Source organism: Ostrinia furnacalis, unplaced genomic scaffold (assembly GCF_004193835.3).
Source record: "Ostrinia furnacalis isolate ACB-3 unplaced genomic scaffold, ASM419383v2 OfSCF3798, whole genome shotgun sequence".
In the NCBI taxonomy this organism is placed as follows: domain Eukaryota; kingdom Metazoa; phylum Arthropoda; class Insecta; order Lepidoptera; family Crambidae; genus Ostrinia; species Ostrinia furnacalis.
The window spans coordinates 5,955-116,251 of record NW_021134037.1 but is presented as its reverse complement, the minus strand read 5'-3'; the positions used below and the strand labels follow the sequence as shown (position 1 = coordinate 116,251).

Sequence of the window (110,297 nt, the reverse complement as noted above, 5' to 3'; positions counted from 1 at the left end):
ATTAATAAAATCATCCGCCATAAAAATATTTTCTCCCATACACCTAACACCAGCTTTCCGACCACGGCTTCGCCCGCGTGGAATTTTGTCTGTGACAGAAAAACTTTATCCTATGTCCTTTCCCGGGACTCAAACTATTCATCAAAATTCTATTCGTCTAATTTCATCAAAATCGGTTCAATGGTTTAGGCGTGAAAGCGACACAGACAGACAGAGTTACTTTCGCATTTATAACATTAGTATAAATGATGAGTCAAGTACGGAGAAGTGGATTCTTTAGTTTGGATTCACAGCTTTTTTGAAGTTCTTGTTTAAAGCTTGAAATAAAAAATGTAAAGGTAATATAATTTTACCACTTTCCCACGCCATCGCAATACTTTTATTTTCATGAATATTTAAAGTTTTAGCTCGTGGCTATACCTTACTATTGTTTAAATAAGTATGAAACATTGTGTTCTCGAAAATAAGTCTTAATCCCATTTAAATACAAAAGGTGTCACCTCAGGTAGATTTTTTTGAGTTAATAAACGGGAATTACGGATTAGAGAGTTTCAAAAGTAAATGTTGATAATAATATTTTTGAGAATGATCTTGACTTTTTAGGGTTAAACTGAAACAAAATGAAATTCGTTTTCATTCCGATATTGTGGTAGCTACCTACGCTACGTCCCCAACATTATTTATGTAGGTAGTACCAACCTAAACTACCCATATTAAAATAGGGGTATTAAACTGATACCTTTGCAACTAGGAGAGCAGCTCTCCTTAAAAGTTACAGTAACCTAATTCGAGTCTTCCAGTGACTTGGCCCACTTTTAGCTTGGTCCACGGGCCAAGTCGCTGGTTCCAATTTTAAATAGTTTTTCTTCCAGTGACTGGGCCCACCTTTAAGATTAAAGAGTAGATTTTTGTTGATTTGGTGTTTGATTTAATAATAAAATATTGAATGTCACTGGTAGAACAACTATTTAAAAATTCAAATCAGGGACTTGGCCCGTGGGCCAAGCTAAACATGGGCCAAGTCACTGGAAGACTTTCTAATTCATCATTATAACATTTGTAATTACTGAAATCGCTTCGCTCCAAATTTTTTTTTGCCCAAATCGATTCGAATGCTATTTTGTATAAGAGGTGTCAGTATACAACTCTATCTTTAGAACTAAAAAAGTACCATAAAATATCCACAAAGAATACGCTCTTGGCCTGCATCTTACTTAATGGCAAGTGATGATCAGGCTGAAGGTGGAAGCGAGTTTCACCCGGTATCCTTAGCCACAGAGCTGACTATCAGTTAAATGTTGGTCTGGAAGAGCTGGTAGGGTAAAAATATTACTTTTTGACTAGATTTGTAAAAGCGAAAGGTCACTGACTGATTGACTGACCGACTCACTCACTCATCACGAAATCTCAGAAACTACAAGTGCTAGGAGTCTCAAATTTTGCATGGGGGTTCCTTTTAGAACTTAGGTGGTGGTCACTGAGACGGGATTTTGCAAAATTCAACACCTAAGGGGATAAAACGGGATACACGCGCAAGAAGTCGCGGGTGGCCGCTAGTGTCTCAAAGAAAGAAATTTTGACTATGACTTTGAATTTGACTATCTTACTTCCAAGTCTGGAAAGTTCTTGAGTGGCGACCACGGGCCGGAAGACGTAGCGTGGGCAGGCCTCCCACTAGGTGGACCGATGATCTGGTGAAGGTCGCGGGAGGTGAATGGATGCTGAAACGAACGAACGAACTTCTAAGTCAAAATACAATGTACTTGAATAGAGTAGGTAATTCAAAAGAGTTTTCTAAAGAACCCTTGTGCAGCATGTAGTGATGTAGTGTACCATGTCCACTCTGTTTGTAATTAAGAGGCGGGTAATGTTGTAATCGCTTCCTATCGCCTCCCTCAAGCGGAGTAGGCCGGCCGCACACGGTTTGAATTTGAACTGTAGGTATTGCTACTTAGATGGGTAATTTTGGTCCCGATAGTTGAAAACATCTAATACTAAATCAAAATGGAGATAAAAAAAAGTTTAAAAAATGGTTAATTCTTAGCTGTCCTTGAGATTAACTCATGTCCGAAAATATTGGGGCACCATTGTTAAAGGATGTTTTGCATTATTTTAATGGGCGAAAACCGGTTAAATCGAAGTGTTCCTTGAAGATTCATACATTATTTTGTAAATCTTACTAGTGACAATTACCTACAAGTGCGATAAACACGATGCTTAAGTAGTCCCTGTGCTTAAGTAGTGAATTCTACCTAAGTATTTCATTTTTATTCTTTGAGTCACTGAGGTATGGGTGCGGTACGGGAGGGTGTTTTTGTGACGGTCAAACGTCGACGAGACTTCAAATCTCCTATTAATGTGTAATAACCTATAATGTCAATGCCACCCCTCCGTGCCGCTTCCATGCCTACCTCAGCTCAGGCACTGACTCAGTTAAGCGCTATAGCTATTATTAGGTAGGTACTATTCATTTCTAATCATATCTCCTTTTTCTATCATTATCATTTGACTTAACTTTCAACCTGATTAGTATTTAAACTTGAATCTATGCGTGGGTTACAATCGAGTTTTGAGCATTCACAATACGAGATTTACAATAAGTTTTTTCCTTGCACTTTTTATCAGACAAATCGCAAGTGCACCGCCAGCTTACCCCTACCGAGTCGGCGCTGTTAAATCACCCGGAACGAGCTTCATCTCAAAGCAGGGAGAGAGAGAAACGTCAAATTTATTTCCTACGATTAGCGACTGGTGTCTTTGAGGCGGGGGCCGCTAATGGGCCGGCTATTATTTTATTTTCCGGCGTTCAGAAAATTGCCTTAATTCCCAACAAAGAGGCGGAACTCGAATACTTTTAGCTAATGATAGTATACAGAGCGCCTACGCTTTGTTGCGAGCAAAATGCGACGGCGCGAATTTGCTTCGAAACTTTTATCAGGCGTTTTACGAGTAAATAATAAAGACCTATTGTTACTATTATCTTCTATTTACTTCACCATTTACAGTGCTGTCATATTTCTTATACAAAAAATAATTCTGATAAAAATCCAACTCAAGCCTTGCGAGACTGTAAAATTGAATTTAAACATTTAGTTCTATGTGTAAAGAAATTCTAATTATTGTTGTATAATGGTATTACCGACACCGAAGAAATTCTAGTAATATAAGTAGGTCCTTTTCAAGGCACTGACTGATAATGTATTTGTTTATTTATTAAATATTTGAGTAGCAATGAAAGAAAGAAAGAAAAAGATTTCTTTGGTGCCAAAAATGAAAACAATGCTATTCAGTTTTTAATTTTATTTGTTATTTTCATGAAAACTACTTTATAACGCATTTCATTAATTTTTCTGTATAAATCATAGCACATGGGTTCAATAGCGATAGCAACAGCTAGAGCAGTTAAACAATGTGCAACGGAAGGCCGCTATTAGATCAAGACGCCCCGACGGAAGGAATCCGCTGAATTAGACCCTCAAGCACCCTCCGCCCTTGCACTTCACAGGGCTACCAAACACGAAGTACATAGGTACTTGTCATTATTCAACCGTTTGCGTTTGGTACGAATAAGCCAAATCATCATTAGACTTTGTAAACTATAAGATTTACCTATACTTACTTCAATAGCAATGATTTTGTGCGTGTGTAATTTTGTTTACATTTCGATCTTTGCTTCAAAACTTTTATCAGGCGTTTTAAGAGTAAATAATTAAAACCTATTGTTACTATAATACTATTATATTTTAATTACTTTATCATTGGTACTTTCATATTGGTAATTTCAGTTGTCCAGGCTGATGTAGCAGCCAGAGCAGTTAAACAATGCTGTGCAACGGAAGGCTGCTATTAGATCAAGACGCCCCGACGGAAGGAATCCGCTGAATTAGACCCTCGAGCACCCTCCGCCCTTGCACTTTGCAGGGCTATCAGACACGTATAAAGTAGGTACTTGACATTATTCAACCGTTTGCTTCGAATAAACCAAATGATCAACTGACTTTGTAAACTATAACATTTACCTATTACTTATTTTTATAGCAATGATTGTACATATGTGTGTAATTTTGCTTCACATGTAACATTCAGGTAAAATTCTTAGTTCATTTGGGTAGGTAGGTACTTACTATAAGATAAATGAAGATTGAAGAAGCAGAGGCGTTTATGAAATGAATGAAAATGAAAATATTTATTGGAATTTAATAATAAAAATTGCCTTGCCTGTCCTGTGGAGGAAGGGATAATGATTCACAGGTTACAGGCCCGCAGGCCTTGGCCTCTGGGGTTGAGCAGCCTTGGTTTAAGCTTTAGGCGGTCTTGTCGCTAAAAAACTATCTCTTCCAGACAACCCGAATAATTTCCTCAAGAACTTTGGAATTCCCTTCATCAGAAGGCAGCCCTGGCCGCCATCCTGTAGGGAGCAGATAATTGTTTGCGCCCATTAGCAGTCGCTTTGAACTGCCACAGTCTGCAATACGTATGGCGATGGCCTTTGTGATAAAATAAGAACAAAAGCCATATGATAGAACTATTTAAGTTTATATTACAACGAGACTGACAGTACAAAGAAAGAGCCTAGATACAATGAAAAACTAACATGCACTCTTTTGACTCATTGCTATTAAACTTAGAACAGGTGTCCGTTGCAACACCGTATTCTGGCACGTGGGCCAGGCCCCGCTGAAAAATTACTCTAGAAACTGGTGGCGACCACGGGCCGGAAGACGTAGTTTGGGCAGGCCTCCCACTAGGTGGACCGACGATCTGGTGAAGATCGCGAAGCACCTGGATGCAGGCAGCGCAGGACCGGTCGTTATGGAAATCCTTGGGGGAGGCCTTTGTCCAGCAGTGGACGACATTTGGCTGAAACGAACGCACAAACTTGTACCTTACTTATGTTGTGTCTTATTTTGCATCAAAAATGTACATTCAGTGCTATAAATAAATACTACCTACATCTAAGTACAAAAAGTACAAATACACAATCAATCTCACTCAATATCCATTACCCACATTGTTCGAAAGAATCCATTAAGCTCGTATCGACGAGTGTCGGGCGACGAGTGGTTTCGCGTTTAGCGCTACTTACCGATGCAACGTCGATTTCTAAACGCTATAAACCTTTGAGTTCTAAACTCGACGTTTCAGGCATGCTGAACACGTTTCACGTTCTGTAGATAAAAACTAGACTTATAAAACTGATACGAAATTAAGTAATTTAGGTATTTTTTGGGCGGGCTATCAACATAAGATACAGTATTAAACACAACAAAAAAAAGTCTCTAGCTAACTGCTCCCACTCAAAGGATACCACAGCATGCATATTTTATAATGTAAGCAACCCGTAAATTATCATCCAAATTGATCCAAATGTCAAATGAAACCTGATATCCGTCACCTGTTTTACAAATAAATTATTTGATTTACTACCTATAGTCCGAGAGCGGACCGTAAGAAACCCTACGTCATTATTTTGATACAAGCTCCATGGCACACGTTCAGAAAAGTTGTGATAAGCTTAGAAAGTACAAAAAAATGTCTATTTCCGGTGAAAATAAAGCAGGTCACTACTTCACGTTATTCGATACCGAACATATTTTTGTTTTTTACTTATCTTGTATTAAAACTCTTCTAGCATTTAGCAGCTATTAGGTATTGGTATTAAATTCCTCCAAACCAGCCATTAATCCCACAGTTCCAAACCTCCATCAGCATAATGGATCCATTATCCACTCAGCGCGTTATAACGACACATTGTTCTCGGTTCGATACCTGTCGATAGCACTTAAGGATTTTACTGCACGCTGGTAGCAGTCCGTTGTAGGTTATTTGAGAAAAATCTTACTTATTTATTGTACTGAACAATAAATTATTCATGACGAATTCTTAACCTCATTGGTAAGTCTCCATAGATTATTTACAGTTATTTTGTCGGTCGATAGTTTCATCATCATAAACACGTACTTTGCTGAACTTAGCCCCCCCAAACCCAAACGATTTCCATATCGCACGGTTGGTAAAGCCCGGTCTCTGAGCACGTAGAATTTTGTCCAATGACCCCAAGCTACCCATCCTTATCGCTCGCGCGTAATTATATTGCTGTCGCGACTGTGCGACGGGCGCCCGCAGTGAGTGTGCGAGTGCGAGAGATAAGGATGGGTAGCTTGGGGTCATTGGACAAAATTCTACGTGCTCAGAGACCAGACTATAGTGGCATGCATCCAGCGCCTTCCTGCGAAGCCTTTTGCAACCTTTATGAGGTCATCGGTCCACCTTGTCCTCCTGCCGTGGAGACTAAAGGATAAAGCATACTTATCAACCCGAAAACGGATCGTAACCATATCAGCTCGAGGCGGTCAGTATTCTTTGTATGAAACTCCGTACTGCAACGCACATGCAGGTGGCTCGGCTCGCAGAGAAAGGCGATACGGTTTTGATCCCTTTCCGAGTTGATAAGTGTGCTATGATCTTAAATGATCATGATGACGAATAAAACAACTGACTGTATATAAAACACTTGCATATATTTTAATAGGAAAGTTAACAAAACTCATGGAACAGCTAATGGTTATGACGTCATCTAATAGGCACGATCTAACGTACAGGCGACGGCACATCAAGCTAAAGTGCACTTTATTTAGTTATAAAAAGAGCGATTTTTCAACAAAGTATAGTTTGATGTGACGTTGCCTGTTTCTAACATAGATATATTTTTCTATTTCGCATATTTCATACGATGACAAAATAACAGGTTTATAAAAATCAGCTCTTTGAACTAGGTAAAGCAGGATTCACACTAATATGTTAAGTTGTGACGCACGTAGTGTCGTGACGCATCAAAACGGAACCGGTTTCATACATTTCATTTAGTATGGTAACGTTACCATTACCGATTTCGTTCTGATGCGTCATGACACTATACATCAGACAAATATAAATCCACCTTAAGCTGTCAGCAATTTCTATGTATTTTTTATGAATACATCACAACACAACTTCATAGTGTGAATCCAGGTTATCATTGTTTGTATAATTGTCATTATTAAACATATTCGATTACTCTCTTCAATTTCAATCTAAGTATACACTTAGGGATAGATTTGCGACTCTTCATACACATAGTACGTATTCATACAATACTTATACGTCTATTGCATAACTAAGTCAGTACCTGAGGTGTGGCAGCGGCACGGGAGGTTGTTTTTGTTGACCTCAAACGTCATAGACTGAGAGCTGGTGAACGCCAGACCTACGTCATTTTCTAAAAGCTGAAAGTTTGTCAGCGTATGCTCCCAATATAGGCTAGAATATTGGTGAATCATGAAGTTTGGGTCATCGAGGCTTTGGTAACTATCCTAAAAAAACTGTCTGGCAAGGAGTTAGAACTGTCAACTTCTAATCATTGTCCAAATATTACAGTCTATTGAATATACAGAAAAAGCCACCGTAATAGTATTACCGTGGTAAAAGTTAGGCTTACGTTACACACTTACACCATAAAAGCTGATTTTTATATAAAATATTAGAGCATTAATTGGAAGTAGTTTCCTCATCAGCCAGACAGTTTTGACAGTTCCAACTCCATTCCAGTTTTTTTAGGATAGCTGCCAAAGCTACAATGACCCAAACTTCATGATTTACCAACATTCTATCCTATATTGGGAGAATACGCTGACCAACTTTCAGCTTTTATAAAATGACTAGCTGACCCGGCGAACTTCGTACCGCCTTAGCGTAGAGATTTTCTTAATATTTTTTTCCGTAAGAACCATCCTTGGACTTCCACAAACATTTAAAAAAAATAATTATCGAAATCGGTTCAGCCGTTCACACGTGATGCCGTGACAACGCGAAACGGGTTTCATTTTTATATATATAGATGTAGGTCTGACGTTCACTAGCTCTTAATCTATCAGCGAGACTTCAGATTTGTATACTCTGTCACGTCATACCTTTGCACTGACTTAACACTAGACATGTAGTTTAATCATTTTGGCGTCATACAAAATTACAATAGCCTACGAGTACACAGCTACGCATTCTAGACGGATAATTCGTATAATCATTCTATCAACAATAATTGAACTCTAAAATAGACAATGGTATAGAATTGGCTAGTTCACTTTAACATTGGATAGCGAATTTTGTGACAGCGAAAAACATTTTAGGTAAATTCAAACTTATTGGTGAATAGAATAACAATATTTAGACCAATCACAGGTTTGGACTATTGTCATGGTTTGTGAGTAGATGCCGGTAAATCTTATTCTCATAATAAAACACTGGATACATAAGTTTCACAATTTTGCCTCACTTTAAAAATACAATTCATCGCTTAGAACAAAAGCGCGCGCAGCAGTCGCGCGTCCGTCTATTCTGACGTTTCTAGTGTGACATTGACATTGCGTCAATATCACTATGACAGCAGCTCATTGGCTATAACGTTACCGTTATTTTAACGTTTTAGATTTTTCACAATTAACAGTAGTTTTGGAAAGAATGTCACAAACCGTGTAAAATAATACTTCAAGCGTTGAAAAAAAATTAGTGGTAAAACATTTGATCAACAGCCGTTCTCAGAATACAATGGCGACCAAAAAGCTCGATCTAACAAACACAGGCACTTACATACACACTAACAGTTATAATTTGAGTACAACAATCATTGTAGATGGATACCATTACACTTAGCGGCACAAAAATCGGCCCGATCAGAAAATTTTCTTACAAATATGCTCAAATCACAGTCTTATAATACAGGATGGCCCTATAAGTATGGGTCAAACAAAAGGGATTGTATCTAATGGCTCCAATGAAAGGACTTTTATTAGCTGTTAGAGAAAACAAAGTTATAGGTATTCATAATTATTGAAATGCTTATAATATCGTCTATAAATAGTAATTATGGAGTAATTTATTTGTGAGACTGTAATGTGAGTATGTTTGCATCAAAATATCAGGGTGTTCGATTTTTGTGACATTGAGTGAAAGGACAGTGCCAATCCATGTATGGAAGTTGGACCAAGTGCTGCCCAGAATGAAACTATAGTGCATTTTGTTCCTCAGGCCAATACTAATTTGTAAACCGGAGAGCACTGAAATATANCAGCTAGTTATACTATAAAACACGAGCTCAACTTTCGGTCTGAGAGACCGTGCGCGGGTATATGTGTTTGTGTAATGCTTTTTGGCGCGGGTATACTTACGAAGGTTAATATCTATCAAGTTGATACTTGAGTATATTTTCACCTTTAGCCTTCAGTTTAAAAACCCAATTACATACCTCTAAAATAGATCCAAAGCTGATAAAATAAATCATAATTATAATTCATTTCATAGTAAGCAGATAAATAGAACATACTTTACAATAAAATAAAAGATGCGGCACAATTTAGACGGTCTTAGCGATCTCCTCTAGCCAACCCAGAAACTAGACGTGTTGCTTCAATGCACTTTTTATCAGACAAATCGCAAGTGCACCGCCAGCTTACCCCTACCGAGTCGGCGCCGTTAAATCACCCGGAACGAGCTTCATCTCAAAGCAGGGAGAGGGAGAAACGTCAAATTTATTTCCTACGATTAGCGACTGGTGTCTTTGAGGCGGGGGCCGCTAATGGGCCGGCTATTATTTTATTTTCCGGCGTTCAGAAAATTGCCTTAATTCCCAACAAAGAGGCGGAACTCGAATACTTTTAGCTAATGATAGTATACAGAGCGCCTACGCTTTGTTGCGAGCAAAATGCGACGGCGCGAATTTGTTTCGAAACTTTTATCAGGCGTTTTACGAGTAAATAATAAAGACCTATTGTTACTATTATCTTCTATTTACTTCACCATTTACAGTGGCTACAGTGCTGTCATATTTCTTATACAAAAAATAATTCTGATAAAAATCTAACTCAAGCCTTGCGATACTGTAAATAATAAAACCTATTGTTACTATTATATTTTAATTACTTTATCATTGGTACTTTCATATTGGTAATTTCAGTTGTCCAGGCTGCTGTAGCAACAGCTACAGCCAGAGCAGTTAAACAATGTGCAACGGAAGGCCGCTATTAGATCAAGACGCCCCGACGGAAGGAATCCGCTGAATTAGACCCTCAAGCACCCTCCGCCCTTGCACTTCGCAGGGCTATCAGACACGGATAAAGTAGGTACTTGACATTATTCAACCGTTTGCTTCGAATAAACCAAATCATCAACTGACTTTGTAAACTATAACATTTACCTATTACTTATTTTAATAGCAATGATTTTATATGTGTGTAATTTTACTTACATTGAACATGTTTAACATTCGGGTAGGTAACACTTAACGCCCAAAATTGGCACTTACTTATAAGATAGGTACCTAAATGAAAAAGCAGAGGCGTTTGCAAAGAACCTTTCCATTTAAAGGTTAATAACAAGGTAAGAAATTATCTTCATCATTCATGTCGCTTTATAAGGATACAAGTTAGTTTAGTCATGGTTTCTCCAACCTTATAAAACTGTCACGTATAAGAAACTCCATATTTAAGGGGTCTTATCACTAGGAAGCGATCTCTCCCAAACAACCCAACAAGTTGTGATCAGTATAAATATGTTAGTGCTCAAGAGCCTCTCTCACTCTCAATCAAATATTACTAAGTATGCTGGTTTCGTCAAAACCTGTGCTTTGGAATCCTTTTCATCAGAAGGCAGCCCTGGCCCCATCCTGTAGGGAGCAGATAATTGTTTGCGCCCATTAGCAGTCGCTTTGAACTGCCACAGCCTGCACTACGTATGGCGATGGCCTTTGTGATGATATAAGAACTGATAGAGCTATTAAATATTTTATGATTAACTTTTACAACGAGACTTATAATAATGCACAATTACTTACATGCTACGGGACTATTCCCACCTCTCGTTCCCACCGCTGCAACTCTTGTGTAGCCAGGATCTACAGCTTGACCGCCATAAAAACCCAACCAATGAAGGTCAAGTTTGTCCCGGGGGAAAGTTAAATAGTCATTGGACCCGCAACGAAATTAATCAGAAGAACATAGGAGATGCTAGACAATTACATGCTATGGAGAGGGCTGTGCTCAGTGTTTTTTTACGAGATCGAATCAGAAATGAGGAGATCCGTAAAGGAACTAAAGTCGCTGACATGGCCCGACGGATTAGCAAGCTGAAGTGGCAATGGGCAGGGCACATAGTACGCAGAACTGACGGCCGATGGGGCAGCAAGGTGGCCGGTACCGGAATGCGCAGTGTAGGACGTCCACCCACAAGGTGGACCGACGACCTCATAAAGGTAGCAGGAAGACGCGGGATGCAGACCGCTGGCAACCGGTCATCATGAACGTCATTGGGGGAGGCCTATGTTCAGCAGTGACGATGTCCTATGACTGAGATAATGTTGCATCATTCGTCCAAGCAGACTACTTACTCGTACTTAAGTAGACTCATCACACATAACCACTTTGGTAACTTATCGTTGTAATTGCTAATTTTTCTACAAAAATGTACAGTCTAATGTGCTGTAAATACTTACCTACATCTAAGTACAAATACACAATCAATCTCACTCAATATCCATTACCCACATTGTTCGAAAGAATCCATTAAGCTCGTATCGACGAGTGTCGGGCGCCGAGTGGTTTCGCGTTTAGCGCTACTTATCGAAGCGATGTCGATTCCTATAACGTGGTATAAACCTTTGAGTTCTAAACTCGACGTTTCAGGCATGCTGAATACGTTTCACGTTCCTGTAGATAAAAACTAGATTTATAAAACTGATACGAAATTAAGTACCTAATTTAGGTATTTATTGGGCCTATTAAACACAACAACAAAAAAATTAAGCCTTAGGTCTTTAGCTAACTACTCCCACTCAAAGGATACCACAGCATGCATATTTTATAATGTAAGCAACCCGTGAATTATCATCCAAATGTCATAAAATGAAACCGTCACCTGTTTTACAAATAAATTATTTGATTTACTACCTATAGTCCGAGAGCGGACTGTAAGAAACCCTACGTCATTATTTTGATACTAAGATAAGTTCCATGGCACACGTTCAGAAAAGTTGTGCTAAAATTACTTATTAAATTCCGATTTGGCCGAAAGTACAAAAAATGGCTATTTCCGGTGAAAATAAAGCAGGTCACTAGGTACTTCACGTTATTCGATACCGAACACATTTATTTTTTACTTATCTGGTATTAAACCTCTTCTAGCATTTAGCAGCTATTAGGTATTGGTATTAAATTCTTCCAAACCAGCCATTAATCCCACAGTTCCAAACCTCCATCAGCATAATGGGTCCATTATCCACTCAGCGCGTTATAACGACACATTGTTCTCGGTTCGATACCTGTCGATAGCACTTAAAGATTTTACTGCATGCTGGTAGCAGTCCGTTGTAGGTTATTTGAGAAAAGGTTTACTTATTTATTGCAGTTTATAATAAACTAGGTTTTGCCCGCGGCTTCAACCGCGTGAAATTTAGTTTGTCACAGATCGTCCTAAATTACAAGTTTAATAATTGGCGAAAGAAAAAAGGGGCAGTGAGGAGTGTACGTCAAATCCTCCATTTTGCATCTGGTAAATACACTCGGCATCAAATAAATCGCACCTCCCGCGACAAGCACTTATCAAACGTATGTACGTATCCCCACTACCCACCAACATTGGTACCATTTGAAAGCCTAGTTCTAACCTTCATTTCATTAAAGGAAAGCATTTTGCCCCAAAAATGAGTTTTTAGAAGGATCCAGAGTCACTTCTTCAAAAAATAGGTACCTAGTTACGCTTGAGCCAACTTTTATGGCTATAAAACTGTTAAATTGGGATTAATCGCTACCCATCTGTTAAAAAGGACGCGTAAGATCATTATTTGGTTTTATAACCACAAAAATTGGTCTACTTGGTCCCAGAGGTGAGCCCAAAGTGAGGTCTTTTTTCAAGTCACATTTATGGTAGCTGTTAATTGTTTATAAAAAAATTAAATGTGTTTTTCTTTAAGTTTATTTATTAGGCTTTCAAATAACACCAATATTGTTGGGGCACCATGATTGTGTCAGAAGAAAATCTTGAAAGTTCGCGTCGCGGAAGGTGCGATTTATTTGATGTTGAGTGTAGAAGGTCGTCATCCTGCAGTGAAGACTGGAGACTGAAGGACGAAGCACACTTATCAACCCGGAAACGGATCGTAACCATATCAAATCGAGGCAGTCGGTATTCTTGAAATATGAAACTCTGTACTGCAACGCATACTTAGGCCCAGAACAGACGGTGAAACGCAACTGCAACGAAACTGCAACTTTCTGATGATTCTGATGAATGAAACTGAAACTGAAAGTTTCAAACTGGTCGCGTCATGTGTGGTCTCTCAACGGACGCTATGGCAGAAACTTAGATGTAACTCAAAAGTAACTAGCAGTTGCAGTTTCGTTTCACCGTCTGTTCTGGGCCTTATAACACGCGGTTGGCTCGCCTCGCCGGATCCCTTTCCGGGTTGATATGTATGTGTGCTATGATCTTAAATGATCTGATGATGACGAATGAAACAACTGACTGTATATAAAACACTTGCATATATTTTAATAGGAAAGTTAACAAAACTCATGGAACAGCTAATGGTTATGACGTCATCTAATAGGCACGATCTAACATACAAGCGACGGCACATCAAGCTAAAGTGCACTTTATTTAGTTACAATAAGAGCGATTTTTCAACAAAGTATAGTTTGATGTGACGTTGCCTGCATCTCTAACATAGATATATTTTTCTATTTCGCATATTTCATACGATGACAAAATAACAGGTTTATAAAAATCAGCTCCTTGACCTAAGTAAGGCAGGATTCACACTAATATGTCATGTTGTGACGCATCCTTTAGCATACATCCTGAATGTACATTTTCATTTTATTTATTCATTCCAATTATGAAATTAATTGGGTAGAAGAATTACGTATTTGCTATGCAAGTTGCTCTCACGTTTCTTAGATATTATAGTTTTTTTTAAGAACGTTCTGATGCATTCTGTCACTTTTGTCTAATTCGTTGGAAAATAAAATAACGTAATCTGACTACACGTCATACAAATATAAATCCACCTTAAGTAAAGCCTGGTCCGTGAGCACGTAGAATTTTGTCCAATGACCCCAAGCTACCCATCCTTATCGCTCGCGCGTAATTATATTGCTGTCGCGACTGTGCGACGGAAGCCCGCAGTGAGTGTGCGAACGCGACAGCAACATAATTACGCGCGAGCGATAAGGATGGGTAGCTTCGGGTCATTGGACGAAATTCTACGTGCTCACGGACCAAGCTTGAGTCAGAAATCTCTTACAATTTATTTTTTATTAATGCACCACAACACGACTTCATAGTGTGAATCCAGGTTATCATTGTTTGTATAATTGTCATTATTAAACATATTCGATTACTCTCTTCAATTTCAATCTAAGTATACACTTAGGGATAGATTTGCGACTCTTCATACACATAGTACGTATTCATACAATACTTATACGTCTATTGCATAACTAAGTCAGTACCTGAGGTGTGGCAGCGGCACGGGAGGTTGTTTTTGTTGACCTCAAACGTCATAGACTGAGAGCTGGTGAACGCCAGACCTACGTCATTTTCTAAAAGCTGAAAGTTTGTCAGCGTATGCTCCCAATATAGGATAGAATATTGGTGAATCATGAAGTTTGGGTCATCGAGGCTTTGGTAACTATCCTAAAAAAACTGTCTGGCAAGGAGTTAGAACTGTCAACTTCTAATCATTGTCCAAATATTACAGTCTATTGAATATACAGAAAAAGTTGGTGGTAAAAGTTAGGCTAACGTTACACACTTACACCATAAAAGCTGATTTTTATATAAAATACTAGCTGACCCGGCGAACTTTGTTCCGCCTTAATGGCAATAAATAAGCAGACTTTTTTTTAAATTTCGAACGGGATAAAAAGTATCCTATGTCCTTCTCCTGGCTCTAAACTACCTCCCTGACAATTTTCAGCTAAATCGGTTCAGCCGTTCTTGAGTTATAAGTGGAGTAACTAACACGACTTTCTTTTATATATATAGATTAGAGCATTAATTGGAAGTAGTTTCCTCATCAGGCAGACAGTTTTGACAGTTCCAACTCCATGCCAGACAGTTTTTTTAGGATAGCTGCCAAAGCCACGATGACCCAAACTCATGATTCACCAACATTCTATCCTATATTGGGAGCATACGCTGACCAACTTTCAGCTTTTATAAAATGATGTAGGTCTGACGTTCACTAGCTCTCTATCAGAGACTTCAGATTTGTATGCTCTGTCACGTCATACCTTTGCACTGACTTAGCACTAGACATATAGTTTACTCATTTTGGCGTCATACAAAATTACAATAGTCTACGAGTACACAGCTACGCATTCTAGACGGATAGTTCGTATAATCATTCTATCAACAATAATTGAACTCTAAAATAGACAATGGTATAGAATTGGCTAGTTCACTTTAACATTGGATAGCGAATTTTGTGACAGCGAAAAACATTTTAAGTAAATTCAAGCTTATCGGTGAATTAAATAACAATATTTAGACCAATCACAGGTTTGGACTAATGTCGTGGTTTGTGAGTAGAGGCCGGTAAATCTATTCTCATAAATAAAACACTGGATACTTAACTTTCACATAATATTGCCTCATTTTAATGCAATTCATCACTTAGTACAAAAGCGCGCGGAGCCGTCCGCGCTTCCCTCTATTCTGACATTGACATTACGTCAATGTCACTATGACAGTAGCTCATTGGCTTTAACGATACCGTTATTTTAACGTTTTAGATTTTACACAATTAACAGTAGTTTCGGAAAAAATGACACAAACCGCGTAAAATAATACTCAAGCGTTGAAAATAAATTTGTGGTAAAAAATTTGATCAACAGCCGTTCTCAGAATACAATTGCGACCAAAAAGCTCGATCTAACAAACACAGGCACTTTCATACACACTAACAGTTATAATTTGAGTACAACAATCATTGTAGATGGATACCATTACACTTAGCGGCACAAAAATCGACCCGTTCAGTAAATTTTCTTACAAATATGCTCAAATCACAGTCTTATAATACAGGTTGGCCCCAGTATGGCTCCAATGAAACGACTTTTATTCGCTGTTAGAGAAAACAAAGCTATAGGTATTCATAATTATTTAAATGCTTATAATATCGTCTATAAATAGTAATTATGGAGTAATTTATTTGTGAGACTGTAATGTGAGCATGTTTGCATCAAAATATCAGGGTGTTCGATTTTTGTGACATTGAGTGTACATAAGCTAAATTTCTAACAAAATTCGTTATCTAAAAACATACAAAAGCTGCTGCAAGGATCTTTATAATTTATTTATCTTTAAATAATAGCAATAAATTAGTGTCATTACAAGTTATTTCATTACTTCAACATAATTTCAGCCATAGAACGTCCACTGCTGAACATTTGATTACTTAAAAAACTCCTCTATGGAATACATTTGTGACGTCCACTGTATTTGAAAGACAACTTGTAGAATTATTTATTGCTCAAATATAAATATATGTATTCAACACAAATCATTTGTCCTTTGCGGGATTCCAAGTTGCAGCCATTGAGTTGTAAAGTCTGGTCGCGGACCCGGCTTTACTAAGATAAACATTTTAGATCCTTGCAGTACTTTGCCAATATTAAAGGACAAAACCACTTAAAATATAACAATAACTACNTATAACAATAATAATGTAACCTAATAGACCTTGTTACATACAACAATTGATTTGAGAATATATTGTCACTTAATACATATTTCAGTCATACATTTTTATTTATACACATTCTATATACATCTGTACATGTTTATATATTTGTCATTTTTGATACATTATTGTTCGCCTTTCTCACATACACATTTATGTTTATTTCTATGTCAAAGTATAGCTCATGCAATGTATGGTATATTTGTTAGACAGCACACTGATTTTGAAACTTAAGGCAAGGGCATATATTTCAAAATGCAATGGAGAAATTCTTAGGGTTATGTGCAGTCAGCGTCAAATAGTTCGTGGCACCTAAAGTAGCCCAAAAGTTCGCAACACGTCTTTATTACAATAGGCTAGATGACAAAATTTCAATTATTTGTCCGTCAGACAGATAATTAGAAAATATTAGACTCATATTTTTTATTTTCTTTCATAATTAAATAATAACAGTGCTACATCGAGTTCAAATGGCGCGTTACGTCACGCTTGAGTAGATTTTTTACTCAAACGTGACGTCACGCGACATTTCAACTCAATATAATACTGTAATTATTCGATTATGAAAAATAAATTAAAAATATTGTGTCCAAATTCTTTTTATTATCTGTCTGACTAAATAGAATTTCGATTTCATTATCCAGTCATCATCCCTAAGATGGTATTTTCAACTTTTTGGCCACTTTGGGTGTCACAAATTATTTGACGCCTGACTGTATCATACAATACGAAGCAATGTAAGGCAATAAGGATTAAAATGCAGTGGCAATGATGATTAAATAGTTGCCTTATTTAAAGTAATTTTCAACAAATGGCAACAAATTATATTAAAACTTTATTACGTATAATGGGAAGGCTTCTATCTAACCGTACTTTAACCCTCCAAACCGTTCACAATTTTAAGTTTTTAGTTAAAATTTTCAAACATATTTTCGACCGTATTCCGTCTGAATAAAGTTCAAAATACGGTGGCAAAAGTTCCAGGCCGACAATTTAATAAATTCTACGTGTACCTCGCGTAGTATTCGGACAGCGTTTCGTTACCATATTTAGCTTTTATATTTTAGACTTTATCTCGTCTTAATAAAGTTCAAAATACGCTGCCAAATTAAAGACCTATAATTCTGTAACTATTTTCCCCCTCAATAAACATATTTTGGGCTTTATTTCGACTGAATAAAGTCCAAAATACAATGACAAAAACTCACCCTGACCGACAATTTCTTCTACGTATAACTGGCACAGTATTCGGACAGCGTCTTCATACCGTGCGTACTTCACTTCTGTAATTTTATTATTTAATTCTTGATACATATTTTGAACCGTATCCCATGTTAATAAAGTCCAAAATACAGTAGCAACAACTCACCCTGACCGACAATTTCTTCTACGTATAACTGGCACAGTATTCGGACAGCGTCTTCATACCTTGCTTACCGACCCTCACACTTCTGTAATTTTATTATTTAACTCTTGAAACATATTTTGAACCGTATCCCATGTTAATAAAGTCCAAAATATAGTGACAAAAACTCACCCTGACCGACAATTTCTTCTACGTATAACTAGCACAGTATTCGGACAGCGTCTTCATACCGTGCTTACTTCATTTCTGTAATTTTATTATTTAATTCTGGAAACATATTTTGAACCGTACCCCATGTTAATAAAGTCCAAAATACAGTGGCAACAACTCCCAGACCTACAAGTTATACAATCCTACGTATAACTGGCACAGTATTCGGACAGCGTCTTCATGCCGTGTTTGCCGACTACCCTCGTGTTGTGTCCGGTGACGGCCGGGTTGATGTGCGGGTTGTGGAGTTCGGACACTTGGGTGGAGGCTGCGGTGGCCGGATCGCCTGAGCCGGACAGACTGCCTAGCCTGGAATGAGATTTTGTTATTGAAAGACAGACATTGCTATGTTACCGAAAGATGTGTGTGACATACTAGCTGATAAATACAGGGTGACTTTGTAATCAGTGTCCCTTTAGGAGCAACTCTGAATCAGTAACTTAATCGATTTACGTAAAGAAAACATTATTTTTAATTATTTTTATTCGCTGCGCACGGTTTCAAAATTGACTCACAATTTGCTTCGTTCATAGAATACGTACACACAGTTAAATACAAAGCTAAATAGACATAATGGTACGCGAAAATAAGCCTTAACCTTTAAAAATTAAGATATGGGCACCAGAGAATTAGATTTTCAATAATATTTTTTACCACGAAATATACCACTATTAGAAATAATTAAAATAAAGTTGCAATGTTAAATTGTTCTATAGTTTATTTAAAAAAATTGGACACTGATTGCTGACACCCTGTATTAGAATTGAACACCAGATAATAAATGCCAGTCCGCTTATGTGTGTGTGTGTGTAACACTTCATAAAAACAAAAAGACTTACCAAAACTCATTCCCAGGCAGCGCATTCCCGTCCCACGGGTAATTCATCACCAGCAACTTCCCTTCATGTTCTCCCGTCAATTTGGCAGACGGCTCCCGATTCTCCAGCTGAACATTAATCCCACCTCTGGGATGTCTTTTACTCTCCAAGAATATCCTCTTCTCCACGCTGAATAGGTTCACAATCCCACTGCTGGGACGGATGTACGAGAAATTGACGTCGGATACGTGGTTCAGAAGGTCCTTCTTGAGGAAAGAGCGGATTCGTTCGAGGAACGTTAGGATGTATACGTCGTTTTGGTGGCGAGATAGTGACCAGACGCCGAGACCTGGAAAATAAATTGACAGTAATATTATCTAAATAATATAACTCAAAGACTGACTCACTGACTGACTGACTGACTCACATAGTGATCTATCAACAGCCCAAACCACTGGACGGATCGGGCTGAAAGGCATGCAGGTAGATGTTATGAGTTATGACGTAGGCATCCGCTAAGAAAGGATTTTACGAAACTCCACCCCTAAGGGGGTAAAATGAGATCCACGCGTATGAAATCCCGGGCGGCCGTTAGTCGGAACATATAATCACATTTCTCGGACAAAAACTTAAAAATTGCCATTATTTAATATCAAATATAATGGCAAAGTAAAGTCTAAAATAATTTTATTACTATTCTACCATTGACTGATTGAGGGTTAAATTATATTTTCCTGAAATTGGGAAATATTATGAAGAAGTTCATTGTAACACCAAGAGATGGCGTTGTATATCGTGTACTAGATCGCGGTAGTTAAATAAATATTATGTAGTGGTAAATAAATATGTAGTGAACCATATTGAAATACATACTCTCTTAACGCGAACTTGATACACTTTCGCGGCAAATACTAGAAAGAAAGTGTTATTTTCTTGCATCATGCACATCACAAAACGATAAATAAATAAAGCAGTATAGCTATTTAAGTTACTAACTAACATTTTTTAAGTGCAATTATTATCCTAGCTACAATCAAGTAGGTGATATTTATGAGTAAATCTAATTCCACTTCATTTATCATCATCATTTCATCATCTCAGCCATAGGACGTCCACTGCTGAACATAGGCCTCCCCCAATGCTTTCCATGTTGCCCGGTTGGTAGCGGCCTGCGTCCAGCGCCTCCCTGCTACCTTTACGATGTCGTCGGTCCACCTTGTGGGTGGACGTCCCACGCTGCGTTTTCCGGTACGCGGCCTCCACTCCAGAACCTTGCTGCCCCATCGGCCGTCAGTTCTGCGTACTATGTGCCCTGCCCATTGCCACTTCAGCTTGCTAATCCGTCGGTGTCATAAATAGAAATGTATAAAAACCAACACTCACCACACCCGATCACATTCACAAACGCGTCCTTCTCCGCTTCCTTGGCCCTGTGCTCCGCTTCAAGCAGCGCGCTCTCCGCTAGCACGCTTATCCGCTTATAGTATACCTCGTTGTCGAACACTACTGTATCGCCGATTGGTATGTACCGGTCCGTATATTGCTTCTCTTCCGATTTCGTTTCTATTGTTACGTACGAGATTAGTTCTTCGTAGGTTACACTGTGCACCTGAGTGAAAAAGAATACAAAATTTTAATTAAGAATTATTAGAATGCGCGAATTGTGGAAATCATTGGGGGAGGCCTATGTTCAGCAGTGGACGTCTTATGGCTGAAATGATGATGATGATGAGAATGCGCGAAATTGCTTTTTGAAATTGAAACACCAATTTCACTTATTACGCTTTCGATAGATTAGATGATGATGATTGATTAGACGCTATTAGATCATCTAATTTAAATGGTGTGACGTAGTGTTGTTGGGATATCGATAATTACTATCGATAGTACTGAAGTTTTAGCTAGTCATGTCGATACTATTTAACTATCATATGGATATCGATACAATCAAACTATCGATATCGATATTTTTTCCTTTTTTAACTAAAGCCTGGTCTGTGAGCACGTAGAATTTTGTAAAATGACCCCAAGCTTGGACATAATTCTACGTGCTCACACACCAGACTATAGACAACTATTAGGTACAGTTAAGACTATGAAGTAGTATATTGATAATAAAGGCAAATAGGTAACTATCAGTAGTATCGATGTTATATCCAGTCGTAGGATATCTCGAGTCATATCGATATAGATTTTCGAGGTCGATTACCCACCTGATAGAATTCTGCCCACATTTGCCGCCACATATGCCTGGCGGACTGATTATTTCGCACGTACGTAGTCTTCAGTACATTGAGGCAAGTTGTAGGCGTGACTTCTTCACCATAACCATTCTCTAGGCGGTTCTGCTGTTCAGTTATGACGATATCTTCGTAATCCATGCGGTTGGTACGCTCGAAACGAGCGCCTATTTGACCTGGAATTAATTTAATTGGAATTAATTGGGTGCTTAGGAAGAATTCTAGTGCGAAACTTTTATGAAATAGCAATGCTAATCGATAATCGACTATCATAAAATATCGATACTCTAAGTCTACGTCATATCAATAGTATCGATAACCTTTCGACACTATCGAATCAATTAATGGTATGTCAATTTGGTAATATAGAAAAAATGGCACTATCGATATTGTTACTACACTCAACATCAAATAAACCGCACCTTCCGCGACGCGAACTTAAAGATTTTCTTCTGACACAATCATGGTACCCCAACAATATTGGTGTTATTTGAAAGCCCAATAAATATCCTTAAAGAAAAATACATTTCATGTCTAAATAAATGATTAACATATACCATAAATGTGACTTGAAAATAGACCTCACTTTGGGCTCACCTCTGGCCTCTGCCATCAATCAGACCAATTTTTATGGTTATAAAACCAAATAAAGATCTCACGTGTCCTCTTTAACAGATGGATAGCGATTAATCCCAACTTAACAGTTTTATAGTAACAAAAAATGGCTATAGCGTAACTACCTATTTTTTGAAGAAGTGTCTATGGATCCTTGTAAAGACACATTTTTGGGGTAAAAACCTTTCCTTTAATGAAATGAAGTTTAGAACTAGGCTTTCAAACGGTACCAATGTTGGTGGGAAGTGGGGATGCATACGTTTGATAAGTGCTTGTCGCGGGAGGTGCGATTTATTTGATGCCGAGTGTAGTTTTGATTTGGCACACAGAACTTTTGATACACTTCCCACACAAAACTTGAACTATACTATCGAAAAATAAAATGACTATTAGATCATCATCATCATCATCATTTCAGCCATAGGACGTCCACTGCCTCCCCCAATGCTTTCCATGTTGATCGATTGGTAGAAGCCTGCGTCCAGCGCTTCCCTGCTACCTTTACGATGTCGTCGGTCCACCTTGTAGATAGTTCACCTCGAAAACTATCGATACTCCAATACCAACTTACCCACAATAACAGCGTGTGTCTCCGCATCATCATCGCTCTCGACCCCTTCATTATGCCTGGATCCATTGTTGATGCATTCCGTAGGGCTGCTAACGTATACAAAAGCTGATAACTTCATCTCATCGTAGCTTAGACAGTTTTCAAGGAGTAGCGGTGGCTTCTGTTGTAACGTGCCCACTGATTCCCAACCGTCTTCGCTGTAAGGTATCAACAATAGAAACATTAAAGTTATTTGTAAAGCGACGCCTTTATAATGCACTTTCACACCCTTACTTGTTAACCTGAATTTTCTTACTGTAAGCTGATTACTTAATTATTTGATTTTTAATGTATTTTGTACATTGTTTCTTCATAATGAAAGCTCTTATATCCTGATATTAAAGTAAAACTCGATGGGATTTTTTTTCCTGTCGAGTACCAAGGTTAAATGATAATTTTAATATTTTCATCTGATGATAACTTAGGCTGTATTCCTTTAAAGCATTGCTTCCCAAAGTGGGGAGCGCGCCCCCCAGGGGAGTTGCAAAGACCTTTAAAGGGGGGCGCGGGCCATCTGTGTACTTAAGTATATAAAAAACCTGCGACCGCTGAGAGAGCTCCAGACTGCTCGATACGACCAATAAATCATCTTGACTGGAGGAGGGGGGGCGCGAAATTTTTAGTATGGTCGAAAGAGGGCGCGTCTCAAATAAGTTTAAGAACCAATGCTGTAGAGAGACCCGCATTGTGCAGTAATATTATTACAACGGAAAATACCTACTTTGGAAATACAAACTATGGTATCTTACTTGTACAAGGCGTGATATACTAAATATTTGTAATAGGACTAATAGGTGTGATTTTACAATGTAAAATAAATAAATAAATAATTAATATCCTTAGACATTTTACACTGCGCTTCTAGTCTCAAACTAAGCAAAGCTTGTACTATGGGTACTAGACAACGGATATAAACATACTTAAATACTTTTTTTTTTAATATACTTATTATACATAGAAAACACCCAGTCCTATACAAACAAATATGTTCATGCACACAAATGTTTGTACTGTGCGGGAATCGAACCCGCTACCTCCGGAATAGTAGTCCGTTTCGAACCACTACACCAAACGGCCGACTAATAGCACTCACCTTTCTTGTCCAGTGACCAGTTTGTAGGTATCTTCTGGGCCCATGAAGACAGCCGCTCGCTTCTTCAGTAGCCTGTCGATCAGTTCTGGCACGGTCATGTCTTTGTAGAAGGCCTTCTCTATGCTCGAACCGAACTCTCTGGAATAATTAAGAAAATAATTTATTACATCATCATCAGTGGGTCTAGACAAAGGGCAAATAATAATCGCAAACCAGTCGAAAAGTGATCGAAAAGCCTTTTTTTGTATGGAGTTTTGACGGATTCGATTTTCTATTTGATCAAAAAGTGCATTTTGTCTAGGGAGGCAGGGTCTTTAGTCTCCACTGCAGGATTACAACCATCTTTGATTGACTAGAGACAAACGCAGGAAAGTTTTCGAGTGGCGATCACAAGACGTGTGGGCAGACCTCTAACTAGCTAGGTGGACCGACGATCTGGTGAAGGTCGCGGGAAGTACCTGGATGAGGGCAGCGCAGGACCGGTCGTTGTAAAAATCTTTGGGGGAGGCCTTTGTCCAGCAGTGGACCTCATTTGGTTGAAACAAACGAAATGGAAGATTTGGGCTACACTCCCAACGCTGGACATATAGACAAATAGAGAGGCTTGATGATTGCATAGATGTCCTTTAGTTTATTACTGATTACTGATCATATTACTGATCATATGTCATCTCAGAAACAGGTGGACATCGTGTATACCGACTACAGCAAATGTTTTGACAGAATCGATCACAACATACTCCTTCATAAGCTTCAGCTGGTCGGTATACACGGTGACCTCTTCAGATGGTTCAGATCATACGTAAATAATCGCTGCCAGACCGTAGCCTTGAATGGGTACACCTCATCTACCCTGTTTGTGCCATCTGGAGTGCCACAGGGCTCGCTTCTGGGGCCATTATTATTCACAATTTTTATCAATGATATTGGCGCTTGCTTTTCTCACAGCAAAATATTATTGTACGCTGATGACATGAAAATAATATGCCCCGTCCGAGACGAATCAGACTGTCTTAATCTACAACAAGATTTGAATGTTTTTCTGAGTTATTGCTCATTGAACCATCTTGATCTTAACATATCTAAATGCTATATTTGCACATTCTCTAGAAAACCCCATACTATAGCCTATAACTACACTCTCGATGATACAATCATCTCTAGAGTTGATTATATGCGAGATCTCGGCGTTGTATTTGACTCCAAGCTTCTATTTGAGAACCACATTGACTCGGTTGTTGCTAGGGCCAGTAAGGCGCTGGGTTTTGTTCTGCGGATGTCCTCCGAGTTTACCGACATAAAGACTGTGAAAATGCTTTATTGTGCCTTCGTACGCAGTCATTTAGAGTATGCTTCGCAGGTGTGGAACCCAGCCTATGAAACATACGTAACGAGGTTGGAGTCTATACAGAGACGATTTTTACGGCATCTGCAATACAAATGCCGCGTCTTTATAGAAGACTACACACAGCGCTGCAGGCGCTTCCACTTTTTGCCATTGTATATGCGAAGAGACTTAAACGACATCGCATTCCTACTAAAAATATTTCAAAATCATGTGGACTCCTCAGAGCTTTTAAGTCGTTTTCATATTAATACCCCCAAAAAAGTTACACGACACTTTAAAATATTGCAGGCACCCTTGACTCGGACCAACTATCGCAAAAATTCGTTTGTAATTAGAGTTCCTGATCGATTTAATTCTGTTTGTGATGACATGGAACTAGACTTGTTCAATACCCCTATCAACCAGTTTAAAACAAAATTTAATAATCTTTTCTTTGTTAGATAGTAGTTTGAACTTCATAAATTAACATCGTTCTCTGTCCGCAATAAAATTAATTAATTGTTTAACTATAGGTGGGAACTTTTAATTGGCCTTACTTTAATTATAAACATTACTTAATGTAACACTTAGCTGTAAGTTCTCCAAAAAATTTTAAAATAAAAATTTAAAATAAAATAAATAAATAGTCTTTCCAGGCCTGTTCATCTCCGTGAGTTTACATCGAAAACAAAACACGCACGATGCACCTACAGGATACTATTCGACAAGGCCTCACATACGAGCGAACATTGACTCACGCACGCGTATTCTTGTGTATGATGGAAGAAAATAAAGAAAATGGTGTACTAAATACTGTGCAGTAAATAATAATAAAAACACAGAATTTAATTTTTTAAGTTGCCTCAAGACACTGAGAGGTAAATAAGTAGTTAATATTATTCATGATAATTCATGCTAAATCAATCATGTATTTCCTCCGCCATTTTCCGCAGTTTGACACCTCACGTCACATCATTTTACCGAAGTCAGCCCTATAGCTTCGGCGCAGTGCCGATCACTGACGTTTGTCAACAAAATGGTGCTTGACTCTTGAGACAGGCTAAATTACACCATATCTATATATATAAAAGAAAGTCGTGTTAGTTACTTCGCTTATAACTCAAGAACGGCTGAACCGATTTAGCTGAAAATTGTCAGGGAGGTAGTTTAGAGCCAGGAGAAGGACATAGGATACTTTTTATCCCGTTCGAAATTAAAAAAAAAGTCTGCTTATTTATTGCCATTAAGGCGGAACAAAGTTCGCCGGGTCAGCTAGTTGTTAATGAAGCATACATTTTTTATACCTATACCTTCGCGAAGTAAAACTTCTGTACGTAGTACTTATTATTATTCTGTGGTCTTTCTGACAAACCGAAATTCACGTGGGCAAAAAAACCTAGTAAAGTATACATTGTTAGTTATCTTCATCATCATCATCATCATCTCAGCCATAGGACGTCCACTGCTGAACGTAGGCCTCCCCCAATCTTATCAAATAGTTATCTTACCTTTTGTAAATGAGAAAATGTGTCATCAACAGCAACACCCTTTCATGTATGACAGGATAGGTTGACGCTATGTTTTTCTTCAGTCTTTCGATGGGTCTTCGCATTTTGAGTCTTTCCAGCCTGAAAAAAAAAACAGCAGCTTGAAAGGTACGCTAAGTGCTGATTTTTAATCGTCAGATATCTGAAGAATAAACTTGTAGTTTTGACGTGTTTCCCATACTGAGAGGCATATGGCCTTTTTCCTGTGATGTTGAGTTAGAGGAAAAAGATACTCGGTTTAATTCTTTCTGGGATCTTTTTGTATGTATTATAGATCGTTTTATCCACGAAAACGCGCTCCATCATTCTTCTGCTAATATTTGAATGTTATCATCATCATCATTTCAGCCATAGGACGTCCACTGCTGGACATAGGCCTCCCACAATGCTTTCCACGTTGATCGATTGGTAGGGGCCTGCGTCCAGCGCTTCCCTGCTACCTTTACGATGTCGTCGGTCCACCTTGCAGGTGGAAGTCCCACGCTGCGTTTTCCGGTACGCGGCCACCATTCCAGAACATTGCTGCCCCATCGGCCATCTGCGTACTATGTGCCCTGCCCATAGCCACTTCAACTTGCTAATCCGTCGGGCTATGTCAGCGACTTTAGTTCGTTTACGGATCTCCTCATTTCTGATTCGATCTCGCAAAACACCAAGCATAGCCCTTTCCATAGCACGCTGTGCTGTGAGTGTTATCGGTACACGCTAAATCATCCATGAGTGCACACGCACACTACAATAATGACGCTCGGATTGCTCGGATCAAACTCCCCGCACCCCGCGTTTCCCTCGACCAAAAATTGGTGGGCCGCGTCTTCGTGGATAAAACTATACCTTTATTCATATACAAAAGAACGCTATAGCGAGATTAAAATAAATGTATCATCATCTACCTAAAAATAGTTCCGTATAGAACACAAAAGAACCATAAAGCAAATTCACAGTTACGCTCATAACTTTAACGGCCATTCACATAGAGCCTGGGAAGTTCACGCTCCAAATAATTTTGATGTTTAAATAAATTAAATGCCGAGTTTTGTACTGTTTAGAGATAATTTTTGCCGATTTGGAATAAAATTACAAATAGAAGCAACGAAAATATTTGTGTGAAGCGATGTGCTTGCCGCTTTTTAAATATCTTATAGGTCATGTTGGTTTAAGGACATAGCACACTTATCAGTCCGGAAAGGGATTAACTCGAGGCGGTCAGTATTCTTCCTATGAAACTCCGTACTGATTTTTGGAGCCCAATTTGGTACTAAAATTATAATTTTTTTTTTTTTAATTGTATATATTTTTTGTTTTGTATTAGAATAAGTTAAATATTGTGTAGGTTTTAAGTGCATGTAATTTGGTGCCAAATAAACATTTTTTCTTTCTTTCTTTCTTTCTTTTACTGCAACGCTCACTTATCCACACCATAACGTAAACGCCTCGCTTTGCATTGACAGCGTGCGAAAGGCGAAAAGGTGTTAATCCCTTTTCGAGTTGATAAGTCTGCTATGACCTTTATGGTTCAAATTAATTAATTATTTATCGCAGGGTTATTACGAATCTTAGCAACCGGTTGCTAATTGTATAATTGAAATTTATGACTGAATGACTGCAAAAAATGTATGGTAATTATTAGAGATGAAACGGATATCCGGTAACTATCCGGTAGGCCGGATATCCGGCCTAAATTTACTATCCGGCCGGATACCGGATAGTAACTCACTATCCGACCGGATACCGGATATTAAAAAACTACAACAATTTTCTATTAATAAAATGAAATACATTAATCTTTGAGGTAAATATCAATAAAAAGTCCAAAAAGTTACAAAAACCATATTAAGGTCTTTCAAAAAACTAATTTCTCTTTCTGGGCTATTCACTCTAATGACGAATACATAAATAGTAAATATCTGTTAGTGTCGAAATATTGCCAAATAAAAAGGCGATCTTTTTTCACTGATGGTTTGATGACATGATGCATGCAGTTCAGTCAGATTACGCAACAAGTAAACTAATTTAATTTTCGCTATTCAATCACGCACGATAGCAACCGAAATCGCCAGTTGATCTGCCCCCTAGACAAGTGGCAAAATCTGACATTCTATTCGGACGGATTCGATTTTCGAAAAGTGTGACTACTCCAGTCTAAACTTGTCACGACATACAACGAGACAATGGGCCAACTATCCGGCCGCCGGATATCCGGCTATCCGGCCTAGCAGCTGGCCGGATATCCGGTATCCGGTATCCGGCCAAACAACTATCCGTTTCATCTCTAGTAATTATCGCCACTTGTAATTAAATGCAGCGCTGTCATTGGTTGACGTACCAGTCGCGTTGCTATTTACAACTAGCAAACGGTTGCTAAAATCTGTAATATGCATTTACTAAGTAGAGTCCCTAGGATTGTAAAACATAATACCTTATAGTCTCAATCGGAAACGGTATGGGAAAATCCTTGCTTTTCTTTATAATCTCTTCGACATCATCCGACAACTCCAATTTGGGCAGGTTAGCGCACTGACGTAACAGCTCATTCGTCTCCTTACTCATGCTGGGGAAACACCAGTCCGGTTTGCACCTGCAGAATAATAATATTGCTAGAATAGAATAGGATCGAAATTTTTAATGAAAGATAGGCAATATTGTCACAAAAAAATCAATTATAAATTAGGAATAGCAACATGCTTAGCTCATATTGTTATAGCATTCATTACGTAAAATGTGTAAAAACCATCAGTCCTCTTTGATATTTCAAAACCCTGTAGGTACAGATTCAATGGGACTGATATGTACCATCAATAAAGATGACACATAAATACATAATCACTTTATTTATTCATTTGCACAAAAGGACCAAACTCTGTCCTGCCCACAATTTGGACCTTTTTCTAGTGTTGTCTATTATTTGAAAACAAGCAAATGACACACAACAGATGCTATGTCNCAGAATAATAATATTGCTAGAATAGAATAGGATCTAAATTTTTAATGAAAGATAGGCAATATTGTCACAAAAAAATCAATTATAAATTAGGAATAGCATTCATTATGTAAAATGTGTAAAAACAATCAGTCCTCTTTGATATTTCAAAACCCTGTAGGTACAGATTCAATGGGACTGATATGTACCATCAATAAAGATGACACATAAATACATAATCACTTTATTTATTCATTTGCACAAAAGGACCAAACTCAGTCCTGCCCACAATTTTGACCTTTTCTAGTGTTGTCTATTATTTGAAAACAAGCAAATAAAGTAATAAAGTCTTTATGTAATAAAGTATAAAGTATTTATGTCTTTATGACACACAACAGATGCTATGTTNTCCGGCCGCCGGATATCCGGCTATCCGGCCTAGCAGCTGGCCGGATATCCGGTATCCGGTATCCGGCCAAACAACTATCCGTTTCATCTCTAGTAATTATCGCCACTTGTAATTAAATGCAGCGCTGTCATTGGTTGACGTACCAGTCGCGTTGCTATTTACAACTAGCAAACGGTTGCTAAAATCTGTAATATGCATTTACTAAGTAGAGTCCCTAGGATTGTAAAACATAATACCTTATAGTCTCAATCGGAAACGGTATGGGAAAATCCTTGCTTTTCTTTATAATCTCTTCGACATCATCCGACAACTCCAATTTGGGCAGGTTAGCGCACTGACGTAACAGCTCATTCGTCTCCTTACTCATGCTGGGGAAACACCAGTCCGGTTTGCACCTGCAGAATAATAATATTGCTAGAATAGAATAGGATCTAAATTTTTAATGAAAGATAGGCAATATTGTCACAAAAAAATCAATTATAAATTAGGAATAGCATTCATTATGTAAAATGTGTAAAAACAATCAGTCCTCTTTGATATTTCAAAACCCTGTAGGTACAGATTCAATGGGACTGATATGTACCATCAATAAAGATGACACATAAATACATAATCACTTTATTTATTCATTTGCACAAAAGGACCAAACTCAGTCCTGCCCACAATTTTGACCTTTTCTAGTGTTGTCTATTATTTGAAAACAAGCAAATAAAGTAATAAAGTCTTTATGTAATAAAGTATAAAGTATTTATGTCTTTATGACACACAACAGATGCTATGTTGAGTTGCTGCAAAGAAATATAAGCCTTAAAGTGGTCATGCGTCAACTTTGTTCATACATACTGCATAGGTATGAATACCAGTAGTAGCTGTATGATTTACATTAATCAAAATTAATCTATACAACCTAGTTCTCTATACATTTACGCAGTAAATAAAATGTTTGAACAAGCAAATAACTAGGTTTCTCAAAGCACTTACCATGCTATACTCTGCCATTGCCTGATTACATCCATTATGGGAACTTTTGCCTGAAAACAGTAAATCATAAAGTTAAATTGTATACAGTGTCTACACCCTTAAGCTTCTTGGCACACATCTGTATACACTTGCCACACACAATCTAATAAATGATTTTATCACTTTTGATTGTAAGCAAAAGTGTGTGATCAGTAGGTACCAGTGTTACAGGATGGGAATTCGAGTAAACAGTTTTATTTGTTTGGGTGTGACACATTGGGAACAAGTAAACGAAACACAAATAAGGATAAAGATGCTCACAAATTATTTATTTAGAAATAAAATAATATTGAAAAATTAATAGGTATCAAATTGATTCCATTTAAAAATTTGTAAGTGTATGTCTGTAGAACTAGAGTACCTACCTAATGCTACTTCAAGCTGCATATTTACAAAAGTAAGTACCTACCTAACTGTATTTCTTTCCGAAAAATCTCCCACTTGTGTAAGATGCCGTATTGCGTTAATGCGTATGTATTAAATACATCAAATGCCCTACATTCTCTCAGACTTATACTGGCACAAAATTACCCGTAATATCACAAAACACTGACTCAATTCATGACTAATCGTATGTTATTTTGATTTTCGATTAATTGCTAATGATTTATGTAAATACGTAGGTAGCGAGATTTAAATGTACTTACCAAAACTTGCCTGTGCAGTAACAACGCCACAGGCAGAAACTTCAACAAAATCATAAAACAGATGTTTTTGCGAAAACAATTAGCAACCGGTCATTTGCTTGCGGTTAATAATTGCGAACGAAATAACGAATCACTATCCATTTACAAACGAGCCCCATATCTGTGACGAACCCAAACCATCGGTGATCGCACGCAGAAAATTGCTTGCTTGGCTTTTGACAACTGACTGAGTGACAGACAGACACAGAGACAGACAAACAGCACACAGATTCAAAATAAATGAATGATCATTAATTGAATTAATTATGGTACGTATCGATTGCTAAATTCTACGCACAAAATTGTGGAAAAACTACTATAATTTNTGATCCACAATCAACTGGAAATAATGGAAGTACTAAGTTAAAACAAGTAGTTAAACTAAACCAATAAGGGATTAACCCTTAATCAAATGGAAAAAAATTAAGAGATGAAATACAAACTGAGTTTGGTTCGTAAATTTTGTGCGTAAACTTTGATATCAAAAACCTGGAAAAGTGGGGGGAAAGGAAGGGATTTACAGTGGAAAATAAGTCCCTTTATTCAATCAATCAATCAAAATTCTTAAGAAAAAGGAATCCCTTGTGGATTTGAATCAACAAATTAATATTGAATGCTGTATTAAAGTTAAGTTTAATAAATTGTTATACTTGGTTAATTGAATTGTTCAATCAAATCAATTAGAACTCGACCATTCGAGTCTTATCACGCATCACTAATCACAGATGATTTCTGTCAAAATTGTCAAATTTTCGGCGCGCTTCCGCGCTTTGCTCGCTGATCGAAAAGTTTTGTTTGTGTAATAAATTCGACAAATAACTTACCTGCTCACAATAATTCATTAAAACACAATCGACAGACAATTCTTGTGATACATAAACATGGGAGACTTGCAAAAGATCCGCCTGGAGGTAAACAATGCTTTCAAACTCAGCGGATTTACAATTCGTCGTGAAGCGAGTACTTTTGTGGCTGAACAGGTTTCTACATTGCAACCATCTGAAAGGCAGAAGATGATAGACAAATTGACCGCGCACCTTATGCACCAGTGTTTATCGGTGCCAGTTTTAGAGAAAGAGCACCTAGAAACTGCTTTTAAAGAGTGCTCTTCACTGGGCTTGGAAGAAGCAGAGACTGTTTTGAATCTCATAGATGCCTTTAGCATACCGAAATTACACTACGACAATGAGAGAAAGCGGTTTAACAAAGATGTGAATTTGAGTAATAACCTTTATCCGGAACCTAAATGGAAGGCCCAGTATCTGATAGATAGATACACTTTGATTTGGCAGAGAACTATCAGAAACAAACTGTTTGCACAAGAAGTGTTGCCCACTGGAGTTGAAGAAAAGCAGTTCCAGCTACAAAAAATTGAGGTATTATTGAGTTCTTCTAGTAGAGTTGATGAGGTTATAGTGTTGGGGCTTTTAACGCAACTAACTGAAGGAAAATTCTATCTTGAAGACCCTACTGGCAGTGTAGAGCTAGACATGTCTGAAACGAGGTATCATTCTGGTTTGTTTACAGAAAACAGTTTCGTTTTAGCCGAAGGATTCTACGATGATAAAGTTTTACATGTCATGGGCCTGGTATTACCACCTTCAGAGAGCCGAGCTACGTCGTTGCCTTATTTCGGCAGTTTGAACACATTTGGAGGAAAATCCAAGTCTTTGTTAAAGAATTCTCAAAGTTTGCTGAAGATTGAACAGGAAAATGAAGATGGCATGATTGTGTTCCTCTCAGACGTGTGGTTTGACAATTTGAAGGTTATGGCCAAGTTGAAAACCCTATTTTCGGGGTACAATGATTTTCCACCGATAGCATTTGTCTTTTTAGGAGAATTTCTGTCATGTCCGTACGGATATGAACACAGTGTGCAGCTCAAAGCTGCTTTAACGAACTTAGGTGAGATGATCTTCCAATTTTCAAAGCTCAAAGAATCGTGCAAGTTTATCTTCGTACCAGGAAGAGGAGATCCTGTAGCCCCTAACATTTTACCAAGACCGGCCATTCCAGACTCAATTACGAAGGACATAAGGGACAAATTGGGTGATGCAGTGATATTCACGTCAAATCCTTGTCGAATACAGTACTGTACTCAGGAGATAGTCCTAATAAGGCAAGATCTAGTCACAAAGATGTGCAGGAACTCCATACACTTTCCAGAGTCCGGGGACATACCAGATCACTTGACGAAGACCCTGCTCAGTCAGTGTACACTTTCACCTTTATCTCTCGGAGTCCAGCCTGTATTTTGGAAGCACGCAGATGCTCTGAGTTTGTATCCGATGCCCGATTTAGTCGTAGTTGCCGATCATTTCCAACCATACACCAGATCATACCAAGACTGCCATGTTGTCAATCCTGGCTCTTTCCCACGGACTGAGTACTCGTTCAAAGTATACGTTCCGGCTTCGAGAACCGTCGAAGATTCCCAAATACCTAAAGAAGATACATGAAAGACAAAACGAAACTGTGTTTCAAGTTATTTATTTTTTAAAGTACATTTTTTATTTACAAGATGTGATAAATTAAGTGTGACTTTAAGTCAGGGTCAGTTAAGTGTCTTACGCTACTTAAATTAATTAAAGAACAACATTTTAATGTAAATATTTCAAATATAGCATACCATAAAATAATACAACACAACCATTGATACAACTATACTTTGTTGATCTAATAAAATATTTTTAAAAATGTTTTTGTATTTTATGTAACAAATTGAGCCTCTTTACTAAATAAGTGCTTACCTAAGTAACACTTACATAGTAAAACTCTAAATACAATTTAATAACTGTTTCAAAATTAATCTTTAGGAATGTTTAAAATTACTTAAGTAGGTACTTACATTCAATTACAATATTCAAAATCTCTTTTTAACTGTGTAATTCATTTCAACTTACAATACATAATTTAACTTAATAATAATATTTACAAAAGTTCTACACCTGTTTTAGAGAAAATACTATGCAAACTAGTTGCTATTTTAGCTACTTTCCTTCTTATAAGTAAGTAATATTTATTACATTAACAATAGATTTCTAAAAACTTGAAAAATCGAACTGCCTAAGGTGGGAATCGAACCCAAGACCTTTCATTCTAATTACTATGATACATTTTTAGTTAAGTAGGTATCTAAACTTTTCTCATATTTTTTTTATTGTTTAAAAAATATCATAAAAATTTGTGAGCAATATTTTAGAGGACGGCTTGTCTAATACTTTGTAGAATTCCTAGTTTTACTCGTAAATTACTCAAAATACAGGTGTAATTCGCAGCCATGTTGTTTTTGTTAGTCTTGTCTTCAAGCGCCCATGATGGAGTTGTATGCCTCTCCTATCGGCGCGAGCGCAACCAGACAGATCATTGCTACGGCCAGCAGCAATACTATTGGTGCGTAGATGCTGAGGAGAAGTCTTCGGAAGCTGGAGAACTGTGGACAAAAAGGATGGTTAATTTACTTACGATATTCTGAATTTGAACTTACTTTTGCGGGTAGTTTCAGTTTACGAGCCCTAGTCTACGGCAGGGGTTAAAAATCTGAGGCTAGACAACCTCAGTTCCTTATTTTATTACCAAAACCCTTACGAATTAATAATTCTTAGAGCTGGAGTCATTATGAAGAAGTGTCATCTTTTAGTTGTTCCAAATTGTTACTTTAGCATTATAGGTATTACTGTGCTAGCCTTCTTTTTCAAAAAGTCCCTTGCTTGGTCCCTTGGTCTATAGAGCATTGGTTCCCAAACTTATTTATATCGTCGAAAGGCTTTCGATCATACAAAAAAAATCCGCGCCCCCCTCCTCCAGTCAAGATTATTTATTGGTCGTATCGAACAGTCTGGAATGTAGGTTCTCTCAGCGGTCGCAGGTTTTTTATACTTGAGTACACAGATGGCCGCCGCTCTTTAGAGGTCTGCGCCTCCCCTATGGTCACCAATAGTCTAGCTGGAGGGTCAACTCTTGTACATAAAATATGCTGCCGCACTGTGCGCGACCAGAGGGACCCGTTTTTAGTGGGTTTAGGCCTTGCTCTTCTGACAAGGAGAGCTTCAGATAACTTGTTTTCCATTTATTGGATTTTAAGCTCTACATAGGTTACATAACTTGCTAAGGACCCCCTGACAGCGGATGGACAATTGGACATGCTTTTGTAAAAAAGCGTCAAGCTTACCGGTGCATCAGTGCTCCTGTCGACCTGTGTGACTTGGCGTGGCTGGCCCATCATGTCCTTCATGGGGAAGGAGTTCACTCGTCCATTGCTGATCCGCCCGTCTGACACACACACCGTCAGCTGGAATACAGCAGATTATGAGTAGGGAGGTGGACAGGACAAGTAAATAATAGGTACCTACTTAGGTAGTCTTTAGTAGGTAGATACCTAAATACCTAAGACATAAATACGAGCACCACTTCTACAACCCACAGAAAGAATTTAAAGGAATTCCCTAGTTATAACTTTCGAATTTCTCTCTATTTATTTTGAAAATGGGAGAAATTTTCAAAGTTCAGTTCAATTGAGATTTTCCGGTAAGGATTCGGGGGCCCCTTGAGCTTGGGGGCCCCGGGGCACCGCCCCGCCTAGCCCCTCAGTAGCTACGCCCCTGACAAGAGGAAAGCCCCCTGTTTTTTATGAAAGGCCCCTGTGAAGAAAGAAGAAGAAAGCCCCGTTTACCCGTGGTTGCAGTGGGTCGATTGATCCATTACACCGGATAGCCTAACTAAAGTATAGGGTGACCATGAATGTTACTTTTTCCAGGGGACTCCGAAATCGCCGTAAAACCAAGCTATGTCTACATAGCTGGTGTAAATCCCAACAGTTTGACAGTAAACTCACCGACAAAACTATGTGCATGACGACATGGAAGGCCACGAAGGCGGCCAGGATGAACACGCTCCACGAAGGCAGCTCGGCCTTCTGCAGGTACACCGCCAGGAAGATTGTTGCGACTGGAAAATAATAGTATTAAATAAACACACAATAACACAGATAAATTAGTTTTATAGTTAAGTAAAGTCCGGTCGCCGAGCACATAGAATTTCGTCCAATGACCCCAAGAATCCTTATCGGTCGCGCGTAAATCCGTCGAATCACAGAATCTGCCGAATCCACGAATCCGACCAATCCAGTATCTGCCGAATCCACGAATCTGTCCAATCCCAGATTCTGTCCTATATCGAACAAAGGATTATACATATTGCTGTCGCGACTGCGACGGGCGGCCGCAGTGCAGTGAGTGTGCGAAATTCTATCTGTTCGGCGACCGGACTTTAGTAGAGATGTGCTTGTTCGTTCCAAATATAGGATATCCTCTGCTGCAAACAACAAAGACCTCTCCTAAGGATTTCCTCAACAGTCTTGCGCTGCCCGTATCCAGCCTACTGCGGCCTTCACCAGATCGTTACGTTAATCTACTGAGAGCGAGGTTTTTTATGCATAACAAGGCAGGTAAGTATTTGACCGCAATCGCACCTGGTGTTAAGTGAGAGGCAGTCTAGAATGGTACATAGCTGCCCTGTAAGTGCCTATTCACTCAGGCCTTAAAAAGGCCCGGATTATAGTGTTCGGAAAAGATAGCAGGCAGCGAATTCCTGTTCACAATAAAAGAGTTATCGAAACGTTTAGTGCGAGCTGGTGGGAATGTCGACAATTTAGGGATGGTACGCTAACCTGCGTCTGATTTCCCGGTGATGGAAGGTGGTGTGCCTCCTTATATCCAGTTTAAAACAAATACCTATCAGTGGCAGTTTCTAAGATACTTACTTCCTAAAATGTGAGCAGCGTTTCCTAAAAACCAGTGGAGCCAGTTGAAGATCGGCCTCTTCTTAGTGCCAGGGTGCGGCCTGAAGTATGCACCTGTTAAAACCAAATCACGTAAGTAGTTATTTAATTATCTAACTTCCTTAAGTTGAGTTGCACCACCTAACTTTGACCGTAACTATAACGTTAACCGGTGTATTTCGTATGGAGTTTGACAGATTTTGGACGTTTGTTAAAGTCAAAGTAAGATGGTACAACCCAGCCTTAGTTATGCCCATGATGCTTCTGAGCCAGGGGCGGACAATCTTTTTAGAGGGTTGCTTTGACTTAGATTTACATGTAGGCATGTACTTATTACTATTTCCATCCGTACGTTCCATACGTGTGGATTAGCAATAAAGAATTGAGTTGAATTAAATCCCTGCCTGCCTATCAAAATGAATGACGTCACCATTAGTCCGTTTCTACTAAAGCCTGGTCCATGAGCATGTAGAATCCCGTCCAATGACCCCAAGCTACCCATCCTTATCGCTCGCGCGTAATTATATTGCTGTCGCGACTGTGCGTCGCGCGCCCGCAGTGAGTGTGCGAGCGCGACAGCAACATAATAACGTGCGAGCGACAAGGATGGGCAGCTTGGGGTCATTGGACGGGATTCTACGTGCTCACGGACCAGGCTTTAGTTATTTGGTTAAACTCACCAATCGGCTGTATGAAGCACAGTATGACAGTGACCAGGCCGGTGATCGCGTGAGGGTTGTCTCCAGTCGTGGCGAAGCCGCCCACCTCTACTAGGATCAGGATGAAGCCGACGACTGTTAGCAGCCACGTCAGCACCATGAGGATTCGGTGGTACTGGAATATTAAATACACAGGTTAAGTATAACAAAATAATATCATCAGCTCAGTATGTACCTCTAGCTAGCATGAAAAACTTTCGTCTTCGAATCGTTTGCGTATTTGACAAAATTCGATACCCAGCCTTCGAATTCAACCTTAATGTGACGTGACGTTCTCGATTGTCTAAATTAGCTAAGTTCACTTTACGTCACGTTCACAGGGGCGCTGTTTAAGTTTTCATACTAAATCTTTAGATGGAAATTCGAATACGCAAACGATTCGAATTCGAAAGTTTTTCGTGCTAGAGATAGATACAGGCTAAAAATAGCCTTTTATTTTAGATGTCCTCCGATGACGATGAAAGTGGAAGGGCTGGAAATGGAAAGTTCTTCCACTCATTCTCAGTACCAGACGATGTAACATAATCGTGTCGAAATGGTGGTAAAGTAAGCTATAAAGGTCTGTTTAGTGCCCGTTTTCACTATAAATCCCTAATTTTTAAGTTACCCATTTGAAAACAAAATTCCTGTTAACTATGTGTTACCATCACTTAAAAATTAGGTATTGATGATGAAAACGGGCATAAGTGTCCTAAATATAATATCTGACTAACTAGGCGTAGACCTAGAAAAAACACACGATTTTACACAGTCTTAACCAAGTGGGCACTTTTTTCTGCAATGGTTATTGATACAACAAACGATACAACACTGCCCATTGCTACATAAGTAAGTATTATTAAGTAAGTGAAGGATCATTGGTAACGTAAACTATATTTGGTGCTTCAGGTGCTACTTTTTATATACGGTTCACGGTCAAGTCATGCTTCAATGATCCGATCATCGAGTGGTTTTCTTGTGGATTGTATTGACCTTTTTAAAGCTTTTTGTTAGCATTACGCATTTAGCTTTAATATGATCTTAGTAAGAAGGTACTTACAGCAAACCAAATGTCCTTGCCGCCTAACTGTCTGCCAACCCAAACTTGTCTGAAGTATCTGAAAAACAAAGGAAACGCTTTTTATTAACTGATAAAAAGTTAAATGACTGTCTTTTTCTGTTGATGGATATAAATATGCGTCTTATAAAACACTAACGCCCGTATTCACAAACGATGCTTGCTTAAGTGAAGCAGCAAATCGAACGCACAGCGTTGAATAGAGCTCTGTGATTGGTGCGTGTATCACCCTGTGCGTCCACGCGTACTGCGATACCTTATAGTAATGTTTGTGAATACGGGCGATAGTAATCATTGCTATGCGTAACCAATCACAGATCTATTTAACGCTGTGTGTTCGATTTGATGTTTCACTTAAGAAAGTAGTTCATGAATACGGGCGTAAGTCCCTGTGTTACGAGGTGGTAAAGGAAGTTAGGTGCTTGTTTTTCCGTTCTGGGGCTTCATCATCATCATCATTTCAGCTACAGGACGTCCACTGCTGAATAAAGGCCTCCCCTAATGATTTCCAGATTGACCGGTTGATGGCATCCAGCGCCTTCCTGCTACTTTTGTGAGGTCGTCGGTCCACCTTGTGGGTGGACGTCCCACTGCGTTTTCCGGTACATTACCTCCACTCTAGAATCTTGTTGCCCCATCGGGCGTCAGTTCTGTACTATGTGGCCTGCTAATTGCCACCTCATACCTATATAATCCATTCTGAAACTTACCTCGCAAGCAATATTCCAATAGACGATGTTCCCAACCAGGCCAGCAACATGAAGGATCCATGCAACTTCACGAGGAGTTTGGAGGAACCAGCTGCAGTTCCCACCGTAGCTAAAGCCAGAGACTCCCCGGTAGCACCGAAAGCGATAGAGTGGAAGCCTACCCGTTCAGCATCTGGAAGAAAATAGGTAAAGTAAATTTTTAAAGTAGGAATTGTGCTGGATGCAGGCCGCTAAAGTCCAGTCGCCGAGCAGATAGAATTTCGTTCCGCTACTGTACGACGAGTGGCCGCAGTGAGTGTGCGAGCGCGACAGCAATATAATTACATGCGAGCGATAAGGATGGGTAACTTGGTGGAAATTCTATGTGCTCGGCGGCCGGACTTTTCCAACCGGGCGATGTGGAAAACATTGGGGAAGGTTATGTTCAGCAGTGGAACGTTCTGTGTCTGGCTGAAATGAAGATGATGATATTAAGTAAATTGTTTTATTCTTTGCATCTGATATTATCATCATAGTTCATCACAAGTGGTAATGGAGCTGGTTTGATCGAGCAACTGTCTCAAAAGACTCATCACCACGCAACTACTTATGTACGCCGAGGTATAAATGAATGAGATGAGTTAAGTTGACAGCAGAGTTTATATTTTGTGGCAGAGTCAATATCCATATTATTACTTGGCTGAGAAAATGTTACTGAATGGTTATCACCAGGGCTCAATGCTTTTTTTATTAGTTTGAAGCGGTTGCTTCGAAAAAAAAATTATAAAATTTATAAAAGAAAAGTAAAGAGTTAGAGGTAGCTTACCTTTCATGCTATCACCAGAGACAACCATGAGGTTGTATTTGCCGCCCGCCAAATCAAACGTGAATCCCTTGACTGTCGAAACCACATCCCTCGTGAACTTGCAGTACAGTTTCCCATTGATATTCGAGCTTTCCTTCAACTGGACAATATCTTGTGGGGAGTCTGATCTTCTGACGAATGGCTCTACTTTAGGATAAGTCCACGACGTGAAAAGACTGACTCTTCCGTTGTCGTTTCTGACGCATTCCATGGCGCTGTCGTCGCCCATTTTGCTGTCCATGCTTAGAGCAGCAGCTATGTATTTAGGGTTGTTAGTTCCCTGGATCTCGAAGGTGTAGATGTCACCAGCAACGAAGACGGCTACGATGGCATCGCAGTTGCCTCTAGCGATGCAGTTTTCTGGGATACCGTAGCACAGTTTGGTGTCAGCGCATCCTTGGTAGATTTCGTCGCGGGTTTCGGTAGGCGGGCTTGGCTGAAGGCAGAAAAAAGATATTATTATTAAACTTCATAAATAAAATAGATACTTCTTTCTTCTCTGCAACATTGTCCAGAAGATGCTTGTTACCCTGATTATGTGCCTGATTCTGAGCGGAAACCATTTTAACTAGGTGCCGTAATTTTTTTTTAAAGGTTTGGTTTTAATTGTTTCCTACCTTGTTCTTTCACAAAAAATGCAGGGAAGCGAGCGCTTATTTGTCAACTACGTACTAAGGCATTCCTGGAGATATCAATTTTTTGCAGGAACTGCTTTTTGCAGGATCCCGTTAAGTACTTTACGTGTCTACAAAAACATTCACAGGAACATCCCGTTAGCAATGTCCCAAAAAATGCATCCATTCGAAATTTTAATTCGAATTTCAAACACACTTGTGTTCACACGACAGTCCAGTTTTACGGGATTCTGCATTACTGGATCCCGCAAAACTGGATTGTAGAAGGAATGGGTCCTTACCACAGATCACAGAAACTAAAGGGAGATGTGACAAGGGGGCGGGGCCGGTGTCGCAGCAATATGCCCAAAAACAGAACACATTGCTCGCGACAGCAATGATGACAGCAGCGACGTCTTAGAGTAGGCGCACACCGTTGATTTTTAGTTGGCCGATAGTTGTGCCCGATTTTAAATTGTATGAAGAATCGGCCAAATCGAATCGGCGTAGTGTGCGCACTCCCATACATGCCCATACTGATCAACTGCCCGACTAAACTATCAACGGTGTGCGACAGCTTGCGTAGATTATTCGAACGTTGAGAACTGATACCGCGTGGATAATGAGATTCAAAAAACTTATGTGTATTTTGATTACTTTGTGTGTGTGAATTTCTAATGCGACACTGAGTTTCGGACTCAGTGCATTAGTTGGCATCTCTCTTTATCTCTATGGTCCTTACCCTGCTCTCCATGATCACGGGTGGCGCGGCTTGAGTGGTCGACTGAGAAGTAGGGGCTGGTGACGTGGTGGTGATCACAGTGTTACGGTTCACCACCTCCACCACTTTGGATTCCACGTTCTTCCAGAACGTCGCGTAGCTTTGAGCTACAGTTGCTCTGGAAAGTTTTAGTTCTTTTAATAAAATGTCTTTGCTGATCATACGAGTATTTTGAGTGAGAATATTTTACTGTAGTTTAATTTTGACTGAGTAGCAGTAGATGTACGAGTAAGAAGTGTTATTATTGCAAACCTTTCTATGTAAAAACACTAAATTCATGTGAAGCCCTAAATTCTACTTCCTTTCGGACAATTTATTTATTTTTATTTATTTACACTTTTGCACATACAACTGTACAGTGGCGGACTTAATTAAATAAAGAAAGAAAAGAAAGAAAGAAACATTTATTGCCATGGACATCACAAAAGACAAAAGAGGTAAAATTAAAAAAAAAAAGCAAATAAGACAGAGGTGACATAAAACATTTAAAACATACAATGAATGAGCAAGTAAACTAAGCAGTGCCACCCTGTCGCACAGCGATGCCCATCGCAATGGGACCCCACTCAGCATATGCCGTGGCCCCCGGTGAGGGAGGCCACGACGCTGGTTTTCAGTGTGCCCCATGACGAGTGATTAAACGAGCTTCATTTATTTATTTAGGAATAGAACAGTAGTACCAATTTCAATTCATGTAATGGCCTAACCAGATTGGCGACTAATTATACAAAAACATGCATTCTGTCTGGGGATTCTATCTAAATTGCGATTCGAGTATTTCGACCATTGCTGGCCGATTGCAATTAGAGAAAGGCCAACTCGCTAAATACCTTCCCTTTTAGAAACCACGTACCTACTTACCTAAATATAGGTACCTAATGCGCGTTTTCACCATCAATTCCTAATTTTGAAGTGACCCCTAACACACAACAGAAATTTTGTTTCAATACTTAATAAGTTTATTGCTTTCATAATAGTAATGTCCATAGGGGTTACTTAAAAATTAGGGATTGATGGTGAAAACGGGCATAAGTGTGTTTGAGATTTCGATTTGGGCCTTAAAACCTGGTCGAGTTAACTGCGCACCTAGTGGCCGTGACGTCACATCGACGCTCTGATACAAACGGGGCGGTGGGGGTAGGGATATTCCGATACTAATAAATACGAGTAGGTACTCGATACTTTTGATTCGATACCAAGTATTTATTGTATCGAATCATAATTTTGCGATACATAATCGGTATCGAAACAAAAATACTTGGTATCGAATCGAATCAGCAAAACAACCGAAAACAGAATCAACATCATACAGAACTGAGAGAGCAAAAACAGTCAGCTAATTAGCTTTAATCGGTTACCGAGTTGCGGCGTGAGTGACGCGTTGCCTCGCGCTGGGCCAGACGAATTCGTCTGACTTCAGCCGAGCCCGCGTCTTTCCAATCTATACATAGCCAGAACGCAAGGGTGTGAAACTAATCGAGTATAGTTTGGAATATACTTTTTTTACTAAGCTCCTCCAAACTATACACTGCCAGTACGCAAAAACCCGTGTATAGTTTGTAGTGACGTAGGTAAATGATCGTATTCCGTAATATACATAGCCAGTACGCATACGGACTGATCATGCGTGACGTAAAATGTTGGAATGAGTGCGCTATTACAATATGTGAGTATGTAGTTGTATTATTCGACATTTTGATTTATTGACCTCTCTTTCTATTACATGGTAATTAATATCCGCGTATCTTCTTTAAACACTGAATCATCTTTCGGCACGTGCCGTTATTTTGATAGAGGGTTTTTAGTTAAAAATGCCGAAAGGCATTAAGTCCGCCTTATGTACACTGTTTTATGTGCATACAAGTTTAAAATAAATATAAGTAGGTAGTAATAAAATAAAATAAATGTAAAAAATAAATGAACATAATAAATTTATTGTTTTATTAAAATTAGTAAAGGAAGCACGACAAATAGTGTGTTACACACACGTTTAAAAAATAATCTTCTCTTAACTCACTAGAAATAGACTATCTTAAAAAATTTGATAAGCATGTAATTTTTTTTTACTTCTGCTTCGTTCGCTACGCTACTCAGCCAGGGATGTCCTAAAGTAGATCCCGTCAAATTATCGATAAAGTGATGTATTTTAATTATTATGGTGCAGTAGCAAAATGAGCGAGGAATAAGAATTCAGAATGTAACGACAGACTTAAAAGATAAATTTTCCTAGTTCAATTTTTGTGTCTTATAAATATATTCAAATCATTTCCTATTACGTTGAACTTTTTTATGTTAAGTTTTTTATTAATAGCTTTTATTTAACTTTCACTATTCGTTTGTACGTATAAATGTAAATTTTCAAAACTTGCAAACGATTTTTCGACCATACGTAGATCCAGACAATTAAATTGCAGTAATAATTTCAGGCCTATTATTTAACATAATTTTAAAGGAAATGGAAAACTCTTTTAGACAGAGCTCAATACTTATCTAAAATAGCAAACAAAATAGTATTTGTAAAATATCGATACTCCTTTTATAAAGTGTATTACCCCAACATTCATTCTATCGCCGAGATCATTGAATTATGAACCTTAAATCATTTGCAATAGATAATCAATTTAATCTATTAAATTTTTAGTGACATCTACTGTAGAGTAGCGGAATTATTACTTCGGAATTTGTAATTTGCCCAGTGATTTTCAACTATGGTCCTTATTACTTTGCATTAGATGTTGTATACACTGAATCATGTGTTTAGTGTCACCTAGTGATGAGTAGCAGTACAATAATGTAAGTAAAACGAGATTTTAGCTTTAAATCATATTGCCTTTTGATAAGGTTGGATTTCAATTGATTTGTGACATGCGCTCTTTCGAAAGGCCAGACCAGTGCAACGAATGACAGACAATAATCTAAGTGTTCTTCTCTGCTGTGGTTTCTGCATAATTAATTTTATAAAAAGTGGTAAATATAAGTGAAGCTCATCAATATGAGATGATGATTTTCAGGACTTAAGATAAAACATGAAAAATGATATACGTCCCTATAAAATTTGAGGGTTGCCCTCGATTCCTAGGATCCCATTATCAGACCCTGACTTGGTGACAATGGGACCACCTCAAGAGTATACCCTATCGAACAAAAAAAAAATATTGAAAGTTGCGGTAACGTACATACAGAAATATCGAATTGAAAACCTTTTTTTTAAGTTGGTTAAAAACTACTTACAAGTGTTAAAAAAATAGTTTCATATTGATTCAGTAAAATAATTATGTGTTACATGAAATACATTTCACTTTAAATAGAATTCCATATTTTAGGTACTACATCAAAATCAAACTAAATTCATAATATTATTTATGTCAAGTGTAAGTAGTGTAGTATAGTTTGGATCGAAGCCTCAAGCATCCACAATGCGAACTATACACAGCCAGTACGCAAAATTCGTGTATAGTTTGTAGGAACAGATTTACAAAGGAGCACTCCAAAATATACACGAGCAGTTTCCTATGGGTGCGTTCTGGCCATGTATAGAACGGAAAGACGCGCCGAGCCCGAGCCGAAAGCTGATTGAGATGAAAGAGATGTTTTCTTCTCAATTTTGTTTAAATTATTGTCCTTCAACGTTCATTGATAGCACCCTCAAAATAATAAAACAAAATAAAAGTTCCAAAAAGTATCGATATCAGTAAGTATCGATACTTTAGGAGTACTTATTTAAGTAGTATCGAAAAAAGATTTGAGTATTATCGAAATGAGTAGGTATCGATACTTAGGTGGTATCGGAACATCCCTAGGTGGGGGCGGTCCGCCCCGGGTGCCAAGCATCAGGGGGTGACACAAGTCGCGCAGATTAGTTCTCACTGGCGCATCTGCATGGCAAATCTGCGGTCTATGTCATGATACGGGGGAGGGGGGGTTGTGGGTGGGGGGGTGCGATTGTCTTTCAATCTTCGAATCGGTAGGTAACCCCAAAATCCTGCGGGGTAAATAATTTCGAAAGCTTGTATCGCGCATGGAATTTATTCCTCTTTTATATATTTGCGCTACAAGCTTTCGAAATTATTTTTCGTTTTAGTACAACTGCATTTCAGAATAAAAGCTTGTTTTTAAAAAAGTTTTTTAATTATTATAATTGTTTAGTAGTATCTCAATCTCAGAGCCTTGGTTCAATTACAATACAATTTAGCACCAAAGTGCTCGAAAAGACAAATCCAGCAAACCCAAACTCGATAATTTTCCACCGTTTCGTTTAGGAATTCCATCCATCATCAGGACCCTGGACATCATCTAGTACTAAAGTGCTCGATAAGAAAAATCCAACGAACCCAAATTCGATGCGATGCCGCCGTTTCATTTAGGAGTTCCTATGGCCACCTCATGACTCCATCATCAGACCAGCTCAATGGTATCATAACATTGAATTGTCATAGTACTTACATAAGTAGATATACCAAATTTCAGCTCAATCGGTTCAGGAAAACTGGTCTTAAATTCAGTTGCAAGAGTTGTCCCACACATACTAACAAGTGACGTTATAGTGATCTGGTTACAAAAACTGTTGTTTTTTGGGTTCTGGAAGCCCGAACGTACTTATCAGAACGCGTTTTTCTAGCGTTTTTCAGCGTGCCTGCTGTATCTTTTTGGTAAATAGTAGGTACCAGATTAACGATTAACGGACTTAGGATAATTTAACGGAAGTTAACGAGTCCGTTAACATTTTTTAAAGTTAACTTAAAAGTTAATCCGTTAATAGAAATGTTAACTTCGTTAATTAACGATTAACGGATTAACGAGTTAATGCCCAGCTATGCTTACACTAAGGTCATCATATTAGGTGCTTGGATATTTGTAATTTCATTATCTTAGTACTTATTACGATAATCGACTGGAAGTTAAGAAAGGACTCATAGTAAATTAAATTTGGATACTCATACTTTTTCACTTTCTACTTTATCGTTACTTTCTTTCTCTAAAGGTTCTGCTGTAGTAGAATTATTGAGAATCGCGTTCGCAGCAAATAGGTTTTATTTGCCGTCATGCTTGTTTAAAGATGTGTTTGTTTCCACCCGAACGATCCATTCGAATGGTAATTGGTGATTTTACACACGCAGTGCTCAAAGAAAGCGAGACTGATGCAGACTACAAATAACTGTTAATAAATATTTGTTTTGATTTTACGCTTCTGCACCGTTTCTTTTTTTTATACGAACTAACCAGATTCAAACAAAAGAAGCCTAAGGGGACTAGATTTCCAAGTGATGCACCATCAGCAATGCAAAATAAACATTCAATCACCAGTTTAGGTGCCAGTAATTTTTATTCGGAACTACCTAACCTAAACCTTTAGTCCCAGTTCGATTCCCAGAGGGAGTAAAATTTTCTGCTTGGTTTTGTTGGGCTTAGGTTGACGAGGGTGAAGCTCGCTTCCACCTTATATTAAGATAAGAAAAACTTTATTTGACACAAAAAGCAAATCTTCGGCCTGATCTTCACTTTCCAAGAGGAGAGATACATGGCAAGGGAAACTGTGGATTAAAAATCTATTAAGAACTCTTTAGCTCATTTTTAGCAACACCTTGATAAATTAACAACTCACCTGTATAGACCTGGCCTGCAGTATAAACCCTCCAATAGGCGTTGGCGCACCAGCAGGGCTGCCAACCGTGACATTCAAGGAGTCCCCTTGACGGACCTGCGACGATGACGGCCCGATGACATACGGAGGGGGTGTCGACTGCGCCTGGATGGACGCGTGTCGGGGCATCTGGTCATTGCACGCCTGGAAATTGAAATTAGACTTTATTATTTAACCTCATCATCATCATCATCAACAGCCATTTACAGTCCACTGCTGGACTACGAGCCTCCTCTCTATAGTGGAGGGTTTTGCCATAATCCCCACGCTTGGCAGGTGGGTAGAGGATATCGCAGTTTAAAAGATTGATGTTTTTCAGAGAGCGCTGCTGCCCGTTCTCTGTTTGATATGCAGTCCCTAAGTCGCCTCTTACGACACCCGCGGGAAGAGTAGGGGTTGGTGACAAATGTATTATACTCTGCCGTCACGCCAAGGTTATTATAAACCTGTCACGGGATTATTCCCACCTCTCGTTCCCACCGCTGCAACTCCTGTGTAGCCAGTACAGCTACCGCCAATAAAAACCCAACCAGTGAAGGTCAAGTTTGTCCCGGGAGAATGTTAAACTGTCATTGGACCCGCGACGAAATTAATCAGAAGAACATAGGAGTTTGAAGTTATGGTTCGACTTCCCTCCCTCCAGTGCAAAGAGGATGACAGGTGACAAAACAAAGGTTTAAGTAGCTTTAAAGAAAAGACATACACCACGGACAGTATTTAACTAGTTAGTACAGTCACGGAATGAAAAGGTTCGTCAGTTTTCAAATTGATTCCTTCAACGAATCGCGAGTACATATTACCTTTTGAAACTATGTTACAGAATAATCTCGAGTTAGAGAAAATAATCTTTAACTATTCGTCAGTAAAGTTCAAAATTATTCAGATCAAAGTTGTTTGACGATTTATCTTGTCAAGAAGATTATTATGATTGATAAACTAAAACCTTCTTGTTGGTTCAACCTGCCATTATTATTTCTTATAAAATAAAAATAAAACTATTGTCAATTGGTCAATGTCATCATTGCATTGCACTGATGGGATAGAAAAATTAACAAGCAAAACCTTATTCGTTAGCAAACGTCATATTTATTTAAATGTTAGCAGCACTGTTTCTTGCACTGTTATGTTGGCAGGTTTGACTCTTACTGTACCTAGTGCAAGCGAAAACCGACACTAAGGTGACGAACCTTTTCATTCCGCGACTGTACAAATATAAAACGCCTTTTGTTCGTTTCGGGTGCCAACCCATGCTACGCCGCCACTGAGTTACGGTCAAAGTTAGATGGTGCAACTCAGCCTAAAACTAAGAAAGATTGAAGAAAAAGAAACATTTCGTTTTAAACCTTAACCCTATGACAATAAAGTGCACAATGGTATTTCGTATTGCAACCTAAGCCCTGATTGTCTCTTATTGGTCGTAGTAAAAATATAGTAAAATGCGTAACCAATTAGAGACGGGGTGAGCACGTGACCGGAGCGATGCGCTTACGCTAAAATTTCTACAAAGTGGTCAGGCGGAAGAGTCCCCGATAGTACCTCATTACAAATAAGTAGATTAATTATTTTTTCACTAGACAGCAACCCTAACAGCGTAAGAAGAGTTCAGAGGCACGCGATAGAAAGAGACAAAACTTGTAGGTGAATAAACTTGTAGGTACGTGTGCTGTGCGAGCTGAATTCCACTGTATCACGTCGTAGCAAGACTCGCATTTATTTAAATCGTCTTGCGGAGTAATCCTTCTGTACCTGTACTATTACTTATTCTGTGGTATAAGGCTGACTGTTCTTACCTAATTAAGTACTTAGCTCTGTGAAGCGATTTCTGTGTAAAACTGACACGAATGTAGGTAATAAAAATAATTATGTAGGTGTGAAACAAAAATCGCAATATCGATTCCATCGTCAAAGAAAATTAGTCTCAGAATAGTGTTGGTGGTCCATTAGACCAATGCGTAAACACCAGTTTCTTATTTTTTTGTTGATAAAAATAAAATTAACAAACTAACTACCAAACAACGTATACTTACATTTTGACCTGGTATTTTGATCAAAACATGTTTGTTTTTAAACAATTTTACTTTGCTTATAAACATGTGTATTAAAACTACTGCCTTTGACAACTTTATTGAGGAAAAAAGATTCTAAAATGATGCCAAATGGATATCGGATGCAAATTATAAGAATAAGATACAGAATACAATAGTCCATATTAATATTTACCTCGAGAAGGAAAACCTGATGTCATTGTTAATTATGAAAAGGGTAAAATCGTTGTATACTAAGATAATTAATATTGTTCTACAACTGGTATATTATACTGTAAAGGCGCTGATTGTTATTTATACTAATTTATAAGATAGGATAAAAATTATACTATTCGTCGAGCTTTTACTCATACAGAGTGAAAGGTATGATATAGGAGACGAGCAACAAGCTAAGCACAGTGGCTCTTGTTGTAAATTATTGTATGTTAGTATTTTGGCCATGTGCGATAAAAATAATTGAAAATATGGTCCGAAGTATTCAACAGTCGTAGAACTATTTTTAAAGTTCCGATTTCTCCGGGAGAACTCCGAGCCTATATTCATGGATTCGGAACGGACGTTTATAGGGAAACCGCAATAAAAGGAGTGACTTGCAACATAAAAGTTTAATCTGAGGGCTTAGTGTGAGTTTAACATCAAAATAATATGTCGTCCCTACTCCCTAGGGACGCTGTACAACTCGTCATACATTTAGGGTGGGTTGCACACTTGCACCATCTTTGTTTAACTTTGACAAACGTCTAAAATCTGTCAAACTCCATACAAAAAACACCGGTTATCGTCATAGTTACGGTCAAAGTTAGGTGGTGCAACTCACCCTTAATGTCACTTTTTTACGCAGTCGACATCGAATGCGTTTGACTTAAACGGGGGGTCTAGACAAAGTGCAAATTATAATCGCAAACCAGTCGAAAAGTGGTCGAAAAGCCTCTTTTTTGTATGGAGTTTTGACGGATTCGATTTTCGATTCGATCAAAAAGTGCGTTTTGTCTAGGAGGGTGCTTAAACTCACACTACGCCCCCTGAAGTGCCAGCACTCCTTGTTTTAAGTTTAATAAAGTAAATATAGCTTACCCCAGCGGGAGCTCCTGAGCTATACTGCTCGGATGACCTGATGAGGACCAGTAGAGTCAGGAGTATCGTACTTCTTTTCCTGGGCAACATGGTTGTGTGACCTGCAAAGATACGAAACGTTATGTTAGTTCAATGTTTTTTACTCCGTAGAGGGTGTGGGAGGTCCTTTACATCTACGGAAACAAATCGAATACTTAAAGGGAAGTTGGCTGAGAGGTATCCTAAAGATTTTCTTCACGATGATCATCGTTGATTGTAAATCATGAGGATGAGCTTCAAGCTCCAAAGGCATCCAACTTGCAAGAATTATGGCAAAACATAGGTTGGGAGAGAATCACATTCCTTGAAGAAAATCACTTCATTTTTAGAATCAGTGGAATGACTTTTGTAAAAGAAAAATAACTGTAGAAACTTGTTCTTGTTTTAAGGGTAAGGCTCGTTAGGTGATTTTGTGGTCGATTTTCCTTGTAGAGAAGAACTTTTATTAAATTGGTCATTTAACAGGTTTAACAGTTTAGTTAATCATTCAGCTAAAACAGTTTCTATTCAAAGCAAAATAAGGTGCGGAATAACGGATTCCCCAATTAATACCTACAAACCTACCTCAAATTATCCACCCCAATTGATTATAAACTTTAGTCTTTAGATTATAAGTTCGAAATAAACTAAGCTTGATGTGCCGTCGACTGTACATTCTTGGCGGGTTTTTCCCATAGCGATGGCTCCTACGTATAAAGGCGAAACTGCCGCTTACGCCTTTTTCCAATTATTTAAGGAATGATTTCATTTTGCTCTAATCTATAACGTCAGTAAGAAAAAAAAATTTTTTTTCCATTAGATACAAAATAAAATTGTAGGCAAATAGGCGTATGTGCAAAATTACGCCACGTATAAAGCCCAATCATACGATTCGTCAATCTATACGAGTAGTTGCTTACATAAATATATATTTTTTATAATGCAAATCTTAAATAAAGCCATGAAAATATTTAGCAAATTGTTTTATTTATAAATTTTGACACATTATATAGTTATTTAATTTTTAGCGTTAAGAGTCGCATCTCAAACTAATTTGAAAATTATAAATAACTTGAAAAAATCGAACTGCCTAAAGGCATTGTGGGTTAATTCCCGCCTTAGGCAGTTCGATTTTTTCAAGTTATTTATAATTTTTAAAAATATGACACATTATGTTAAAAGACCTAACTAAATCTCGAGCACAGTATATGGGCGTATTTGCGTTAAAACGTAATAACGATACATTAAACAACTTTTTCTAACTGATTTATTATTAATATAGCACATGATAACAATTAAAATAATTACATGCATAAATAAAGAGAGTAATCGCTTAAAATATTATATTTACGTTGTCATTTAAGTCTCTTTACGTTGAACAATATACATGAAATTATAGAAATATGCCGACGTAAAAGGGCAATGCGTAAAATCTCAAAATATATAAGAAAAATATAAAAAATAATAACAGCAGTAGCAAAAGCATTACATGTTAAAGCTAAATGTGAAATTTCATTAAATTCGTTTTAGTAGGTCAGAAGATATGACCCAAAAATATGGTTCTGGCCACTAAAATGGCTCTCCTGTAAAATTTACTTTTTTCACTTACGCCAGTATACGTAGGAGCCATCGATAGTGGCATAGTTGTTGTTGTAAAAAAGTGATAATATCTACCGATAGCCAACACGCAAAAGCCATGACCGATCGTCAAGTAAACTGCTGTGTAAGTAAGCTGAATGCTCAATATAAAAACTATATACTTGACAGCACATCAAGTGTTACAGCCTCTATAGCTATAGGTGTACCAGAATCTCATGGCAAACAAAAATATTGGAAAAGTGTGTTTTTCATATGGCCATTGTCTATGGCTTTAATGTCACCTGTCAAAGTAAATCAAGAGATCTGTCAGCCACTGCAGAAATTTTGTAATCTCTTCATGCCAATTTGTTATTTTTGTGAAAAAGACGAAAAAACTCAAGCAAGTCATATTGTAATTGTTTTCATAGTGTATTGTAAAATAAGGCATAATTCAAAGTCAATCTTTGATTTTAATGCGCGTCGTTGAGTTGACAGTAAGTTGGAGTGAAATGTTTTGATACTTAACTACCTACATTTAGTTTAGTCAGAAGGAGGGTTATGTTTATTTTTATATTATTCTTACCTAATAGCTGCTTTATCGGGGTTTTCAGGTGTATTTCATGCATTGGTGCAGAGGAATGGTGAAAATGTTATGACCATGTAAAGAAAATTGAAAAAGATTTCATCAAACAAGTTTGAGTAATTGAAATGCTGAAAAAGCGATTTATATTATATTAATACCTCTTTAACTTGATCATCTATTTGAAGAACAAGAAATGCAAGTGGAGTTCTTAGAATCGTTTTCTAGTTCTGAATGAAGTAATAAGTTATAAGTATGATACTTAATAAAATTATTATTTACAGTAATATACGGTTTACTTATTTTTCAAGACATGTTCCTATGTTAAAAATCCGATGTATAACAACATTCTTCATGTACTTCATGTTCATTAATATTAGTCATAACTAAAAATTAAACTGTATCAAGATCGTTTAATCCAATTTCCCCAGTATTGCACTCAACAAAGTTTATTTTCCCCATTTGCCATGAGATTCTGGTACACCTATAGTATTATGCGTCAATGAAAATTATTCTAAATCTTTGGACAATTTCACACAGCGCCAGCTAGCCCCAAAGTAAGCAACTTAATGCTTGTGTTATGAGTGCTAGCTTAACGGAATATATACTACTTATATACTTTTTTTTTAAATACATAAATATTATACATAGTCACACCCGTCACAGAAATTAAAATTCATCATTTCAGTTTCTGCCCGGCCGGGAATCGAACCCGGGACCTCTCGGCATAGTAGTCCGTTCTGAACCACTACACCAAACGGCCGACCAAAAATAGTAAAATAGTCACTCTAATTCCATGTTGATTAAGGATAGTGTCGATGTCAATATGTTACGTCTTTGTGCTTTTGTGAGTACTAGCCACCAGGACTTACCAGGTATCTAAATTATTCAGTTACGATCAGCCTTGAAAAACATATAGAGATCTTAATCCAAAATTGAACCAGAAACTAGTTGAATAGTCATCTACTTTAGCTAAAATGAATGAGTCATATCAATTTTGTTTGTTCGCTAATATAATCACCCTACTTATTTTATATTAAGAGACTCACATAGTCATAAAATTACAATTAACAATCAGAATTTTTGTAATAATTTAATAAGCAATAAAATAGGCCCCAAATTTGACCCTTGTGGAAGTTATTAACAATGTTTCTATTATTTTCGCCATAACCATTAATCTGAGTCAGCATACGTATTATGTACAGGATATAGAGACAAGCGCTAAGAATTTTACATTTCCGACAACTGACCTTAATTTTGTCGTTGATTGATAGTGTCGAAAGCCTTTGAGGGGTCGGTAAGGTCGAAATTTACATAACTGTAGGGGGTATCCCCGTAAATCTAACTGAAGGATAATGGGGCTCATTCTTTTCCCGAAAGTTACGAGTTTTAAGAATGTTCTTTATATTATTTCTGAACGTTTTGATAAAATCACTGTACCAAATAGAAGTTTTTTTCAGTAACTTTCGTGCATTAAGCATTTTCATGACTATTGACCATGTCGCTTGACATAGAATTATCAATTTACAATCACAACTTTTCAGACTATAGAATTAATCAATTTTAAAAGTTTGGGATCTGTTCTCAAGTATAGTACCTACTCCTTCTTCACGCTTTGATCTTTTATTCAAGGACACCTTGTATATACCACCTGTTTTCATACCCATAAAATGTTACTTTAACATTGATAAATAATATCTTGCCATAACATTAGATAATGACAGAGATATGTCGCAAAAACGTGTTAGAGTAAGACAGATAGAGCTATTAAACTGTACGGAAGTAAGGTCAACGAGTGAAGGGACTATGGTGGTGTGACTCAACAAGGAATGTATTGTTGGTATTGTAAGATTTATCGGTAGACTATATCCGCGTTTACATTCAATTAATACAGAGAAAGATAGGTATTTCACAGAATTAAGGCACTAAATTGCAAATCAATTGATCCAGAGAAAGATAGTTGGTATTTTCACGGAGTTAAGGCACTCAATTGCAAATTGTTTTTCGGTTTTGCTGATTGACCTTGCCGGTATTTCTTATCGGCACTTAGTAAATTAATTCCATGTAGGTAAGAGTCGCTTTTTTTTAATGAGGCTTTCACAATCTTTAGCCATTTTTAAAAAATAAAGGGAAGAAACCAGCTCAATGTCCATGTTAGAGCCCCTAATTCGAAAAAGTTTCACAATATTTAGCCAATTCTGAAAAATAAGCGATGAACAAATATGTTTTTATGTAAGTATGTATGTACTTAGTAGCTATATCCTTACAGGGTGAATATACATAATTACGATGCATGTTTCGTATGCTGCTATTATGAAAATTATTAATGATAAATAAGTAAGTGCGCCTTTATTAATAAAAGTTTCAAAATATTTAGCCAGTTCTGAAATATTCAGCAAAGAAGGAACAGTTCAAGGTACGATTTTTTACCTCATTTCTAAAAGGATTAATACAATATTTACAGCTGGGAAAACCCCCAAGTTTAGTTAAATTATGCATCATTAAGCTAGTTTATGCATTATTATAATAACTATACTAAACGGATATAGTGTGCCAATGTCATTAACGTTTCCTAAAACAGCCCAATGCCAAAGCTTAAGGAAGTGTGCGGTTTGTGAAACTGTATTTTATAGTGTTACTTTGTGACGAGTTTTTTGGCGTGTTTTCGACAAAGTATCTAGTTATTTGTCAGTGGACATATTATTATGATACGTCAATTATGTCACCACTACTATCCGTTTGCGATAAGTTTGCCGCTGGCGATATGACGTCACTCGAAGGAATGCGTCTACATATAACTTTAGCAAACTAAATTGGAAATATTTTTTATTTATTAATATTGATAAAAATTGTGTATTTGCGTAAAATAAAACACTCAATTGCGTTTAATCACTAATTATTTGCGTATAATCGCGGTTGGAGAAAGGGACGCGCATTCCACGGACCGGCAAACTTAGCGCGAACGGGCAGTAGGCACAATGAAAATCAGTGAAAATCACTGAAGGCATTGCACCGAAAACTTGGCTAAATAATACACTTTGCGGCATCGCCTGAAATGGTGAAAATGAAAAAATGAAAGTGACAAGAAAAACAATAAATTCATTCGTTTCAGCCAAATGACGTCCACTGCTGGACAAAATAATGGACCTTTAGGATTTTTAATTTTTTATTACACCAAGGATTTATAACATAATCAAAATTGTTTGACGTTATCTAAATCTCTCTTTCAAACCCTGCAGATACTGTTTCTGAATCAAAGAATAGATAGTAGTTAAGTACTTATATACCTATTTATTGTGTAATGCGCAAGCGGAGCTTACACCTGGGCAAACACATTCTAAGCCCACAAGATGTAAAACATATCGCCCCCCAAAAGATACTGCACTTCCTAATGGATGCAGGACTCGGAGGCGAACTGTAAGGAAAACAGCGGCGATCACAATAGATCGGTAACGGTCGCAGTGATACTAGGACTTTATTGAACTAGAATAGCCGCTCAACACAAATTAAAAAAAAACTTATTATGAAGTTAATCACATCACATCTACTTGGTAACTAGTCAATGCATCATCCTAACGACAAAATAATTGTTTAGCTTCATTGTTAAACTATCGTCTCGTTTGTTTACACATTATACACTATACACATTAATGAACCTATGTATAACGTTGTAAACTTGATTATAACAACATTCTCACAGATATCAGGGGTTTCCTGTGACTTTTCTCGTGCATTATCTTTCAAACTAAGCGCTACAACTGAACTGCATCAATATCGTAACTACTATTTACGAGTTTTTTTTTTAATATTTTCTGGCACTGAACTTAAAAATTCTATTAGAGTTCTGTAAAAACGTAACTGCTTTAGGTATTCTTTATTATTTATTTTTTTAGTCAGTTTTAATTTTAGTGACTGAGTTTAAAGTCTCTACTTTCCAGCATTATTCCGAAGCATTGGTAGGATTGCGACGTGTAAGAGTGCTTCAAAAGTCTAAATTGATGAATTTTGTTAATATTAAAATGTCAGTTAAATTCGGGGATAGGTATACCTATGCTTTCTACACAGACTTTTCGAAAAGGAAAGTCGAACCTTAACTTCGAACTCCTCCTATGTTCTTCCGATTAATTTCGTTGCGGGTCCAATGACAGTTTAACTTTCCCCTGGAACAAACTTGACCTTCATTGGTTGGGTTTTTATTGGCGGTCAAGCTGTAGATCCTGGCTACACAGGAGTTGCAGCGGTGGGAACGAGAGGTGGCAATAGTCCCGTGTAACTGTACACAGCCTTTTGGGAAACTGTGTTGGTCTAAGTAAGTTTAATACGAATGGTAAATTAAACCTGACCATGCTAACCACAACGCAAGGTTGACAACCGGTTCGAAGCCTTCACATATCCGTGTAGATCATGAATAACCAACAATGTGTTAACTGATAGGTCAATCAGAATGAGGTTACCTAAAATGGAGTATGGCACGAGAGACATGTAAGTATGTAACATTAAAAAAACTGTATTAAGTAAATTGTGTATGATAAAGAACAAAGAAAAAATATTTATTTAGTACTAAAAATGGAATACAAATTAACATAAAGAGCAAAAACAATAAAATTCTTGTACCAAAGTCTCTGCTCAGTATGATTAACAAATTCATTAGGTCTTTTTATCGTCAAAATTACCATTTTTTCTTCAATTTTCATGAATTTACCATTTCAGTTATTCAATAGCAAGGTACTTTGTAACAAATATGTGATTTCAAAGTTTTTATTCTAAATCTAAACACATTTATGAAACTCTGATTTGAAGATGCTGAAAAAACCTTTATGTAGGGTACGGATACCTGAAACATAAGTTTTCGTCAAGTTTCCCATACCTTTTAAACTAAGCTTCAAAACGATAATTTGACATGAAATGAATGATTATAATTATTCATAGTATTTATTAGGTACCAGTATTGTTATCTGTGATAGTATCTTGTAAAATTACTATCAAGTTTAGTGTGTTAGACTTTACGAAACAACTTAACTATCTATTAACAAATTTCGATATCATAGATCTTCAGTTGAGTTTTGAAGATATCAGCTACTTTATCAATCAATATGTCAAGAACGTTCAATAAACTATAATTAATTATCTATATATATGTTACAGGAAATGTATGAATTCTAGGAATTGTATACTATTCCTAGGAAATGTATACAATTCCGAAGCTATTTAGGAAATGTTTAAAATATTGCTTCAGAGATTTTTTAATACGCTCATATCCTAGGAAATGTATACTTTTCCTAGGAATTTTATAGAATTCCAATATTGTATTAGGAAATGTATAAAACTAAGCGCCACAAGCGCCTTCGCGTGATCGGGTGCCCCTCGGTACGCCTAAAATTTCATTTAGCCAAACCACATCGGCCGATAGGTACTTTGAACTCACAATTATTATTATTGTTTAGCCTGCTGACAGTTGTTTTCGCACTATTATACTTTGGCCGAAAAAAATATTTGCCTAAAATTTATTGGCATACCTTTCTTTCGGCATCACGCATATTACGCTGAAGTATTTGTTTTTCCCTAATTTTAAAACTCTTTTATTAAACTTTTATTGACATGAAGGTTTTAGTACTCCTGTAGCTGGATAACAAAGTCTCGGTTAGGTTAGGTTAGACTTGCGACCTTACACATACACAGCTGCCGCGGCGCGGTAGCGCCATTTAAGTTTCGGGAGAAAAAAAAGTGGCGTAATAAAAATAATTTTGTGTAAAAAAATTTTAGGCTTAAAATTTGTGTGCCATAGACAACTAGGCGTATAAAAAATTTGGCGATTCGATAGAGACCCCGCGTAATCGGATGATGCAATATCCTCCCCTCGAACCGCATGTCCACTCGTAGGTAATTATTGAAATCTTAATTACATTTCCGATTGCTGTTTAGGAAATGTGTGTAATATAATTTACATCACACATTTCCGGGTGATTTTAGGACTTATACACAATTCCTAGGAATTGTATACAATGACAGATTTCATACATTTCCTGTAACATATATAAAAGAAAGTCGTGTTAGTTACACCACTTATAACTCAAGAACGGCTGAACCGATTTAGCTGAAAATTGTCAGGGAGGTAGTTTAGAGCCAGGAGAAGGACATAGGATACTTTTTATCCCGTTCGAAATTAAAAAAAAAAAGTCTGCTTATTTATTGCCATTAAGGCGGAACAAAGTTCGCCGGGTCAGCTAGTTATTTATAGAATGAAGTAGGTCGTTATTTATAACTCATCATGTTACAATCAAAACGCAGGTTAAGGTTAATTGCAATTATTAACTAAAAATAACGTTATTACTAAGTACCTATCTAATTGTAGTTATTAAGTGTTAATGAGTGAGAGTTGGCAATGGATGTAAGTTATTTCTTTAAAAGAGATGAATCAATGTTTTTGTGAAAATGATGCACAGATTACAGAATGTTTTAAAAAAGTTTTATGATCAAGTAAGTTGATAAATGTAAAAATTCCAGCAGTTTTCTCTCGCGATTTACTAATTTATTAATCGATTGTCATTTAATTTTGTATTTCTTAAACCTCATACGTTTAGTTTAGATTTTGTGGACTTGTTTGTGTTAGTAGTACCTACATACCTTGTATGTATTCTTTGGTAGTACAGAGGCGCACAGATAGATTTTCACGTGGGTCATAGGTAAGTACAGCTGAAAGATCACTTTCTCTGAAAATGACAGTTTTTTTTTGTTTTTTTTTTTTATCCACACGAGGAAGCTCTTGGCCTGTATCTCACCTGATGGTAAGTGAAGATCAGGCCGAAGGTGGAAGCGAGCTTCTTATAATTAACCTGCTTGTAAATAAATTTCAACCAATTTCAGACTAAAACATAATAATATAGGTACCGTTCATTGAACCATTTCACCGATTAAGTTTTCGTGTTAAGTTTCTATAACGATTTCTATTAACTAGGACAGGCTAAGGAAACCTCCTTGGAATGTAAATTATTAAACGGAGTTATGTGGGTCGACACGAATGTGCCCTTTCTTAAGTAGGCGTTGACGAAACACGCTATTTAGTAGACTTTAACCGCGGGTTTGCTCGCATGAAACTGGACCAGTGGCTTAGGCTGGGTTGAATCTTATCATCTTACTTTAACTTTGACAAACGTAGAAAACCTCTCAAACTCCATGCTAAAAACACCGGTTATAAGTTACGGTTAAAGTTAGGCGGTGCAACTCATTCTTAGTTTTTCCCATACGTTCTGACAGTTGACAAAGTGAAACGTAAAAAAAATGTACGACGTGATTGCCTCACTTTAGATGAAGTGCTTTTATGAAGACTAACGGGACTATTCCCACTTCTCGTTCCCACCGCTGCAACTCCTGTGTAGCCAGGATCTACAGCTTGACCGCCAATAAAAGCTCAACCAGTGAAGTTCTGTTTGTCTCGTAGGACGCACATTTTTCAACCAGGAAACGGATTGTAACCGTATCAACTCGAGGCGATCAGTATTCTTTGTATGAAACACCATACTGCAACGCACACCTTATCCGCACCGTAACGTAAACGCCTCGCCTCACGGTTGATAGCGCGCGAAAGGTGATGACAGCTCGCGGAAGGCGATACGGTGTTGATCCCTTTCCGAGTTAATAAGTCTGTGATAAATACCTCTTAAACAGTACATAAACACGTCCCAATTAAGAAAATTTGATATTTTCATATCTTTTATCTGAAGTGGCAATGGGTAGGGCACATAGTACGCAGAACTGACGGCCGATGGGGCAGAAAGGTTCTGGAATGGAGGCCGCGTACAAGGTGGACCGACGACATCGTAAAGGTAGCAGGGAAGCGCTGGACGCAGGCCGCTACCAATCGATCGACATGGAAAGCATTGGGGGAGGCCTATGTTCAGCAGTGGACGTCCTATGGCTGAAATGATGATGATGATGATGATGATGATCTTTTATTAGTTAGTATGTACTAGGCCCCTTTCAGTGTACCTACGTTCCAAATACAGCTTGCCTTATGTGATATAGACTTCGAAAAAAAAATTGGTATTATGTTTTCTGATGCTAAATAGAAGTAACTAAGAAACTGGCTTAGTCGCCTTTATCAGCTTGTTTAATTACAGGAAATTAGCATTACTAATTTCCTGGTGACAAATCAATCAAATCATGTTACAGAAAAGTAAACAATGTACTTAGTATCTTTTGTAATTGCAATAAGTGTTAATTTCCAACAAAAATTTAGACTGTAGGTACCTAGTTTTCATAAGGATTTCCTTAAACTCTGGTTAAAAAAATGGATATGCAGTTATTTCTACAAAATTGTGGTTAAGTTAATACTTGATTACTCGGTTTCCTTTTATGATCCGAATTTACCACAAATCTGATGGAAATTTAGCATTATTAATTAATACAGCCGTATTTTTAAACAAAGAAATTTGTGAAACGCGATTACAATGTCACGCTCCATTTGGCGTGGCAATTATTAAATGTTACAATGAAACAGTGCGACGAACTTCACACGATCAATGCATTCTCCATGGTAACCTTATATTATTGCATGTGAAATGCTTCTGAATGGAACGGTGTGACTTCAATATGGATTATCTTACTCATATCATAATCAACCAGCTACAGGACGTCCATAGTCACTGCTGAACATAGGCCTCCCCCAATGGTTAGGTACCTACCAGATTGACGGTTGGTAGCGGCCTGCATCCAGTGCCTTTCTGCTACTTTTATGAGGATTACTGTCTTAACTCATTGATCTTCATCATCATTCAGCCTATTGTAGGTGAAGTCACAAAGATTAATCTCCCGCTTTTGTAACTTTTTTGGGGTAAAGAGCATAATAAAGTAGGATGTCCCGCATTTTTCGACGCCACTGCGCACTGCCTGATGAAAGATATTCTCAAAATCGTCGGTCTATCGATCAGAGCGCCTTATACACTACGATTACCAAAATTAACAAGTAGTTATAAATATACCTTAAATTGTTTGTTTATTAAAGTTCATTGATTGATTGTAAAGTCATCCATAGTACCTACCTAAAACTTTGCTTAGCTAAAGACTTTAATGCCTTGATGGTGCCGTGTAAAATGTTCAACCAGGATTTACTTTAACTATTAATTCTCTCGAGTTTTACTCATAACCCTACGAGTATAAACGTGTTAGTACATTCCTGGCTGGTTTTAGTGTCACGCGGACTGTCAGTACGGATCGCTCCGCACAGCCGATTTGTATGAACTGCCTTAGGGAGCGAGCGGTTCCTCAGGACCGCATTACTCTAAAACGCTCCCTAGAAGTTCATACAGATTGACCGTGCGGAGCGCACCGGACGGTCCGCGTGACACTAAAACCAGCCTATGACTGTTTACTTTATTTTATGCCTTTCCATATTCACAATTAATTACCGTTTGCAATAGGAATCACATCACCTATTGAGCTTGAAAAATTGTTGCATTTCCTCAACGGACAATAACAATCTTAGTCACTAACGTGTTTTGATTCATTTTTGCAAAACCGGTGACGTGTTGTTATTACGAAAATCACTAGATAAATAAATACTAGGTATGAATTTTATGCTAATTTCCTTGTTTTGCTATGAGCGACCTAAGTATTTGTTGATACAAGTATTTATAATGTCTCTGAAATAATAACCACCTTGAATTATTGAAAACTAGCTTTCAGCCCGCGGCTGGCGGCTTCGCCCGCGTGCATTTTTGTCTGTCACAGAAAGACTTTATCGCGCGCGTCCCTGTTTCAAAAACCGGGATAAAAACTATCATATGTCCTTTCCCGGGAGTCAAACTATCTCCATGCCAAATTTCATCAAAATTGGTTCAGTGGTTTAGGAGTGAAAGCAAGACAGACAGACAGACAGTTACTTTCGAATTTATAATATTAGTATAGATGTAATGGACTTAAACAAATCAATTTTAGAGTTTTGTTTGTAAATAGTTAAAAATTCCACGCAATTTTCCTTGTGTGCGTGTGTGTGGGCTCCACTTTCCGAAGTTGCTGACAACATAAGAACATAGCTATTTTAGTAGGTATCGATTTGTACTGTAGGTACAAGTAGGTAAGCTTGAAAGTTTACAAAGTCTTTAAAATCTATTAGAAAATCCAACTCGATCAATTGTAGTGCCAAGATCGCTAATTGTGTCAAAGTAGGTCAAGACTAAGTATCCACTCTTATGCCTGCGCCTACATAGCGTGACTGCGTCTTAGTTCCACGACATAAACTTTACGAGAGAATAAAACAAAACAAGCCGTTTAACCATAACAAATTATAGTAAAAGGCATGCCTCACTCAGATGCTGTGGAAGCATTCAGCTGCTACTTGAACAATCATCATCGGGCACACAATAAGTGGCACTTTTGATCGCTCCTAAAACTGAAATCCGTTCAGGGAGCGAAGTAATAGACGTTGGAGCGAAAGCATTTCGAAATTGCAAATGTCACGATTTGCCACTTATCTAGGGGGAAGGATACGAAATTTTGGGTTATTCCGTATTCGACCCATGACAACTCAACCCATTTCTTCACTCATCCCAAATTAGTATTCCTAGCTCAACCTATTACATAATTTCGTTATTCTACCCAAATGCATTCCTTACTCAACCCAAAGTAAATATACCAAAAATAAGCATGGATAGCAAAACAACGTTTACTGTTTTTTCAAAAATTTAATAATGGTAAATACATACTAGTATGAGTACATTTATTTATAATTAAATAAAAAAATATAAAAAAAACACCTACATGAAAAAATGATAGATAAATGAGTATGTTGATTAACAAAATATATCAAAGATTTTATTTTATTTTAAGGTAAATACATAAACAAATTAAGAGGCTCAAAACTTATACCGCGGGATTAGCTGTACACATGAATACTTTTATTATTTTACTTTTGTCATCTAGTCGCTTGAAAAAAAAACTAAAATATTTGAAATATTTGTACATTCATGAACTAGTGTCTGGGGATAAAATTATACGCCATAGCTTCGTTATACTGATATAATAAAAACTCACTGTCGTTTGATTTATAGTAGATTTATAGTGGATTTATGGTAGATTCTAATTAGTTAATATTATTTGATTTGTGTCCTTTTGTGAAAAACGTTTTTCAAATATATAAGTATTATTGTATCAGAACTCCTGCAGTTTTATTTAATAGAACGATCTTTCAGTTAACACAAAAGTTAACTGAACTTAAATTTCTAAAAAATATATTTTTATTCTGACCGTACATAAAAATCTTAAATTTTTTAAGTGGTTTTAAAATGGGTTGAGCTAGGAATGTTTTTGGGGTGAATAAGGAACATAAATTTTAAAATTAGTTGTGGGTAGAGTAAGGAACAAAATTGGGTTGAGTAAGGAAAAATAATGAGTGGGTTGAGTTGTCGTGGGTCGAATACGGAATAACCCGAAATTTTAGTCTCCACTGCAGGATTACGATTCTCTAAATTACCAGAATCTAATAGGGGATTTGGCCACTCCTTACGCTGGCCAGACGGGTTGGGAAGGCCTGATGTTCGCATATTTGTCCCTCAGTCGCCTTTACGACATCAATTTTGTCATTATTTTTAGATAGTTACGAGGACAGCAGAAAATTGTCGTTTACGTAAGCTTTGAGAGCATGACACTTCTTCAAAAATTGTGTCTATTATTCATCGCTAATAGTAGACTGAAGATTTGATATCACCAAGGCACTCCAGTACGACAACCACTTGAACTATTGTTAAAGCAGAAAAGTATTATAACTGCCGCGTATGTAAACTAATAGAGCAGATACATCTGCAAAGTTTTTGTCTATTCATCATCATCATCATTTCAGCCATAGGACGTCCACTGCTGAACATAGGCCTCCCCCAATGATTTCCACAATGGCCGGTTGGTGGCAGCCTGCATCCAGCGCCTTCCCGCTACCACCTTGTGGGTGGACGTCCTACGCTGCGCTTTCCGGTACTGGGCTCCACTCCAGAACTTATCTATTATTCATCGCCAAGAGCAGCCTTAAGACACCATCAAAGCATCTCAGTGAGACCTGCCACAAAACCAACACAAGTGCGCCACTCTCCCACGCCATTGTTTCACGGTGAATCATTCTTCAAAGGTCAGATGCCGAATATTACCTCGTAACGCTGGTTCAAAGTCATTACTACTTAATGAGTTCATTTAAATATTGACTTATTATTTTAATCGATGAGGCGGAGGTGTGATTACCGATGTAAAGCAACCATTGCTGTGGTCAATAGTGGATGGGTGACCGTTCCAATCATGCCTTGCCCAGTTATTTTCTTAAAATAGCCTTTAAAAAGTGCTTTTTTAATGGTCCAAGTATTTCTGTAACCCTTCCACTGCGGCACAATAAATGGGCCTGGGAACAGTATCGTATTGATCATACTATCAATATTGATGACGTCGATCTAAGATCTTAAGGCCATCATAAGGTCTCAAGATACACTTGCTTTGCGAAAAGATTTTTTCCTCACGATCTTTCTGTGCCTCATCATTGTGTAGGAAGCAATTCCATAATTTCTGATCATACTAACTACCATTGTTTCTACGACTATCCATTGGTGTTTCGAGCTCGCAAAAAAGGAGCCCAAATAACTTCCTTGCATATTCATTTTCAAGGATAAGAATATCATTATGATTGCTTGAACCTCTAATTATTTCCAACTGAGTAGCTACCGCAAGAAAACCAAGAGACTACATTATAACCCGATGGTAGTGGCTGGCGCACATAGCTATAGAGGTGATGGCGTTAGGGCAGAAAAGTTCTCGAGTGGCGACCACGGGCCGGAAGACGTAGTGTGGGCAGGCCCCCCACTAGGTGGACCGACGATCTGGTGAAGGTCGCGGGAGGTACTTAGATGCGGGCGGCGCAGGACCGGTCGTTGAGGAAATCCTTGGGGGAGGCCTTTGTCCAGCAGTGGACGTCATTTGGCTGAAACGAACGAAAGAACGAACGAGTAGCTACCAATGATGATATTAAAGTAGCTGACGTCATCACTAATGATAAAAACGTTTAAAGACCGACAAGGAAAACTAATAGAAATGCAATCTATTCTAGGTTTTTAATGTCTTAAGACTTCTAGTAAAATATAGGACCTAAACGGCAATTATTAAGCAAGGTCGGCAGGGCCATTTTTAAATATGACGTTACATCATCAATCACTTCTATGGTGTGGGTTGTTAGTAACAAATGACTTAGGTATTACTTATGATGTCAGACTTCATGAACCGTCGTAGGCTCCTATGGATATTGCTTGTGTCATTTAAATAAGGGAAAAATGAAGTGTTCGTTATTTTCAAAAATATTTTTTTTTGGGATTTGGAGCACAGGATTGCAGCCTCACTTTTCACTGGAATAGACTTTGCCTTTAAAACGGCGTTTTCTTCTCAGCACTTGCTAAATGTTGGTTTCGAAGCGCAAACGTGGTCGACCCAGGCAAACTTTGCGGCGCACTGTAGTGGACGAGGCGAAGAAGATCGGCAAGACCTGGAGCGAGATCAAACGAGAAGCTCAAGACCGAACGAGATGGAGGACTGTTGTGGACGCCCTCTGCCCCATCTAGGGGACATAGCTNGTGGACTTGTTTGTGTTAGTAGTACATACCTTGTATGTATTCTTTGGTAGTACAGAAGCCCATAGATAGATTTTGACGTGGGTCATAGGTAAGTAGGTACAGCAGAAAAATCACTTTCTCTGAAAATGACAGATTATTTTTATTTTATCCACAACGAGGAAGCTCTTGGCCTGTATCTCACCTGATGGTAAGTGATGATCAGGCCGAAGGTGGAAGTGAGCTTCTTGTAATAAATTTCAACCAATTTCAGACTAAAACATAAATAGGTACCTACTACCGTTCATTGAACCATTTCAACGATTAAGTTTTCGTGTTAAGTTTCTATAACGATTTCTATTAACTAGGACAGGCTAAGGAAACCTCCTTGGAATGTAAATTATTAAACGGAGTTATGTGGGTCGACACGAATGTGCCCTTTCTTAAGTAGGCGTTGACGAAACACGCTATTTAGTAGCCTTTAACCGCGGGTTTGCTCGCATGAAGTGAGGCCAAACTGGACCAGTGGCTTAGGCTGGGTTGAATCTTATCATCTTACTTTAACTTTGACAAACGTCAAAAACCTCTCAAACTCCATGCTAAAAACACCGGTTATAAGTTACAATTAAAGTTAGGCGGTGCAACTCATTCTTAGTTTTTCCCATACGTTCTGACAGTTGACAAAGTGAAACGTAAAAAAAATGTACGACGTGATTGCCTCACTTTAGATGAAGTGCTTTTATGAAGACTAACGGGACTATTCCCACTTCTCGTTCCCATCGCTGCAACTCCTGTGTAGCCAGGATCTACAGCTTGACCGCCAATAAAAGCTCAACCAGTGAAGTTCAGTTTGTCTCGTAGGACGCACATTTTTCAACCAGGAAACGGATTGTAACCGTATCAACTCGAGGCGATCAGTATTCTTTGTATGAAACACCATACTGCAACGCACACCTTATCCGCACCGTAACGTAAACGCCTCGCCTCACGGTTGATAGCGCGCGAAAGGTGATGACAGCTCGCGGAAGGCGATACGGTGTTGATCCCTTTCTGAGATAATAAGTCTGTGATAAATACCTCCTAAACAGTACATAAACACGTCCCAATTAAGAAAATTTGATATTTTCATATCTTTTTTCTGAAGTGGCAATGGGCAGGGCACATAACTAGTACGCAGAACTGACGGCTGATGGGGCAGAAAGGTTCTGGAATGGAGGCCGCGTACCGGAAAACGCAGCGTGGGACGTCCACCTACAAGGTGGACCGACGACAGCGTATTAAGGTAGCAGGGAAGCGCTGGACGCAGGCCGCTACCAATCGATCGACATAGAAAGCATTTGGGGAGGCCTATGTTCAGCAGTGGACGTCCTATGGCTGAAATGATGATGATGATGATGATGATATCTTTTATTAGTTAGTATGTACTAGGCCCCTTTCAGTGTACCTACGTTCCAAATACATCTTGCCTTATGTGGTATAGACTTCGAAAAAAAATATAGGTATTATGTTTTCTGATGCTAAATAGAAGTAACTAAGAAACTGGCTTAGTCGCCTTTATCAGCTTGTTTAATTACAGGAAATTAGCATTACTAATTTCCTGGTGACAAATCAATCAAATCATGGTTACCGAAAAGTAAACAATGTACCTAGTATCTTTTGTAATTGCAATAAGTGCTAATTTCCAACAAAAATGTTGACTGTAGGTAGGTACCTAGTTTTCATAAGGATTTCCTTAAACTCTGGTTTGAATAAATAGATATGCAGTTATTTCTACAAAATTGTGGTTAATACTTGATTACTCAGTTTCCTTTTATGATCCGAATTTACCACAAATCTGATAGAATCCTTAAACGACCAAAACCATTTCATAGCTGTAAATTAATTAATACAGCCGTATTTTAAACAAAGAAATTTGTAAAACGCGATTACAATGTCACGCTCTATTTGACGTGGCAATTATTAAATGTTACAATGAAACAGTGCGACGAACTTCACACGATCAATGCATTCTCCATGGTAACCTTATATTATTGCATGTGAAATGCTTCTGAATGGAACGGTGTGACTTCAATATGGATTACCTTACTCATATCATCATTATCATCATTTCAGTTCAGCCACAGGGCGTCTACTGCTAAACATAGGCTTCCCCCAATGGTTTCCGGTTGGTAGCGGCCTACATCCAGTGCCTTTCTGCTACTTTTATGAGGATTAACTCATTCATTGGTATCTTCATCATCATTTCAGCCTATTTCAGTTCAATCTTCTTTTCTTTCCGTTTAATCATCAGGACGAAAGTTTGTAGAGGGAAGGATTACCATAAAATACGATCTCCTGCTTTTTTTCCTCCTGAAAGACTGGGAAGTAGGATCTTCTTGTGGTCGTCGGTCCGTCGAGTCTTACTTAAAAGTAGGTACTATATTTGCGAAATAGTGGTATCAATAAACCATGGGTCCATTTATTTTTTGATTGTAAAAGTTAATTCATTGACTGTAAAGACCTATGGCACTTAAAATCTTTGCCTAAGTTTAAGACTTATAGTGTGCTGATAGTGCCTTGATGGTGCAGTGTAAAAAGTTTATTCAGTACTAGCTGACCCGGCGAACTTTGTTCCGCCTTAATGGCAATAAATAAGCAGACTTTTTTTTAATTTCGAACGGGATAAAAAGTATCCTAAGTATATGTCCTTCTCCTGGCTCTAAACTACCTCCCTGCCAATTTTCAGCTAAATCGGTTCAGCCGTTCTTGAGTTATAAGTGGAGTAACTAACACGACTTTCTTTTATATATATAGATTTTTCCCAACGAGTAACGGTGACCAGTGTGTATTTTCTCTTGTTTTACATAACCCTACGAGTATAAACGTGTTAGTACCTAGTTAGTTACCTACATTCCTATGACTGTTTATTTTATGCCATTCCATATTCACAATTAACTACCGTTTGCTATAAGAATCACATCACCTATATTGAGCTTGAAAAATTGTTGCATTTCCTCAACGTACAATAACAAATCTAGTCACTAACGTGTTTTGATTCGTATTTGCAAAACCGGTGACGTGTTGTTGTTACTAAATGCATAAAGGTATGAATATTATAATTTCCTTGTTTTTCTATGCTCAGAGACCTATTTTATTGATACCAAATATTATATTAGTAGCACTCTCAGTCTCAAAAAATAACTCAATTAGCTATGTGCTGTGCCTATTTAATTATCTTTTGTAATTTTCTGTTCGAATAATCACATCGCATTGCCATCACGTTGAAGTCGCGCTCAAGTCGCACTAAAGTCATATCGGAATTGTGCCACAACTTTTTGTAGCGCTTTTGTTTTCGCAAATAATATGATGCTGGAGTCCTTTTATTTAAGGCGTTATAAAACTGAAAATAATTTTTACTAAATCTTACTAATTTAGTCAACATAATGTTATGCTTAGTTCAGAAGGTCCTTATCGCAGTCTCTAAAATCTAATAAGATCAGAAAATCTACTTCGATCAATTATTGTAGTGTCAAGATCGCTAATTGTGTCAAAGTAGGTCAAGACTAAGTACCAACTCTTATATGCCTACGCCTTCATAGCGTGACTGCAGTGACTGCGTCTTAGTTCCACGACATAAACTTTACGAGAGAATAAAACAAAAACACGCCGTTTAACCATAACAAATTATAGTAAAAGGCATGCCTCACTTAGATGCTGTGGCTGAGCATTCGAAAATGAGAAATGGGTTTTAAACTCTGCATTTTTTACATGATGTTTCGGCTGTGTTACCTATTGCAGCTTTGGTCATAAGCAGTCATAAGTGAGGTAAGCATTTAGCTGATACTTGAACACAATAATTGAAAAATAAAGTAGAAATAACTCCAGGGAGATCATTAACATCATTATCAGATAATTTGTTACTATAATTTTCCTAGGAAAATGGAGGACTTGGCCTAACACACCCATTTGGCCAAATCGTATTGTTGGGAATGGGGAGGCCTGATGTTCGTTGTCTCAAGAGACACTTTCGTAGTTTCGTAAATAGAAAAAATGTTTTAAAACTGTCAATTCTGTAAGCTAGGACACTTCTTTAAAAGTTTTGGACATAATTTGTCGCCAAGAGCAGCCTTAAGACACCATCAAAGCATCTCAGTGAGACCGACCACAAAACCAACACAAGTGCGCCACTCTCCCACGCCATTGTTTCACGGTGAATCATTCTTCAAAGGTCAGATGCCGAATATTACCTCGTAACGCTGGTTCAAAGTCATAACTACTTAATGAGTTCATTTTAATATTTACTTATTATTTTAATCGATGAGGCGGAGGTGTGATTACCGATGTAAAGCAACCATTGCTGTGGTCAATAGTGGATGGGTGACCGTCCCAATCATGCCACAATTGTCCAGTTATTTTCTGCAATTATAGCCTTTTAAAAGTGTTTTTAAACGTCCCAGTAGGTATTTATGTAACCCAACCACTGCGGAACAATAAATAGGCGAAAACTGAAAAGAAGTAGCGTCAAAACTGGGACCAGTAAGTATCGTATGATCATATCAATAAATGAATGACGTCGATCCAAGATTTTCTACCTCAGGATCTTTCTGTACCTTTACCACTGTGTAGCAAGCAATTCCATAATTTCTGACCATACTAACTAGGTACTATTGTTTCTACGAATATCCTCATTGGTGTTTCGAGCTCGCAAAAAAGGCACCCAAATAACTTCCTTGAATAATCATTTTCAAGGATAACTATAATTTTGATTGCTTGGTCCTCTAATTATTTCCAAGTTTCCAACTGAGTAGCTACCGCAAGAAAAACCAAAGTGACTACATATCCCGCAGAATTGCTGAAATCAAGTGGCAGTGGGTTGGGCACATAGCCCATAGAGGTGATGGCTGCTAGGGCAGAAAAGTTCTCGAGTGGTGACCACGTAAGATGTGGATGTGGGCAGGCCCCCCACTAGGTGGACCGACGATCTGGTGAAGGTCGCGGGAGGTACCTGGATGCGGGCGGCGCAGGACCGGTCGTTGAGGAAATCCTTGGGGGAGGCCTTTGTCCAGCAGTGGACGTCATTTGGCTGAAACGAATGAAAGAATGAACGAGTAGCTACCCATGATGATATTAAAGTAGCTGACGTCATCACTAATGATAAAAACGTTTAAAGACCGACAAGGAAAACTAATAGAAATGCAATCTATTCTAGGTTTTTAATGTCTTTAGACTTCTAGTAAAATATATGACCTAAACGGCAATTACTAAGCAAGGTCGGCAGGGCCATTTTTAAATATGACGTAACATCATCAATCACTTCTATGGTGTGGGTCGTTAGTAACAAATGACTTAGGTATTATGATGTCAGACTTCATGAACCGTCGTAAGCTCCTATGGATATTGCTTGTGTCATTTAAATAAGGGAAAAATTAAGTGTTCGTTCTTTTCAAAAATATTTTTTTGGGATTTCACATAGCGGCACAGGATTTTCACTGGAATAGACTTTGCCTTTATAACGGCCTTTTTAAATCTCAGCACTTGCTAAATGTTGGTTTCGAAGCTGGCTGGTAAGGCAAAAAGATTATGAGACATGTGGAAGGCTTTTTTATTCGTTTTTTTTTGACGATTTGTAAGCACTATTTTAATATTCCATGCAAATAAAGGAATTTTGACTATGACTTTGACAACCCGATCGAGTGAATGTGACTCCCTCGCACTCACCCGCGCATTCGTACCAGAGCGTCGATGTGACGTCACGGCTGCCTACTTAGTTAACTCGACCGGGTTGTACTGATTCGGTTTTTGTTGGTAATCAGTTGATATTCGACCGTACCGGAAAACGCAGCGTGAACGTCCACCAACAAAGTGGACCGACGACATCATAAAGGTAGCAGGAAGGCGTTGGACGCAGGCCGCTACCAATCGATCAACATGGAAATCATTGGGGGAGGCCTATGTTCAGCAGAGGACGTCTGAAATGATGAGATCTTCGACACAGGAGTTACAGCGATGGGAACGAGAGGTGGGAACAGTCCCATTATTTATATTTGAGCCGCACCAAATCAAAACGCTTCGTGGTCACACAACACGGCAGACGAAGCCGTCAACCGTGACGTGATTTATGCAGTTTAATATTCGTTGGATGTCACGGTAGTTGTTTTTTATTTTGGCACAAAAGACAGCACTTTTTTATGCAAAATCGCACCAGAGTGTTCTGCTACAGTTATTTAGGCACAGTCAGCGTCAATAGTTCGTGACATGTGGCCAAAAAGTTAACAATACATCATCATCATTATCATTTCAGCCATAGGACGTCCACTGCTGAACATAGCTCCCCCAATGATTTCCATGTTGACCGGTTGATAGCGGCCAGTGTCCAGCGCCTTCCTGCTACCTTTATGATGACGTCACACGCTGTGTTTTCCGCACAACCTTATTCCAATTGTAACAAAGATGTGTTGCCAACTCTATAGCTACTTTGGGTGTCACGAACTATATGACGCTGACTGTACAGATTATTTTTCCACGAGTCACGACTCTACCGTTCATTCATGTTTAAAATTTTATGAAAATGGACGGAGTTCACGAACCCAAAATGTATTGAAGTGACTATTTTTGGTTGCGACTTGGTACGTTTACCAACCGGGCAACATAGAAAGCATTGGGAGAGGCCTATGTTCAGCAGTGACGTCCTATGGCTGAGATGATGATGATGACGTTTTAAATACACTGGTCATCACAAAAATCGACCCTCCCGCGACAAGCACTTTCAAACGTATGCATCCCCACTTCCCACCAATATTGACACCATTTAAAAGCCTAGTTCTAAACTTCATTTCATTAAAGGAAAGGTTTTTACCCCAAAAATGTGTCTGTAGAAGAATCCAGAGTCACTTCTTCAAAAAATAGGTAGTTACGCTTGAGCCAACTTTTATGGCTATTTAATTATTTATAACAAACTGTTAAGTTGGGATTAATCGCTATCCATCTGTTAAAGAGGACACGTGAGATCATTATTTGGTTTTATAACCATAAAAATTGGTCCCAGAGGTGAGCCCAAAGTGAGGTCTTTTTTCAAGTCACATTTATTGTATATCGCGTTTATGTTAATCGTTTATTAAGAAATTAAATGTGTTTTTGTTTAAGGATAATAATATTTATTGGGCTTTCAAATAACACCAATATTGTTCACCATGATTGTGTCAGTAGAAACGAGTTTTCCTGTAAAACGTAGGTGGGCCGATTTTTGTGATGACCAGTATATTTTCTCCCACGAATATCGATCGACATGACTACGCAATAAATGTGTTAGCCGAAAACTGTATTAAGTTTTGTGTTTATGTGCGTAAGTGTTTCAAAAGCAGACATTAAATGTAGGTTAGAACGGTTCAGCCATTAAAAATGTCGATACGCAATTTAATCGCATTTTATGCGTTATTTCCTTCATTTTTAATTTTTTTTCGTAATGACATCTGCAAGGTTGTTAGTAATTATAAATTAATTATGAATGTCATTTAAAGTCAAAATAGAGCTCTTAGAGCAAGGTTGATAACAAATTCTGAATGAATGAATTAAATAAGTGTGCATAAATAAATAATTAAGCAGATTAAAATTCACAAGGACGTATATCAAATTGTAATTATACCTACAACTTTTGTTGTCTATGAAAATGCTATTTTATGAAATGGAATTTCAAGAAAATTACATTTTCAGTAGAAACACTGTTGCATTGTTTTAATGAGTAATAAATTGTGTCGAATGAAACGAATTATTATTTTAAATGGCACAGCTAAATAAAATGAATTGGTCATATCCGTCTCTACTATAATGAATTAAAAACTTTGTAATCACAACTAAAACCTTTAGATTTGAGTACAATAATAATTACTTATGAAATGAAGAAGATTATTCCCTAAGAAAATACCAACGATTTCAGAAGAAAGCACCCAAAATTACATAATTTTAACTAAAAGATTACAATGCTAAAAATTGATTTCACAACACACGTAATATTTGTTTACATACACTTTCACAGTTTTCGTTTACAGTAAAGTACATGTAAGTAATATTTTGCATTCTAATACCGTAGTATTAGGCTCTAATATCGATCATCTTGACAATGCCTCATCAATACTAGTAAGTACTTGTGAATGGCAAGATGGCAGCTGCTTTCTCTCTTCATGAATACAGGCGCGTGCGCACGTTTAGATTTAGCGTTTGTGTATGGAATTCTAAGCCAGATTTGGTATTGGAACTTTGTTATTAAAATATTCGTGCATTGTGGTGTTCCTTAGAGGATATTATTATATTAGTTAGGAAGGCCACAGCACAGTCTACTACTGTAATAGGCTAAATAATGATGACGATGAACTAATTTAATAGGCTTACGTATAATATGACCGGTTTGTTCCGGCGTTTCTTCTCAGCACTTGCCATATGTTTGTCTTAAAGCGCTGGTAGGGCCCAAAAGCTGTGGAGACATGTAAAGTGCCCCATAAGGGCTACCTTTTTTATTTACTAAGTATATTTTGACGTTCATAAGTGCCACTTGTGGTCTAAATTGAAAAAAAAGTTTTTGATTCTATTGATTTTGATGTTAGACCACAGATATACCTAGTACCTACCCTGAATGATGACATCAAAGGTGACAGGCCAAAATGGGAATATGTAAATGGATGCTGATATCCCAAAATAGAGGGAGATGATGAGGAGTTAAAGAAAGCCGAATTCTAATTGGTCAAAGAAGGCTTGATGATGATTATGATTGTGATGATGATGAATAAATAATATGGATAATTATGTTTGAATGGAATGTGAAAACGCGCTAACAAATGATGATAACAACGCATCAAATTAGACAAAAAGGCATGGTCAAGATGATAATGTAAAAAAAAATATGTTTCAAGTTTTACTTAGCACCTACTTGAATTTTGTCGTGACTCAAGAGTTACAGTGACACCATGATTAACATAAGAATGTAAAAAAATACAATTAAACGAGCGAGTGTTAAACGAATTCACACTTTGGGAAAAAACTGCCTTGTAATGATACCTACCTACTTAGTTTTAAAACCGTAAGAAACACTAAATACAATTTTTTTAATGTAAGTTCTTAAGCAGGACCAATAAGAATTTATGAATATCCTTGGGGAGAGAGGCCTTTGTCCAGCTGTGGACATCATTTGGCTGCACTGAACGAACTAAGTTTTCAGTCGTCTTCGCCCTCAAGATAAAATAAATCTTTTCTTCCTTCTGGATTCCTTCTGGCTCTCTTTATAAGAGTTTAAGGCCAGTGAGACCTAGACCTACCACAATGATGATAAACTGATAATCCAAGTTTGTACAGGTGAGGAAAAATCCATTATCTTTTGGAAATTCACCCTGGTAATTAGGGTTCAAAGTAATTTTCGACAGTTATAAAAAGCGAGCTATTTCACGTACCTACCCAACCCATAATTTCTTGACCGATCCTTATCAACAATCACGAATGGCTTACTTATACGGAAACCTTGGATTATATCGTATTGTTTCCTTGTTCCCAGCAAATAAGAGACCCCACAGATCATACACTTGGTTGATAAATATCGGCCGACCAAATGCGGGAACTGGATTGCCGTAGAAATCAGCCCTAATGGGCGCACTTTCATTACATACTCATATTGATTAACAGCCGGACCAAACTATAAGCGGACATTAGGTCATGCTTAGTCTATGGGTTGTCTTACTTCTGGAAACCTTAGATCATTGGTTCCCAAACTTATTTGAGACGCGCCACTTTCGACCACACAAAAAATTCTGCACCCCCCTCCTACAGTCAAGATTATTAATTTATTGGTAGCATTGAGCAGTCTGAAATGAATTCTCTCAGCGGTCGCAAGTTTTTTATACTTAAGTACACAGATGGCCCGCGCCCCCCCTTAAAAATCTTCTACTTTGGGAACCAATGCCTTAGGCTTAGATCATAGTATTCTTCCTTATTTTCCGCAAAATATGTAACTATAGATGATTAATTCACTTGTCACGAGTCTGCCCCACCTATGCAAGTCATGACTATGGACGACAGAACTGGTTGTGACACCCACATTCACACAGCTCTCGCGTAACTTCTAACAACTTACTTTGGTGGACACAGTGAATAAATAGCAGTAGGTGAATCTCACTATCACGACATCATAAAGGTAGCAGGAAAGCGCTGGACGCAGGCCGCTACCAACCGGGCAACATGGAAAGCATTGGGGGAGGCCTATGTTCAGCAGTGGACGTCCTATGGCTGAGATGATGATGATGATAAATAGGCCTTATACTAAAACTCAAAGTTGCACAGCGTGCTATGGAAAGGGCTATGCTCGGTGTTTCTTTGCGAGATCGAATCAGAAATGAGGAGATCCGTAAAAGAACTAAAGTGATACTGTACTAGGACTGCATTGAACTTGAACAGCGGCTCAAAAAAATAAAATCAAATTGTTTCCTTGTTTTCCTACAAATATAGATGATTAACACATTTGTCACGAGTCTGCCCCACCGTCTGCGAGTCATCATGACGACAGAACGTTGTGACACCCACATTCATATAGCTCACGCGTAACTTGTATCAACTTACGAGTAGTTTGGACATAGTGAATAATAACAGTATACCTACTTAGTAAACCACAAACAGTATTGACGTAAGTGACCAACATTAAGTGACCAGAACTGACTCAGCATATTATTTAGATTTGGAGTAGGCGCCGGAAAATGTTATTACGTTTCTTACTTAACCTTGGCACTTGGCAGGCTGTCACCTACTCCAGAAATATGAATCATGCATGATATTAGTATTTTTCTTCAATTTCTTCATGGCGTATTATGTAAACTTTTTTAAATTAAATTGCCTTGTCCCAAATGGTAAATGGGGGAGGCCTATGTTCAGCAGTGGACGTCCTATGGCTTAAATGATGATGAAATGGGCTATCTCATCTCAATGGGTTATGCATAGTTACTTAATTTTTAGCATTATGAGATGCATCTCAATCTAAATTTTAAATATCTTGAAAAAATCGAATTGCCTAAGGCGAGAATTGAACCCACGACCTTTCACTTGCCAGGCATGCTAACTTATTGAAGAAAATAACTGTATATTATACAGTTGAAGGTAAAAAAAACTATTTAATCGAAATGGTATATATCAAATGACTTACTGGTAATATTCACTGTGTCAGTTTATCAGGCTTTAAAACAGATGCAGTTTTAGACTCTAATGCATTGCCTTAAGCTGGTGCCTTTACGATGTGGTAGTCCTTGAATCGCATCACGTTTTATGGTCAAACGACCACGGAATGTGACCCTAATGTGGGACGTGATAGCATAACAAACGTCAAACTTAAAGTAGGTATAGACTGATGTAGGTTTTATTTTTTAAGGCTGAGTTACACAATCTTACTTTAACTTTGACAAACGTCAAAATTCTGTCAAATAACATACAAAAAGCACCGGTTATTGTTAGTCACGGTTAAAAAAAGGTGGTGAACTCAGCCTTAATGTTAGCGTCTCTTTATCTTTTTAATTCTCGTCTACTGCTGGAGTTTACATATAAAAAAATACACTCGTTAAAGAAGAAAACTTCCTTAAGCTAAAGTTTAATAAAATTATGCAAAACATAATTAGAAAAATCATAATGATACTGAGAGTTAACTCGGGATAACGCCATCTATGAATGAAAATATTGAAACTAACAATATGTTCAAATGTACTGCACTTACCATAATGGTGCCTGAGGCTTGGCACCATGCTGGATTGTGCATTGAGCCCAAAATTTATAAATTATAATCCTGAATAAAAACAGTTAATCAAGGAAGAAATTCGTCAATACCTCTTGAAGGTTGCATCGCAATGCTGAAGATCTTTCCGCGTTTTTGCATGCCTACTTATTTGCGGAAAGGCCTTCGAAATACTACTTTTTCTTACTTATTTCTTCCACCAATTTGGTAAGCGATACTTTACTTAGTCACTTCCTAAAAGGAAAAACGTCTTCAAGAATTTAAAATGTTTCTAATAGGGTGATGCAACTGTAGTTCGGTCGCAGGATTTTATGTAACGATCTTTTTTCAATATTATCTTACATATTTGATACTAGCTTTCCGCCCGCGGCTACACCCGCGTGGNTGATGATGATGATGATGTATTATGTAAACTTTTTTAAATTAAATTGCCTTGCTTGTCCCAAATGGTAAATGGGGGAGGCCTATGTTCAGCAGTGGACGTCCTATGGCTTAAATGATGATGAAATGGGCTATCTCATCTCAATGGGTTATGCATAGTTATTTAATTTTTATCATTATGAGATGCATCTCAATCTTAATTTTAAATATCTTGAAAAAATCGAATTGCCTAAGGCGGGAATCGAACTCACGACCTTTCGCTTGCCAGGCATGCACAGTTATTGTATAAAGCAGTTAAAGGTAAAAAAAAAACTATCGAAATGGTATATCAAATGACTTACTGTAAATCTTTACTGTGTCAGTTTATCAGGCTTCAAAACAGATGCAGTTTTAGACTGTAATGCATTGCCTTAAGCTGGTGCCTTTACGATGTGGTAGTCCTTGAATCGCATCACGTTTTATGGTCAAACGACCACGGAATGTGACCCTAATGTGGGACGTGATAGCAAAACAAACGTCTAACTTATAGTGTAGCGACTTATTTAGGTTTTATTTTTATTTTTTTAATTCTCTACCACTTCTCGATCATTGTTTTACACACACATGAGTTAAAGAAGAAAACTTCCGTAGGCTGATAAAGTTTAATAACAAATTAAGCAAAACATTAGAAAAATCATAATGATACCGAGAATTAACTTAGGATAGCGTCATCTATGAACTGAAAATTGGAACCATTATGAAAAGTGCAGTACATGTCTGCACTTTTCGTAATGGACTTTCCACGTGCATTTTTAAAACATAAAATAAAAAGCTATTGTGGTGAACCCACTCCTACCAATCCTACCATAGACTCGGAGTGTTTGACGAATTTAACTTTATTTTGTGCTGGATTGTGCATTGAGCCCAAAATTAATATTATCCTGAATAAAAAGTAAATTAAGGAAGAAATTCGTCAATACACCTTGAAGGTTGCATTCACAATGCTGAAGATCTTTCCGCGTTTTTGCATGCCTACTTATTTGCGGAAAAGCCTTCGAAATACAGCTTTTTCTTATTTATTTCTTCCACCAATTTGGTAAGCGATACTTTACTTAGTCACTTCCTAAAAGGAAAAACGTCTTCAAGAATTTAAAATTTTTCTGATAGGGTGATGCGACTGTCGGTCGCAGGATTTTATGAAACGAAATCTTTTTGCAATAGTTATGACTCTATATTATCTTACATTTATTTTGATACTAGCTTTCCGCCCGCGGCTACACCCGCGTGGAATTTTGTCTGTCACAGAAAAACTTTATCGCGCGCATCCCTGTTTCAAAAACCGGGATAAAAACTATCCTATGTCCTTTCCCGGGACTCAAACTATCTTTATGCCAAATTTCATCAAAATTGGTTCAGTGGTTTAGGCGTGAAAGCAAGACAGACAGAAAGACAGACAGACAGACAGAGTTATTTTCGCATATTTATAATATTAGTATAGATAAGGAGAACAGTAGTACTAAAGTTCCCAGTAAGACATAGGCAGCAGAATTGGTCTACATAGTGGCATGGCAGTGGGCAGGGCATACCTATAGCTTTTAGAACGAATGGCCATTGGGGCAGAAAAGTTCTCAAGTGGCGACCACGGGCTGGAAGACGTAGTGTTGTTGGTAGACCAACAATCTAGTGAAGATTGCAGGAAGCACATGAATGCAGTCAGTTCAGAGGTGGAAATGTGTAAAGCAATCGTAATCATTTGACAGTTCATAACGTACGATAGTCAGATAAACAAAGCGTTTGACAGAATAATCGTACGTTATGATGAACTGTAAAATCATAACGATTGCTTTACACAATTCCACCTCACGACCGGCGTTGTGGACCAATCAAACAATCTACTCTTGTTCATACTGATTAAAAGCACGACCAAACTATTGGGCTGACAAAAAGTCTGCAGTGTATGCCGTGTCTCTTAGGCTTTAGTCCAGCAGTGTACGTCTCATTTTATGGCATCATTGAATTATCTAATAAATAGTTAAGTGACACTCCACCGCCTTCGCACAAAGATATCAAACTGTTTTTTTCTTGTCTTTTTGTAATCTTACCTAAGTTATCAACTAAGGTCGCCTTGGTCACGCTCACGCTTCGCTTAGCGTGTGTCAATGACACACATTTTGACAATACATTACTGACGTTTAGCAGGTGGCTTGATAACTATTATTTTATTTCAACCAAGTGTTTATTTATTAGAATTTAGGCATTGTTATCTCTATTAAATTTTCCAATATACTCTACTAGAGGTGTAGCGCTAAGTCAGTGCCTGAGATATGGGAACGGCAATCTTAAAAGCGCTCCACCTAAGTACTTATAGCTTTTATGCATTTGCAAAAAGTCATAAAACTACCGATTCTTAATTAAAAAGTACCGCTTAGGCCCAGTTTTTAGATTCATAGTTAACTAACTAATTGTTACATTTTGCTACTAATGGTTAAATAGTAACAAAATGTAAACTAATAGCACATGAGTAAAGAAAATCTTTACACATGAGTAAAGAAAATCTTTACTCATGTGCTAATAGTTAAAAATGTAGGTACTAACAGTCAAGCTAACCATTGTTCGAAAAACATTTTTTTCTGATATTTTAACCACTTGTCATTTGACATTCTGTCAAAGACTATTGGTTTTTTGGTACTAAAGGTTTACTATTTTAACTACGAATAAAAAAACTGGGCCTAGTCTGTTTCATTTATGTATTATACGAGAAAAAGTGATAGATAAGTACATTATAATTATACGAGTAGAACGAAATAAAATTTGTTTCAATTAAAATCAATAACAAGAAAATAAAAACTGTTTTATTAATGATAATAGTCATCGGTATCTTTTGAAATGCATTTTTTCACTAGAAAGTTTCATTATTTCATAATTTAAAATAAGTTAGTAGTAGGTAATAAATGACACACTTCGTCGGTACTTAAATACTTTTATAAGTAATTACGATTGATTTATAGGTAGGCTCGTCCTACTTAATTTCTATGAATATAATAATAATTTATTCAAGCAAGCAAAGAAAGCCAGAGACAAACGAAAAGTTGGTTATTTTATTCGCTAAATTATATAATGTTTTATTACATTATATATTATTATCAAATTGTTTAATAAAAAAACAATCAATGCAGGGTTATTTTAAGTGAATTCGTAATTTTCGAAGATAATATTTACAAGTTAATGTGTTTTATAATTANCTAGCATTTGTTTGCCACAGGTCGTTTCTGAACTCCGTAAAGAGAACTGCAACCGCCGCATCATCCTCCATCACGACAATGCGAGTTCTCACACCGCGCACTGAACAAAAGAGTTTTTAGAGCAAGAAAACATAGAATTATTAGTCCATCCGCCGTACAGCCCTGACCTAAGCCCTAATGATTTCTATACTTTCCCTAAAATAAAGAATAAATTGCATGGTCAGAGATTTTCATCACCTGAAGAAGCTGTGAAAGCCTACAAAACGGCCATTTTGGAGACCCAAACTTCCGAATGCAATGGTTGCTTCAATGATTGGTTTCGTGTATGGAAAAATGTGTCAAATTTCGCGGAGAATACTTTAAAAAGCAATAAATACATTTTTAAATAGTAATGTTGTTTCACTTCCTTGATTCCCGAAATTTTCAGTGCCGCCCTCGTATTTATTAGAATTCAGGCATTGTTATCTGTATTAAATATTCCAATATACTCTAATATAGCTCTAGCCACAACTAGCGCATAACTTGTGGCATAACTAAGTCAGTGACTGAGGTACCTATGGGAGGAGCGGCACTAGGCAAGGACTATAGCTTTTACGCACTTGCACAAGTCATAAAACTACCGATTCCTAATTAAAAAGTACTGCCACAGTACTGCTTAGTATGTTTCATTTATCTATACTAATATTATAAATGCGAAAGTAACTCTGTCTGTCTATCTGTCTTGCTTTTACGCGTGAAACATTGAAACGATTTTGATAAAATTTGGCATAGAGATAGTTTGAGTCCCGGGAAAGGACATAAGGATAGTTTTAATCTCGGTTTTTGAAACAGGGACGCGCGCGGTAAAGTTTTTCTGTGACAGACAAAATTCAACGCGTGCAAAGCCGCGGGCAAAAGCTAGTTTATTATAAGAGAAAAAGTAATCAATGATAATAATATACATATTATGTACCTATAGAACGAAATAAACCTAAGTTTCAAGTAAAATAAATAACAAGAAAATAAAAACTGTTTTATTAAAATGATAATAGTCATCGGTATCTTTTGAAATGCATTTTTTTACTGGAAAGTTTCATTATTTCATAATTTAAAATAAGTTAGTAGTAATAAATGACACACTTCGTCGGTACTTAAATACTTTTATAATTACGATTGATTTATACTCGTAGTACCTAACTACTTAATATATATGAATATAATTCATACAAGCAAGCAAAGAAAGCCAGAGGCAAACAGATAACTAGTTATGAAAAGTTGGTTATTTTAATTGCTAAATTATGATGTTTTAAGTATTACATTATTTATTATTATCAAATTGTTTACAAAAAAATCAATGGCAGGGTTATTTTATTTTAAGTGAATTCGTAATTTTAGAAGATAATATTTAAAATTTAATGTGTTTTATAATTAATTACTCTTCACGGATTATTAAATATGGAATGTTCATAATTATAAAAATTAATTATTACTGGTATTTATCTTAGCAAGAACATTTTTGGTTAGTTTTAATTGCATTTGCACTACGTATTGCATAGTTTAAGGTAAAGTAAGCTTAATGCACTGAGGTATTATCTACCAGCAACCATTAACAGTGTTTTAACTAAGCGTTATAAAGAGATCACAAATAAATAACAAATTTTAGCTTCAATTTAATAAAACTACCGTCATAGATCGTTGTATAATCTACTATTGTTCATCTTGATCCATAAACAATATTAGCTAATCGTTTTGTTATTATACTCCATTTTGAAAACAATCTCAGCTATATCTCTCATGCAAACGATTCAATTAAAATGATTAATTAAAAGTAAGAGAACGCGACCTTCTTATGCCTATAGTTATTTAACCACTCACAAACTAAACTTTTACTTCTGATACTCACAAAAAACCGGTCATGCAAGGTTGTGCTCCTTGTAGGAACTCGTTGTTTACTTCCAAGTTTCTTTTGCACCGTGAACCAAATGCTTAATTTCACAAAACCACTATTTCTCACGATCCACAGTTACTAAGTTTTTATTTTCTATTCAAAATTCAATTATTCCGAACGCACTTTTAAAAATAAAAACAACTGAACAACACTAAAAAGTTTCACATTCAATTCGAATTTCGAGTTTGGATAAAAGTTTTCGAACTTTTGAAAATAGAACACGTTTAGTGTTGGGGACAGGTGCGCGCGGACTGCGGAGTGAATGACGCGGGAAGGTGAGTGAACGAATGCCGTTAGTCATAATATGGACATCACGTGAAGCCAAACATTGCAGCATCTTATGTAGTTGGAATAAGAACTATTTTCCAATAAAAATGTATAGTCTGATGAGCTAGTACTACTTCGTGGGTTTTTACGCGACGTTGTAAAGCTGTCTTGGTAGTAATTGTNTAACGTTTACATAAATATATTGACTTGGCCATCGCATGAAAACACGTGTAAATTATATTATTTAGTGCGATGGCCAAGTCAATATATTAATGTAAAACGTTAAAGATTTCCTGGCCTGGACTTGGTATTACATGGATCTCACAACTTTTTACCGTAGAACAATTGAGTTGCGAGACTTGGTTTTTTTGACAAGTATTGTTTTTGATGGGATCTCATTTCTTTTTGTATTTTGTAGACAGCAGTTATGTATCTAGAAAACTGGACCGAAATTGAAAAATTTTACTCGACTTGGCGGTTGCACTACCGTGCCCCCAAATCTCATTTCTTTTTGTATTTTGTAGACAGCAGTTATGTATCTAGAAAACTGGACCGAAATTGAAAAATTTTACTTAAATTGGCGGTTGCACTACCGTGCCCCCAAATATTTTAGTTTTTCCTTGATTCATACACCAAACACTACTTATATTCCAAATTTGAAGCTTCTAGGTCTGCTAGAAGTGCCTTAGAATTTTGATGATCGGTGAGTCAGTCAGTGAGTCAGTGAGTGACAAAACTAAGTAACTTTGACCCGTTATAATTCTTAAAGTACTGGTTCAAATTGAATGAAATTTTAAATATACCGTGTCTTTACAATGCCTGCATAGCTAATGAAAATTCAGCCTTCTAGTTTTATCCACAACGAAGTTACAGGCGGTCGAAAATGGCCTGAATTGCTTCGAGAAAAGGATGGTACGGTCGTGCCGCTTTTTTGCTCGACTTGGTGGGGGCACTGCCGTGCCCCCAGATGTAACACACGTATTTGATAAAGCCCGCTTTAAAAGCTGGTTGGGAATTAATCATTGACGAATTCCCAGAAGGAAAAAATAGTTTTATTATTTCGGAAGATGCACTAATGTAATTAAATTACCTAAGTAGGTACTGTAATAAGGTAGGAGCGACTTTATGTTTGTGTGAAGATTGGAAAAAATATTTTTTCCTTTTGACTGACTTAGCACCACTGTCTGTTACCTACTCTCTGAACTGATGGTGTAGCAGGTGAATTACGTTGAACTCCGAGGTTTTCAAGTTTGATTACTGGTAGGGTCAATTAAAATTATCTTTTTCGGTACATAATTAATTTTAATACTTAGATTCTCTCCTAGCCTGTTACCTAATTTCTTATAGATTCAAAGTGATTCTGTAATCAAAATAATGTTTTCTAATGTTAAGTCCTAATCCTAATGCACCTAATGGGCTAGATGACACCACCAGTCAATGAGGGTGGTGGATTTTGACATAACTGTCAATGTCATGTCAAAAATAACCAATCATGCAGCATTTGGACCTCGCGTCTACGTATTGCCATCTGGCGGATTTTTCATTCGCGAAAACCCTCATTGATAAAGATTATGACGACATTTTTTGAATTTACTATTATTTTCAAAGTAGAATGTCCAAAATTAGATTCAAAGTCATTCTGTACTGTAGTAATCAAAATAATACCTATTTTCGAGTGTAACGTCATCATTAAGCCATTGAGTTTTTGCTACTAAAATCAATTACTTACCTAATAGGCTAGATGACACCACCAGTCAATAATAATTGACAAAGATATGCTATGACGTCATTTTATGGAATTTACTATTAAAGACCTTACTTTACGACCTTATAAATCTTAATCTAAGTTTATTGAGGTAAAATTACGTTTTCTTTTAGTAAATAGGTAATGGCTTCTAGGAATTATTTTTTATAGATAGATTAGATATTTATCTTAGGATATCAATTATCAAGTGCAATCAAGTATGATGCTGATAAGTTAGCTTCATATTCTGTCCTGTTCCTAATACTTAGGTACTTAGGCTAACTTGCACCACCTTAACTTTAACCGTAACTATAATTTTAACCGGTGTGATTCGAGTTTGAGACTTGACGTTTGTTACGGTTAATAAGGTACAACTCAGCCTTGAAGTTAGGTACCTATTTGTCTAGACACCCGGTCAATTCTAACTACAGTTAGTGACATAATGGTTAAAAAACAATAACAGTCTTCTGTTAGTCATTTACAACAGCGTAACGGAATTTTTGTTTGTTAACAATGAATGGTCATTAAGTTGCCTAGTTACGTCAAGATGATGTTAAGCCTCCATAAGTATCTACTATTTTAGGTAAATGAACGAACTCACTCATTCAAATTAAATTGGGCAACACTATTAGTGAATGAGTTTATAAAAAAAAAATGATAACTTCGTATTTTTTTAGTTTGATCAACAACTTTTTAGATGTATTTCGCCTTAGACACCATATCCCCTGAAAAATCATAAAATGTAGAGACTCAACTAAACTTTAATTGGAAAGGATGTTTATTTGTGAAGCCACCAGCAAAAAAATCCCTACTCATTTTAGCCTTAATATATCATAATCTGTCTGTTTAAATATTTGGCTAGTATTTAATTTAGTAGGCTTACTTAAGTGCCCACCCACTTATCCTTCGATTCGTCTAGTAAACCCCCTTTTAGTAACTGTTAAACTACGTCAGAGTAGATAAATGACGGATTTTCCCGTAATTACTTGCTTCTTTGTAAAAGAGTCTCTCAGAGAAAGCCGATTGAAAACTTGTTTTTATACGAAGAACGGCATATGAACAAGGTGGCTTACTTATTCGTAATAAGTGCTATTTTATAGTAAACATGTTGTAAAGTTAGTAACTTAGTGTGTGAAAATTTCGTTAGAGGGCGTTATTAATGTAAGTATGCGATAGTAAAATAAACAGGGGTCGATGTAGGTACATATTTTTTTATACATTACATTTTATATTGTTTAATTTAAATGAGTTAGTGTCCGACCGAAACTACTTTTACGGCCGAAACCGAAACCGAAAACGAATTTCGGCAACGGTGTCTATTTCGGCCGAAACCGAAACCGAAACCGAAACTTCCTTACAAGGCTCATATTTTCAGGGAAAAATAAAGAAAACATTATTATAACCGTAAGGTAGCATCCCTATCGGTTTTCTACAGGCTACACTTCGGAGAATGTGCGAAAGAATTACATGAATTAATTCCACCAGCCCCCTTCCATCATCGGGGAACCAGACGCAGGTTAGCGTACCATCCCTATATTATTGACATTCCACCAGCTCGCACTAAGCGTTTCGATGACTCTTTTATAATGCGAACAGCTAGGGGCTGGAATTCGTTGCCTGCTGCTGTCTTTCCCGAAAACTATAACCCGGGCCTTTTCAAGGCGAGAGTGAATAGGCACTTACAGGGCAGATATGTACCATCCTAGACTGCATCCCACTTAACATCAGGTGCGATTGTGGTCAAATACCTGCCTTGTTATGCATAAAAAAAATCAGACAGTCTTTATTGTTTTCTCTTTAAAACTCTAAACGGTATCAAATTATGTTTAAAAAAAGAAAAAGAAGGATTTGTAGTCTAGATTTTTTAAATTACTCGCAATATTCAGGACATCTACATAACCCGTCCCATGGTCGGGTCTTTTACCTTAATAATTTCTTAAAACAAAATTGGTAGTACGTAAGTTAGTATCTACTGTACTTGGCACTTGGATACCTTGGTGATAAATACTAAAATGAACTTTGAAACTCTGAATCCATAATATTATCACCATGAAATGCACTATAGTCATTACTAACTACCTAACTAATGTTTGTTTACGTATAGCATATTTTGCGAACCAAAAAAAATTTTATAGGTTAGATTAAACTCGTTTAAACTTTTATCAGTCATATTGAATTTTTTTTTATGTTTATTACCCGCTCTTATGTTATAACGACATAAAACGAGATAAAACTTACCAAATTCAAAATAAATCACTCGAAAACTCGCCACCACAACAAAACTAACAGCAAACAAACAAGCGAGCGAATCACGACATTGGCTCTGATCGGATTCATTCACTCATTCAACGCGCCGAACATGACCGATAACAGCGCGGAAACTCCCAAATGCACATTCGGTTTCGGTCGTAGTTTCGGCAAGTTTGCCGCCGAAAACGAGACTAAACCGAAACTCGTGTTTTTACCGAAACTCAACCGAAAACGAAACCGAAACCGAACATTCGGTCGGACACTAAAATGAGTAATCTACTTACTTTAGTAACTCCTACAAGTTTTGTCCATGCAAATAATAGCAATAAAGCACTTGAAGAATAAGATTGCAGGCGTTTTTGTTCCGCGATTGGAGTGAATCCCAACTAATATTAGGTATAAATTCGAAAGTAACTCTGTCTGTCTGTCTGTCTGTTACGCTTTCCCGCTTAAACCTCGCAACCGATTTTGATGAAATTTGGCATAGAGATAGTTTGAGTCCCGGGAAAGAACATAGGATAGTTTTTATCCCGGTTTTTGAACAGGGACGCGCGCGATAAAGTTTTTCTGTGACAGACAAAATTCCACGCGGGCGAAGCCGCGGGCGGAAAGCTAGTAATAATCATAATATTGAAAAAATACATAAGTTTATCAATTGCTATATAAAGGTCATAGCATACTTATCAACCCGGAAATGCGGATAAATGTGCGTTGCAGTACGGTACGGAGTTTCATACAAAAACACTGACTGTCTCGAGTTGACACAGTTATGATTCGTTTCCAAGTTGATAAGAGTGCTTCGTCCCTAACTATACGCTTTGGGAACATACAAAATGAAAGTCTGACTACATATCATATTTTATTGATATAATTTTGTACAAATAACGGCGTATAATACATCGGACAGGTCTCACATACAAAACTAACGCTAGTCAAGCTATCCATTAGTCACAAGGTCTACAGTAACTTCAACTAATCGATCCATTTACAAAATAAACCAGTTATCAAAAGATGGCGGTAAAAAATTGATACTTTATGCTAAATTCATTTATTCGCGACGCTATATGTAACAAAATGAATCGGGACTAGACGCTACTTTGGTTCATTTAAAGTTCATTTAGCATGACTGATTGGTCACGCTGTTATTATTGCAATTGTTCGTAGTTGAGGTAAATCTAAATGTAATTATAATAAACACAACGAGAATACAATAAAGATATGCATTTCCGTTAGTTTTTTCACACCCTGTGAATAATCTAATTGACAAAAATTATTTGGTGTACTTAAATGAAAGCCCTACTCAGGGTTTACGAATTAGAATATAGTTTATTTATTCGATTATTTAATGAAATGCGATTTACATTTAGAACAGTCTTTATATAATTTTACTTTAAATGCGTAGTGGATACTTGTTGTGCTGCAGACGCACAGTTGGCCTTACTTTTATGTGTAAATGTAAAATTACAATTAAAAAATGAGATTTATTAAATTTAGTTAAATTCATTAAATTATTTGTAGGATCTTTTGTTTACTGATGCAGAAGAAAATATATTTTAGATGATAATTAGAAATTTTTTAGTTAAATTTTTAAAAGACGATAATACGTACATTTTGTCACTGATTTTGACCATTGTGCGCCCACGTCAATATTTTCATTAAATAACCGAATTCCATATTATATCATTCCTCTCATATTTTATACATACAAAGCGCATTTAAAATTACTCTACCTGTTAAATATAAATCTATGATTATTATCACTAAAGCGGTGCTAAATTTTTAGTTACTCCAATAACTTCATTTATTGAAGCGAAAAAAATGAACCGAACGCGAAAATAAAATAGTTACGCATCACACTTAAATGTAAAAAGCCCAAATACCAAACGCTATTGTATTATTATAGCTACTTACATTTGTCTAAACCACGTTCATATGAAAATTCTCGATATACAAACGCTATGTATGTATACTTATTGAACTATTTATATAAAATACACTCATATCGTAACAATTTTGTGATTAGCTATTTCATTTAATAAATAAATACATCAGAGGTAAATAATAATGCGTGCAAACCACTCGTACGACTAGAATTTCATTTAATTTAACATTACAAATAGTTTTTCTCATATCTACTAGATAGTAAAGCACTTTGAAAATTTACTCCATTTTCATGGAAAAATAAATGAAGTACATTTTAAATGAAATAAATGACAGTAAGGATAAAACATGGTGTTTATAAAGTTTCTCCTTATTCTAAATTGACTAATAGTATTTAATAATTCATTTATCAAATTAATTTGTTCGTAAATGTTAGCTGGCGATCGATCACGAATTCCACGAAATTGTATAATATTGTAGTTTTATTGCTCCGATATTTATTTATACATTGATATGTAAGTACGGAGATCCATTAAAGTAATTGGTCATTCATTTAAATGAAGCGGATACCCAGTAAATTAAATGTGTTTAATTACGAATGAATCTATCAATCAAAAACACACCTAACATCATACGCTTCTAAGTCAACCGGTTCATTTATTTGTGACATTAAATGAACCAGCAACGCAGGCGATTGTAGTAACAAATGAACTGTTTGATTCACTTAAATGAACTTTGGGGTTCATTTAAATGAATTGCCTACTTTTATGGTGTGCATCTGCCGACGTTGTTTGTAATCGTATGGGGTAGTTTTGATAACGATAGTGGAATGTCGAAGTCACCGCTCAGGGATATCTGAGAAACGCACCCGACTAAACCACTCTTGTATTTGCCCATTGTGTTCATTTCTATAGACGGTAGCCCACCTGAAAAATACACAAAAGAATACATTAATAAATTATACGAAAATATAGACTATTTTATAGAATTTTACTCAACATCAAAATACGACACATAACGTTAAAAAAATAAAATGTATAGGCATACTAGTTGCTATTTAGGTAAGATACAATACCCACCTATATAAAGTCCATTTTCTGTGTTCAGCTGCTTCAGTTTCCCTGGGGAGATTTTCCCCACAGAACCCAAACCATCTACTTCTAACACTCCAGCTTGTCGGTTTCTGGAAAATATATTTAATTTGTTTAGTCAATATAATTTGTTGATTATATTTAAATGATGTAATTCAATTATATTGATCAAACTTCTGTTTATTGTTGTAATTGGCTGTTCTGCTAAAAATGAAGAGTATTTCTATTTCCTACAATACTAAACAATATTACGTACCTCGTAGCTCGAGCTCTGTGCCATAGGCCATCGTCAACTTTTGTGTGGTTGGCTATTATTACGACCTCGCCGCTTCCTAGGTCATACCTGAAAAAGACCAATTGAAAAATTAATATTTTAAACCATGTGCGAAAATACTATTTGTCTAAGAATTTATGTTACTTAATGTACGATTGCTAATTTACGTAAGGTGAAGCTATAGATTTTTTTAAATCTTTATTTAAGGAGCTTGATCAACATTAGGCGACCATGTCGCTCCGTACAGCCACATTTTAGTTAAATGAATGAGTTTGAGCAGAGTTACCTCCGTTTCAAACCCACTCTGACCAGTTTGTATAGTGCTCTGGCTTCCTTTGAAGGTATAGATTCTGGCTACATAGGAGTTACAGTGGGTAGATACGAAAGGAAGAAAAGGTGCTATAGCGTTTCTGTAATGTCTATCGTTGTTGGTGTGCCTTGGTAAACAAATAAAATAGCGAGACACAAAAAATATGACACTCGATTGTCTCTAAATTAATATAATATTTATCTCTAAGTTGTAGCTGTGAACCGCAAAAAATGAATCTTAGAGCCCTTACCTGAAGACCAACACAGAGTTCTCTACAGCCAGCGAGAGGAAATCTCCAGGCGTGGCTTGAGCTCGTCCACTCCACACCAGCAGCCCGTCTGCGGCTACCGATCTGAACCTGATGTTGATGTCCAGGGTGTAGCTGAGTAACCTGGAGAGAAAGAATAGTTACTTAATAAAGTGAGGGCGAAGAAGGGCAATGTTAACCAGCAGAAAAATAAAGAAAAAAATTAGGTTTCACCTTAAAGTACAGTCACGTAATGAAAAGGTTCGTCAGTTTTCAAATTGATTCCTTGAACGAATCGCGAGCACATATTACCTTTTGAAACTATGTTACAGAATAATCTCGAGTTAGAGAAAATAATCTTTAACTGTTCGTCAGTAAAGTTCAAAATTATTCAGATCAAAGTTGTTTGACGATTTATCTTGTCAAGAAGATTATTATGATTGATAAACTAAAACCTTGTTGGTTCAACCTGCCATTATTATTTCTATTAAAAAAAAAGCTATTGTCAATTGCTCAATATAATCATTGCATTGCAATGATGGGATAGAAAAATAAACAAGCAAAACCTTATTCGTTAGCAAACGTCATATTTATTAAAATGTTAGCAGCACTGTTTCTTGCACTGTTATGTTGGCAGGTTTGACTCTCACAGTACCTAGTGCAAGCGAAAACCGACACTAAGGTGACGAACCTTTTCATTCCGCGACTGTACAACAAAAGTCCATCTCCAAAGATAAAGTTCAAACTCTCAGGTTAGTTTAAGCATCTGAAGAATTTTATTCCTTTTTTATTTTCAAAGTCTGGCTTTTTAAGATAAATGAACAGGCTCACATAGCCAAATTTCTAAATATTGGCATCAAGGTCATAAACCCGTTTAACAAACGCCTTTATGTGAATAACATTAGACTTTTACGTAATGCACAAATGTAAACGTTTGAATAACAAAATCCTTAAAATAAAAAATATTCATTCCGGAATTATCTGTAAGAACATAATTGTTTTACTAACAAAATCTTACCTTTTCATAGTCTCCTCATCATCTATGTGAATAAAACTATCCTTCCCAGTAAAACTGGGATACGTGTTCGTGTCTCCCCAGTTGATTTCGTTTGTATTCAAATATTTCACTTGCATGTATGTTTGTCCATCATAAATGGGTCCTTCTGTCACTATATCGTTGTTCCTTTCTATACTGCTCTGAATAAACTGGTACTTTTTACTGGCATAATACTTTTTCTTCTTTGATTTCTCTGTTCTTAAATGCTGAGCGTGTTTTTTAGACTTGATTTTGTGGAATTTAGGTTTAGGACCTTTTTTCGCAACGATCGTATGGTGGATATCATTTTCAGATACATTTTGGGGGTATTGTGGTATTGGTTCAATAATTTCCTTGCACATGTTGCTGTTGCTGTAACAAAAAGGTTCATTTAAATATTTGTACAAATAAATGAAATTAATTCGTACAAATAAATGTAATAAAATGAATTGTAAAACTTACTTGCAAGTGTTGTTGCTGGGTTCTTCACAGTTGTCTACGTTGACACCGCCCAATGCTGATGAAACCACAGACAATTCTTCGTCATTGATCACCAACTGGAAAAAACAAATTCATTTTCTGTAAGCTTTTTCGAAAAAGAAAAATGTTTAATATTTTTATCACCAGTAGTTATCACATAATGTAGGGAGATTTATGGATTCTACACTAATGTAATCGAGAATATTGAAAGTGTAGACTTTGGAAATGTCTATGCAAACCTTCGAAGTTGCAGGTAATATTATGTGTTAGTAGACTAATACCTGACAATTTTAGTAGTAAAATCTTTAGCTTACCTGCCCGACACACCCACTAAACGAAGTCCTCAACGCCAATCTAGGAGGCAGCGGGTGTGGCGCCCCTCCCAACAGCATCGGCTGTCTTAACGTCAGCCGCCTGGCAGCGCCGTGTGACGTCACCATTCTGGTTGCATCAGTGATGTCGCGTTGTGACGTAGTCCGGACGCGGAGTGACGCTCGCCGGCCGGAGCGGCTGACTGACACTCGGTGCCAGGAGTTTGGCTCTAGCGGGTATGCTGACCTGAAGTTCAGAGAAGACTTTGATAAATCAACTGGATCTTACACTATCAGTCCATTGCTGATGTGAATTTTTTTATGACAGAACACCAAGTAAATCAATGCAATTTATTTTAAGTGGCTAAATGGTGCCCTATAAGATGTAGGATTTTTTAAAGTTCCGATTAATTTTAGGCGCAATAATCTTCCGATTCCCGCGCAGCACAATTTTTCCAATCGTGTGCCATGCCATGCTGCATGCATCATTTATCGTTATAACATAATAATTAACAAGGTCGGTAATTTTTGAGCGAGTTCATGGATTTCAAATTAGATTATGTGGAGCACTCACACTCAGTACCTACTCGTCTACCAATACTTGATAGAATTTTACTAACCTCTCGAATTTGAGAAATAAATGAACTTTTTGTCACTCTAAATGAACTTTCTCTCTCAATAAACGAACTGACCTCACTAACGCGATCCCCGAGCCCAGATCAAAAGCGAACTCCACGAAGTAGTCCCGGAGGTGCAGCGAGAAGAAGTCCCCATCCCCGCTGGCATGTTCAGAGTTGTACAGCACTAGTCCATCGCCGTTCGTTGGCTTTAGTGTTATCTGAAAATAAATTAAACACATCGATATTCATATTGCACCAGTTCATATAGCAATACCCGTGCAGAGTAGAATAAGATAGGACTCTAATACCCGTATTCAGAAACGATGATTGAATGAAGCAGCAAATAGAACGCACAGCCTTTTAAAAAAAATATTTTATTAAAAAAAATATTCCATTATTATTATACAGGGTGTCCCGTAATGTAACGTCAAGCCGGAACTGGGTGTTGAGGCAAGTTGTGCTGGTTATCAGAAAAATATAAAAAAAAATCTATGTGGCATATTTTAAAAATAATAGGCATTTAAAAAAAATCAAAAAATTCTACTCCAGGTGACGGTCCTTTTGCTCGTGTTNATCGGTTCAGCCGTTCTTGAGTTATAAGTGGAGTAACTAACACGACTTTCTTTTATATATATATATATATATATATATAGATCACGCGGACCGAGGCGGAGCGCGGTGCAGTGTGATAATCGTCTAAATGATGCCACGGTGCTATGCGTGTCCCGATGTATCCAAGTAATTTTGACCGGAAAGGGGACTTTCGACCGATTTTATGCGATAATCTTCTGATCTCCTTTTTCCAACCGTGTGCCATGTGTCCATATTGTATCGTTAAAACATATTATCACGTTGGAAATTTTGGTTCATAGACTTCAATTTAGATTGTTAAGTGGAACACACACTAAGTACTCGTCGTCCAATATTTAATAGTTTTTTCCAAACCTCTCGAATTACAAAATAAATGAACTTTTTGTGTCTCTAAGGCTGGTTTTAGTGTCACGCGGACTGTCAGTAGGTACGGATCGTTCCGCATAGCCGATCTGTATGAACTGCTAGGGAGCGAGCGGTTCCTCCGGACCGCATCACTCTAAAACGCTCCCTAGAAGTTCATACAGATTGGCCGTGCGGAGCGGGTCCACACCGGACGGTCCGCGTGACACTAAAACCAACCTAAATGAACTCTTTGTCTCAATAAATGAACTCACCTCACTAACGCGATCCCCGAACCCAGATCAAAGGCGAACTCCACGAAGTAGTCCCGGAGATGTAGCGAGAAGAAGTCCCCATCCCCGCTGGCGTGTTCAGAGTTGTACAGCACTAGTCCATCGCCGTTTGTTGGCTTTAGTGTGATCTGAAAAAAAGCACATAGATATTCATATGGTAGAATAAATAGAGCAGAGTAGAATAAGATAGGAAGGACTCTTAACACCCGTATTCACAAACGATGCTTGAATGAAGCAGCAAATAGAACGCACAGCGTTGAATAGAGCTCTGTGATTGATTGGCTCGAGTGTGACCCAGGATTTACAGTTTTGCCGCCCGTAGGCTAGGGTAGGGTTGGATCTTTATTTAACTCTTATCTTCTGAAATCGAGTAAGCGTCATCTGAAATCTGCCGCCCCTAGGACGCTGCCGCCCCTAGGCCGCGGCCTATACGGCCTATTGACAGATCCAGGACTGGTGTGACTGTGACACTCACTCCCCTCTCGAGTGAGTACGTGAGACGAGTTGAGACCTCATTGTAATGTTTGTGAATACGGGCGTAAGTCTTCCCATGGACCTGAAGAGGCGACCAAGGTAGAAAATTATGCGAACATCAGCCCTTCTAAACCCGATTGGCCAGCGTGAGAAGTGTAAGAAAATTGATCCCTTTCGCCTTGGTAAATTGAAAGGGTCGCCATTCTGCAGTGAAGATTAAATGACTTGATGATGATTACAACAATATAAAATGCTCTCGATGTATGTGGACAGAAATATCGGCCGAAAACTGTCTTGAAAGTAGCGAGCAGTGCAAAACAATAACAGCTTATTTTTAGTATTTCAAAGGTTAAGTTCTGATGTACAACTGTAAAACTTTGGTTTATAAAAAAATACGCCGGTGTATTCAACTTCGAACTCATTCTTAGTTCAAAGAAACTATTAACTAGTAACAAATGATCACTTGCATTCCAAAGTTTCACTCCCAATCGTTGAGAGCAGCCATTAAACATCATCAGAACTTTTAACGAGACTCATGGGCATCGGAGGAACTCCACTAACTAATAAACTGTTGTGAAAATACGCTATTAAACTGGCCAACTTCGATTGTTGTTGAAACATTTGTATTTAAATTGAAATGTGAAATGATTATGAGTTTTGCAAACTATTTTGCTGGATTCTGTTTGAGGTTTGGTTTGATTAAGAACTTTGTTACTTGGCACGCAAAAAGATAAATGCTCGTGAAATCTACCATTAAGCATAAATACAAATCATAAAATCTCTAGTGTAGCAATATGTCTTCATTTCTTCTAATTAAGTTCGAGTGACTACCGTTAGCTTTGGTAGCAGGAAAGCGCTGGACGCAGGCCGCTACCAGCCGGGCAACATGGAAAGCATTGGGGAGGCCTATGTTCAGCAGTGGACGTCCTATGGCTGAGATGATGATGACTACCACGGGCTGGAAGGCGCAGTGTGACTGTGGGCAGGCCCCCCACTACGTGAACCGACGATCTGGTTGCAGGCGGCGCAGGACAGGTCGCTGTGGAAGTCCTCAGGGAAGGCCTTAGTCCAGCAGTGTACATCATTTTGGCTGAAACTAACGAACTAATTTCCATCAGACATAGCCCCTTTTTCTATAACAAAATATAGTCTGTAGATAACTTTCTTCCTAAGTTCAATGTAATTCTATCAGAATTCATTTTAAAATAAATGAAACCATTTGAAGAAGACATACTACATCTAAAATGCCACTTTTCATTAAAAATAAAAGGCACATCAAATACAAAGTTGGTGTCTTTTAATCCTTTAAAAATGTCTTAGACATTTAATTACAGTCTACAAGCTTCTTTATAATTCCACACAATCACCTAAGAGGGCTCCCAACTTAAAGTACCTACTCGTAAATTATGTTACTCACCTACAAAAAGTTCATTTTGTGGAGCTATTAAAAACTTTGGCTTGTTAAAAAATATGAGTAAACCTTACTTAGCACTTTGTTTTTTATTTTTAATTCACTGTACTTTTTTGAGGCGGTTATCAACTTTGCCTTTATGGGTGGAGTTTCCAAGTACATTGTGAATATTGTGTTGTGATATTGAAGTTTGTTCGTTCGTTTCAGCCGAAAGACGTCCACTGCTGGATATTGAAGTAAATAAATAAAATTAATAATAATAATGAATGAAAGACGATATCCATTTCGTTAAGAGTTTTCATCCGCTTTGCACTGATGGGAAGTCGAGCCTTAACTTCGAACTCTTCCTATGTTCTTCTAATTAATTTCGTTGCGGGTCCAATGACAGTTTAACTTTCCCCCGGGTCAAACTTGACCTTCACTGATTGGGTTTTTATAGCGGTCAAGCTGTAGATCCTGGCTACACAGGAGTTGCAGCGGCGGGAACGAGAGGTGGGGATAGTCCCGTTTTCGTCGCAATTTTGAAGTGACGCTGCATTGGACTGTTCCATTTACCTGTGCCCCTATACTCTCATGCACGTAAATTTTTAACCTTGATGGTTTGATCTACCATCATTTCAAACAACTACAGGTCTATCGTTTAATTGAGTCTGTGCCTGAGGCATGGGTGCGGCACGGGAGGATGTTTTTTCATCGAGGAGGCATATGCTGAGTGGGGTCCCATTGCGATGGACATCGCTGTGCGACAGGGTGGCACTGCTCAGTTTACTTTCTCTTCCATTGTATGTTTTATATATTGTCACCTCTGTCTTGTTTGCTTTTTTTTTATTTACCTCTTGTCTTTTGTGATGTCCATGGCAATAAATGTGTCTTTCTTTCTTTCTTTTTGTAGAGAGACTCAGACTACATTTTCTTCAGACTTGTATGCTGTCACGTCGTTTATGTCACTGTTCCCGGGTCGCTCTCATACCCCAAGCACTGACTCAGATATGGGCTACTTAGACCTGTTCATAATTATTTTTGTTTTTTTTTGTGCTTTTACCTGAATATCCAGCCAAGACTGAGCTGAATTTCCTAAGCCAGGAAGCCGTAGGTATGATGAGCCGTTGAATCTTGGGACCTGGAAATAAAAATAATTTATATTAAGCAAAGAATAAAAAAATCTAACTTTTAACCTATTCGCCGATCTTAAAACTTGTTGAAAAGCTTGGTAACTTTATAAAAGCTTAAACTATTGTATGGCAAAGGAACTTTTGGATATTATACTCTGTTAAGTTTATAAAACTTTGACAAGTCAATAAGTTTGCACTTTAAAAGCTCGTTTTTCTACGACGAAGAATTTTCGCTGTAGTGATTTGACTACCTACGGATTATGGAACGTAAAAGTTTGTATGAAAAATTGATTCAAAAGAGGATTCAACCTCTTTGGAAAATATTAGTTTTTTAAAGTTCATTTTTTATACAAAGTTAGACAATGGCGTATTCCATACAGCCAGGACTTCATTGATTAAAAAAATGTGATTTGAATTTGTAAATCATAATTCAATGAATGAAATTTTTAACCACAGATTATACTCATAGTTAATGGACTCTGCTTTGTCAACTTGAATAATCTTAGATAAATGATTCTTCAGTAAAAAAAAATATGATTAAATTAGTTTCATCTAATAAAGGTTTTCTCACCTTCAAATCCAAAGTGATCTCACACTTCTTCCCTGCATACCCTAGTGGGCATAGGCAGACCTTCCCCACACAGCCGCCACCATGCTGGCATTCACACTTATCATCTCTATCCATCTTCATCACCTTCATCTCATCACCTTTTAGTTCATTATCCACTTCATTACCCTCTCTCCCATCACCCCTATCCTCTCCAAGTCTTATTTTTGGGATATCATCAAAAGGTTTGTGTATTTTGAACTGAACCGTGTTCTCCATTTTGTTTTGGTCGTGGTATTTGTTCGAGTCGCGCATCACGAGGTCGTTGTCCTCAAAATGGACGATGTCGTTTATGTCGTAGATGGCGTGGGTGTTGACGTCATTGGGATGGTGATGAGGGATTGTCTGGCTGGTGGTGATCTCGCTAGGTCGCCATGGAGCCAGGGTGGGGGCGCATTCACCTGTAAAAAAAATGTTTTAAAGTCAATAAAAGGTTTGCAGTTCCTAGTGATTACAAATTAACAAGAATTTCAGTAGGTTTCAGAATCCTTGAAAAACGCAGTCGCAATAATGATTCGTCGATATTTTGGAGCATTGTTAATTCCTTGCCTAAAAGATCAAAATCTCTCAGATAGTTTCCTGAACGCCCCTTAGTGCATCTTTTTCGGAGTTGCACTGAGAAACGCTAAGCAGGGTACTCATCTAGCCGTGTAGCATGTAATGTATCAGATAGTGTATCAAGTGAGTACATAGGCACGAGCCCGCTGCGAGCTGCTCGCGCGTGGTTCGCAGGGAGATCGCAGCGACCCGCCGAGTGGCGGTATCACTGCGAGCACAAAGGCGGCTCGCAGTAGGATCCAGGAGCTCGCAGCTAGATACGCGATGACCGTGGACGAGCCGTACTCACTTGAAGGTTGTACGTACACGTTACATGCTACGTTACGTGCTACATGGCAGGTGAGTACCCTGCCCTAGGGACTAAAACCAAGTCACCCAAAGGTTTCACCAGAGGCAACCCCAGGTGACCAAAAAGTTGACAAAACATCCTTATTCCAATCGTAACAAAGACGTGTTGCGAACTTTTTGGCTACTTTGGATATCACGAAGTATTTGATGCTGACTGTACTATCCGAAACGATACACAAAGCTCCTGAAAAGAACATGTACAGACCGCAGCATATGAAGCTCTGGCATCATATACCCTTGTATTAAGCACTATTTTGTATAAAATTCTAATATTCTGAACACTGTACAAAATCCGTGAACATCGCGGGTGTGACACGTCATTACGTATTCACGAAGAGAACGCGGGATTTGATTATACAGGGCGTGTGTAAAACAGGGTACAGTCGGTACAACAAGGTTGGTTTTTACGCAGTTGTGTTAGGTACGATATTTCAAAAAATGATTATGTTGTTGACTGTACATTGAGCTGATACGAGTAGGTGTTTGAATAATACGCTGTTTGTTTTTATAATTCATTGCCTAAATCCTTTTTGGTTGACAATTTAGGCTGTTTTCNGCTTCAGAATGGATTTAAGTAGTGTATGGTCCATGCTAAACTAACTATGTACTAAGAAAACCCGTATGTATGTATGGGATTTCCAAATGTTATTAGTTAAGTGTCTCCAATTAAAATCAATCTGAGTGTGCTGTGAATTTGTACCAATTTAGTAGGTATTCCCAGTGATCTCATCTGATAAGTGGTTTGATTTGAACGACTGCTATGATATCTTAGTAGTGTGTGTGAAATGCGATAAAGAAATGAGTATTGAGTGTAATAAATCTACCATAGTACTAACTTTTCCCGCGGCTTCTCTTGCGTAAGGTTCAGTCTGTGAAAGAAAAACTTCATCGCGTGTTTAAGAACTATAATTTTATCTAAATCTGGTAAAGTAACCTTGTTTTACTATCCATCCATGGATACGTCATTTTGTTTTCATCAAATTAGGAACCATAAAATTGTTTCATTAATATCGCTTAAAAGGAATAAACTAAAACAACTAAGGGCCGATTTTTCAATCGTCAGTTAACTTTTATCTGAAGAATAAACTTGTCATTTTGACATAATTATTTCCCATACTGAAACTGTCAATGTGCCCAACTTATTCCTCAGTTAAAAGTTATCCAACGATTTAAAAATCAGACCTTAGTACTATAAATTAACCACGATTGCAAGAAACCTAACTAAGATTAAGTACCGCGAAGAATGTTAGAAAGTACTTTTAATTCATCCTCAAAGGATTACGTTAGTTTCAACACCCGCAGAAAATCTAGATAATTTATCTTTAAACCGTTCCAGCGAGACACCACAGTGTAAATACAATATAGAAGGTTCAAAAAATCAAAAATATTTATTCAGTTTAGACCACAAGTGGCACTTATGAACGTCAATAGAAAATAATAAAAAAAGAAAAAGTTAGCCCTTATGGGGCACTTTACATGTCTCCTTATCTTTTGGGCCCTACCAGCGCTTCGAGACAAACATAACATACTTGTTTAGTAAAAAAATATAGGTAACTTATTATTGTCAACGGGACTTAAAACTGGAAAGCTTTCAGCCAAAATTGTCACTAACATATTTTAAACAGGAGGTAATGTAATAAAAAAAAATATCACAAGAACGGAAGCGAAATTTTTCTTCAAGCAAAACCACTTATGTCTTTTTTCAAGTCTTAAATCTGCCAATTATTAACTAACCCAATGCTAACTTAGATCACTATTTTGAAAAACTCTCACTATTTCTCATAAATAAAGAAGATGGTGACTTCAGCGTCGTTCAGGTAAAGAAAGAGAAAATTATAAAAAAAGGTAAATTAAGAAGCGCCAAACTTTTGACTAATAAAAATAATTTTTTTAGTTATTTTTGTCCACAACGAGAAAGTTCTTGCCTTGCATCTCACCATCGACATAAAAAATAATATGAATAAGTATTTTATTTTTAGAAAATGCTGAAATTTATTATTTAATTGGGGCTTCAAGCTACAAAGTACCATACAATTTTCATTTTAACCGCCTCTGTGGTCTAGTGGTAAGACCACCTGCTTCAGACGCAGAGGTCCCGGGTTCGATTCCCAGAGGGGGCAGATTTTTCTGTTCGATTTGGTTGGTGGTAGGGCTTGTTCTAAGTCCGCCTGGCCTAGCTACCACCATCTTACCTAAGTCTGCCACCATAACAACAATGTTAACAGCATTGTTGTGTTCCCGCAGTTAGAGGTAAGATTCCGGGTGAAGCTCGCTTCCACCTTCAGCCTGATCATCACTTACCATCAGGTGAGATACAGGCCAAGAGCTTCCTCGTTGAGGATACATAAAAATAAATAAAATAATTTGATTTTCACTAGATAATTAACTGAATTTACTGAATATAACTCCAACTGTGGTCCAAGTAACACACACCAAAAGTTTCCTGAACTGAAAAGAAAGTGCAGAAGTGTAAGAAATGCCATTTATCACCGTAATACTTAATCTTTTAAGTCGGCTGTCGGTTGAGGATACGTGTACAAATGGTGTGTAGTACACAGTATACAGGGTGGTAAATTAAAGCTATTAATAATCTAAGAAATCTTCTGGATCTTGTTCTATGTAAATTTTACAACTTTCAATAATTTTATTAATTAGCAGACTTAGTTTGAGATCTTTTATTCAATTGATTATGCTCGCGAATCCATTGCGTAGTTTGGATAGACATCACAGAACGAAACCTTATACAGGGTGTTAGGTAAATGGGTATATGAGCCGACACTAGCCCATGTTAACATGGGCATATAAATGGTATGGTGAAGTCAGAAAATTGATATTTTCATTTTAATTATTTTAATTTTCATACAAATCGGATTTTATAAAATTTATTTTGTATGAAAATTTAAAAAATTAAAATGATGATATCAAATTTCTGACTTCACCATACCATTTATATGCCCATGGTAACATGGGCTAGTATCGGCTCATATACCCATTTACCTAACACCCTGTATTGTAGATCCTAGGAATGCTAGTTTGAACCCCACCGCTGGACTATTGTAGTAAACACAAACAGTTGTTTTTGGGGCAAAAAAAAAATAGGTATCCAACTTTCAATAATTGAAAGTAAATAATTTGGAAATTATTTTAAAAGGCATATTGACATACATTTTGATCAAATGGTAACGAAGCGTTAGTAGGGCCCAAAGACAAGGAGACATGTAAAGTGCCCCTTAAGGGCTATCTTTATTATTTATCTTTAAAGTTCATAAGTGCCAAAATACTGGTAAAAATTAAAAAAAAAAATGATTTGATTTGATTTTGAAAAACAGTTCACAGCCTGTATTTCAGCATAACTCAGCTACTGGCAAAGTTCAACTCCTGCGGGTGACAAGACAAATCGTCGTGGACCTCACACGGAACAAACACGTACCCACTGGATTATGGGAGGCGCTGAATATTTTAACCTTAAGTAGGCTTGTCGAGCGGTTTTAGAATACGAGCCGAAAAAAGAAGTACCCAAAACAAACGATTCGGTGGAAATTAACAAAATAAAGAAAGATATACATAGAATAGAGAAAAACTAATTATGTGTGTACGTGTATGTAAATTTAAAAATGTATTATGTATCTATGTCGTGCTACGGCTATCCAACTCGGTGGACCGACGATCTGGTGAAGGTCGCGGAAATTACCTGGATGCCTTATATTGTTTTAAACTTTCATGGTCACTAACATAATTTATAGCCACGATAGCCGAACGGTGAAGAGGTCGGAGTGGCCGACTCGAGATCCGAGGAACGCGGGTTCGAATCCCACCGCCGCTCGACTATTGTGGTGAGCCCACTCGTAACACAAGCTCATTTAGCTTAACACGAGGGGCTAACGGGACTATTGGTAATTTGGACCGTCCAGAGTATCGTATAGTTTTCGAGACTCATTCATCATCATCGTCATTTCAGCCATAGGACGTCCACTGCTGAACATAGGCCTCTCCCAATGACACAATGACCGGGTGGCAGCGGCCTTTGGCTTTCGCGACTTTAGTCAATGGAAAATGATTTTTTTTTGCTTTCTTAATCCAAATTTACTGATGAAGACACAAAAAGCATCTTTTGTAGTTGTAATAGGCACGTTTTAATTATTATGCCAGCTGCCTGACGACCGTGCTGACATGATTTATCTGTCCAAAAGTTTTCCTATTTCTTCCTTATCAATGTCTGCGATAATAAAAGTTGAAGTACCTACACTCGACGGCGCAACACGTGTATCAGTTGAACTTCAAATAGGACACTTATTCTGAGAGGAATAAGAGNTAGACAAACCAAGAACGTGTAAATTAAATGCTCTTACTCCTTATGGTGGTTGAGCGTCATGTTCCACAACTTCAGCTTTATAATATTAGTATAGATTATGCTCGCGAATCCATTGTGTAGTTTGGATAGACATCACAGAACGAAACCTTATATTGTAGATCCTAGGAATGCTAGTTTGAACCCCACCGCTGGACTATTGTAGTAAACACAAACATGAAAGCTTAAGAACTTTACATCTTCCAGACAGTTGTTTTTGGGGCAAAAAAAAATAGGTATCCAACTTTCAATTTTAAAAGGCATAATGACTTAATGACATACATTTTGTTCGAATAGTAACTAAGCGTTGGTAGGGCAAAGACAAGGAGACGTGTAAAGTGCCCCTTAAGGGCTATCTTTATTATTTACCTTTAAAGTTCATAAGTGCCAAAATACTGGTAAAAATTAAAAAAAAAATGATTTGATTTGATTTTGAAAAACAGTTCACAGCCTGTATTTCAGCATAACTCAGCTACTGGCAAAGTTCAACTCCTGCGGGTGACAAGACAAATCGTCGTGGACCTCACACGGAACAAACACGTACCCACTGGATTATGGGAGGCGCTGAATATTTTACCCTTAAGTAGCCTTGTCGAGCGGTTTTAGAATACGAGCCGAAAAAGAAGGATCCAAAACAAACGTTTCGGAGGAAATTCACAACATAAAGAAATCTATACTAGTCTATACTAATCTATACTTCTATACTAATATTATAAATGCGAAAGTAACTCTGTCTGTCTGTCTGTCTTGCTTTCACGCCTAAACCACTGAACCAATTTTGATGAAATTTGGCATAGAGATAGTTTGAGTCCCGGGAAAGGACAAAGGACAGTTTTTATCCCGGTGTTTGAAACAGGGAAGCGCGCTTTAAAGTTTTTCTGTGACAGACAAAATTTCACGCAAGCGAAGCTGCGGTGGAAAGCTAGTATGTTAATTATAACTATTCTTATAACTATAGTTTATCACTATTCTCTTAATATAATGTAATGTGTACGTGTACCTTTGTAATTTAAAATGTTTTATGTAAGTATCTATGTTGTGCTATAAAAACTCTTAAACCGCTTTCGGCTATGTGCGCTATACTGTGGCTATACTCATACCCTGGCCTCCAACTCGGTGGACCGACGATCTGGTGAAGGTCGCGGAAAGTACCTGAATACCTTATATTGTTTTAAACTTTCATGGTCACTAACATAATTATATTATACCTGGACTGGATACCGTCCAGAGTACCGTATAGTTTTCGAGATTTTCATCATCATCGTCATTTCAGCCATAGGACGTCCACTGCTGAACATATGCCTCTCCCAATGACTCCCACAATGACCGGTTGGCAGCGGCCTTTGGCTTTCGAGAGTTTAGTCAATGGAAAATGATTTTTTTTTGCTTTCTTAATCCAAATTTACTGATGAAGACACAAAAAGCATCTTTTGTAGTTGTAATAGGCACGTTTTAATTATTATGTAGCCAGCTGCCTGACGACCGTGCTGACATGATTTATCTGTCCAAAAGTTTTCCTATTTCTTCCTTATCAATGTCTGCGATAATAAAAGTTGAAGTACCTACACTCGACGGCGCAACACGTGTATAAGTTGAACTTCAAATAGGACACTTATTTTGAGAGGAATAAGGGCTGTTTCTCTGTAATAAAGAATATCCCAAGGTCTTTACTTGATCTGTTTTGTAGTAATTAGCAGTATTGTACAGTGAATACCTAATAAGATACCGCGAAGTTTAGCTTTCTGTGTCAATATCGCATAGATACACACACTGTATAAGCTTGTTTTTTTCTTGCCTATCTATGTGACAACACAACCTTATTCCAATTGTGACAAAGACGTGTTGCGAACTTTTTGGCTACATTGGGTGTCACGTACAATTTGATACTGACACCCGTTTTATTTTTTCATTTATTTATTTAAAGACTTTATTGCACACACAACAATGTTCTGTACAAAAAGGCGAGCTTAATGCCATACGTCATTCTCTACCAGCTGACCTTGAGCAAAACAGAGATATTTAGTAGGCGGTGCTAAAAAGCTACAAAAATGTACACAATATAATACATAAAATATTATAATATATATTTATACAAAATATATAATACATAAATACATACATATAATTTATATAAAATGGTTATGGTAATTTATATAAAACGTTCATTCACAAACGATGATTGCGTGAAGCAGCAAATCGAACACACAGAGTTGAATAGAGCTCTGTGATTGGTTCTTGTGCCACCCTGTGCGTCCACGCACTGTGAGACCTCATGGTATTTTTTGTGAATACGGGCGTCAATGCGAAAGTTTGGATGTTGGATGTCTGGATGCTTCTTTCTCTTTCACGCAAAAACTACTGAACGGATTTTAATGAAACTTTACAGTATTATTGTTTATAACCCATAATAACATATAGGCTATAATCTATGACGATCTGTGACAAACTAAATTTCACGCGGGTGAAGCCGCGGGCAAAAGCTAGATAAATAAATCAACTTATTTCAATGAAAACTGTAATAGTAGCCAGACATAATAGACTATGTCTAAAATGTTCTAAAGCTTCTAATTTATTTAGGTCAGGCCGGGCCGTTAATTTAGTTAACATGGGGTTAGGCTCACTAATTAAAATAACTGGGTTTATTAATCATCCTAATTAATTTAAGGACCCTCAAGTGTAAACAAAATTTATTAGCTTTTCTTATATGTAAATATTGTTTTTAAAAACTTACGAAGAAAAATAAAAACAATAATAAAGCGACAACGTCACAACGTGTCGCTCCACAAAATTTCAGTTGCAAAACTGCAATTTATGCCACGAATTGCAATTAAATTATTCGTTCGTTTCAGCCAAATGACGTCCACAACTGGACAAAGGCCTCCCCCAAGGATTTTCACAACTACCGGTCCTGCGCCGCCCGCATTCAGGTGCTTCCTTCCTTCACCAGATCGTAACCAGTTAAGCAATCAAATTGTATCTTAGTAATATATGTCACATTAAATTAGTATTAATAAAAGGCACCCACAAGGTGGACCGACGACATCATGAAAGTAGCAGGAAGGCGCTGGACGCAGGCCGCTACCAACTGGGCAGCATAGCAAGCATTAGGGGAGGCCTATGTTCAGCAGTGGACGTCTTAGGGCTGAAATGATGATGATGATGATGAATAAAAGGCAGTGGTGCTGAATCTTCTAATCTGTCCTTCAAAATTCGCTAACACTATACCTAACTATAAATCGTCGATACATTCAATTTGAATTCGATCCCCACACACTAGGGGACATAAATATACCGACGTCAGGGTTTCAAAAACTTGCTAACATGCTTGAAACGTTGGGGATAAGATTTATACCCGAGGACCCGAGTTGGGGCAATCTGGACAACTGTTGAGAGACCTTTTAATCGGCCAATTTTCTTGTTTCTATGATTTATTGTGAAATGGGGATATTAAGTTGAAACTACGTAAGGTTAACAAAAACACTTTTCAACTTATTTTTTTTTATTAATATTTTTTTATTAATAAAGTAACGGTTTTTACTCGACTGCGCCATGAGGGTTTTATTTACCCAACTGATAGGTTGGCGTCCTTTTTTGACAGAAATTGATTACATTAACCTTGACATACTCCCTTATTAATAAGTGAGTATAAAAACACAATGAAGTATAAGGTTGTTGATGAATAATGCGAACATCGATTCCAGTACACTGGACCGGGACACTTCAAGATGAGAGTGAATATTCAATAAAAACATAAAAACTCATTTATTTCTGTAAGTAGGCTTTTAAAAAAGCACTTTTACTTGCAGGGCAGGTATGTACCTTCCTAGACTGCATCTCACTTAGCATCAGGTGTGATTGCGTTGAAATACCAGCCATGTTTAATAAAAAAAGTCCCTAATTTGGCAAATCCAGGAAACCTTGAGTTCGAAAACTTCTTCAACTTTTCATAAAATTGTGACTTGTCTGTTTCACACAAAATTGGGTCAATGCCAAAAAGTAATTCTTTCACGATTCTTAATAACATCATGGTTCCTTGTTGACATTGCCCCTAAAATGGGGCTCATTTGTTTCCCCGTTTTTATTAGGTCGGAGGCGCGGGGCAATCGAGCCATTTCATACGCGTTTCATACACGTCTCATACATAGGTGCTCGTTATATGCTGATTACTTTCTAACGACATTTGCCATTTCGCTCCTGTAACTTTCAGAGATATTAGACGTAAAAACAATTATTAAATAAGAATGTAGTATTCATAAACTTGTTAATTTATTAAATAAATAAAAAAGAATTGCAGTCTTTGCAGTGGATTGTATTTTGATTCAAACGAGACCCTTTTGTAGTGTGTCCCGCAAAAAAAGATCTGTTCGAATTTGAACTAAATCAAACACACGTAATAAAATATGTGTGTTCACGTGACAGTCCAGTTTTGGGGATTCAGTTGCAGGATCCTGCAAAACTGGATCGTGGGAACAAGCCCTAATTTTGAATTACTATTGATATTTACTTGAAGTAGGTACCTAATTCGATATTCTTGATTGACTTTTAATAATTGTATGGTTACTTTTCAACGTAACGGAAGACGTAGCGTGGGCAGGCGCCCCACTAGGTGGACCGACGATCTGGTGAAGGTCGCTGGAAGAACCTGGATGCGGGCAGCGCAGGACCGATTGTTATGGAAATCTTTGGGGGAGGGCTTTGTCCAGCAGTGGACGTCATTTATCTGAAATGAATGAACGAACTAACGAACGTATTTTATCTGAAAACTAGCTGACCCGGCGAACTTTGTTCCGCCTTAATGGCAATAAATAAGCAGACTTTTTTTAATTTCGAACGGGATAAAAAGTATCCTATGTCCTTCTCCTGGCTCTAAACTACCTCCCTGACAATTTTCAGCTAAATCGGTTCAGCCGTTCTTGAGTTATAAGCGAAGTAACTAACACGACTTTCTTTTATATACAGGGTGACTGGAACTAAACCCGCCATAGCTAATACGCGTATAGAGGAGGTCATTTGCTAATTATTGAACCTTACTTTCTATGACTAAAGTTTTATAGTTTAGGAGATATGACAATTTTTATACTTGTTTCAGATTTTCCCGAAATTTGACCTAAAAACTGCTTAAATTTTTTTTCTCGCATGATTTTAACCGAATTTTTTAATTGATACTAATATNTAGGTAGGCCTTATTTGTATCAAGTACCTTACTATTGATATTTACTTGAAGTAGGTACCTAATTCGAAATTCTTGATTGACTTTTAATAATTGTATGGTTACTTTTCAACGTAACGGAAGACGTAGCGTGGGCAGGCGCTCCACTAGGTGGACCGACGATCTGGTGAAGGTCGCTGGAAGAACCTGGATGCGGGCAGCGCAGGACCGATTGTTATGGAAATCTTTGGGGGAGGGCTTTGTCCAGCAGTGGACGTCATTTATCTGAAATGAATGAACGAACTAACGAACGTATTTTATCTGAAAATTATTTGACTTTTCAATAATTATTAGGTAACTTTTCATCCCAAAAACACACAATTCGTAATGCATAATGCATCACACAGAACCTCAAATATATCCGACTATTTATACTGTAATAGAAAGCAATACTACTTCAGCATCAGGCTTATTGCTTCATAAGTTCAGCGTACTGGTACGTGGGTAGAATTCTGAAACGTCCTTGAAGTATTGGTATAATAAAGGCATGTATTTAAATGATCTTTTTAAATTAGCAAAAACGGCAAATAACAAAATCTATTTGGTCGTCTATTTTAATGATTGATCCTCTTTCTTTGAGACATAAAATAAAT

General features: G+C 37.4%; 4 protein-coding genes across 6 annotated transcripts; 1 reads left to right on the top strand and 3 right to left on the bottom strand.

The window, feature by feature from the left end:
• Positions 1 to 17,431: 17,431 nt before the first annotated feature.
• LOC114358242 (uncharacterized) lies at positions 17,432 to 31,742 on the bottom strand. Of its 3 annotated transcripts, XM_028312138.1 has the most exons (10): positions 31,594 to 31,742; positions 30,908 to 30,957; positions 30,163 to 30,321; positions 26,559 to 26,678; positions 23,724 to 23,861; positions 22,592 to 22,788; positions 21,379 to 21,581; positions 20,549 to 20,774; positions 19,187 to 19,514; positions 17,432 to 18,656 (listed from the first exon to the last, which is right to left on the bottom strand). In XM_028312138.1, the coding sequence occupies exons 1-10, from the start codon at positions 31,645 to 31,647 to the stop codon at positions 18,491 to 18,493; spliced, it is 1,641 nt and encodes a 546-aa protein (XP_028167939.1). In that variant the 5' UTR covers positions 31,648 to 31,742; the 3' UTR covers positions 17,432 to 18,490. The 3 variants fall into 3 exon arrangements, with proteins under 3 accessions (XP_028167939.1, XP_028167938.1, XP_028167937.1); XM_028312137.1 differs by lacking the exons at positions 30,163 to 30,321; positions 30,908 to 30,957; positions 31,594 to 31,742 and adding an exon at positions 29,017 to 29,173 and having other exon boundaries at positions 17,432 to 18,365; positions 18,530 to 18,656; XM_028312136.1 differs by lacking the exons at positions 30,163 to 30,321; positions 30,908 to 30,957; positions 31,594 to 31,742 and adding an exon at positions 29,017 to 29,173.
• Positions 31,743 to 32,381: 639 nt separating this feature from the next.
• DNApol-epsilon58 (DNA polymerase epsilon subunit 2) lies at positions 32,382 to 34,217 on the top strand. Its single transcript, XM_028312132.1, has one exon. The coding sequence runs from the start codon at positions 32,514 to 32,516 to the stop codon at positions 34,089 to 34,091; it is 1,578 nt and encodes a 525-aa protein (XP_028167933.1). The 5' UTR covers positions 32,382 to 32,513; the 3' UTR covers positions 34,092 to 34,217.
• Positions 34,218 to 34,350: 133 nt separating this feature from the next.
• LOC114358236 (putative ferric-chelate reductase 1 homolog) lies at positions 34,351 to 84,168 on the bottom strand. The gene is made up of 13 exons (XM_028312128.1): positions 83,856 to 84,168; positions 50,897 to 50,997; positions 47,739 to 47,921; positions 47,636 to 47,667; positions 42,098 to 42,254; positions 40,703 to 41,177; positions 39,898 to 40,069; positions 39,170 to 39,227; positions 38,092 to 38,245; positions 37,394 to 37,486; positions 36,467 to 36,579; positions 35,804 to 35,923; positions 34,351 to 35,065 (listed from the first exon to the last, which is right to left on the bottom strand). Exons 2-13 carry the CDS (start codon positions 50,984 to 50,986, stop codon positions 34,937 to 34,939), a joined length of 1,776 nt encoding a protein of 591 aa, XP_028167929.1. The 5' UTR covers positions 50,987 to 50,997; positions 83,856 to 84,168; the 3' UTR covers positions 34,351 to 34,936.
• A 4,839-nt stretch (positions 84,169 to 89,007) lies between these two features.
• On the bottom strand, positions 89,008 to 99,642 carry LOC114358244 (pikachurin; the record flags this gene model as incomplete). Its single annotated transcript, XM_028312142.1, has 10 exons — positions 89,008 to 90,968; positions 91,122 to 91,225; positions 91,390 to 91,476; positions 91,968 to 92,108; positions 92,983 to 93,372; positions 93,463 to 93,557; positions 93,795 to 94,038; positions 95,620 to 95,765; positions 98,565 to 98,642; positions 99,206 to 99,642. Coding segments are annotated over 10 exons (1,883 nt in total), but the record flags the coding sequence as incomplete, so codon positions are not given.
• Between the last annotated feature and the right edge of the window lie 10,655 nt (positions 99,643 to 110,297).

Excerpts from the sequence above, each read along its gene's own strand:
- LOC114358236 (XM_028312128.1), bottom strand. The coding sequence starts at position 50,986 with ATGTTGCCCAGGAAAAGAAGTACGATACTCCTGACTCTACTGGTCCTC. Across the intron at positions 42,255-47,635 it reads TGTATCTCTCCTCTTGGAAA|AGCAACTGTAGCTCAAAGCT; the intron begins GTGAAGATCAGG and ends AAAACTTTCCAG. Across the intron at positions 35,066-35,803 it reads ACAGGAGCACTGATGCACCG|TTCTCCAGCTTCCGAAGACT; the intron begins GTAAGCTTGACG and ends TTTTGTCCACAG.
- LOC114358242 (XM_028312138.1), bottom strand. The coding sequence starts at position 31,647 with ATGATTTTGTTGAAGTTTCTGCCTGTGGCGTTGTTACTGCACAGGCAA. Across the intron at positions 23,862-26,558 it reads CATTTTCTCATTTACAAAAG|AGAGTTCGGTTCGAGCATAG; the intron begins GTAAGATAACTA and ends TAATTATTCCAG. Across the intron at positions 18,657-19,186 it reads CTGCCTGGGAATGAGTTTTG|GCTAGGCAGTCTGTCCGGCT; the intron begins GTAAGTCTTTTT and ends ATCTCATTCCAG.
- DNApol-epsilon58 (XM_028312132.1), top strand. The coding sequence starts at position 32,514 with ATGGGAGACTTGCAAAAGATCCGCCTGGAGGTAAACAATGCTTTCAAA.